The sequence below is a fragment of the Ischnura elegans genome, chromosome 3 (assembly GCF_921293095.1).
Source record: "Ischnura elegans chromosome 3, ioIscEleg1.1, whole genome shotgun sequence".
Lineage (NCBI taxonomy): Eukaryota > Metazoa > Arthropoda > Insecta > Odonata > Coenagrionidae > Ischnura > Ischnura elegans.
The window spans coordinates 14481647-14608500 of record NC_060248.1 but is presented as its reverse complement, the minus strand read 5'-3'; the positions used below and the strand labels follow the sequence as shown (position 1 = coordinate 14608500).

The 126854-nt window shown below is 39.1% G+C and overlaps 3 protein-coding genes across 3 annotated transcripts in view; all 3 read left to right on the top strand.

Annotated features, from left to right (window-relative positions):
- Positions 1-752, top strand: part of LOC124154962 (LYR motif-containing protein 2) — a 1030-nt gene extending 278 nt beyond the window's left edge. The window contains exons 2-3 of the mRNA XM_046528718.1: positions 82-222; positions 378-752. Coding sequence (XP_046384674.1) covers positions 82-222; positions 378-455 — 219 coding nt within the window. The 3' untranslated portion in view covers positions 456-752. The remainder of the gene's footprint in view (positions 1-81; positions 223-377) is intronic.
- Positions 753-22219: 21467 nt separating this feature from the next.
- On the top strand, positions 22220-49025 carry LOC124155471 (ubiquitin carboxyl-terminal hydrolase CYLD). The gene is made up of 11 exons (XM_046529306.1): positions 22220-22798; positions 22892-23074; positions 24829-25211; positions 27640-27799; positions 31480-31666; positions 32595-32791; positions 34289-34398; positions 35101-35287; positions 43755-43870; positions 45182-45398; positions 47921-49025. Exons 1-11 carry the CDS (start codon positions 22783-22785, stop codon positions 48109-48111), a joined length of 1947 nt encoding a protein of 648 aa, XP_046385262.1. The 5' UTR covers positions 22220-22782; the 3' UTR covers positions 48112-49025.
- Positions 49026-53816: 4791 nt separating this feature from the next.
- On the top strand, positions 53817-107371 carry LOC124155469 (CD109 antigen-like). The gene is made up of 28 exons (XM_046529305.1): positions 53817-54615; positions 55019-55108; positions 55751-55940; positions 57625-57852; positions 59570-59823; positions 62874-63032; positions 63260-63431; positions 66587-66769; positions 67983-68084; positions 69091-69357; positions 69610-69756; positions 70256-70387; positions 70468-70522; positions 71918-72116; positions 73664-73781; positions 76365-76548; positions 79720-79880; positions 80028-80166; positions 81469-81587; positions 85934-86073; positions 88089-88338; positions 90503-90686; positions 91801-92006; positions 97146-97301; positions 98646-98821; positions 100422-100584; positions 101609-101711; positions 102873-107371. The coding sequence occupies exons 2-28, from the start codon at positions 55026-55028 to the stop codon at positions 103106-103108; spliced, it is 4506 nt and encodes a 1501-aa protein (XP_046385261.1). The 5' UTR covers positions 53817-54615; positions 55019-55025; the 3' UTR covers positions 103109-107371.
- The last annotated feature ends 19483 nt before the right edge of the window (positions 107372-126854 follow it).

Below are 126854 nucleotides of genomic sequence, written 5' to 3'. Positions count from 1 at the left end.
ATATTTTTAAGGAAGTCAAAATATTTTCCTCACCTTAACGTTTTATGATGGAATTTTTTTCTCTTCTTGACCCAACTTTAGTTTATGATGCGTAAGCAGGTCCTTGACCTTTACCGAAATATTTTACGCACAATTCGTGAAGTACCAGGAGATTCAAACAAAAAGGAGCTTAAAGATTGGGTTCGAGCTGATTTTAGAAGCAATATACACGTGAATGATGAAGTGAGTGCGAGTTCAAAACTCAATGCGTTACTTGCAATGCTGGAGGACCTTCGTTGAAAGTTCCTACCCTTGGGCGTCAACTTTCCTGCATTTTATTTGATCCCTCTAATTTGTTGGTGATATATTACTAATTCAGTTTTTAAAATCAATTCCAGAACGCTGTGAAAGCCTTGTTACAACACGGCAACTCGTTCCTTGAAGAACTAAGGCGAAGCTTATCTATGACTCGGTAACCCATAGTTTTCGCATCTCTTCACAGTATCTTTAAGAATATGAAATCTTGAATTGTGACATTTCTCAACCTTGTGAAATGATTGAAAGTTAAGTGGGGATATGGGGACTTATCACTGTTTGGGTGATGCTAGCATTGTAGATCCAATTTTAACATCCCCGCTTAGTTAAACAGTTTGATCATTTGATGTACATATTTTGTAAATGTTTAAGAGTGTGGTAATAATTTATTACGAATTGTAAATACTGAAGTATCGGCCCGACTTGGTATAAATACTATTCGAATATAATAATTTCTAGGCAAGGATATTCATTGAATTCTTCTCTACCTTAATGTCGTCTTTCATCCTCATGAGCAATATTGCGTTCTCCAGCGTCACACGTCCATTTAGGATTTTTGACAGATTTTTTACATGCATGTTTTACCCAGACCCATGTTTAATCTAGCGTTTTAATTAGTTTTTATTTAATTAAAAATGTGGTATAATTTACATCAGAAGGCTGTTTATGAATTAAAGAACCATCCTAGTTTTGTTTACTGTGAGATTGTTTGATTTTCTCTTGCTTGGGTTTTAATTATTCTGTTTTGAAATATCTCTGCATTGCCCTAATTATGTAAATAAGTATTATTAAGATCCTTGAGATTCAAAGGTCACAGATAAGGAAATCATCATCATCACTGGTCAACAATCCTAGGATTGGTTTGACGCAGCTCTCCACTCAGTTCTCCTATCAGCTAATCTTTTCACCCCTACGTATTTCTTCTCTTTCACATCTCTCTTTACTTGTTCCATATATTTTGTTCGAGGTCTTCCTTTTCCATTCTTGCCTTCCACTTGTCCTTCGACGATTGTCTTCATCAGGCCATCATGTCTCAAGATGTGGCCTATAAGGTTGTTCCGTCTTCTTATTAAGGTTTTCATGAGGCTTCTCTTCTCTCCTACTCTTCTTAGGACTTCCTCGTTACTAACTCGGTCGATCCATTTGATTTTCATCATTCTTCTGTAGCACCGCATTTCAAAGGCCTCTATCCTTGCTTTCTCCGCTGTTGTCATTGTCCATGCCTCACTTCCGTATAGGAGCATACTCCAGATGTAGGTTCTTATAAATTGTTTCTTTACTTCCATATTTAAGTTTCCCGCTGTAAGCAGGTCTCTCTTTTGGTGGAATGCTCTCTTCGCCTGGACTATTCTGCTGATAATTTCTTTCTTACTTCTCCCGTCACTAGTCATTTTGCTTCCCAAATAACCGAATTCATCAACCTCTATCAGTTTTTGCTTCCCTATTTTAATGTTAGTCTTGACTTCTTCTCTTCTGCTGCATACTAAGATCTTGGTTTTCTTCGTGCTTATTTTCAGTTGATATCTACCCATTACCCTACCCATATTAACCAGAATATTTTTCAAATCCGTCTCTGTTTCTGCTATAACGGCTATGTCATCGGCAAATCTTAGCATGCTAATTTTTTCTCCATGGATATTCACTCCCAATGCCTTTTCTTTGATTTCATTAATGGCTTTCTCAATGTAAACGTTGAAAATTACGGGTGACAATGTACAGCCTTGTCGCACTCCTTTCCTAATTCTTGCTTCTTCACAGCTGGGCCCTGATTTTATCACCGCTACTTAGTTTTTGTATAAACTGTGGATGATTCTTCTGTCATTATAAAGAACCCCAATTTCCTTTAGGATTCCAAGCATTGTGCTCCAATCCACATTGTCAAATGCTTTCTCTAAGTCCACAAACGTAAGGAACGTTGTCTTGTTCTTTTCCATTCTCTTCTCTATGAGCAGTCTTAGGGCCAATATTGCTTCCCTTGTGCCTTTGTTTTTTCTGAATCCAAATTGGTCCTTATCCAAGTACTCTTCTGCTTTTCGTTCTATTCTTTTATAGATGATCCTTGTCAGTATCTTCGACGCATGTGTAGTAAGGCTTATGGTCCTAAAGTCATCGCAGTTCTCCGCTCTTTTCTTCTTAGGAATAGGGATTATAATGTTCCTCTCGAAGTCCTTTGGTATCTCACCTGTCGAATACATTTCACTAATGATTTTGTATAGCTGGTTCAACGTCTTCTCTCCTGAATTTTTAATTAGTTCTGCAGGAATGTCATCAATGCCAGACGCTTTATTTATCCTGAGGTCTCTTACAGCCACATCAAATTCCGATCTTAAAATTGGGGCTCCCATGTCATCGGCATCCACTTCCCTCTGGTTTTCGATAGCATTCGTTCTGAGGCTGCTTCCTTTGTACAAATCTTCAAGATATTCCTTCCATCTCTTCCCTTTTTCTTCGTTTTCAATTATTAGTTCTCCGTTTTTGTCCGTAAGGGTATTACATCTTACGTGGTAAGTGGCTCCTCAATATCCTATAGGCGGCCTCTACTTTTCCATGTTTAAGATTGTTTTGCACATCTTCATAAATACATCCACGTTTCTCTAGCCTTCCGTGCTTTACGACATATTTCATTCCTTATTCTCTTGTAACGATTCTGTCCTTCCTCTGTTCTCGCAACCTTGTATTTTCTTCTTTCTTCAATGAGATCTAATACTTCCTGCGTGATCCATGGTTTTTTCATAACGACTCTTCTTTTACCAAGAACTTCCTCAGCTGCTGCCTGCAGACCACTTCTAATGGTTTTCCAACTCTCTTCCATTGGTTTGTTGGTCGTATCCTCCCCTATTTTATTTTCTACAGCCTCTTTAAAAGCCAGTTGATGCTGAACCTCCCTCAATTTTTCAACCTCCATATGTTTTTCACGGCTTTCTTTAACTTTTTAAATTTAAGGTGGCATTTCATCATAACTAAGTTATGGTCACTATCGATATCTGCCCCTGGATAACTTTTGCAGTCCTTCACCTGGTTCCTGAATCTTTGTTTCACTAGAATGTAGTCGATTTGGAATCTTCTAAGGTCTCCTGCCATCTTCCACGTGTATCTTCTTCGCTGGGGATTTTTGAATAAAGTGTTGGCAACCACTAGCCTGTGCTCCGTGGAGAATTCAAGTAGCCTTTCTCCTCTTTCATTTCAGTTACCTAACCCATATTTCCCAGTTATTATTCCGTCTTTACCTTCGCCAATGACGGCGTTCCAGTCACCTAAAATAATAAGATTTTCTTCCCCTCTTATCTGCTTGATAACTTCCGCTATATCTTGGTAGACATCTTCTACTTGTTTATCTTAATAATTTGACGTAGGCATGTAAACCTGTACCACTACAGTAGCTACGGGTTTAGTATCTATCTTCACCATTACTATCCTTTCATTAAACTGCAGGTATCTTTTAACACGCATCCCGGCGCTCTTTCTAAGCATTATGCCAACTCCAGCATTACCATTTAGCGATCCCGTGTGTATCATTCTGTAGCTTCCACTCCAAAAGTCTCCTTCCTGGGGCCACTTCATTTCGCTGATGCCTAATACGTCGAGGTTCATTCTTCGCATCTCCACCTTCAAGTTCTCTAGCTTACCGCAGGTACGAAGTGATCTGACGTTCCATGTTCCTATCCGTAACATTCTATCTCGTTTGACCGATGTACCCTCTCAAGTAGTCCCCGCCCGGAGATCCGAATGGGGGACTAGTTTACCTCCAGAATATTTTACCCTAGAGAATTCCATCATGTCCTTATATAAATTGAGTGGAGTAGCTGCGACTCCTCGGGATGATAATGTGGTGGTTTCCCCTTGCCTTCCACATCCCAGTACTACAGCCGTTAAAGTAAATGTTACCATGCCCGTAGTGGAATGTGTGTCGCTGTACCGACCAGTATGGTCTCCACCTACGCACATGTGAAGAAGAGCTGCTGCCCTCTCCCCCGGGTGATGAGAGGCATAATTGTTGGCGGCCCCCAGTCGCCAAGTTGCGGTATCTTAACAGGTTTTGGTATCTTTTAAATGGTCTACCTTACCCAAAGGTAGCCCAATACCCCCTCAGAATACTGCCGCTTTATGTCCACGACTGCTTATTCGACGAGAGAACTCGCTTATCTCGCAGCTAACCTCTATATCTAAAGGTCGACCCACCATCCGCAACCCAGAGGACGCACTCGGTGGCTTTAAGCTCAGCCGCGAGACATAAGGAAATATGACTACAATATTGACACCAGATGGTATTGAATACTTGCCAGGAATAAAACTCAAGAGAGGGAATTAGTGCGACATGGTTTATAAAATGGGTAGGTAAAACAGACAAAACAAACATTATGTGACATCTTGCACCTATGAGTACCATAGTATTCTAAATCAAATACATTCTCAGCAGATGAATGCTGTACCTTATTGTTGTCCGTCACGTTTTTTGAACCATACGAAAAGTTGAATGATGCTTTGGAAGAAAATTCATTCTAAGAATTGGCACCTTTTGTTCTTATTTCTGCTGAATCACATGTATGCTATATCAGGAAGCATATATGCATGGCTCTGGCCCTGGAGTGAGAGTAGGGAACAAGCAACCCCAATAAAAAGATTTACAATTCCCAATGTATAGGTGGAATAGGGCCAGACAATGACTACGGGTGTCTTGGTATCACTAGGAAGGCCCCTCTGTAAATCCTCACCCAAAGAGAGGGGATAGAACCTGCATAGCTGGATGGAATACATCCACTTTTGGAAATCTATAGTGCATGTAGACCAAGTCCAGCTTTAACTCTTCAGTTTGTGTTGCCGGAAAAGTCTTTTTTGTGCAGAGGAAATATTCCAGAGAATCTTGAAGGACAGTGAAGGTATAGGATATACCCTTTGAATTCCCTTTGGCCAAGGATCTGCAGGGAGATTGCTAAGAATAAGGTGACTTATTTGTGGAACTTAAAAATTACTGGATCTTTTTTTCAACAGATATGGATCAATACAGAAGTTTTGAAGTTTATGTTTTCTTTCATTATTTTCTGTGTTATTCAGTACTAAACACTGGTGTCAATAAAGTCGATCAACACTTGCATACCTACTTTAAGTGAGACTGCTTGAGCACATGGAAATAACAGGAAGAAAGGTTTCTAGCTCATAGTGATGGAATGCAAAACCTATTGAGCAAAGGAGGGTTTGAGAGTTCAGGCTAGAAGAGAGGGTTGCCATTTGTTCATCTGAATAAGGAGAGGACCATAAAGATAAAAAGATGTGACTGACAGAACAGATGTGCAGAGAGAGTCAAAGGTAAGTTCATTTTTCCCGCATGGCAGCCATGCAGTACACGTATGTTCCCCACAGCTGGGAGATTAAAACATTCCTGTCAGACATCAGCTTCAAACGGCAGACTAGATTCCAGTCTAACTCCCAGCTGTGCAAGTCAGAATGTGTGAACAACTTAATGTCAATAATTGCCTATATTCAAGCCTAGTACTGGAGCTAAAGTGTTGGAGGAATGAAGCTTCCTTAACCAGCATGATGAATGCTTTTATGATCCAGGCTAGAAGCCAGATTGCATAGGTGCTACTTGTGTAGGTAATGGTTGTGTGGAATTAGTTAATGTTAATCATCAAATATTCATTTGATAGATATGCAAATTTCAATGCATTAATGAGGGACAATTGGCTAGAGGTGGTTTATATAACTCTTATGATCAGTCAGAAATGGATTTGATGGATCATCATATATCTTAGCTGCATCATTATATAACTTAGTATTTTTAATTATTATTATAGTATTCTACTGATTAAGGTAGGTTTTCATGGAGTACTTAAGAAGCATTCTGGGAGCTTCCCACTCCTCTTCAATCCACAATAAGGCCTACACCTAAATATCCTATTCTTTTCCTTCATCTCCCTCGTTTACCCTAAATTTACCCTTATAATACTGTTTTCAACATCCCCTCCCCGCTAAGTACTCCTCCCATCCATACCTTCTGTCTCCTCCGTATCTCATCTAAATGCTGCCTCTCCTCACCCATAATGTCCAGCACTTCGTCATTTCTCCTCCTCTCTGTCCATTTCACCCTCTCCATTCTTCACCACACCCACTCCTCTAATGCCTCCAGTCATCTCTCGTCACCCTTTCAAAGTGTCCATGTTTCCACACCGTAAAGAGCTACACTCGAGATTAAACTAACCTTTTCATTAAACTCTTACATAACTCTAACTTCTATAACTCTCATAAACTCCTTCCGTTCATGAATGCCTCCTCTGCTAATGCAATAGGGTAGTTTCCTTCATCAAAGAAAACGAAGGGCATTGTATGCGATTCATTTTCCTACATTAGTGTATTCAAATTATTTGGATTTAGAAATCCCCGTTTAGACGAATTTTAATGGTCAATCTTAACCTCATTTGAAAAAGGCCAGATTGGTGCCGATGTGATGCCACTCCACGTGACGTCACAGAGACTTAGATTCTATATGAGTAGTCAGGAGTTTTACAACATTTGAGATTATCAATGCATGCATGTGGCACAGAGCTCAGGAAAGCATTTCTTAATAGTCACCTATTAAAATTGCCTGTGGTCAGAAAGTTCCCTTCATTTGATAGTGTATTCATAAATCTTATTTAAGCCAATCACTACCTGCAAGCAGCCTGCATCGTATCGGCACTCATATTTTCACACCAAGGTGGCCTTGTGTGGTGGCAAGCGGAACCAGAATGACATCACACGGGCTTTTTCCTGCATTCATACTTAGCCGTCGCATGTTTGAGCACTTGAAAATTGAAAATTTTCAATTTTCGTTTGATTGCAAAAATAGATATCGTCATTTAAAAATCTAAAAGCATGAAATATGTACTCCAGGAGTAATAATCTTTCTATTTAAGAAATTAAAAAAAAATTGGAAACCACCATATTCTCTCTCTAATGCCCTTACTACTGTATCCATTTTCCTCTAATGTGCTGCCTAAGTAGTTGAATTGATCTACCTGCTCAAGTTTTTCCCATCCTACTTTTACCTTGAGTCTCACATTCCTTGCTTGCGATGCCTTACAAAATTGCATGTTCTTGGTCTTGTGATTAATCCTCATCCCATACTCCTCGCACCGCTTGTCTAACACATCCACTTGAGCCTGCAGCCCTCTCGCTGACTGGCTAATCAATGCCTAATCATCTGCAAACTTCACTGATTTGAACAGTATTCCTAACAGTTTAACTCCAGCTTCCAATTCATCCCATGCTTCTCTTACCATCTCCTCAGCGCATATAATGAAAAGCAGCGGCGATAGAGAACAGCCTTGCCTCACTCCTTGTTTGCCTAACAGCCAATGTTTACCAAGCCAGATTCCTCTAACCTCACTTGCACCGTCTCGGCTTTATACAGATTATTAATCAGTCGCCAATCCCTCCAATCTACACCTATTTTCTTGAGAATATCCATTAACTTTACCCAGTTCACTCTATTTTTTTGTCAATACACAGGATTTTTAATACAACATCAAATTTAAATTATAGGTCCTCAAGTCTACTGCTCAGTTCTTTTCTATACCTAAACTTTGCCTTGCACGCATAACAATTTATTACATGAAATATGAGAAGCTACTCAATGGGAAGCAAGTGGGAATATAAACAATTAAAATGGATAAATTCAAATTCACCAGGCATGTTAGTATCCTCATCATCTCATTCATAATTATGTATTACTCACTGTTTCATGATCATGCATCTACTCATCATGAGCACTTCTTTGGTACATTATTTTTTCTCTTTGTAAAAGTAACATATAGTGATAGCAATTGTTTCAGTACTAAATTTCATAAGCTGGTGTTAGAAAAATTGCATTTACTTTGTGTATTCTAGGTACTATGTAACCAAATCAGCATTGTACTTAAAAGAACTATGGGTATTTAAAATTTAATTAATTAATGAATTAAATTTATCACAGCCTCTCTCTTCGATTCCCATGCATCAATCCCAGCCACTTGCCCAGCCACACCTTGAATATACAATTAGCATTTGGGATTTGGTGCAGAAGTACTTAATCGGTTAACTAAATGAAATACATAGAGATGGTGTGAATTGCCAAAAACTGCTTCAGGCCTACAGAAAGTGTTTCACGGATGTTAAATAAATTAGGGCGGGAGCCACTAGAAACTCGAAGGCTACATGCTAGGCTTGAGCAATTTAGAATAGATATCTCTCAGAACAACATGGAGAAAGTCATATTAGTATAAGACACAGTCTCAGGCGTTACTTGGTGGAATTGCTTCATGTTAAATGAAATAAAATAACTATGTTTTATTCCACACTTTATTTTAAATCGTATGATCGGTTTCAACACTTAGTGTTATCATCAGGTACAATTACCGTATAAGCGCGTGTAAGAGGCGCACTTTTTTTCCCAAACATTGCAGCCGAAAATTGGGGTGCGCCTCTTACACAAACTTTTTATCTTCCCCCCTCCCCTTCACGGGTCGCAAGTCCAAGGGGAACTGAGGGGCCTTGGTTTACAGCGTGAGTCAGTCATCTGAAACCCTGGGTCAAAATCAAGCGGCAGGTAGGGGAGTTTCTCCCTTAGTGACGTATTTTTAAAATGCTCCTGTTTGAATTTCTTGTAAGCATCGCGCCGTCACGTCGGTACCCCAGAGGTGAACATTGAAAAGATCGCGCGGGGTGATTCGCTCCGGAGCGCGCGCTAAATTTACTGCCACGAGTGGGCATCCCGCGGCATTTATACTGCATATAGTAATCGCTTATCAAACGTATAGAAACGCGTAGATTTGAAGGACATACCGGATTCGTCAACATCTGTCTTGCCGAGCAATTTCCATTACGCTGAGCACCTGATTTAAAAAAATTATCTTCAGACGCTAATATGAGGATTTTTGCAACTGAAATTTATATTGGTGTCAAAACCTGCGGTTTAAAAAATTCGAACGAGTATGTTCATTGTTGGACTAGCGCTGAAGGAGAGGTCGAGGGGAAGGAGCGCGCTCCATATTTCAAGCTACGAGGCTATGAGCGAAGGAGCAAGGGAAGAATACGTCCGATCTTGCATGTGACGTTGTTGCCTTTAAAGTGAAGAGGCGAAGGCACAGCAATGTGATATACGCAGTTTGCGTTGCCCGAAGTTTCCAGTCCGTCTCGTCTCGTTTGAATGCGCTTATGCTACGCTTGTTTCTTCCGAAATTGTGCTGTTAGGACTAAGTTGAATATTAGTAGCCTTTTTTTTGCTTTAAATCTTTGTGCCAATCAATTAGAGCTCAAAAAACTTAAATGCTGTCAGATATACGTCGCGTTAGGTCTAATTCTTTTTATAACCTCGTGCGTGTCATACAATTGCTGAAAGATATCGAGATATATTTTCGAGCTCATAAGGTAACTCACCTAGCATTTGACCTCCAGAAACTCGGAGAATTGAACCTGGTAGACCGAAAAAGGTCAGTTGGTGAGATGGGGTAGGGATGAAACGCGTTTCCATTGATCCCCTGTAACTTGATAATTTCCTATTTTCCTATGGAGTCCCGGAAAGGAAAAAAACGGCCCCTTGCACACACACCGATATTGGACGGCCGGTAAAATATCGGCCGATATTTTACCGGCGAAGCGATGCTTGCACACACGCCGGATTTTTACCGGTCAAACGATAAGTTGCTATGTTTTTGAGCCGGCGACGGCGATCCACAGTGACAATGGCCGGCAGCTAACCGGCATTTAGCCGGTGCCGGCGCGTGTTCGGTACGTGTGCAAGCTCCAATGCTCTCCCAATGTTCACTATTAGAATGTGGACGGCCGATATTTTACCGGCCGTCCAAAATCGGTGTGTGTGCAAGGGGCCTTAAATCTACGACGTGGTTATTATCCTATGGCGCTGAAATTGCCCCGATTGTTGTCCAATCTCTTGGGAAGGTTCATGCTATGTGCCTGTCGTGTTTTGCCTTAAAATTTTCCACGGCTGCAATTCTATTGCAATACTCCTGCGAGAGCTTTTAAACAAAATTGTTAGTGAGTAGGACAAGCAACGTAGAGCGATGACGTATGCGAAGAGAGGATCGGAACTCTTTTTACTCCCTCTTATGCCGCTATTACCGCCGCAGTTATCAAAATTTCCTCTTTCAAATAGTACTGAAAGAGGAAATTTCGATAACTGTCGAAATTCCAGGCATAAGTCTGCAACACCGCGCGATAGGATAAAAAAATACCGTAAAATATTTTTTTCTTTATAGCTTCCTTCCTCAAAATAGGGGTGCGCCTCTTACACGTGTGCGCCTCTTACACAAGCTTATACGGTAGATGGGTGGCACGCTCTTAAATAGGTAAACGTGGGTGGAAGGGGGGGGAAGGAACATTGATGGCGGGTAAAGCTGATTTTTGAAGAAAGGAGTGGGGGAGGCCTTGGGCTGGCTTGCATGGGATAAACGACAAGGAACAAAAGGGGGGGGGACAAAGGGGAGAGGGGTTCTCAAAAGGTTTAAAAGACATGAGGGAATCAAGGTTGAGGGTCGTAGGGGGGTGGTAGTGTGACGTTAAGTAAAGGTGACTGGGAGGGGAACATATGGTCATTACAAAGTTTAGTGGGGCAATTCACAATTTCAAACTGTTCCAAAAAGTCCATTTTTCTCCCCTTGTCAATACAATGTAAAATCCTGGGTTCAAAATTACACCAATGGTACTCGTCACACAAATGTCTCGCTATTCCAGAGGATTCGTCATTATTTAAAAAACATTGTCGATGTTCTTTCATTCTCACGTTAAAGTTTCTCCCAGTTTGTCCAATATATTTAATCTCACTGGTATCACACATACAATACACATACAATCATACCCTGGGTAGGGGTAACTTAACCAGGCGGGACTCGAACCCGCAAGGACTGTACCCCACCGCCACCGAGGCAGAAAAAAATAGGTTAAGTTATCAAGGATGTAAAGGAGAAAGCATATGTGTGGAAATGAAAAGGTTGATATAGTAGTGAGTAATCCATCTGTCATTGGCCCAAGAACTTTATTTTCATATTTTTCATTATTAAAGCCACAATTTTCAAAAACACGATATCAGGCCCACGCTGCATAATTTTGTATCACTGTTGGATACTATTTGGGTTTCCCTTGATCCTCCCCTATTGGAAATTTCTTATAAGAAAATTTCTTATCAGAAATTGGACATATTTCTTATAAGAAAATTTCTTATAAGAAAATTTCTTATAAGAATTTTTCTATAAGAAAATTTCTTATCAGAAATTGGGCATATTTCTTATAAGAATTTTTCTATAAGAAGATTTCTTATCAGAAATTGGGCATATTTCTTATAAGAAAATTTCTTATAAGAATTTTTCTTATAAGAAAATTTCTTCTAACTATCAGTTACAAAATGTTATTTATAACAAATTTTCTGATGGAAATATTTATTATAAATATCATATCAACATGCTTAAAACACTCGCGCAAACTTCTATAAAAAGCTACATAAGATTTACATCCCTACTGAGAGTACAAAGTTAGCATTATACCTAATTCAATCCAAATGTAGACGCCTATATCTTATACAGCAAACCTAATGATTTCCCATGAACCAAATGTAGATGTCTATCATCAGTGTACATCAAAAAGGACATTGAAGCTCTGTAAAGTTCACCTGGCTGGCCAGACAAGGCGAAATACCATAGAGGTCTTTCAGGGCATGGGTTCTGTATAGGGTTAATGTCCCCACATGCTAAAAGAAACTAAAATCAATTAAACCAGCGATACCCTAGAATGATGGACTGATAATTGAATACAACTTTGGCAATCATTACGCAATGAAAGATACAGGAATTGCATTATGGAATATGATTTAACCTGGAAAATTGAAGAAGCAAATGAAATAAAATTCAAGTTCCACTGGAGATAGGTACTTCAAGAAATTATATGGGAAGGAAGAGTAAAATTTGATAAATAAAATGCATATGAGCAATGTTTATTTAAGATACCAGAGAGAATGAGACCTCTACATACAGATTTGGATAGATAATGAAAGAAATAAGCAAAGCAAAATGGAATTTGATGCCATTTTGGAGAAAAGGATACGTAGAATATGGCTAACAATAAGTGCAAGATTTAGGGAAATTAATAGGAATCACAGAAACACTGATTGAGAATAATAGTTGATGTATTTTCCATAAAATAATAACTGTGCAGATGTTGGCATACTCATACAAATTCATTCTCATTCTCTTCAGAGACGACTAAATCATTTACTTTGTCCATTAAAACACTGTTTTCATTCAAACTTCCCCTTATGTTAGATATGCCACAATCTGAAAAATATACATGTCTATCGAAATTAATGATGAAAAGTTTAAAATTCAACGAAACTATCTGTTTAACACGTTCGCTGCCGGGCCCGAATTCTACAGTCATTCCGCGTGTGCCAGGCGAATATTTTCGAACCTATTACCAAACGGCAATAATGATATTGAGCCTATCTCCGGGTTTTACTAATATTTCTCGGTATATTTACACTCATTATGTGATGCGCTATCGATTGTAACTTTAGTCACGTGCGACGCCATAGGGCGTCTCCCCACTTTTGACAATGCCTAAAATTTGATGAGACGCCATTTGGCGGCTCAGGCAATTGGATCTGCGTTCCAACTTTTTAGTGTGCACACAAAAGCTATGGTTGAAAATAGTGTTAAAATAAATTTTAATTGTTCATTTTGCTTTTAATAATATTTGCTACCGTATACGGAGATGATTAGTGCAATGATTTAAATTTGGGAGACTTAGGTACGGCTGATCCGGACAGATCATAAATTTTGTAGAAACACTTTTGGCTTTACTGAGGGCAACTTTGCGACTCATCGTCTGCAAGAATTCTTTGTAACATCCACGACAGCCAACACGGGCTTTTCTAAAATGAAGAAACAGCGCTAAAAATAGTGCAAAAAATACTAATTTTCGATTTTATGTAATGATAATTTTATCCTCTAAATTACCAGACTTCGAAGACTTCCTTCAGTGTTATTTGTATTTACCAGGTAGTGCGTCAATTTTTTTAGACCCTATCAACGGAATCCCGAAGAATATGTAGCCATTCTTCTATAATTTATCGCCTTAACTGCTGGAGAGAGATCATGTGGGCACCTGGATTCCGTGTTTCATTCCACAGTATAAATGCATTAACAATGCAAGTCCCAAAAAGAGCATCATCGGCCACCTTGTGGTACCACCTTACTATTTTTCGATGGGTGCAGTGATACAACGAAAGGGTGTCAGCAATGTCAATTCCTCCCTTTATTTTATTGTACTCAATCACCATCTTTGGCTTAGTAACCACTTCCCCTCTTCGATTTCTTTCCCCGTTGGGATTATCTCCTGTCTGATGGTGGTGGAGATCATGAATACGTCGCGCTGATCTTTCCATTTCTTTACCGTTGCTACACAAGTTTTTCATAGCACTGAAATGCCTTTCTTTTATTTAGCAGTCGTTATTTCTCTTAACAGCCCTTTCCTATTTTTCCTAATGGTACCCACAAAATGAGACTTATCTCCCAACATTTCTTTCCATAAGCGTGGGATGAATCAAATCACTAGAAGTATCTAAACATTACAGCAGGAGTAGGGGTGCCAACTTACAAAAAATAATGGGGGGGCCCAAACCGGGGACCCTGTCTCAGTAAATTTAATAAGTAGTTAATTTTATGTCTTTTAAGCATTTTAGAAGAGTCATATGATCGACATTAGAACCCTGATCACTCGAATCTCGATATCTGGACACTCCGGGGAAAATTGACAAGCATGATACATTTTCTCCTCACATCTGTAACGAATTCTTGGGGGGGCTCGGGCCCCCTCAGGCCCCATGGAGTCGGCGCCACTGAGCAGGAGTTATTAGAATGTGAATAAAAAAATGGAATAAGGAATCATACCTGTATTAGAAGAAGAAAGATTACCTGACTCTGAGGATTCATACGACTCCTTAGACACCCTGAATTAGCGGTGTCTCCTTCAGAAAATCCTTCAAGGTCGGTGGTCGTTTCTTTCCCCCAATAATGCGTGACGGAGTACACATGATATATTCACTAGACTGGTTATCACTTCCGTATCGAAGGCACAGACACAGAGAATAAATTCAACAGATTCAGGCTTGGGTGCAAAGCAAAATTCCAACGTGCGTTCTCCACATCCCGTAGTTGTATCTTTCCCCATTGTCTATACTCTGTACACCCGTTCCCACCCACCCCCATCCTCAAAGATGTCAAATCCTCTCCTTCTCCAATACTCTCCTCTCTCAAGGGTATAAAAGGGATCTTCACATGTGTTCAAGCGTCTTGTACCTGATGATGGCTCAGTGAGCCGAAACGCGTTGTACGCATTAAAAATTCTTGTGGAAAAGTGCTACGACCTTTCATTTACTTAAACAGAGAATAAATTTGGTATAATGATACGCTCCTCACTCGGTTAGGTATAAGCGACAACTGAGAGAAGGAAAAGAAAGAAAAAAACTCTGCAAATGTAATTTGAAACATTGTGTGGAGATATATTACCTCAAGCTTCCACTTGAAACATAGAATGATATAGCCATTGAAAAATGGCACTCTCGAAAAAAACATGAGAAACCGAAGACGAAAAAAAAATGAAATTCAAGCTAAAATGTGTTACCAATACTCTCCCTTCACAGAAGATAACATTGTCTCGTCAGTGCATAAGGAAATTTAGCTTAAATTTCAAGTTCTATACATCGCTTGATGATTCAACGAAAACGCTACTTTGACGCCCATTGGCGTCTCACTAGTTGCGTCCAGCAGCAATGCGAGACGCCATATGGCGTCTCACTAACTCGAATTTGAAGTTATGTGAGACGCCCTATGGCGGCGCGTGGCAGGGAACGTGTTAAGGTAACATAATTTTAGGAATGCCAGTTTTTTTAATACTTACCAAATTAGGTCAATGCCTTATTTTGGTTAGAAGCACACGACTTATTTTATTAAACTGCTATCACAAAGACATTGTGAATGATTAACATATAAAAGCAATCCCTAGCAACCTAACAACCAAACAAGTTTTGGTTGTTACTAGGTTGCTAGGGAACCATGTGAACAGTATCCTGCAACGTATGCAATCGTAGTATACATCGTGGTCATTCATGGCCCATATCGAACTTCCATCGGTCAAGTAATCTGTAGACTCGAAACAGAGAGATCTTATAAGTCTACAATTTTTCATGTGCCCTCAGCTATATATACTAGCAAGTCGCATTAAAGAAGCCTCCGCTTCTTGGAACCATTTATGTCAAATACCATGCTGAAAAAAACCAGGAAATTAGCAGAACATTACTTAAAAAAGAGTTATACATAATTTTAAAAAATTATCTTATGTAGAATTCCTTAAATAATTATCAATTGCCAACATAAGTTAAGGTGACACGCCTGCTGGATAAAAACCTAAAAGGTATGCGACCCGCGCAGCATTATTGTAGAATTCTATAAGAAATGCAAATTTCTTATAAGAATTTTTGTAAGACTTATAGAATCCTATAAGATTTTCTATAAGACTGATAGAATCCTATAAGAAATCTGTAAGACTTATAGAATCCTATAAGATATAATAAGGATTCTATAAGTCTTACAGAATTCTTATAAGAATTTCTGTAAGACTTATAAGAAATTTTCAATAGGGTCCACCTTATCAATGAAGGGCTTGCATTGTGGAAACATTGAATTCGGATCCAAGGAAGCATAGGAGAGATAATGGGCTCACAATAAAAGGATGTGATGGAAGCTCACAGGATGTGATGTAAGCAAGTTAGAGTTATTTACTCCATATACATATAATTGGACTCAAAATTACTCTACATATAGCTAAAGTAGTTCCCTCAAATACGCTTTTCATGATTAACAGGAATCAGGTTCTAAACAGAACTCTCATACCAAATAACCCAAAAGCAATAAAGGACACATAAATATTGTATTTATTATATAAAAGCTGCAATTCAGGCTGGCGTTTATTTTATCATAACTCAAAATCAACAATGAACTCATAAATGTCGTATACATAATTAAACGCTATGAATGAACACGTTATTTAAAAAGGTTGCAATCTCAAGAATTTTGAAATGATGAAATTAATCGCCCCTCAAATGGTAAATTATGCAACAATATATTTAGAATAATGTTCTAGGTTCATTTCCCTTTCGAGTTAACCAACATATGAAATTAAGTGCAACAGGTAGAGCGTACTCGGATAATATCTTCAGTCATATTCAAGGTAGCCGATTACAAATTAATGGATCGTCGGCAATAAATAGTTTTTTTACCACTGAATTCAAGATTATATTCCAAAATTTATTCAACTCAAGAATATCAAATTTTTGGAATTTTGGTATTCCTGAAAAAACATAAGCGCAACGCCTAAGTTTCGACGAAGTTCAGTGTGTTACGGGTGTTTATTATCTGTCAATGGTGGTAAATTGGTTGTAACACCGCGGAGAATTGTTATTTTGTGTTGCATTGGAACGTAATTTTCGTGAAGTGAGGAAAACGATTTTTAAAAATAAGGATTGTGTAGCAACATGGGTACAGTGCTTTCCTCTCGTCATGAGCGCAGGTGTTTTGGAATCTAAAAAGGAATTGCATTAGGTAAGATATTTTCCATTGCCTTCTGTATGTTCATTGTTTGCAGTATTCTATAGCTTTGGTCCAAACCTGAAAAAGAATATAAATCTTTTAAATGAATGTCATAAGATGTATTCTCTTCATTGGGGAAAATAGGTACTTATGCATTGTTACTTTTCGTCTGACCTGTTCTCTGTCGTTTAGATAAAGGCATCACCATCATTTATGGGTTATTGTCCAGGCTTTTTAATGGAATCCATATATTAACACCTCTTCCCTCTCGGAAGAGCAGTTGAAGTTAGGAACTTCATTTTTATCACAATCTTCATCTTGTTATTTGGTGATGTCAGGTCACTTAATGTCCATACGTTTGTATAGGAATGCCGTTTTGAAGGCAATGCCATCTTTGACAGGTCTCAGGGGAATTGACCCTGTGGCTGGAATGTTTGGTCGTCTGTGTCTGCTGATTTCCAGTGATTGTTGAATTTATTCTTGGTGCCCATGTCCCATTTTGTAGATCACCCATTTCATTTCTCAGGACACGATAATTTTGAGGATTCAATTTTTGATGTATCGAGCACTTTTTGTTATCAGGTTCCAGAGGCAGAAATATTTTGGCCCGTGAACCAGCCTAAAATTTTTCTATCAACAAAAAATTTTGATTGCTCTCATTTTCAGAGGGTGCAATCAAGTAAATAATTTTTTAATATTCTTCCCTAAAATTGACATACCTACATGGAAGAAAAATACAATGGAACACCTGGATGAATATTTCAATGCCTTTGAAAGCATTTACGCGCAATTATTTAACAATTATTGCATCATTCTACCAATCAAGGTAGGTGAATATGGAGAATTTTGCTGATCACCCTGGTCTGTCTAAGGCCCACCCTCTTTCATTCTGTCTAAAATTGCTATTCTCCTCCACCCCCTCCCTTGCTCACTCAACATTCTACCCTCTAACATTGCTTTCAACATCCCCTCTCCACTCAGTATTCACTCCATCCATACCTTCTGTCTCCTTAGTATCTCATCTAGAAGCCATCTCTCCTCACCAACCATCATTAGCACTTCATCGCTCCTCCATCTCTCCGTTCACCTCACCTTCTCCATTCTTTTCCAGACCTATGTCTCGAAGGCCTTCAGTCCTTCCTTGTCCTTTTATTCTGTAGTGTTCATATTTCTGTACCGCTAAGCACTGCACTGTAGATCAGACTTTTCACTGCCTTATCTTTAAACTCTTCAATAATGGTCCTCCCATTAGCTCTTTCTTATTCATGAAGACCTCTTTTGCTAATTCATTTCTCTTTGTGATGCCCTTACTGCTATATCCATTTTCCTCTTAAGTGCTGCCAAAATAGTCGCTCTACCTGCTCAAGTTTATGCTCACCCACTTTAATCTTGATCATCACATCCCTTGCTCACAATGCTGTACAAAACTGCATAACTTTGATCTTCTTGTACTGATAATGTAAAACGTTGAATTTCTGAGCGAGATTCATTTCAGGGTTCCCACTCAACCGTGAAGACCTTAAAACCGTGAATAAGCAGCGAATTTCGTGTGCCATGAAAAAACCTGGAAAAAGCAGTGGATTTCATCATAAAACCTTAAAATTCCCTCAAACTTGACCTTAGAATTAAGATTGACAGATCAAAAGAAAAGTCGATGTTTCGATCATGTTTCAAGGCGGAGTCGCGTGCAGATACTGTCCACGCATTTATCTACACACGTGTATTCGAAGCGCAATTATTGGCCCGTATGCTGTGACGACTCATTGACCTGGGCTGTTGATTGAGGCTGTGATTGGAACACCAATAACCAGTAAAATTTTCATTAACCCTGGCAAAAAATCAGGCACTTCTTCACTTCCATGCCGCCCTGCTCCCTCCATTTTCCTGCTCACAACCTTTAGCCGGACCTGAATTTTGCTAGCAAAGGGTGACGTCATGTGAGATAGCCATTTCATTGCTCCGTTTGCATTCACGGTGTCTGTTGCGTTTGTTAAATTTTTATTTAACGCGCGGCCGATGATTGTTTCGTGATCAATATTGATGCCCAAAATGCCTTATCTACAGACCGTGAATTTGACGACATTTAAACCGTGAAAACCTGGAAAAAAACCGTGAATTTTGTGATTTAGTTTGAGTGGGAACCTTGCATTTGTATCGGAGGCTTTCAGGAGCAGCTCTATATTATGCTGTGTCAAGTGAGCTTTTGCTACCGTAGCAGGATTCATCATCAGGAATTGATGAATAGAAATTGGAAGGTGGATGTCATTAATATACTTGTCAACCCTCCTCACTCCACCTGAGTTGTAAGTGGAGGCGTGACCCTGACGTCAGAGGATCTCTCAGCCCTGTCTTTGGGCGGCTAGAAAACTTTCTCCCAAATGTGAATTGATGGTTAGGCTCATTTGTATCGGAGGCTTTCAAGAGGAGCTGAATGTAATGCTTTGTCAAGCAAGCTTTTGCGGCCATTTTAGGGGGCATCATGAGACGATAACAATAGGGGAAAGTTCATTTACCACCCAAAGACAGGACTGAGAGATCCTCTGATGTCAGTGTCACGCCTCTCCCTATAACTTGGTGGAGTGAGGAGGGTTGGCAAGTATATTCTTGTAATTATAATGCCATATTCCTCGCAATGCTTACCTAACGCATTCACTGGAGCCTGCAGCCCTCTTGCTGACTGGCTAATTAATGCTTGATCATCCATGAACCTTACTGATTGAAACATCATTCTCCCCACTTTTATTCCTGAGTGGCAATTGGGAGATCCCAGATGTGCCAAATGATTTTTTTCGTGGCAAATTTCACCATTGGAAAAAATAACTTAGCACCCGTGCCTGCATATGAAGTCACTTGTTCCATGCAATACTTCAGAAGCAATAATAAACAAAGAGGTGAGACTAGAATGTAAATAATTTCCTGAATTTTTCTATTATAAAGGGGGAAGCAATGAAAAATTATAAGAATTGAGTAATCTAAGAAATCAAGGTGAATGGAGAAAGAAAGAACATGTTACTCTTAGCTGATGATATTTTTGTGCCAGCAGAAACAAGGGAGACCTACAGAAAATTTTTTTAATGATAGAGCTTGAAAATACTGAGAAGAAAATCAAGGTAATTGTATGTATAGGCAAGAAAATTTCCACCTCAGAGGAAATAAGGGGAATCGTCGTATACTAGCACTGTAAAATGTTTAAGGTTGAGCAGATATGAAGAATTTAATAGGCCAAACTTAGGCAGACCTCATGGAAATAAGGACATTGAATTGTTATATAAACTTAAGATTGGAGACGAGGGATTTGGTAATAGGTGAAAAAAAATTGGTAAGTATGTATGTGGTAGCTCTTTGTGGACAAGAAATATTCACTGTTGTAAAAACTCACCAGGAATAAAGAGAAGTACTGGTTAAGTAAACTGAAAGTAAAATGGGTGGATTAAGTGAGGAGGTACATATGTGGAAGGACAGAAGAAGCTATAGCATGCGTGGGAAAAGATTGGGAGCATTTGGTGGCTACATTATGGGAAAAAAATGGAGGGAAAATGAGAAAAAAAATCTCATGGAAAAGCTAGAAAAATATAGCTAAGCATTTGTGACTAATCCTGGAGGATACGGGGGAGAATGGATTTTGGGCATTGAAGGAAGGATACCTCCTATCACGCTCCTCTCATATTCCTTGAAAAAAGGTAACTCTTCCCTATGAATGTACATTTATGTTTTTTTACCACTTTGTATCTCATGGGTTGACAATCGCCATTGCTTTTAGTACATACACTGAGAAGATGGTTAAAGAGGCTGATAGGAGGCAAGGCTATCCTCTCTTGTTGTTGCTTTTTAGTGTGCACGCTGAGGAGATGGTGAGAGAAGTGTGGAATGAGTTGGAAGCTGGAGTAAAAGTGTGGGGTATGATGTTTAAAGTGGTGAGGTTGGCTATGGATCAGGTGTTAATTGATTAGTCGGAGAGAGGGTTTCAGACTCTAGTGGATGTGCTAGACATGCATTGTTAGGAATATGGCATGAGAATTAATCACAAGAAGACCAAATTTATGTAGTAAAAGTGTGCCATCACAAACTACGGATGTTGACCAATTCAACTGCTTGAGAAGCACAATAGAGGAAAAGTAGTTAGGTCATCAGAAAGAGAATAGTTCCTGCTAAGGAGGTGCTGATGATTAAGAAAGATCAGATGAAAGGACTGTTATGTTAGTGTGTCAATAAAAGGCTAGAGAAGAGTCTAATCCGGTGTGTAGTGCTTTCTAGTGAAAAAATGTGGACAATGGGAAGGAGGACGAGAAAAGACTGGAGGCATTCGAGATGTGGGTGTGGAGGAGAAAGGAGAAAGTGAAGTGGTAGGAGACGAGAAGGAACGATGAAGTGCTGGACATGGTGGACGAGGAGAGGGGGCTTCTAGATGAGATATAAAGGAAGCAAGGTGCTGTACGGAGGGGATGTAGAAAACAGTGTTGGAGGGTGGAGGGTAAATTAGGGAGGAAGGGAAAGGATTATTAGATAGAATGAAAGTGAGTGGGCCTTGTTGTGAATTTAAGATGGAAGTCCATGAAGGAGGAGACCGCCAGAATACCTCATAAATACTCCATTCAAAACTAACGTAATCGGTAGAATACTTTAACAATAATATCTCATGACGTGTCCTAAGCGTAGCGGCTGTCTCAATCCATTCGGTAAATACCTATTATAATTAGGTACTTGCAATTATCGTTAGTTGAGCCTTGTCAGTCCCTGCTTGTATTACTTGTTTGTAACTTATTACGTACTGTAATATTTTCGCTGGTGTGGTCGCTTGGTACTCCTCTTGCGGGCGAATGCGTGCATCTTGCCGCAAATCATACGTGGCGCGTATTTTGCCTGAATATGCGCTCACCGGGAGGTTGGTATATTTCACAGAATTTTTCGTCTAGCTTGTTTTCAAGTTAACCCGGTGTGAAGTATGTGGTAAAACGTCGAGGCTTTTTAATTTTTTTTTTTTAACTTCGAGAAAGTCGCTTATGAATTGTCATCTCAGTGGGCACTCTGTTCAATAAATGTAATTGGCAACAAAATGTCTGTTGTTGCGGCTATATTTCTAGACCAGCGGTGGTGTGATTTGTTTTGGATTCAAGAGATGTAAATATTAGCAAATATTCCGTCTTGGTTTTTTTTTTGGTCACGTCTGCCGCACGTTCGCCAGTAGCTGCGTTGAGATTGAGATTGGCGAAACTGTTTTTCCATTAGCCTCGCAATTCTTTTGTTTGTTCCATGCTTCCTTCGCTTTATTTTTATTCAGTTTCAATTATTTCTTTTATTTATGTTGTATCACAGAGAGATACTCTGACTAAATTGAGCTTTAATTATTTCCAATCGGTGCGTCCACTTGAGAGGCGTTCGCCTTCGCTAAATCGCTCGACGTTCATGAATTTGGCGACCTCTACAATACACTCTGCATATTTTCTGGCTTGTAGTCTGCATTCCGGAACTCTTAAAGCATTTCATCTTTCCCTCGCCGCAGAATCCCCGTTAAATTTAGATTCTTCTATTTTTAGAGGAGGGAGTGGGAGCTGCCCGGTGAGAGGATCAAAACTTTCCCTAGTGTCGGCGAAAGGATCGACCCCGTCTGCCCACATTCCCTTTTCCTCTCTTGACCCTTGTGGCACTTTGTGTACTTTTCGAGTACTATCGTCTCTCCTGTGTCTCGTAATTTAATTCCGAGTCAAATTTCCGCCGCGTATTCCCGCACCGCTCGTGATCTTATTGGCCCGACACGCGCAGTTTCGCCACATTGAAGCTTAAGTGTTTTTCCATGAGAACAGCCTCTTGAACGTGAACCCCGTCTCTGAATAACAAAAGTTTTCACATCGCAGCGTCCGCCACGGCGAATTACTGGACCCCGATGGCCGTGGAAGATGGTAAATCGGTGGCGATTGCGCGCGATCTTTCTTGCGTACTTTTCGTCGCTCGTTGTCATTGCGTTGGGTAATTGCAATGTTTTTTTTTTGCAGAGAACATACCACTGTTTGTGCTGGAGTTTGAAGGCGGCGGTGGTTGGCGACCGCATCTTCCCCCGGAGCCCAGAGGTGGCTACTACGAATATGTGGACGATGATGGATACAACAGGGTTGGAGGAGGCAATTGGAGTGGTCATGTGTTGCACCCACAGCACTTAAGAATGGATGAGGGCATTGGTGAGTGTTATGTACGCACACTTGCCAACCCCTACTGTCATATGTTGTTACAGTCTATACCAATTTTCTTAAGAATGCCCATCAAATTTACCCAGTTAGCTACTATCTATGTAATGCTTTTTCAAATCTTCAAATCAAATACACACGTCCCGGTTATATTCTAGGTTCCTTTCCTCTTGGATCCTTATTACTGCTATCATATCAGGGGTTGACTTTTCATCAACCAAGACTGATCATCACCCAAGTAATTATTTGCCCTAGCTACCATTCATATGTGCATTCTCCTCAGTTCCATTTTTGCTGCATCCCATAGTTACATTTTACAGCTTTCATCTTTATTGGTTGTAGATTTAGAATTGTCTTTTTGAAATCCTCTGGCCAATATCCCTCCTTCTAATTTTACGTACTAGCTTGAGAAAACCCTTCCTCCCACTTTTCTAGCCTTCATTTTGCGATGAACTCTCTCAAATTCTATGTCTAAGATCCCCGGTCCGAGATTATTCTCACTCACTTTCCTCTATGGTCAATCTTTCACAAAATACACCATCGTTGAGTCTTCAAGCGAGTATCTGTGTACTACAGGAAGGTGGAGCATCGTGCATCAGAAATAACGTACTTGAAATCTTGCATGGTTGCCAGCGTCCTGGCTGATGAGCTTGCTCTCGTAATTGATGCGGTATTAGTTTTCATTCTTTCCCCCCCTCACTCCCTCCCCTTGCGAGACCATTCTCAAATCAAGTTTACTCTTTGTCATATCCACATCGCAATCATCAATTGTTTGGATCTTGTTGACCAAATATTTTCTGGACTCAACTTGTGTTTTTATTTCATTTAGGCGTTTCTTATTTGTATTCTGTTCTGAAAACAGCACAGTTTCCCATGGTGACATAACAACAAACCCAAGCAAATCATGTTCAAGCCCAAGTATTTTGTGAATCAGGCTGTATTTCCTCTTTCCAGCATTTGTCACTCAAATCAATTGCTCATATGGTGTGAGATGAGACAATTATCTTCTTAGAAAAGATTGAAACGCACTTGATGACATTACCATCCCAGACTGACAGGAGAAGCCATAGAAATCAGTAAGGCCAGAATAGAAATCAGAATCAACTTTAATTGGGACAATGGTTATCCAATCAGCAATTTGTGGAATAGAGTGTCGTAACCAATCAACCTGCAGTAATAGTAACCTGCACAGTAAATAGGTAACAAAATCCTGTATTGTCATTTTGGCCTGATGATGATGAAGGATAGCCTCTCAAGCCCTTTTCACCAGTAATTAGCAAACGAGGATGGAGGCCCCAAGAAGCCTCTAGATGTTAGGACAATGATTAGGAAGACCTCATTCAAAAATACAGATTTTTTAATTTGAGTGTTTGGATGTACATATTTCTATCAAATGATTTTATCTGACTTGGGTATTTAAATGTGCCAATATTGTAACTAAAGGGAAAGTTTAGAGTGTTTAAGGATTATTTTTTTAATGATTGTTCTCGTAGTCGTGAGTGAGTTTATATTGTGTACAATAAACAATGTCTGTTTGACCATAGGTGTGATCCAGCTAAGTACGCTGTCCTTTTTCCTACTAATGCCCTTTATCTACACATTGCAATGGGGAGACCTTTCCTCAGATTTCCTTGGGGATGTGTGTTTGGTCCTTCTCATTTAGCAGTCGCTGGGTTGGTTTTATACTTCCTCTCGCTCTGTTTAGCTTATTTCCTCTTGATTGCCTCGTCTTGTCTCACCGCCTGCAGGTATGCTCCGCAACATGACTCCGAACGAGCAGCAAGCGCTGGACGTGGCCAGTGAGGGGGCGTGGAACTGGAGAGAGGGGCAGGTCCGAGATGAGGGCGCCACCAACAATGATGCACTGGCGCCTTCGGAGCGGGAATGGAGGGAGGCTGAGGAGCGGAGCAAGAAGTGGGTGCGAGAGCCATGCCCGGATGGGGGCCCCGCTGCCTCGGGGGATGGCACCTCAAAGAGGAACTGGCCTCGGGACGATCAGTTTGATGGTGAAGTACGTGTGGGGAGCCACGTGCAGGTGGAGGTGAACGACGAGCCTAAATTTGGTGTTGTGCGCTGGATCGGGCAGATTCCTGGAGAGTCGTGGATTGGTCCCATCGCTGGTGTGGAAATGGTTTGTAGTGGTGACAATATCACTTTAATTTATTATTTGATTTCATTGTGGCATGATATTTTTAAGCTCACTGTGATAGTGCTCCACTAGGACAGCTTCATTGAAATCTTATCAAATTTTATGATAATTATTCTAAGCAGAATTAAAACTATAATTTTATCTTCCTATGTAACTTATGATGTAGGATTTTGTGTCCACCATCTAATGTAGAATCTCTAAAGAGTCTGAACACTTTCACAGGTTATGGTGCAACAGTTTTGTGGTCTCGTTGTTTAAATGACCATTTATGGGAATGTATGAGTGTTTGCTTCTCGGCATCATTGCCTTTTGTGTGTACATACTTTATTTTTTCCAACTCATTATCCCATCTCTGTGGTATTCCTTAAAAAAGTGCTTTAAAATACCCATCTGAAATCCTAATCGCCTGCAGATAGGACAAATACATGTCAACTAACAGTGGGGGATGTTAATGGGAATGAGTGAAGAGGTGAAATGTGAAGAATAGGCTATGGACATACCTCATTGTGCTAATCTTTCAGTTTTCCCATTGCCAAGACATTTATTCAGTGTGGGTGAATTTTCATGATGGAAATTTTAAGTTTGATTATCAAGCTGGTTCTTGTGGTTGGGCTTTTAAAGGACAAGGTGCCAACTAAGCCTTTTTTTTTTTTTTTAGGAGTGGCAAATTGCACTTCCTCTTGTGAACCCATATTTGGATGACAATACGCTGATGAAAACTGATTTTTGACTCAAATTTGCTATCCAAGGAAATTTGTTCAAATCATTTCAGACACTGTCTACAGATTAAGACTCTCATTTTTATTTTTTGAGTTATTGTATTCTTTCGTATATGAAACCAACAACAATTTTTGAGGTTGCCACTGCCAACACATCTTAGTGGTTTTTGAGGTTAGACTCTGTCCCGATTGACGACAGATGGCCCGCCATGCAGTGAGTCTTCTCCTCACACGAAGCTATGCTGGGGTTAATGTTATGGATCTTATGTAAATACTCAGTGCATGCAAGCCAGGTAACCATTCAGCCTAGCAATTTAATTGTTGCGGCATTGTTTATTATATTTGTGATACTTAGACTTTTAGTGGCTAACAAAGTGCACATTGGACATCTGTTTTTGGAGTTATATTTCTACCATCACTGGTGGCATAGTTATTGTCCATATACTTTCAAGTTGACTAATTATGAACTGCTCTAAAGAGATATACCTCATATTTTCAAGTGCATACTGTGGATCTCATGACCTCACTGTATCCATGTTTTGTTCATGTTAATCAAGGACATTTTGGTGGTACACAACCAATCACTCGTTACAATGAGATTCTTGCTATATGCTGGACTCACAAAAACTAACTCCTACTGTAATTTTTCTGCTTGGAAATAAAATTACACGGGTAATCCAGCCATTGATAATAATTTTAAGTGACTACTCAGCATGCTTAACTTGAGGTATCATCATCATCATCAGTGATTACTGTCCTTAGACAGGTTTCCACTGGACTTCTCTCCATCTTTCTCTATCCTGAGCATCCTCCTTTAGGTCTTTGTATTTTCTTCCTCTTCTTATATCATCCAACATTCCCATCCTCCTTCTTCCTCTTCCTCTCTTTCCTTCTATCTTCCCTTCTATTATTCTCCGTTCCAAACAATTCCTTCTTAATATATGCCCTAACCAACTTGCCTTCCTCTTATGAATCATATGTATTAATTTTCTTTCCTCGCCTATTCTTCTTAGAACTTCCTCATTCTTCACTCTGTCAGTCCACTTCACTTTCAACATTCGTCTCCATACCCACATTTCAAAACTTTCTAAATATCTCTCCTCCTTCTTTTTAACAGTCCATGATTCACATCCGTACAACACTACACTCCACACAAAACATTTCATAAACCTCTTCCTCATCTCTATTGGAATTCTTTTTGCTGTTAACAATGCTTTTACCTTTCCATACGCTCCTTTACCTATTGATATCCTTCTTCTTATTTCCTCAGTACAACTTCCATTCCATCTTACCAGACTTCCCAAATATTGGAAAGTCTGTACTTGCTGTATGATATTTCCTTCTAAGGATATACAAACACAACCTTCTTTTCTGCTGATTCTCATCACCTTGGTTTTATTTATGTTTAAGTTCATTCCAAATTCCCTCCCCACATCCATTATATCATCCATCACTTGTTGTAAATCTTCTTCACTTTCTGCCAGCACTGCCTGATCATCTGCATATTTAATTGTTTTTATTCTTTCTCCTCCTATTACAACTCCTCTAGCTTTTTCTAAAGCTTTCTCCATCATTTTATAACTTGAGGTATATCCATATGTTATTTATATGCTGTTTTAGGTTGTCAGTTGAGCAGATGGATATTTTCTCTTAGGTAAGCTTTATTCCTTACCATTTTTTTGTGTTTCCAGGAGACGGAGAACGTTGGGGCCACAGATGGATCTTTCCATGGTCGGCGATACTTCCGTTGCAATCCAATGCATGGGTTTTTCGTGCCTCTGGAACACTGCTGTCTTGATAGTCGTTACTATTCCAACTCTTTCCAGGGCCCCGTGGAGAGGTGCGATGAAAGTGAGTACCCACAGCCACCAAAATAACTCACCAAATATATAAGCCAGCTTATTAAGGTCTTGTGCCATGGTTTGGACATCTTTTATGATGCCTAATGATACCTTACCAATTTGCTGATCAATGCCTGATCATATGTGAGCAGGATAAAGCTGACACTGGATTTCTTTCCACCCTTCCCTCATGGTGCAAATGACGTCAGCTGTCAGTTGCCTTCTCCAAATACCATACCATCATCTGCGAACCTCACTGTTTTTTTACATGATTCTCTAAAAACTCCTAACTCTAACTTGCTCTGCACCTGCAGCACCATTTCTTCCGCATATTTCTTAAACAGCCAAGGTAGTGATGGACAGCCTTGTCTTGCACCTTAGCGAATGCTCACCCATCCTTATGCTCCATCAACTACCTTCATTTGTGCAGTCTGAGCCATATGATCGCACAAACGAGTCATCTGTCGCTACAGTCCATACCAATTCTCTTAAGAATGCCCATCAAATTTACCCAGTTAGCTACCATCTATGTGATGCTTTTTCAAATCTTCAAATCAAATACACGCGTCCTGGTTATATTCTAGGTTCCTTTCCTCTTGGATCCTTATTACTGCTATCATATCAGGGGTTGACTTTTCATCAACCAAGACTGATCATCACCCAAGTAATTATTTGCCCCAGCTACCATTCATATGTGCATTCTCCTCAGTTCCATTTTTGCTGCATCCCATAATTACATTTTACAGCTTTCATCTTTATTGGTTGTAGATTTAGAATTGTCTTTTTGAAATCCTCTGGCCAATACCCCTCCTTCTAATTTTGTGTACTAGCTTGAGAAAACCCTTCCTCCCACTTTTCTAGCTTCATATTGCGATGAACTCCCTCAAATTCTATGTCTAAGATCCCCGGTCCAAGATTATTCTCACTCGCTTTCCTCTATGGTCAATCTTTCTGGCTGGTTCCCACTATCTTTCAGACTTTCCATGTATTTCTTCCACCTGCCCTGAACCGGTTTTTGTTCTGTTAGCATCCTTTCATTTTTAGCCATAAATCTTGCTCTATTCTGTCATCTGATAATGAGTTCACCTGGCATAAAGTTTACCTGCCTCTTCTTCCTTGTGAAACATTTCCATTTCTTCATGTTGCCTTTTCCAACAAGCCTTTCTTGCCTCCATGCTTTCCTTCTGTAATCTATGCCCCAATTCCTGCTGTAATCTATTATTTATTTCCCAATTCTTATATCTTTTTGCCTTATTCTGTATTTACAATTTGAAATTTTCATCTCTCTTTCATTTTCCTCATATGCCCTCCATTATCCACAGATTACCGTATATGTATGTCTGAATATAGTCCCCCCTTTTTTTCCAAAAATGCCCGTGCTAAGAGTGAAGTGGGGGGGCTATATTCAAACGCCTTTTTTTTTAACTTTTCCGGAAACTGAAGCCTCAAAATTAGGGGGGGGGGGGGGACTATATTCGGAGAAATATGGTACAGTGCAACCTCGATAAAACGACACCCCACGGTGCACCAATAAACACTCGTTATAGCGAATTGTCGCTTTACCGGAGGTGGAACAAATAATAGCCAATATGTATACCTGTTGTGAACAGTTATACAGGAACAGAGTGGTGCGGTGACAGATAAATTTCTATCTGATAAACGTAAGCATAAATCCAGACAAAAGGTGATGTTTATTTGCATCACTATATTTCCTTACTCAAACAACGACTAATTGTTTGGTGTATTCTTGGCCATGGTGTCTGCCATCAAATGCTTTCTATTCATGCAACTCATGGACGTGCAGGTATGCTGACGACTGCTTTCTGCCGCCCGAGGAACAAAAGAAGATCAAGCATTCGCGAATGCTAATACCACAATATTTTCACCAAAATTAACTACTTATTTATCAAACGACAGTTTACCACATAAATTTGAGACTGAACACTCCATTAACTTCATTTCTAACAGATCGCTAGCAATTACAGAGATTAAGTAGTCTTGATGTAAGTTTTTCCGGCGATGAAACCCTCGCTAAGGCGAGAGCCAACACCAAAAGGGCCTCGTAAGAACGAATTTTTTAACACGCTTATTATAGGGTCAATTGACGGTGCATCGGATATATCTCGTAATAGCGGGGGTCTCGCTATAGCCCGTACTCGCTTTAACGAGGTTCCACTGTATATGTCTTTTTACTCCCTATGCACTAATATATGTATTTCTCTATCACTTAGACTATCCATTCTATCCTTCCTCTACAGTTTGCATGTAATCTATTTTTTGGATGCTATCCTCCCCTATTTCCTGGATTTCCTCTCTTGTACTCCCCTTCAGAGCTTCCGTGAACTCTTCCTGCCACTCCTCATTTTTGCAAATCTTTTAAACCTTTTATTATTTATTACACCTCATCAGAACTAGATTGTGGTCTGAGGCTGTGTCCTAGATAAGGAAGCTGCACAAATTCTTCATGCAATGCATTCTCAAGCTTCTGTTTTGCCATGATATAGTATCTCTATCTCCCCGTACACCGTGGAATCTTCCATGTGTGCCTACACCCCTTATTCTCATTAAACCATGTCTTGGTGATGAATAACTTGTTCCTCCTGCAAAATTCTTCTGCTTTCTCGCCCCAGTCATTTCTCATTCCATATCCAAATTCCCCTATTTAATATAATTTTAGATTTGATTTTTTGATTTGTAAATTATGAATTTTAAAATCACCCTAATTATGAGGAACTGTAGTCTAAGTAGATCATCATGGACTACTTTTACGTGGTTGAGAACCTTAGAAAAATTCATCCTGACAATTAGATGCCATAGCACAAGATATCTTTCTGGTACTTGTATGGCTCTTGATGAATGTCGAAATAAACTTGTACCATTTAAAATTATGGTTGTTTATGTTACCGTATGGTCACTCAGATTGAATCAAGAAGAATGAGAGTACCCCTTGGTGAGGCTTGAAGCAAGAAGGTATTCTATGTCATTACCTTACATGCAGGTAAAAATGTGATGATCATTCTATGAATTTTTCTTTCAATTTTATCACTGTTTTATTCAATCGGAGACATAGTTAATTACATAAAACCATGGCTCCCAAATACCTAATAAATGAATCACTAATTTCAAATTATGTGATCTTATGATGCAGAATAAATGGAACAACTACCTGTGTACATATTTCATAAATTGTAATCATGTGTTTTTTTTAGATATGGTAGATTATTGCAATCCTGGCCTTCTTTCGAGAATAATAGAACATGTATGAAACCCATGGTAGACAAGTAGCAAAAGTACATAATGTTAGTCAGTTCATTGTATGTACTTCCATCTTAGAGAAGCCACTTTCATTTGCCTTTCGACTCTTCGGTAGTGTCACCAAAACTTTTGAGCATGGAGCAAACACCAGCCTGTGCTCACTTTTACCTCCAGGATCTCCTAAATGGTTCTAGATGAACCTAGTTGAACGATATATTTTCTTAAAGAAAACTTATGTTTGGTGTCATATTTCAAGTTTTTTAGTGGTATATTCTAGAAACCATGCCACACAAGTTAATGACATTGGAGCTCAACCAAAATTGTATGTAGGTATGCTTTCTCATCAAAGTGAATAAGTTGGTAGGTAGAAATCTTGCCGACTTCTGGAAAATAAGCCTTGTACACGCTCTTACCTTGGGCTCTCCGTTTGTGCAGGTGCATCCTTTGGTGCGATGGAGAGCCCGGTGGTGCCGGGAGTGGTTCCGCCAGTGTCCACTGTCTCGTGCAGCCACGGCAGTGACGAGGACCAGCCCTCTCCTATCGGCCGATACCGAGGAATACAGGGTCACAATAACTCATGCTATCTGGATGCTACCCTCTTCAGTATGTTCACCTTCACAAGGTGAGTTTATATAGATATTACCTCAATTATACCCAGTTCTCTTTGTTGGTTCTAAAAAATAAGTAAGTTAAGAAAGGTAGGAGATGCACGCTTTATTTATTCTAAAAATACAACACCTTCAATACTTTTCTGTCAATTTAGTGTCATCTTGAGGTGCTGATTGCTGAACATCTACATATTATGTAAAAGCATTATACTGGCTGCATTGGCAGAATTCAGTGGAGAAAGTGATGTTAACTATTTTATTATTTCATATCGGGCAAATTGTTCCGTGTTGTCTCCCCTAAAACTGTTGAGTGCCTTTTGGTCAGAATCTACTCCTATTAATCATTAAGAAAGCTTTTATTGTGCAAACGGCTTCACATCATCATCATGGAGGCCAACTTATGTCAGCTGGTAGGATATTGTGATCTACCTCGAATTTTCTTTGATAGCTTGTATTGAAATTATCTGCTCATGTTTATTTGGTGCATTTTAATTCATTTCCCCCCACTCTCTTGTGTTATTCCCATGCATTTTTTTCTGGCTCTCAGAAAAACTGTCCAATGTGTATCATAAACCTTGTTACCAGTGGATCATCAAAGAGTCAAATTACAGTCAAAGAGATTATTATAAGGCATAACTCTTTCATAATTACCTTATTCTTACATTTGGGAGTTCATTAGTGAGTTATTGTTGTTAGTGAGTAGAGAGGTGAGGTTAGGAGATGGTCAGCTGGTCTGCATCACTCGACCTACCAGTGCAGAGTACCATGAGGCCTGAAGTGTTTTGGAGACGCATTTAGCGTTGTGTGTCAGAAATTGTGGTGAATATAAAAGTTTGTGGAATTATGCATAACTTATTTCCTTAATCTAGCTGTGCAATGCAAATGTTTACTTACATTTTTTGTTGATAAATGCACCCTTCCTCTTTTTCTTTCCCTTTGTAGTGTTTTTGATGGTTTACTCTTCCGTCCTCCATCCGAAGACGATGTTCCTGAGTACACGGAAGTGCAAAGGGTGTTACGAGAAGAAATTGTCAATCCTCTGAGGAAAAACTTATATGTTCGAGCTGATCGTGTCATGAAACTTCGTCAGTTGTTGGAAAAACTTAGTTCTGTTTCTGGCCTTACTGGAGAAGAAAAGGGTAAGTTTTGTGTAATTTTAAAATGGCATTTTGGCTTTCTTGGTGGAATCAATTCCATTTTCGTATAATTCAGAGCTCTGCTCTGTCAAAGGCTTGAAATATTTCCAACCTGCTAAATACCTCTTCAAATTACAATACTATGTGTTCAAACATGACACTCATACAAACATTTCATACCAACCATATGCTTGATGTTTTTTGAATATCATTAAAGAGGTAGAACTATCAGGTTAATGAGAAAGATTTGTGAAAAGCCTGGCGGCCATTTCTTTTCATTTAGTAGCATCTTAGGCTGCACTACAATCAAAGTGGCGGATCAACGTTTTTGTTGAGCACCACTCTTGGCTCACCCAAGTGGTTATAAAAAATGTTGGTCAAGAAAACCCATTTTAAAGATTCTTTGGAGATCATCTTAAAGATCTATTTGATGACCTCTATCTGTGTAGAAAGCCACATCTTTTGGTTGATAGTGAACTTAGGTGACTCCATATTAGGGTGGGCTAAAAATGGCTTGGTTTAGGAATAAAAATTTCTGTGTGCTGAGAATTTTTGTTTTTTATCAGGGTCTCTGATTCAAATTTTTGTTAGAAAAATCTGATAATATTAACCACTGTTACCAAAGCCTTAAATTTTAACATTTTAGAAATTGCCACCTTCGGTGGTGGTGGGGTAACATCCTCACCTGCTAAAGAAGAGGTCTCGGGTTCGTGTCCCGCCTGGGTAGGTTTTCCCTGTCCAGGGCATGGTTGTTCATGTACGTTTATTAATTAAAGTTGATGAATACCCCAATGCAAAATGGCCAATATGAGCTGTATTCGGTGGTTTAAGAATTAAAAACAAATATGTATATATTCCAGTGAATTTCATAAAAAATTCCTGTGGTGAAACAGTCATGGATTGACATTCTCATGAATTGACTTCTCTGTCAACAATTTGCGGAAAATTCGTTGGAATAATCTTCCTCATAGAATTATCTTTCATTTCTTTAGCAACATCAAATCTGGTTTTGCTTGTGGTAGCTCATGTAGCCTTTGTGATGGCATTGAGAGTCTATCATCCCCTTCCATTGCATCCTATCCCTACCCGGTTGGCATCATCAGCCTCTCATCAATGTGGCACATCCTTTTTCTTCCTCTCCTGAGGTAACTGGGCATTAAGTCTTCAGAAATTGGTCCTGGCTTCACATGGGCTATTACAAGTTTACTTTATTGTGAGCGATTTTCCAAGGATCTTCAGAACTCGTTATAATGGACTTCTACTAAGTTACAATTACATTGGAATGACCCTACTGAGTGAAATTAGTTTTATTTTGTAGTAAATTGCTGGGTAACACACCTGCCAATGAAATTTTGTCTCCTAATTGTAACAATGGCAAGTATTGCCTGGTGGTAGCTAATAGGACTCATACTTGACACCTAGTTCCTACTAGAGAGTATCCTTACTTTAGTTCCCATGCTTTGTTCTCTATATAAGTTTCTCATCAAATCCTTTTTCCAGATCCAGAGGAATTCCTAACATCTCTTGTTGCGCAAATATTGAGAGCTGACCCTTTCTTGAAGCTGAGTTCTGGGCAAGAAGCATTTTTGTATCAGCTCTTCGTTGAAAAGGTTGGTACTGGAATTTCCTTATTTACTTTAGATATTTACGGATACGTCTCCAATCCACTGGGGCCACATTCAATGTGGAAAGTGGGATTTTCACTGCTTTTCTATCTCAAATCTTTGTTTTTAGTGGACATTCGTAACACTATTTTGAATGTATCAAGCAGGGAAATGTGTATAGCAGGTTACTTACATATTTTTTAGGGTAGAGTATGATCACATTTGTAGAGGGATAACTTAGAGAAGAATTATGTGGTTATTCTTAATTTTCTCTCATACCATCACTTTTTATTCTTTACTTGATTATGCGAGTATTGTATTTTGATTGTGTGTAATGTGTATATAATTATGTTAATGATGGCCATACAGTATGGTAAGTGTTATCAGTGAACTTGCTCATCCTTAATTCTCTCTAACAGAATTTTTTGTTAGGTGGTGTTTTATGATTTTGCCAGTTTCACTTAATTCTCTTCCTGCACAGTGTTTGTCAGCTCCTGTTCACGTGTCTAGGGTTTATAATATAACATAATAATATTTGAAATTGTTTAGGTAAAATTGAAGTGTATATTTACTGTTACCCTCATTGTACTCTTGAAAAAATAAAATAAGGTCATTCCACTTGAGAAATTTAAGAAATAGATGTAAAGCTTAAAAGGCACTTTTGTCCTTCAATGGAATGATTTGATGAAATGCTTTTGTTGCTGCCAGGACGACCGTCTGTCGCTCCCGAGCGTACAGCAGCTGTTTGAGCAGAGCATCCTGGCGAGTGACGTCAAGTTGAAGGAGGTGCCCTCGTGCCTGATAGTGCAAATGCCTCGCTTTGGCAAATCCTTCAAGGTGTATCCACGCATCCTACCTTCACAGCTCCTGGACGTCACCGACATCATCGAGGACTGTGAGTGCACCTTCCTACTCTTCTCTTTCTCCAGAAGTGAGCTCTTTTATGGGAGCAGCTTCAATTGTTTAAAAAAAAAAATAAGTTTCTTTGGCACACAGTCGTAGACAATAGTCTCATATCCTGGCCGTATCATTTTAATATGGTAAATTCAGCTTAATCCTGGTAGAATCTTCGTGATACGAGAAGGTGAAATGATCATTTAATATATTTTTCTGTCATTTGATTAGTTGAATCACTGAATACCTCGAATAATGAGTTTTTTACACTATTCAATATTCAATGATACAAAGTTATCAATTATTCAACTTTCGAATACACAGCACAGATCATCCATAATTCCAATTAAATCCATTGGCAATGGTTGGGTCTTACATAAAGGTATGCACATTAAGTTGGTTTAATTTTTCAATAGTATTTTTACGAAAATTTATCATTGAAATTAAGCATTAATATATGTGTAATGCTGATGACTCCACGAGAACAACTTTAAGAAGAATGTATGTATACTTTCAAATGCACGCAAGATTGGCTTTCCCTTTATGACATCCCTGTTGCATGTTGGAATTTACCTTTTACATATTCTATTTGAAAGTAATTGTAAATTCTTTAATAAATACAAGGTTTGCAATAATCTTAGTAAATCATTACTTATAATATAACCTTCAATATCCATATAAAAAAAGAATTGCGGTGCTCGCCATGCACACAAGTTTGATGTAATCGTGAGTGACGGTTGCATTGGGATTTAGGAGCTGAATTAAAGTGGAATGACTTGCAAACGTTTCAGCATTTTTTGCTTGTATATTGCCATTTGTATTAAAAATTGGTGGAAAATGCATTTTCTGTATTCAGTAGTGCTGGATTCAATATTCTAGTGAGGTATTTGGGAAAAAATTATATAAGTATGTATTCGTATTCAAATTTGAGGAAAATGCTATTCAACCCATCTCTAATTTTTTTGTTGAACTTCGCTCCTACTAGTGAGATTCAATGAGTTGGAAAATGTGTACTTTTGTAAAATTGTATTTCTGAAAAAGTGGAAATGTGAAAAAAGCTTGAGTTGTGGAGTTGTAATTGTTTAATACTTGAGTAAGAAAATTAAGTCTCTATGAGTATTCAATGTGGAGTTATCATATTGCATATTAAAAATTGTGTTTTTTTTGTCTAGATAACATTTTCAGAGGTTGTAGCTTTGTGGAAAGACAAATTCTGATGGATGTTTTTTTGTATTAGTTTTTTTACTACAACAGATGGGGTAATTTTCACCATTTTTATTAAGTAGTCTCTCTGATATTGAAAGCTGCTGTAGTTTATTATTGGAATAAACGTAGGCATTTGAAATATATATATCCAACTATGCATTTGTAAATGAGGAATTGTAAATTTTGTGCATTGTCGTGAAGTCAAAATCCAATAATTAGGTCTCATTTATCTTATGGGAATCAATAGGTTTTGACTGATTTGAAATTTGTTAATCAGGCATTGCACCATTTCAATAGAAAAGTACCACACTCACTGTCTTGTCTAAGAGTCTCTTCTGTGATATTATATATGTAAAACAATGGCTCTATCCAACTGTTGATCTTAAATGTTTTTTGTTTTTTTAGATCTAGTAAGCCTAGAATGTGGTAATTAATATTCTAACAAAGACATACTAATTTTAAACTCACATGTACCCCTTTAACTGCATGATTTTACTGCATTTTTATCTTTGCAGTCTTAAGGCCTGGTTACACGGTACATTAACACGTACAAGTTAATGTACGTTTGCGTGAATGATTTTGATGGACCGGAACGGAACATGTACGAATGCATGAACCAAATTAGAACAGGTTCTATTTTCTGTGCATGCATTCGCACAAGTTGGGTGGTTACACGGTGCATTTTGGCGTTCATTCTCGCGTTCATACATTTAGACATTAACCCGTACGTGTTAATGTGTCGTGTAACCAGGCCTTTATAGAATGGCAATGAGTACAATTGGATTGAAGCTTTGATATCTGATGAAGGGGTAGACACAGCAATGAGGCCTTTATGTGCTCATTTACTTTATAGAAGTGGTTTTTGGTCAGTAAAAACTCTAATTTGTTCTATTTAATGCAATGAAACCTTGTAGTGTTGGCATCATCCTGTGGCTAGGACAATATGAGGCGGACATGTGGTTGGGTGAAAAAATTTTCATGGATAAGTATATTTATTTAACAGCTCCACATCACAGCTCAAGCTTGTTCAGATTTACCTCACACAAGTAGAAAAGTAGGTACTGAAATACACCGTTGGAATGCTATGGTGCACATTGTGTAGGTAGAGGAAGGAATTTGATGAGAATGACTCAAGAGTCCTTTTGCACTTAATCAATTGAGCACCCCAAAAACACACACAATGAGCATCAAATTGGCATATATTTTGAAATGTTCTAATGATTCTTTCAATCTTGTACGTTACTTATTTAAAAGATATGTGACAGCATATTCTGTAGAGTTATGTGAATGTATAGAATTGAATCTTGAGCAATTAAGTTCAATCGGACGTCACATCAAGAGTGCTTTGATATTGAAAGTTTTGTAATTTTTGAATCTCTATGATTCGTTCTTTAATACAATCACGCAGCACCTGGATATGGCACTTATTAAAAAATGAGGCACCATCCACAAATTCATTCGAATGATGTTTTCCTAAAGGTTATGTCAATGATGATGCCAAACATGTGAAGGACAGAATTTGTTTTGAGGAATACATACTTGAGTGATATCACCCAAAATTTTGCGGTTAATTTGGCACTAACGAAAATTCTTTAATATCTCATGAGAGAAATCATGTGGTCAAAATATTGAAGAATAAGAATATATGGGTTAAAATGTTAAAAAATTAATGTAATAGTTAAAGAAATCACTTTTGTTCATAAAAACTGCAATTATATGACGTGACTATTTTCAAAACTCTAGACTTGAAAACTGGAAATAATGAGTAAGTATGGGTGTATGTATGTATTTTGACTGTGTTGAACACCATGGGAAATGAGGATGTGTGATTATGCTCTGCGGTGTGGAAGCTGTGTCTGTTGGAAGAGTGTTGTGTTGCAATAATAATTATGATACTTGCCAAAAGATCAAACAGCAATGTGAACTTTGATTTAGACACATGGCACATCCATAGAAAATTGTCATGGTGGAAAAAATAAGATGCGCCAGCTAATAATAAAAAAATTAGAGATGTGCGAATAGTATCCGCGAATACTCGAATACCTCGAATATTAGAAAGTATTCGATATTCGAGGTTTCGAATAGTTATGCGAAAAGTACCGCCTCGAATACCTCGAATACTTTGAATTTCGCGTCATACACTGTCGCACGCACGTCGTTGGTAGTTGACTCGGAAAAATGAAGAGAACTCTAAGTCGTTTAGTGCTCGCAGCGCCGTTTTACGCAAGTTGACGAATTACATCAAATTCGTGGATTTTAGCGGTGAAAAGAGTTCGACCGTACTCTTACGGTTCGACCGTACGAGTACCGAAAATGGTCGGGTGAAAAAATCCAAAAATCCCCGATTCCCCCCACCAGGAGAACCTCAGTGCCGTGGGATAGTGACATTGGCGCATTTCCCACGATCCGCTATCCCCCTCCATTCAGCACTTGCCTCACCCACTCTGACGCTTTCCTCTTCTCCGAAATCAAACAAAAGGTCCCAGATCGCGCAGGGATCGCATTACGAAGACCCCTGCTTCGAAAAAAATATCGAGTTACGAGAACAATAAAAACGTGTTTCACGCCCTCCCCCCTTTTCTCACCCACTGACCTTTTTCTGGCTACCTGCTTCGAAGTTCCCCATTTCTGGAGGTCAACAGCTGTGTGAGTAACGTGGGATACTTACATTAGCGCATTTCCCAAGATCCGGTATCCCTCTCCATTCAGCACTCTGAGGCTTTCCTCTTCTTCGAAATAAAAAAAAAGGTCACAGCTCGCGCAGGGATCATATTACGAAGACCTTAGCTTCGAAAAAATACCAAGTTACACAAGAACAATAGAAACGTCTTTCGGGCCCTCCCTTTTCTCCCCCACTGACCTTTTTTTTCCTACCAGCTTCGAAGTTCCCCATTTCTGTGGAGGTCAACCGCTGCATGAGTCATCTATTAGCACAAAAGGTGTCTAAGAATGACTTTCGTCAATTGATGTTACACCTTTATTGAATTGAAATATTAGTAATGTGCGCGTAATTTAAAAAAGAATAAGACCAAACACGACGTATTTCTGAGTTTATTTAAGCATTTTACGCAAAGAAATAAATGTCAAAATATGACGGAGACTTATTGTTAGCATTCTGGCGAAACTCGATATGAGCAGCAGAGCTTCTCGGGAGTTGATGCCGTATTTTTTTCTGAAAACATATATCAAGTTACAATTTATGAGTGGTGATATAAATCTTTATTGTTACAGTCCCAGACAAAGGGATATTTTCTCAGAATATTTGGTTTCTCCCTGATAGCAATTCCAATTCATCTTCTTATCTCGTGAGAACTCCCAAAGATGGACTAATAATAATAACTAACAAAAAAAACTAACAAAATAATTGAAGAAAATCCGGTGGAAAAGAGCTTGTATTTTGCAAAATGCCTCAGATTGTCAGCTAGCACTTGGCAGCAGGAGTGAGGGTAAAGCGATGTTAGTTGAATTAATTATATGCCCAATTGTTTCCATAAAATTAAAATATTCATTAATCAGCTAAATTCCTGTTCGAATCATTTAAAGGTAATCAAAATTACTCCCCAAAATCTTGTGTTGCCTGCTGCATAGGCAACAGAGTCAAACATACTAGCATTCATCATTTAGTATTCGAGGTATTCGAAATTCGAGGTATTCGAATATTCGAGCGATGATTTAATATTCGAATTCGATATTCGAATTCGAGAAATCTGCTATTCGACCCATCTCTATAAAAAATATATGCATAGATGAAATATGGGATACACTTTAAAACATGTGTTTGTATAAATGAAGTTGATTGCTAATGAGTTATCACCAGATAAAAAATTCATTTACAGAGTAATGTAATTGGTATAGGAGAAATCTCGTGAATTTTTCTTTGACTTCTCTGTTTGTGGAGAATTTTTTTTTTCATGCATTGGAAATTTGTTTTGCAGTGACAGCCCAATTGCATATTTTCTCTTTCATATGAATGGTTGGTGCGGGTCATGTTGTTATCTAGTGGAGTAGTGGTGAATGTCTGAGATCAGTTCATAATTACTGCAGTTGCTTTTGGTTTAGAGAATGTCTAACATAATGTGTGGTAAAATATTGAATATGGGTCTACTTAAGTGGCAATGGTAATTGGCAGCACATGACGTGTGTTGGGTGAGTTTCTGGCTTTGCGTTGAGATCCTAGTGGTGGAGGGAAGGGAGAGTGATACAATAAACTCTTGTCATTACGAAGTTCACGGAACCGAAAAACCGGAGGTTCATAACAACGAAATTTGTATGAACGTTTCTTTTAGGAATCATCAAAGGAAAAAAAACCTTGTCAAAATTTCTTGTGTCTTCAATCTCCCACATTTATAATCTTCAGAGTCAACTGTATAATATACGCGATTAAATTATGCGCAAGTCCTCGATGTACGAAGAGGATACTTTGCGAGATCTTGCTTGTAAGTTGATAAACCTATACATCCTGCAAAATGCAACACTGCATCAACCTTTGCGTTAACTCACGATTGTGACGAAATTATCTAGCTTGCAACGTAGCCGGAGCCGAAAAAAATCGCTGTCTGCGGGAAGAAAGAATGGGCGAAACACTTAACAGTTCCTGACTTCACACAGGAGTAAATGATACTTTGTTCAGATTATACCCAAAATACAAGCTCCTCTACGCCACGTAATGTCGCATCGGCATACTCCGAATGCGCCAAATTTGAAATTTCTGGCGCACTTGAATTTTTCAAATGTTCGTATCTCTGAAAGGTAGTGAATCCAATATGCGTAGGAAGAGGACTAACTATATGTATGTCCAATTTACGAGTGTTAATGAGTGGGTCACCATAATTTCACAGGAATGAAGCTTATTGTATAATGTTGAGTGCATATTGAAATATCTCCTACTGAAGAAAGAACTAAAATTGATGCTCTCGGACACAGTACAAGAAGAGAACTTAAATGTAGATCTATGATGATAACGTAGCAAAGTGTATATCAACCTAAATGCCGTTGCAATTTCGCGGAACTTCATAATAAAGTTCATTTTGTAACCGCCGGGACCGGTACTGAGGTTCTTAATTTTGTAATAACAAAAACTTCGTAAAAGGGTTGTTCGTATTAACGAGAGTCTATCGTATCCGTAATTGTCTCCACTGTTGTTTTGGTGTTTACCTCGAGTGGCACATATTGTTTTTCTTGATCACTTTGACAGGCTGATGAGGTGAAGGATGCAAAGTGTGTATTGTGAATGCATAAACAAATCCACCCCTTAATTTTCTTCTCATCATGGAAGTTGTGGAGTAAGGCAGTTTTGATGGCATTGGGGTTTCTATTGGACTTCAATGAAGGTTTTTGGCGCAGCAAGAACTACTGGAGATTTTCATTCCATTTCCAGTCTCTCTCAATCATCAAATCAAGACTCTCCTAACTGGTATGAGGTCGTACGTGACTTTGTTACTTAAGTGGAGCCAATTAAAGGCCATATGTTCTTCCTATATGTATATTGAAAACCGTGGAATGTCATGACTCGACCACACGATTTGACTTTTTCAACTCTGAAATTTCAAGTTTTTCAAACCTAAGTCTCTCTCACTATGTATTGGCTTGTTTTTCATGTCTTCTCTCATTTTTTGCTTAACAGCTATCCACAGTCATCTCGATTCTCCCAGCAATTTGAACCGCAGGTCATTAGGCTGTAGATTTCAAGGCCGTAAATGGGAGTTCCACTGTGCCAATGCATTTTGCTCTGTCGGCCATCCTAATTCTGCCTCTATAGCTTGTGTCACAAGGAATACATGAATTGATGCATTTAATGGGCAGTTTTACTCTTGGTAGTGTAGTACTTAAGTATCATTCACTAATTGCATGAGAATCATGAGATGAGCACACAGCATTGTGTAATTATGTATACTATCTCACATTTAATTTGTATTAAAAAATATCTTCACTGCCCTGAAAACAGTCTCTTTAAGGCCTTTACACCAGGGGAAACTAATCAATAGCATTGATGGACAATCACATTCACGCGTACCCCTGGAGAGGGCAAACCTAGAGGTGGGACAAGAACTCACAACCTTCGCTTTGGCAGGCATGGACTTTACCCCATCACCAGTGAGGCTGGTGGAGTTAAGTCCTGGCTTTTCCTTCTTTCTTCCTTGTATGGTTTCATTCTTGAATAAGGTCTCCAGATATCTTTCGTAGTGTCAATTTCTGGTCATTCACTCACTGGAAGTCCTTCCAGTACATGAGATGTGTGTTATAGGCAGACTGACGCCAAATCCCCAGCTCTCTTTAATGCATTTGCTGTGCACCAAGTGCCAATATGTACCCAGGAAGGAGCAGTTTACTGTGAATGGATGATTCTGTCAGACTTGGCCCACCACTCTCACATGATCAAAATTCCAGTCATGTGCTTGCTCTCATTAGCTGGGATTTAGAACTAGCAAGGGGCTGATTTATCAGCCATTTGCCCTTAGAGTCCCAGTGGCAGGAAAAGGGTGTCATAGTAAAGGTTTGTGACTTCCCTCATAATACCAAATCTCAGAAAGGCGCATTTTAGTGTCAATTGGAGTCATACCTTTTCAAATGTGTCCAAACGGCCTGCTTTGCAAAGAGCATAATATGGGAGTGATGATATCATCCGTGGTGCAGTAGCCTTTAAGGGACTCTGGCTTCTGAAACATTTTGCCTCCGTTCATCTCTATCTTCTGCATCTCGCCTCTATATCCTGATCCCCGTTCGTCTCAAGTTGGCTTCTACGTCATCAAGCCACTGCTTTTGTGGTCTTCGTGTGTTTCTCCTCCTTCCTGGAGTGTCAAGAAAAACTTTTTGTCTGCAGTGCTTTCCTTCATGTGCCATGCATGACCAGCCCTTATTAAGTCAGCCTCGTTTCTAAACTGATATGATGTTTGGTTCTCTGTTATGTATACTTAGGCATTTGTCCTTATTCTTCATATTCCTGCATAAATATCAGCAGCATATATTCTTCTGATTATCTTTCTTTCCCCCCATCTGATTTTTTCCTCTTGTGTTACTGTGATTGTCCATGTCTCAGAGGCATACAGGACAGCAGATATTAGCACTGATTAGTTACGATAATTTGGGTACTTCTTGAAATATATCCTTACATCTACATAATTGGTTGCGTTGAATGATAATATATACGTGTTGCCCATGTGTAACCTATCTTGAATTGTATGGGAAATCTTATTGTTTTGATGTTAGTAGTGATCCATTATGGGAATGATGATATCTGTATCTACGTAATTTGTTCATTGCAGCTCCACGGCAGTGCATTGTTTGTGGGAAATTGGCCAGCCATGAGTGCAGGGAGTGCTTTGGGCAGTGCGGCAACGGCTTGGAAAGCATTGCATTCTGCTCACCTTGTCTGGAAACGGTAATTTCCCCTTTCATCGTCATTATCATCAGTGGTCAGCCATCCCAGTCAGGATTGCACTGATGCAGCTCACCACTCTATTCTCCTACTTGATTATTTTCAAATGTTTTTGGTTTTTATTGTTCAGCTACATTTTTCTTCTGTATCACATCCTTTATCACTGGTTACTTATATGTATTATATCATCCAAGGCCTTCCTTTCAACTATTGTCTTCATCATGTCTCATGATGTGACTGAAATTATCTTAAAGGAAGAGGGAGGTACAGTTGAAGCTTATTTTAGTTAGTACGGTAAAGAGAGAATGCCATTATGACAAGTAGTTACCAGTTTGCCATTGAAGGGTCTATGATTAGCTTCTAAAACATTATGGATATAGCGATGCCAAAAAGTCCCAGCCACATAATTAGCTTGGTATTAAAAAATATACTATTCAGAGTGGTGCATAATTAATTAACTTGAAAGTGACACAATGGTGGCACCCATTTTATTGATGACAACAGAAATAATAACTCCAAAAAAAGGTGTAAGATTTTACCATCCACTGGACATCCAAGCATCATGCAGGTCTTGGATGATATACTATAAGTAACCTTTGCTAAAGTATGTAATACCGAAGAAAAATATAAATAATAATAATAATAAATTTATTGGTGCCAAAAGATATGCAAAAACATATATAGGACCCGTCAAAAAGGATAAACACTTACACAAGAGATTCTGAATGAACAATACATAAAAGAATGTTACACAGTTACAACAAAACAATTAAGAATTGAGGAATTCCTCAATAGAATAAAAGGTATTGTTTAAAAGGTACATCTTTAATTTAGAGGAGAAATTTCCTTTCACCTTTTCATCTTTTAATGAGGCAGGTAGGTTATTATAAATCCTGCAACTCATGGTGACAGGACCAGTATTAAAAATACAAAGGTTATGTATATATAAATGAACCGTTGAAACAAAAACATGTGAAAATGAGCAGGCAGGGGAATAAAGTTGAGAGTAATTTATTCCAGTTCTGATTTCTTGAAGCAAAATTCTTGGTCATCAAATACTCGTTCATGCTAAATGATTGGGCGATGTTGCCAGTATGCTGTTTCAAATGCCAAAATTAAATTGAGATGCACAGGTGATTCACTCACTGAATATTAATAGCCTTTCTGGGGATATTTTTCGTGAGATTGCTATGTTTTTCTTTAATCCGAAAGCCGGAGTGGAAGCCGGTGAAGTATCTTTTGGTTAACATGGTAAGGGAGGGTATGCCTAGAGGGGTTGTACTCATCATTATGCATGCATTGGTTGCCTTACAGGCCCATGGTCATGAGCGCCGTCGGACACACCATCCAATCCCACTCTCGGTGCCACCCGAGTTTGCCATCCTGCAAGAGCACTGTCCCATTCCACGCCTCTACATGGAGCTTTTTGCTGTCGTCTGCATTGAAACTTCCCATTATGTTGCATTTGTTCGACAGGGGTCGGGACCAGATGCCCCATGGTGTTTCTTTGATTCCATGGCTGACCGAGAAGGTTCGAAAGCTATATTTCTTTATCAACTCCTGGAATTTGACATTTGTACATCCAATGTCATAGTGGTACTACTATTACCATGGTACTAAAGGTAGATCATTCCCATCACCGATATGATAATGTTCTGTACATGATGTCACCTGGGGTGCAAATTGTGAAAAAGGTTGACAAAAATGTAAATAAGTAAATAACAAAGGGAGGTTTTTATAATCTGTATGAACATTATTATTTTATTTGCTCTCATTCTACGGTTGAATTCATAGTAGCTTTCACTCTTTGTTCTTAGACATGTGTTTGTTCTTATAAACTTAAATAATGTAGAATAACTTTGATTTTTATGTCAGTTCCATAAATGGTGTCTGAGGGAAATTGACATTGACTGTCTTTTACCTCTTGAAAGTAAACGAAGACTCCTTGGTTAGCCGTTGATATACTCCTGTTGATACAAAATAGTAAATATGTACATCCTAGTTTATGCCATCACTGGATGTGTAATAACCTACCTTGTTTAGTGGTACCATGTTCAGTGCTACATGTCTTTGATAGATTTATTTTTCATCATTTACTCCATTGTGATTGCGATAACCCTCATTCTAACTCCTATGATGCTTAACATAGAGGACACAGTAATTGAATTGTAATATCTTGACATTGATAAGTACAATACACAAGCTCAAAAACATTTAACATTATTATTATCTGAATTTAAATTGAATTTTGATGGCTGTCTATTTCCTATGTCCTATTTTTCAATTAAGAAATATTCATTTGGATTTCAGTAAGCTTGATTTTGTATCTATCTAATGTTCTTTGTCTCTTTTTGTGGTCTTTGACCTGGTCCAGCATTGGTATCTATAGCATATACTTGTGCTGGCACAGCTCACGGCATCCATTTGGTACCCAAGCAATCTCATTTCTTTTAAGTGGAGACAATTGAGAGGCAGGGGGAATCACACCTATAGCCTATGCTGGGATGTAAGCTTATAAGATGTAGCCTATCGCCAATTCGAGGCATAAATGATGAGACGATAATTTAAAGTCAAGAAGCAGACAGTAACAGTTGAGCCCGATTATCATGCTTAGCGAGGAGACTTGTGGTCCCATTAAGTTTTTTTTTGTATTTTATTTGGAATATTACTAGATACAGTACTTTTATATGGAAGATTTAAGTGTCTACAGAGGTAAATTCACTCATAATGCCACAGGCTGACATAGTCTTGAGAACACGCATTGCTTGCCTTTTCCACTCTTAAAATGAGTCTCAAAACAATAATTATTGAAGTAAAGTATTAGCAGAGGAGTATTAAGTTGATTGCTAGAAAAATTTATCCTTACCTACTTACCAAAACTAAAATTATGAGGAATTTTGAAGGAAAAGTTCCAGAAGAAACCCTGAGATCCTGTAGTTGGGGTAGATAAAGAAGGACACAAGAAGGAAGAACAATTCGGAAAGGAAAGGAACTAGTAATAGAGTAAATGGAGAAATTGAGGGTTGGCATGCAGATATGCACCAATCTTAGGGTTGTAATCCCTGGGAATGGAGAGTTATCTGTTGAGTTCTTCATGTGAAAAACAGTAGTAGATATAACACGAGCATGCTGCGCCTGCTATTTTCAATGCAGGTCCACAGAGGGATAGGCATGTTTCTAATTTTAAAATTAGAAAAAAAAGGCAGGGTCTTATGTACAAATTTAATTGGAATGTTCATGTACAAATTGAGGTCAGAGGACCTCTTTAAACACAACATTGGACGTAATTACACTATCCTCTGTTAAACGCACATGATGACTCATACTTACGTATCAACAGGAGACTTGAATGTGGAATCAGCCGCGTTTTGATATAAGCTATTTAAAGAATGCAAGATATTGTTGCAAATGAACAAATGTATCAGTTTGTGCGCCGTTAACGGCAGGAATGTTTACTTTTTTTTGTTTTTTTTTTAATTATTTAAAAACTATTTTAGGAAACAATAGCAATATTTAGGAAGTAAGATATGCCGTCGCATGTTCTCTAATAAATTCTGTGCATTTTGGTACCTCATTTGTAGAGTTTGGTTGCGTATAAGTTGAGAAAAAGGTATCTACACAGTAGAAATAATATAGAAGATTGTAAAAACATCTGAAAACAATATAAAATGCAGTGACACAAAAATTAATCCTTTAAAATTAAATATTAGATCTTCTAGGCTAATGAAGATTAGTAACAGACCCTATAAATGAAATTCTTTTTTTTTTGCCATCGGTATGATATTCTGCTATTTATTTTGCTATAAAAGACACATAAAAATTTATGAACTTGGTTATGGTTTGACAGCCGAAACTGTTCAGAATTTTTAAATATATTGTGAAGGTGACAAAGTGTCTTTCATTGCTAATATGGAGTCCACCACATGCAAGCTTCAAGTTTAGATTTAACTACAAATTATTCTATAATCGCCCCAAATTCAGTTTTATTTAATTCTGTGGCCACATAGCCATTTGTATATAATTGTGACGATAGTTGTTCATTCTTTCTTTCAGGTCGGGGAGAGGGTCATAATGTTCCTGCCGTCACTGCTTGTCCAGACCTTCCATTGTGGCTTTCCGAGGAGGGGGTGAGGGCTTTAGGTGATTCCTCCGATAACCGAAGGTTACCCGAACATGCGAGGAGACTGCTGTGTGATGCGTACATGTGCATGTATCAAAGCCCTGATGTGATGATGTACCGATGAGTGAGTGATGAGCTATTGATTTTACGTGCCAAAAGATAATGCTGTTTCAGGCAGGTGTGTTGTGATTGTGTTGTTTCTTGACATATACCTGGACCTATGATTTTATTGTCATAAATGCCTGGTTGAATGTGTATAGCACAAGCCAAAATGAATACATTCAACACCAGTATGTTTTATCTTTTAGAATTTTAATCAAAGTTAAAGGACTCATGTGTTATTCAAGATGGCAAGAAATAATATTGCTGCCCCTTCAAGAGCTTGTTACTCCAAAGAGAAACCTTCAGCATGTGCTTTCGTCATAACTGATGGATGAAGAATGTTACCGGTTAAACAATTGTGTTTGTGATTGTGAAACTGCAGCTAAACGACTGTCATTATCTACTTAGCTCTTTATGGTCCATAAACACCAAAAAGCTGGTTTTCATGAAGTGTGTGTAGTGATGGAACAGCTCTCTCTCTCTCTGATGATAGAATTTCCTCATTACTTTGGAAACTTTCACACATGACCATTATTCACCGATACATACTTGTGTGTATGTGTGTCCAGTCCAAGATGATGAGACCGCTGACCATTTGAGGGTTGGGTATTTAAGGATGTGACCGAGGTGTCCTGCTGAAGGTACTATTTTCCTCCCAAGATAGAGATATTATGGCAAAATACTTCAGTACGTCATCAATAAAGGATTATTACTGAGGGAAAAAGTGTGCTGAAATGTGTACGAGTAATGACTATTCAAGTGTATGAAAAAAATATTTAGCATATGGCACACCAATTTTTACTTTCAAAGCCTATAATACAGTATATAATTGAAATACAGTATACTTGCAGTTACACTTTTTTGTTTCTGATAAATTGTGTATTTGAAGGGTATTTTTTCAAAAAAAAAAAGAGAAAATATATTATTTCTGTTTAATTATGGTCCTTTTTGGAAATATGTATTAATGGCAGATTTTTTTCACTACATTTTCCATACCTAATAGTACCTTCCTTTAATGCCTGACAAATCTTTCACCATCACCAATTGGTTCCTTTAGTTTCCGTGTTGGTATTTGGTTTTTCGGATATAGTATCACTGCAGAATATGGTGAATCTTTCATAGTATTCAAATGTCTGGGGATGTGCGAGTAGCTCTTTTTGATCTCAAGTCGAGTTGAAAACTGCTTGTGAGTATCTAGTCGAGCCTACTATGGTAATTTCTGGGACAGGCTATACAGCAATGCATTCCCCAACATATTCTCATTTTTCTGATCCCCATGTGAATTTTCTAGACTGAATCCTTAGCTTAATATAAAAAGAAAATTATCATGAGGGATGTTGTTGGTAATTGTGTCAAAATAGGGAAAAACCGGCATTGTCCGCCAAAACCTTAAAGTTACACATTTTTATTTATTTCAGTAATCTTAATAAAAATTTCCCCATTCTCTCGGTGTTTGAATTAAGAAAGTAAGGTATGGCACAAACGTACCGCGTTAGAAAGTATGAGCAATGCAGTGGTCCACTCAGATTACTCCGAATACGCAGCCGGGTCGGAAGACGGTAGGCCGCCGCCCACGGCTGACGAGAAGATATTTGTAGCCCCTGTCGACGACTATTGTGGTTGACTGCTACATATACAGCATGCTGAAAATCCCAGACCAAGGCATTAGAATGACGTATGGACTTTAATAACGATATCATTGTGCATGAAAGATAGCGCTTTCAGTTGGCAAATTTTGGAACTTGTAGGCCTCGACAGCTCTGTAACCTTAACACTTCTTGGTCTGATGCCCTTTGCATTTGACTAGCCCCGGAGGCCGGCCATTTTTAAAATTTTTACCCAGAAGCTACTAGTATACCATTAAACTCACACAACTCGAGAACTTAGGCATTTTTTTGGCATACACATAAACACGTTTTTGTTATGACCATAAATTTTGAATGCATATGTTTTTATTTATTCTATGCAGGAACAATAACTTGGTCAAACAGTGCAAAGTAATTCCTAAGAGGGGAGTGACAAATCATAATACAAAAACACGTAAAAATACGTGATCGGACCACTACCGCTGGATGAGGAAACACGTAATTTTACGTGAACGGACCACAATGTGTTAACTACTCGACTCGACATTCGTAATGCAACTCGAAACACTTGAGTTGAGTATCAACTACTCGACTTGACTCAGATTTTCGAGTATTCACACATCCCTACGAATGTACCATGAACCTCATTGAAATTGCCATGAGAATCAAGAAACCTGGATTGTGTTAAGTAGTGTGTTTGCAATTTTCCACTGTGTATTCTTTTGTCTTTTGCAGTATATATTGAGGGTTTTTCAAAGGTTGATTGGTGTTTACTAAGAAGCTTATAGATTTTTCGGGGAAAGATTTTGAGGAACTGCCGATGTTAGTAATTTTCCACCACATGTTTTGGGTGGTAGTTGTTGATCAGATGAATAGCATGTATCAATAAAAATAGAATATGTAAAAGCCTAAAGAATCTAAATACTGAGAATCGTAATCATAAGAATATGGCAGATTACTTATGGTTTCCAAAAAAGATATAAAAAATTAGCAGCCATCTACTTGCGAAAGTAAAGCAAAAAGTTATCTTGTAAAAATCATCCAAAATGGAAACAAGGTAAGTATAATGGAAACACCAAGTCATACTAGCTAAACTGGTATCTTCCTCTGTTACTCTTAAAATTGGCAAGTGTGAGTGAAATTGTATCCCTGAGATCCCAGCCTTTAATTTAAATTCATTATGTCAGAGATGTAAAATAACCTGTAAATTTAATTTTAATCCTTTGCATCAAATCTACCTCAGCGTAAAATTACTAAGACATGATGATTATTTTGCAAATTAACCGTGAGATAAACTGACTTCCAAATCTGGATTTAGCAGCCTGACATGCAGAATTAGTGCTTGGAACTTCATCCATCGACAATGATTTTAAGTGCATAGGTCAATTTTTATCGTGGATCACGATCATGTGTAATGTAGGAAGAGAAAAACCACCCAAGATGCAAAAGCTATAATGAGGATCCTATTAAAAAAAGAATTTTGTATTTAATCAGAAAATGTGTACTTGTGACAAGGAATTTGAATTATGATTTGATGAAATGAACTATGGTCAATAGGTATTCTGAAAAGAAAATTGGTATTCTTGGAGACGGGGGCAAATCATTGATAATCTGCTCGTGGCTGCATACGTAAGGATTGCTGACAGAGCTCCAGTATGGGCAAGCTTTGAGGAAGTTTGAGGGAAGTATTGATTGAGTTAGAAGCAGGTGTTATTGTGTGGGAGTGATGCATGAAATAGAGAGGTTCACGAATAATGGTGTATATTTGCGCATAAAATGGTTGCAGACACAGGTAAATGTTAAAACTTGAGCCAGAGAAAAAGGTCATGTATTTGGGCAGCACCCTAGAGAGAGACGGATGGAGTAGTAAGAGAAGAGGAAATTAATTGAATTAGCATAGAGATGCAATTAGCAATGATTGATTTGGAGTAAATAAGATGCTTGAGAAGAGGCTGATCTGGAGCATTGCACTTGACAGTGGGGAAATGTAGACACCAATCAAGGAGGATGAGAAAAGTCTGGAGGCATAACATATTTTAGAAAATAGTAATATCATCTAAAATAATATCCTATCATACTCTTTTGAAGAAGAATGGGGAGAGTAAAATGAATGGATAGAAAAAGGAACAATGAAGAGGCAGGCAGATGGTTGGAGAGAAAACTTACACAAGATTTTAACCCTTTCACTGCTGTGGACGTACCTAGTACGTCTGCACGGCAGACTGCGGTGGACGTACTTTTTCTTCCTCCCTGCCATGCATTCAGCACTTTCACCGAAGCACTTCGAAGAGACCCACTAATCCGCGACCCTTTCCTCGACGAATTCACCCACGCAGGACCGTCTCATCGGCCCTACCAGCGGGGGCCCTACCTCCGGAAAACTGATCGCTCTGACTGAAATGTGAATATCAATCAATCAATCCGATCATCAAAAAATGATTGTTTTCATCGCACTCCTGCCAATCAAGCAATCAAGTACGTCTTTGAACCGTTTTTTTGCGATGAAAAATAACGATTTTGTTAACTTTGATATAATGGCCAATGGCCGTTTTCCGGTGGTCCGCAGTCACGTTTTGTTGCAAAGTTAACGAAATCGTTATTTTTTATCGCAGAGACACGGTTCAAAGACGTACTTGATTGCTTGATTGGCAAGAGAGCGATGAGAACAATCATATTGTGATGATAGGATTGATTGGTTGATTTTCAAAATGCAGTCAGAGCGGTCACTTTTCGGGAGGTAGGGCCCCCGCTGGTAGGGCCGATGAGACGGTCCTGCGTGGGTGAGTTCGTCGAGGAAAGGGCCGTGGATTAGTGACCCTTCGGAGGGTGTACCACACCCATCCTGGAAGTACCTGCTCCATGGGCCCAGGAAACGCATTTTAACATTTTCGCCGCATGTGAGGAGAAGGTTTTCGGAGATTGAACGGCAGCGAAAGGGTTAAGAGAAGGCAGAAACTTATATGGGTGGAGTGAGTCCAAGTGGGGATAGGATTCTGTTTACCATGAGGAAAGGGTTAAGGATGTTGAGTAAGAAAGGAATGGGGAGGAAGAGAATATGAATAATGAAAATGGGTGGTGCCTTTTTGAAAATCAGTAAGATTATTATTTTTTGGGCTCTACAAGTTGGAATTGGAACAGCTATGAAGGTGGAATATTAATTGGTAGGCTTTGTTATGCCCTTTAATCCCTCTTCGCCAATATTGGTTATGAAATAGCACCGTTGTGTATTAGATGTTAATTATTTTTGGTCATCTTAATTTCCTCCCAACATGGGTCCTAGGGGTTCAAATCTGGGGTGAAGCTTAGGGCTCCCCAAAATTAATTATCATCAGTAGAACTTATCCTTAATGTGTGATATTCCCATACCTGGTTGTTTGAAGTGTTAGGGGTAAGCTCTACCCTCACCTTTCCAAACCAACCTTCAGGTTGAAATGCAGATGAGAGAGTGAGTATCGTAGACAATATTTGACAATTTTTTTTACAGGTTCTCACTTTCAGTGAAAACTAGTAAAAATGACTTCAAAGTCAAAATGACGTCACTTTGATATCAGAATGACCCACAAAAAGTCACCTTCACAGTCATGACCGAATAGTGACTTTTCTTGGGTCATTCTGAGGTCAAAGTGATGTCATTTTGACTTACCTTCCTCCGTGGGCACCCTTAACTCACACTGATATGCTGGTTAAACTCCTCGAATTACTCAATTCTAATTTGGTCATTGTAAGAGGGATCACACTTGCTAGAGGCAATCTGGTGGGATGTAGACCGAAAGAATGATTCATCCAGTCTTCTCACCTTTCATATTTCTTCTCGCATTGCTCACGCCATTATCCGATGACGACTTTCCCCTACGACGAAAACATCCCAGAATTGAGGGGGCGGCTTATATATATGCTTATAGGAATTGAAAACATTAGGAGTACATGTGTCGAGGGGAAAAATATTAAAAACGCACGAGATTAACATTCCTTAATTTTTCACTTTTCTATGCGTAGGCATTTTATAAGTTCGCCGATCATCAGCGAAAACCGACTAATGACGTGGGCGCTTCGAAGATACTACACCAATTCTTCGGTAATGATTGGCTTGATACATATTCAGTGAATTTCGGTTCGGTCAAGCGAGGCGCCAGAGGCCGTTAAAACATTTTAACAGGTGGTACGCTCGGCCGTTAAAATCTCTCTTCCAACTTCAACCTAATCTTTGATTTCTACCGTTTTTACAACTGAAACGACAGCTTTGGAGTTTGGCGCGATTGATTCGTAATATGTTAAACCCTACGATTAGTGCATTCCACTCACTTCCTCATTAACGGAATTACCCTTACCAAAATTACTCACCACCTATTACTACCCACCGGATCTTCACTCATGCTCTCCGTTGTCCTCCTATGAATGCTGAGCGTTGAGTGTGTTCAAAAATAAAAAAATCATCACCTTGAGGCTGTCATCAACGACCTTAGATTGTAGAAAATAGCTTACGGCTCGGTGGCTCGAGCCAAATATGGATTACTCTCATAACACGGAGACTGACCGATTTTCACTGAAAACAATTGCTTCATAAGTGTATTGATATAGCCGTCACGTCGTCGCCTGATATCATAGAGTGCTTTCTCAGAAATTGGAATTCGAAGAATGTTGAAATTTCGCTTTCATTGAGCACTCCATACTTGGCTGACTTGGAGGTCGCAGTTGGTACGCCCACCTCTTTACGCTACGCCCACTCAAGTTCATCGCAGCGGACATCTTACTTCATTCCGATAGAGTTGTTCAACGAGGATTCACAAACAGTGGATTTTTTGGTGCTTTTGTTCCTGTCTACTGAGCGACTGCCGAAATCAACAAATTATGAGTTTTAAACCCGTGTGAAATTGCAAGTGTTATTTAAGTTGTGACCTTTGGTTTCAAGTTCGGTAGCACTAAGCCAACACCTGCTCAAGGTAAAGGATTGAAATAATAATATTAATCGTTAGTGGTGATTATTTCATTATCATTGTTTTACTTTTGCGCCTCTGTGAAAATTTAGTGTAGGGGTAAAACAGCGTATAAGTGTATTTTAAAGAATACAGTCAAGTCACAGGTCTTATTCCGCACATGATATTATGAGGGTGATTTCCACAGCCGTTACGATAGGTTCTTTGGGGTTCTTAATGCGGAGCACATTGGGTTAAATCGGTCTGGGTTTATCTATTGGCAGAATTGAATGGTCGTACTTTGTGGAAACAACATTTTTCTTCGTTTGTCAGCTTATCTGGCGCTATGATCTATTTGCAAGATTATTGTTGCTATTGTTTTTTGTTTTTATGGCAGTGGGTAATGCTCTCATCCTTTCTTGATAATTAGGTCTAAAATGAGATGTTCAAGGACATTGTGGTGGCTCTCGGTGTTGATACTTGGCAGCTTATGGATTTGTCATTGCAGAGCACAACAGAGGTAAAGTATATGGTTCTTGTAATTTTTTGTTCATCCTTTTGGAAAGGTAACACTCTAAGGTGTCCTATGGTACAGGAATATTTTATGAGAGCATGATAACGCTATTTTATCACCAGTCATTGCTGGTGGTTGTCATCTCGCTTCAGTGTCAATCTGAAAATTGACATGTTAAATCTGGGTTCTTGAGATTTCAAATTCATTTCAACCAGAACCTGCATGCAATTGGCAAGCAAAATGCTTACCAGACCACCTAGAGGATGTCTCGCCAAACTTGATTTTTGTGATATTCTATTCTTATTATCTTAAATGAACTGAGGCATCATTCTTCCCTGTGCTAATATCCAAATCATTCTTCCCTGTGGAAATTAGCACAGGGAAGAATGACGTCTCGGTAGCTTAACTGGCTAAAGTGCTTGACCGGAAATCGGGGGATCCAGGTTCAAATCCTGGTCAAGGCGAATTATTTTCTCTGTGGATTTTTTGCACAATTTGTGCATTGCAGGTGACTCCCTGGAGATATCACCATGGCTAGTCCCGGTATACTTAAATTTCCCTTCCTCTTGCTGGGCTCAGCTATTTGAGGAGTTTAAATCTGTGATGCATATGTGCTTATGGTTTGGTTGTTGTGAACTTTCTCCCCAGTGTCCTTACGGTGATTGCTCCGAACGTGGTGAGGCCTCACTCTGATTATGTTGCTGCTGTTGCCCTCCACGGCGGTCTATCCAGGACTGATGAAGTCATCACGGTGGAGATCAAGGATGACAAGGGCTCATATCAGAAAACAAAGACGGTGCCTGTGAGAAGGGGAGTCAGCACAATAGCTAGGATCACAGTAAGTGGAACCATTATTATTTAATATCCTGCTGACAAAGTCTACTATTTGTCAGACATCTTTGCATGCTGGCCAGTTTGATCGAAATACATACGACCTGCTTGCATATGATGTTGTGTTATCATGACATTCAAGAGGCATGTACAAAGTGTGATCAGTTTATTTTGTATAGATTTTGTCCGTGGGTAATACATACACATATATTACTACCACTTTGCTCGCTCATGTCACATGAATGAATATCCAAGGTTCAAAATGTCCTTCTTGAGGAGGCTGTGTAAACACATTCCTGTATGAATTTCTTTGCTGTCAATCTAATGAAATCATTTGAGACCAGTTTCTTGACAAGAAATTTTTCCCCTTAACCCAGTTTTTGATACTCCAAAATAGTATTTTTATTATTGAAGTATTCTACTGATTAAGGTTGGTTTCCATGGAGTATCTATGAAGTATTCTGGCAGTATCCCCTCCCTTTATAGACTACCCTCTTATATACACAATGAGGCCTACTCCCTTTCATTCTATCCTATCTGAAAACCCTATTCTCTTTCTTGCTCTCCCTCTTTTAACCAACATTTTTCCCTAACACTGTTTTCAACATCCCCTCCTTACTCAGTACTTGCTTCGTCCATACTTCGTCTTTTCTGTGTCCCTAGAAGCTGCCTCTCCTCACCCACAATGTCCAGCACTTCTTTGTTCCTCCTCCTCTCCATCCATTTCACCTTCTCCATTCTTCTCCGTACCCATATCTTGGATGCTTCCAGTCCTCTCTCGTCTTCCTTCCTAGCTGTCCATGCTACCGCAATGTAAAATGCAACATTCCAGATCAGACTCTTCAGTAGCCTTTTATATACTCTTACATATTGATCCTATCTTCAGCTCTGACATAGGATAGGCCTATAGGCTATGTAGATCTAGGCCTAACATTGAAAGTTCTTTTGTATTTTTGCCTAATTAACAGAAATTAAGCTTGATATTGGAGGTTTATGTATGCAGTTGGCATGCGTTTCCCATGAAGCCCGTGAAAGGTTTTGTCTGCTTCTGTGTTTGAAAATACCCAGTGTAAATGAAGGAAGGAAGAAATTAGAATGCATCAATGTCAAAAATGAACTGTCTTATTGGTTCTCATGCTTACTTCCCTACCATGGGCGTGAATGCATGGAGCTCATTCTCTTATAGCACCAAACCTCCCTTTAATCCTCATGACTTGGCACACATAATTATCCAGTCGGTTCAGCCCAACTTGCACGCTGCTTCCACATCCCATTCCACACATATTCTTCACATCTGTTCCACTTTCCACATTTATTTTCAGAGTGCCCATGAGGCAAGCCCACTAACCTCCTGGGAACTGAGGCTGGGTCTTTCAGGCTTCCCACTAATCCACGAGCAAGGCTCTTGAAGTATGTATCCATGTGTACAAACACCTCTCCTAAATTCTAAATAAACTTAAACCAAATAATTCTTAACAAAATACTTAAAAACCTACTTTTAAAACTGCAATTATATCAGGTATCACTTCTTGATTTGGCTAGAAATGTTTTCATCAGCATGGCATATGACTGGAGAAATGTACATATTATTGCCATTTGTTAACAAGTTCATGCATGTGATGTGGGTACCAACCCTTAGTCAGCAATAGATGCACTGGCATGAATGTCTAAATTGTTGAATGACTTTGCAGATTGGTGATCTTCTGCCCGGAGACTACAGCCTTTCTGTGTATGGATCTGGGTCATTGATAAGCTTCAGGCAGACAAAGAAGATTCACTACCTCCCAAAGAGTATGTCTATGTTCATTCAGTTGGATCGAGCTGTCTACAAACCTGGACTCACTGTGAACTTCAGAATCTTGGTTTTGGATTCTCAGCTGAGGCCTGTTACACAGCAGTTAGTTGATGTCGTCGTGACTGTAAGTTTTCATTTTTCCAAAGCTCCTCATTCCCTCTTTCTAACGTATAAGTTTGTTCATTTCTAGTTTGGAGTACTGAGTGATATCATTAAAAAAATACTATAACATGATCTAGGTATTGAGGTGCAAAATATTTTTAGTCTCCTCAACCGCAGATGCTTAGACTAAGATAGCAAACAATCCTCCTGAAAAACTGTGGGGACTTTTCCTTGTAGTTTAACCTCTATGGCAGGGTATGAGCGTAAGTGCCAATCCCTGTTTTCCCATCTTTCATGGAGCCATCAGTAAACCATATCTGGGCTGCTGTGTGAAGACTTTTCCCTTCTATTTTACACCAGTTTTCTTTCAGCTGCAAATGAGTTTTGAAAGGAAGTAAGGTAAAATGGGAAGTGCCATAAAGAAGAGCACAGATCATTCCAGTGTTTGTAAAGAGTTGTGGCGGAGTAAGCAGGCTCAGGCAGTTCTTTAAACAAATAGGTTTTGGGTGCAGTACATGCTATTAGTTGCTGAGAAATTTTACTTTAGGTGTTACTTTAAATGGCAAAATGTAGACCACTTGGTGACACTGGTGAGGCCCAAGTTTCAATGAAATCTTATTAGCAATATGCTCCCTATAGTCAATAGTTAGCTTTTATTTTGTGTTTGGACATAAATGGTTTTTTAGTCGTGTTTGTGAGAAACAGTTGATCACTGGAATAAATATGGGTAATGCTGAGACAATCGTGTAGACAATTCAAGCACATGCAGTTATGCGTTAACTGCCGAATATTAAAAAGCTGCTTCTGGAACTGGAAGTTTGGAAAGGATGTTTCTCATAGCCAATTTATCATGACAAAAAGATGTTTCTCATGGCCAATTATTTGTGGCCAGTAGAGATGGATGCAGAGGAGAATGAAAGGATAGATGCAAAGGCAAGGTCGAAGATTGGATTGACAAATTGTTGTGTCCCATGGTGAAGGGATGTACGACAGCCAAGTTTGTGATGGGGAAGGCAAAGATATTTGTATTGCATTTTTGCACACGGATGGAATGATGGCAGATGTGTTTAGGAGGGGACCAAGTGGTAAAATTAAAGAAAGTAGTTGGTAAACTTTTGTTCAAGACACCTGACTAAGGAGGAGTGTTGGTGTTTGGTCGACTTCAGGCTGGATGGCGATACTTGGTGGAACTTGGTGACAGGAAACATAATAAAAGATTCACTGTTGTATGTTTCACAGAAGTTTACTTGACTGAGACCCAGGTTTCGACATTACACTATGTACACGTTTGAGAATGTGGAAACCTTTGAAAATGACATCGTGTAATGTCGAAACCTCGGTCTCAGTCGAGTAAACTTCTGTGAAACATACAACAGTGAATCTTTTATTATGTTTCCTTTTGGTGTTTGGTTTTTGATAAAACTTCTGTTTATCTTTGTGAATTTTTGCAGCCCATAGTATCATAGTGAATGGTTCTACAGGGAATTCTGTTACATCTTTCATTGAGTGCAGCCATAAAAGTTCTAGACTTCAAACCAAGTTGCAGAAAAACTTTAGTTTGGCTACCAATTGGTAGGAGAGTATCTGTCAGTTTGTCGGCCAAAATGCTTTGTTGAATCTATGAATGTTTCTTCTGTAAACTATGTGTATACTTGCACATGGTTGGGTTGTTTTGTGGGAACTTCTCCATTACTCTGTTCTCTGGTGTGTGATGTGGGTGGAATGAATTCCTTTTTCAGGACGGCAACGGGAATGAGGTGAGGCGTTGGGATCGTGTGCCCACGCACTTTGGCTGCTTCATTGGCGACGTTCCCCTCTCGCACAGCCCTGTTTTTGGGGAGTGGAGTATCGCGGCAACTGTTGGTGCTGAGACGCACAACAAAACGTTCACGGTTGCAGACTACATCCTGCCTAAGTTTCAGGTGATCATAGATCTTCCAAAACATGCATCATTTCAGGAGGCAGAAGATCTTGATGTGACCATCAGATCGAAGTGAGTTGTCTTCTTAATTTGCATCAAAGGTTATCTGTTAGAATTACTTTTACTATTAACCTGTCACTAATTTCATAATCTGCTTATGGATGCCATGAGATGCAGAAGTCATATTATTTTGTTTTAATCTATATTTGTCAAGGCAAGGCTTTTGTCTGAAAATTTATTGGGGGATTATTTGAAGAAATTTTTAATATTTGGCTGAGTTTTGTTTATCCTTGGGAGACTGCACTACAACTCACGCATCCTTTTTTCCCCTTCCACAGCAGTGTATACTTTCTCCTCCCCTCCACGCAAAAACTGAAGCATATTGATGTAGTTTGCAGGTAGTGTAGCCAAGAGATGTCAAGCTCTCTGAAAAAATAAGGCCTGACATGCTGGCTGCAAAGGACAAGCGGTTACACACTGGCCATTGAGCAAGATAGTTGAGCATTGTATCTTAATCTTCACCCTGCTGAACTCCAATTGCTGAATATCTTACAGAATACATAGCACATCTTGAGTTTGTACTGAAATATTCTGTACTCTCAATTTCACAGTACCTGTGCAATCATATTATCAGTCATCAGTTCTGGGATTGGTTTGATGCAGCTCTCCACTCTATCTCTTATTAGATAATAATATTTACTTGTCTTCTACATCCTCAATAACTTTTTTGTACTTACATTTCATCCAAGGTTATTGGTAGCTTTGAAACATAGGAAATAAGTGGATGAGTATTCCAAGAGTTAGGAAAAATTTGGTTGGGATTTCAAGATATAGACTCTCGTTAATACAAACAACATTATTACGAAGTTCTTCTTATTACAAAGCAAATCGTTGGTCCTGATGATAAGGCCTATCCAGTCTATAGTAAAACAAATGTTATTACAAATTACGATCCTCAGTACCGGTGTGTTGCAAAATGAACGTTATAACGAAATTCCATGAATAAGCAACAGCATTTAGGTGGATATACACTACACTATGTTATAATCATTGCAATACATTTAAGTTCTCATCGTGTACTGTGCTCAAGAGCGTCGAATATGGTTCTTTCTTCTGTAGGCGACACTTCAGTATGCACGCAACATCATATAATAAGCTTCATTCCTTTGGAATCATGGTGGCCCACTCATCACCGCTCGTAAATTGGACATACAATTAGTCCTCTTCCTATGCACATTATATATGAACTTTCAGAGTTACGAACATTCAAAAAATTCAAGCGTGTCTGAAATTTCAAATTTGGAGCCGCTCAAGTTGGCTAATGCAACGCAGTGTGGTGTAGAGGAACCTGCACTTAAGGCATAATCTGAACGAAGTATCATTGAATCCGGTGTGACATTAGGAACTGTTCAGCGTTTTGCCCATTCTTCCTTTACCGCGAAGAGCGATTTTTTTTGCCTCCGGCTGCGTCTTCAGTTCAGAGTTCTTCACAGTCGTGAGTCAATGCACAATTGTGATGCAGTGTTGCATTCTGCAGGATACCGCACTTCACGATGCCTTGCATAGGTTTATAAAATAATGAGCAAGGTCTCAAGGAATGCATCTTGTTAGTATATTGAGGACTTGCTGCATTTGGTAAGACGTCATGCCGCATTCTTCTTTTGAGAAAATGAAACGAATGTGCTTGTTTTTATATATTTGCACATAATTTAATCGCGTATATTATGCACTCGGCTCTGAAGCTATTTTGCAGTGTGACTAAGTGCGGCAGATTGAAGAGACGAGAAATTTTGACAAACTACATTTTATTTATAGACGTTTCCTAATTTAAGAAATGTTCAAACGAACGTGGCTGGCCATGGGCTGATAGTTCTGGCCATAATTTCTGATATTTATTCTCCTACAAACGAAGTCTGGCTTTTTGAGCCTGAAGGTCTTTATTCATTTGCTCAAATGTCCTTAGCTTGATGTCCTACAACTAAGTCAAGAAGGTAATTTGTCCACTAAGGGTAAAACAAAAAGGAAGACAATGGCAGGTTCCACAATTTAATTAATACTGCGACCAGTTCCAATACATGGTATCATCATCAGGCACTTTTGGTATAACAGTTTCCACTTATATAGTAGTCATGAGGCATGGGGGGGTGGAGGAGATAATAGGGGAATGGTTAACAGCGTCAAGGATTGGGTGTTAGGGTGGGGAGGTTAAGGGGGATTGGTTGGCAGCGTCAAGTCGGGGGCCAGTAGAAATGGGAGGGGAGGTGGAGTATGTAGGCGGCGGGGGACATGACTACTATATAAGTGGAAACTGTTATACCAAAAGTGCCTGATGATGATACCATGTATTGAAACCGGTCGCAGTATTAATTAAATTGTGGAACCTGCCATTGTCTTCCTTTTTGTTTCATCATGAAGGAGTTCCATCATATTTCGCCTGACACGATTGAATTCACTAAGGGTAAACTGTTGAAAGAGAAAAAACATTTTAGGGACTTATAAATTGCAAGTAGGGGTCTCAAAACACATGGCGGATGGTCACTTTTATTCAGTTCAAGAGATTGTTGTAATAGATTGTAGGGTATAATTAGCCAGAAATGATAATGTGGGATGAATGATGGAAACTGGTTTCATCCTTATGTAGTAAAGAGCCAATCCAAGTGCATGAAGTGCCACAAACGTCTTAGTTGAAATCAATCCTCCTAATGATTTGTGGATTCCAGTCCCCATTTAACCAAGATATCTTTTTTACTCTATTGTTGAGTGCTATTCTTTGTCACATAGGCTATAGAAATACAATGGAACCTTATCTTAATGTTCCTAATTACATTGGCATAAGAGTGAGACTCTTTCTACAGTACCCTATCATTATTTATTTGCATTTGCTGATCCTGGAGATATAGTCTGCTATAGAAATTATATCTTCTTTATTGTTATCTTGAGATATGAGTCAGTGAATTGTGTTGGACACTCATGGATGCATGAATTGGAAATGAACCTGCTGAAACCATAATGTAGAGAAAGGTTGAATGCTGAGTCATTGTTTGTTTTGTCATTCATTGTAAGGTTATGGCTACTTAGCGAGGATTGTATACGTCTCTTATTATGGATGTTTTCCCTTGCAGGTATGCAAATGACCGCCCTATCAAAGGAGAGGTTACGATATCCGCATATCCCGCGTACCATACGGAGCTTCTGCAGCCAGTTTTCCGCAACCCAGTGAGGAAAGTGCTTCCAATTGATGGGGAAACTACAATACGCTTTAATTTAATCAAAGAATTTGGGTAAGGGCATTTTTATGCATTTTTATCGTTAATGTTGTAAAATTGTTTATAAAACTTTTCAGTTACCTCCACTCATTTCCCATACATTCATCTGAGTGAAACAAATTAAATCTGAGGGAACAAAGGCATTAGAGTAAAATAAATATGTTTTTGAAGACTTGTTTGGAATTTTGGATGAAATTAAAAAAAAATGTAAGTGCTCTTAATATATTATAATTATATTTTAGGATATCCGATGATTTCCAAAGGATAGCAAATTTTGACGTCGAGGTGAAAGAGTCCTTAACTGGTATTCGTCAGAATGCTACTGCCCAAATCCTGCTGCACAAGTACAGCTATCGTCTGGAATTGTTGAAACCTACAGATGCATATCAACCTGGACTCAAATTCAATCCAATGGTAATTATAAGTTTTTTTTTTATTTAGCTCCATGTGTGGGAGGAGTCACTAGAAAACAAGGACTAACTAAAGACCTCTCTTTCAATTGCCTCTGTGCTGTGAAGAAGGGAGCAGTGTGTGTGGTCTAAATCAAAGGTAACAGCAATTTTCTTAGAGTTATCCTTGAAATTAAAGCTAAATTTGTCCATCGAAAGTCTCATCTTCTTGTATTGCAAGTTTAAAAAGAATATACAGTAGATTCCGTGTAATGGGTCCACCGGTTACTTGGGGCAGCCGCTTAACTGGGGCAGATCTTGAAGAACAGAACCCAATAGAGGAATATCCCAGAGTATTCTTCGCTCAATTGGGACAGCAAGCCGCTTTATTGGGCCATGAGTCGGCGACGTAGACTCTATACTCGCGACGAAATTAAAATTTTTTGTTTACAGAATACTTTTTTTTATATTTTCCACCTATGATTTAATCTTTCTTTCACAATTTTTCCTATTCTTACCCTATTTTGAAAGCTCTTGTTGTTATAGAATCCGCAAGAGGATAGGACTTCTCTTTAATAGGACTTAGTAAAAGACATTCATTCAGTGTCGCCCAAGGCTATGAAAAATATTTTTAACAAAAATCTTATAATTCTTGAAAATTGTAATAAATTAAGTAAACTCGCTGATTTATTAATCAAATTAATAGTTTCATAAACTTATGTTGCATTACAAACATTCTTTAGTCTTCTTTCTACCATTTCAAAGTTTTTTATGCCCATATACAAGAGAGTTCGCCCAATTGGGGTAGCCGCTTAATTGGGGCAAAGTGCACAAGTCCCGATATGTCCCAATTAACCGGAATCTACTGTAGTATAATTCTTTGTATGCACCAAAAGCCTAGTGAATTGGAGCACACCTACCACCTTCGTTTAAGTCTTTCCGAAGAGGATAAAGAGAATGATGTCAAAATTTCCTTTTGAGTACTTTGTATCTTCCTAGCTTTTAACCGGAGTTTGATTTCACAGTATTTTTGCTGTTCATGATGGAAATTTGGAGAGAAATTTTATCATACTTCAATCTCAAATTAGAGTATTGTTGGAAATGGTTTGATTGGATATATGGAATCCATATTTTGGCTGATATTTTGTCTCATTGTATGATGAAATCACTTCCATATTCACTGAAAAATCTGATCTGACATTTTTTAAAATACCTTATTGTTGGAGGCCCTGAATTTTCAAGAATCATGATAATGTGATGGTGGAGCAAAATTTATACAGTTTTGGGGCGTCACTTAGTCTTGCAGAAATCCATATTTTTGTGCTATTTCATGTGAAATTTTAATGCAATATTGAGGAAAACTATTTGATTGATAAATAAGCACTTGTATTCAAAAATATCGAATGATCCAACAGGTGAAATCAAGGGTCTGCTGCTAATCCGTTAAAAAAAATCCCGGATCTGTCCATTCCTTATTATTGTAATTTGTAACTTTTACTTTTCTGAAGAGGTTTCAGAAACTATTCTATCAGGCTTACTCAAGTACTCTTCTGATGCTATAAATGGTTAATTACTTTTTTTGCTAGTTATTCTGTATAGCTCCTTGTAGTGTTGTAGATATGTTTTCCACCATATTCCTTTTCACTGGCTTTCAGGAATGGCAGACCATTTTACAATTGATTGCAGGACTAAAAATAAGGGAAAACATTACCCTGTGGAGAATGGGATGTAGAGGGAAAGCTTTAAATTGAAGAAAAGCGTAACTTTTTGTTCCACATTATAGCAAGATTTTAATCCAACCAGGGGTGGATTGAGGATATTTTTCTCAGGGGGCACAAGAGTCTGACAGATTTTCTTTGTCAGACAGATTTGAGATTGAAAACAAAATACAAAAATTACTGTAGAAAATATTCTCTCTATTGTGATAAGAAAGTTAATTATACAGGCGGTCCTCGACTTTCGTACACTCGACTTTCGTACAATTTGCACTTTCGTATGTTCAAAATTGACACCTTCTACTTGACTTTCGTACGCTAAATTCAGACTTTCGGACGTTGGTCTGTAATTTTTTTTTAATTCCCGCGATGTTTATTGCGCATCCTAACATTCAATTGTTTCAAATGGCAGTATATGCAAACAGTACGAATGTATATAATGAAGGGAATAGTTGGTAGTTGACTCTAATCTAGGTGATTTATTTGGGAGAGAGACTGCCTGCTATAGGCTCCTTTATCAAGAGAAGAAGAAAGCCTTCATTGAAGATATTTTTCAAAAGAAGTTGACTAGACATCATCAAATAGCTTTCAATAAAACTCATAAGATCTTCTTTCTAATTGTATTTTTTCGTTTGAGTGCTGTTTAATTCATGTAAACCTTCAGCAACGATATTGCATGAAATATCACCCGAATTCCGTTTGTCTTTTGTCTTTTTTGAATAACATGCGAAATATACGCGATCACGAATGTCACCTGCCAAACGGGGTCAACAACTACATTTTGTTATGCTTCTTGATATGTCCTTTTATTTATAGTGGACGTAATAAGTGGAATGTCAACTTAAACGCCAAGAGGAAGTTTCACTCGATAGCCAACGGAGTTCTTGTTTTTTAAACTTTTATTTGCATTTTCTGCGTATTTTCGAAAGAAATTAGATGATTTGAGGAGTTTTATTAACACATTATTAAAATTAAGTCAATTGAAATGAATTCCGAGAAAAAAAAGGTTTTAGTACGTATATTCCACTCTTTTGGAACGTAACCCCTAATTAGTATGGAAGTCAATGGTTCGACTTTCGTACAAGTTTTCGGGAACGCATTGTGTACGAAACTCTGGGACCGCCTGTATTAAGGCTTCACAATACACTAAATAAAACAAATTATGATAACCATATAAAAATAATCTTTTATATTTTTTCAGCATCTGGGGGGCCAATGCCCCCCCTAAATCTGCCTATGAATTGAACCTTAAGTTAAAGCCAACCAGTTGGTGTTTTTTCTATTTTTGTAATTTTTGGGGGTTTTGAAAAGAGATATTTCCAGCTGATTGCCCCATTGAATTTCTGCACATATCTCCTCGACTGTGAATTGTATTGTTTAAATCTCATGTCTGTCTCTTCTTGTGGGCTTATTGTTTTTTTTCTGAGATGTCCGAGTGGAAGTTGAAATGGTGCTTGTTTTCCAGCTCAAGGTGACCAAATTTGACGGAGGGCGGTTGGAGGGACAGAAGAGTGCTGTGAAGGTGAAGGCTGGTTTCACGGGAGAGGAGCTCTCGGAGAGTTTGCACCCACTCAATGAAGCGGGAATGGTGGAGCTCAGCTTTGACCCCCCACTCGAAGCCAACGCCTCGGCCCTCTTTGAGATTGAGGTAAGGAGCCTTCTTCATACATTCTTAATATGAGATGAAAGATGGCTCTTGTCATTTGGGGGATCCTTGGGCATTCATTTTAGCAAGTCTTTGCTGGCTGAAGTAACCTTCTTAAAACTCACTTAGGTAAGTGGACAAATTAGTGATGGCAAAGCTTAACAAGGATAAACTGGCTGGCTGAAGATACTCAAAATGATTCCATGAAAATATTTAATTTACAAATAAGCTGAATCATTCTTATTATACAGCTGAGAAACCTGGGAAAAGTAACATATTGTCTAAATTTCCACAAAACACATGGCATTGAAGTGTTTTGGAGGATTGGGTGTGTAGCTGCATGTAGATTGCCAAGTGGTGCTAATACACATCTGCCACTGCGTGCTTCATCTGACTCGACAGTGCTATTCTCTGTGCCAAGAGACACTCTGGAATGCTTCTGAGTCACCCAGAGTGGGCAAAACAGGGTGGGGAAAGAAATAGGGGATGATTTAAGATCTATTCAAGTACATCACTGATGAGGAACTAACTTAAGAGTAATTGAAGAATTTCATTGTAATGAAATTTTGATTATCCAATCTCATCAATTATTTGGATTGCTTTAAAGGAGTCAATGGGTTGGAATACCTGCTGTGATTCTTTTATTTTCTCTAATAAAAAAAGTGCTTATAGGGCAGGGATTCGAGGATCTGACAAAATTCTAGACTAATTTGAGGTTAAATTGAATCCAGGGATCAAATATTTGACCCATCACTAGATTTTTGTTATTTCTTTAATTATTTAAGTAACATGTACGTAAGTACATTTGTGAATTCAGAATAATCTGAAAAATAATAATGGGCAATAATTTAACTCTGGTGAGACAATATTTTAGTTTATTTTTCTTCTGCTTTCTTTAATACCTTCATTATTCACTGTTTCGTTTTTCAAATAAATCATGTCTTATCTCTTTCCATTTGTATTTAATGCCCAATTAAGCATGTATACAGTATCCTTATTATAAAAATCTCTGCTAAGGAGGAGAAGAGTTATGTAAGGATGTAATTTAGGGTGTGTGTTATGTAAAATACCCATAAGAATTTTGATCTTTTTATGAATGAGCTCAGTATTTTTTATTTTTGTGAGCAGATTTCCAACTGTATATTGAGAAGCTGATTAATATGTTTGTCTGTAGCACTTATGGTCCGTCACTTTTCAAGGATTCTTGTCTTTGTAGGCAGAATATCCAGATGCCAATCTGCTTCAGGCCACTGTTCATCCGTCTCTCTCACCCAGCCGGTCTTACATGCAGCTGAAACTGAAAACTAGGGAACCAAAGGTAGGCAAATATGTAGCACAATAGGCTGTTCGTCATGGCATTCCTCTCCTCTGGAAGTCCAAATTTATATTTTCTTCTGTTTCCTATTTTTATTATCTTCAAGAATTTAAAGGTGACTATGGTCTTCCAGTATGCTATTGATGTCATTATTTATGAGGCACCAGTTGATAAATCCCTTTTTTAAAAATCCCCTTTGACTTCTGAGAATAAATGATCATATATGGACTTAGGAAGAGATAACATTTTAAAAATTTTTAATCTTTTGACCTCATATTTTTCATATTTCTTTTGTGAAGTTCTTGAGGGTGCATATTGAGTCTGTGGTTGCCACGAGGAACTGTGGGAGGGCATAGTTTTCACAATTTATAATGACTATGGATATGAATGCATATTGTTTTAATAAACTGTACTCATAGTTTCACAGTTACTCATGTACATTCAAAAATTCAGTGCATCTACTCATCTTTCCCTTCTATTTACCCAGTTATTTTCATGAACTGCCATTCCAAGTCTGAGTGAAAGACCCTATCACCTTTTGCTATTATGTAATATAATTTTAAATAGGAATGGGTTGGTTTTATCTGTTCTCCATCTAGCAGTTCTTGAGCTTGGAACTGAAATCGGAACAAAACCAACAAGAATTGGCATCGTAATAATCTATACTAACGGCAATATGGAAACTTCTATAGCAGATTTAAATGGCATCCATAAGAGGAAATCCAATTGCTTGTGAGATGACTTGATGTTTTACTTTAGGCAGTTAAAAAATACCATAGCAAAAAATCATTGATAGCTTTTGAAAATCAGCGAATTAAAGTGAATCACTTAACTAATAACCAAGAACATTTGCCAAGAACAGAGTCGGAATCAGAATAAACGAATACGTGGAATCTCACATTTTTTATGTGTTTTTACAAATTTTTTTCGTTATATCTAACTAGTGCATCATTTGCTGTCTTTTGGAGGTAGCAATCGTTAGCATTGTTGAATTTGATTTGTGTTGCAGGTGAATGAGGAGGTGGAGGTGGAGATAGTTTCGTCGGTCGGCCTGCCCGCTGTGACCTATGTGGTGATGGGGCGAGGGGAAGTGTTGGTCACGAGGACACTCCCGCAGAATTTCCTCCCCGCTCCCAAGAGCGTCTCGGTGAAATTCCTCGCCACGTTGGCAATGGCACCCGTGGCTCGTGTCATCGCATTCTTTGTCGCACCTGGCACTCAAGAAATTGTGGCTGCTGCGTTGAACGTGAAGTTCGCCAACACTTTGCAAAACTTTGTAAGCACTTAAATTGTCTTACTACCGACATCATTTACTGGGCATGAACTGATTGGATGATTTGATATATCTTCATGGAACTAAAGCTATATGCCCAGCGCCATTTATGATAATTTCAATTTCGTAAAAATGTATTCCTCAATATATCCAAGTGTTGTTTCTCCTGTTGACTATTTTTCGTATTTTTTTTATGTTGGATTTCTGGAAGTAATTTTCATTTATGTTGTATGAATAGAAATCTAATTTTTGCAGGTGACTGTCAACATGAGCCCACAAGTTGAATCGAGACCTGGATCTGAGGTGACAATGACCTTTTTTGCCAAACCTTACTCACACATGGCTATCATGGGTGTCGATGAAGAAGTAAACATGCTTGGAAATGACTACAATCTCTCACCCGTAAGTATAATTTTGTAGTTTCTGTCTGACGTATTGAAATTTTTTCACTTTGTTAATAGTATCTTCATATTTCGTCCTTCATTTCCTATTCATAATCTCACTCCACTGAATGCATTTTCCCCTATCCCTTAAAAAAGCATGACCATGGAACCGTTCCCTTCCCTACATATCCTTTTTGAGATTTGAGCGATGGACTCTTAAAATATCCAGCCACATGATGAGAAAATTAGCCATCAAAATAATTGCTTCGCAAAATTTTATGTGAAAGTTGCGATTTTATTCTTCTTGTTTTCTACCCTAGACTCAGCTCTTATGATTTATTTTGAGGGAAGTTAGTAGAGGAGTCTACTTGTGATTTCCACAAGATTTGGCATTTGTTTGGTGATGCTTCCTATTGCACTGTCTTCAGGGCAGCTGTTGAACAACATTATCTAATACCAACTTATTGTTGAGAAATTCATCAAAGCCTACTTGACTTACCATATAATTTTTTTTCCAGGTTTTGATTTTGGCAGAGGTTGAATCGTATTCAGGAGGATCAAGTGAAGCCACTGGTTCTCAATTCCAATCCATTTTGGATAGTAGCAGTTACTTTTACTCATCTCCTGAAAAAGATGGGGACTTATTTGATGTGAGTTAACTTCATTGTGCACTTGTAATTTTAAACTATTTGGTTGGCCTCTATTTCTCAATCGCAAATTTTCCTTGCAGAAGTATGCTGCTGTAATACTGAGTAATGGGCAGTGGTACAGGCCGCCAGTTATTGGTGAGTAAAATTGCTGTTTTTTCCAAACTTGTACCTTATATGTCTGAATGAAGTCCCCCCTTTTTTTCAAAAATGCCTGTGGTAAAAGTTGTAAAAGTAAAGGGGGGGACTATATTCAAATGCATTTATTTAACTTTTCCCAAAACTGATGCCTCAAAATTAGGGGGGGGGGGGGACTATATTCGGAGAAATACGGTATTATTAATCCAGAAATTTCTCCTGATTGTCCACTTGGCCTTCCCCTGTATTGAACAATGGCCCCTGCAGTGTACGTTGGTTTTAATTGTTGGCAGGAGTTTGAGTTCCTCGAGTAAGATGTAGAGATCACTACGTAAAGCCAGAGAGCATCAACAAAGAGTTAACCAATGAGAGTGACTATGGGATAAGAGTATGGCCAAGCAGCCGTCTCTCACCCTACCCTAAGGCTGCCACTCTGATAGGAATTTCTGCAAGGCTTTAAATCAGTGAATAAATTTCTTTGAAGGGAAATCAGTGGTAATAATTCGTAAAAACTGAGTTATCATTCAGAATTGCATGTAGGAAATTAATACCAGCCTGCTTTTTCCGAACAGCTAGAGAGAAAAGATTCAATAGAGCAAGAATATTGTCATAATAGGGTGGTTTTTCTATTATTTTTTTATTGCCTGTGTAACGTCATTCTGGTTCCCGCTGCCGCAGTGTGAGGTGACCTTGGGGTGAGGCTATGAGCGCCGCTAGCAGGTGGCAGAGTACCCAGCTAGCAGGTAGCGCTTGGCTTAAATAAGGATTATTAATACCCTATCAAACGAAGGAAACTTTCTGACCTCAGGCACTTTTAATTGGTGATTATTAAGAAATGTCTCCCTGAGCTCTGTGCCTCATGCATGCATTGGTAATCTCAGATGATGTAAAACTTCTCTCTACTCCTATAGAATCTAGGTCCCTGTGACGTCACTTGGAATGGCATCACTTGGATGGGCATCATCTGGCCTTTTTCAAATGTGGGTAAAATTGACCTTTAACATTCGTCTAAACTGGGATTTCTAAAACTTGGCGCAAGTTCATATTTTATCAAGAGAAAGTTTTAAGGTTATTTGATAAGTCTAAGCAGTGTTGGGATGTTCCCCGAGGAACGAATTTGTGCTATATCGAAATTATGCTAATCAACAGTGCACTAAGTGAGGCATGGGTGTATGAGTATATGTATTGGCGTAGCAAAAATTGGAACTACGTGCTAACTCCATTACCTTCAAGCAGTTGCTGCCACCTCGAGAATGTTGAGGCATTGTGGAGAGACGACTTCTTTCATAGGAGAAGGGCTACATAAGAGATGGGATGTATGTAAGGAGCGGAGATATAGTGGGCTGGTTGTTCCTGAGTCACTTGAATGCATCTGTGTCTGTTTCCTCATTGCAGCCAACCCCAAGGATCAGCCTTTGTTTGTGGCTGGGCTTGGGAGTGGGGGGTCCAGCCCCACATTTGGCGCCACGCGGCCTCATTTGGCCGGCCCCTACGCTTTCTCTCGCATCCCTGCGCCAACTTGGAACTACAGACCCCGGGTGCACCTCATATCAGAGCCTGCCAACACGTGGTTTTTCACCAACGTTTCATCTGGGTTAGTACATATGTATCATGTTGACCCTTACCTTGTTGAATCAGTTTTAACCCAGTTACTGTCATTGTAGCATTGCCTTTCATGTGTTCAAATCTAGTTGTATTATTCTTCTGAAAGATGACAACTCTGCTAGATGGAAATGTGGGTGTCCTGCCACACTGGAGTGAAAATATTTTTCTTTTTTTCATGAGGTATCGAAACAAGCTCTTACATATATCTTGTAGGAGACTTCTATGTCCATGTATTGCTTTATTTGCTGCTGAATTTCCTCTACCTGAAGGGAACTGTGTGTTGACGATAGAAGGACTGAATGGAGCTATTTGTGTTCTCCCTTTGCCATCATATCCTGCTGCTCTGCTTTACTGTTTTGGTTCATGCTGGTCAGGGAAATGAAATTTGGTACTGGAAGTCATGGAGATTTCAGGGAAATTAGATTATGGTGTGGGAAAAATTCCAGAGACACAGCAAAAAGATGTTACATATGTTATAGTTGGGCTCAATGTATTTGTGGAGAAAGATGGATGTTTAGTTGCTGTCCTGGCTCAGTTTCACAGGGTAGGTCCTACTTAAAGCTGCTTGACTTGATTTGGAAATAAAGTCAAGTTGCCTTAAGTGGCTTAGTAGTCAAGTAGCTTTAGTTGCTAAAACTGCTACTGTTTGGATTTATTTTTCAGTATACCTAGCAAAATTTTTCAATTAAATGCCATAAATGATTGCTTTGCCATTAATATAAAGTCAGGAAATTTTGAAAAATTAGGTCTGAGAATCAGGGAAAGGTCAGGGATATTAAAGTGGAAAGTTGGTATGACATCTGACCACCTCTTACACCACTGATGCCTTGAGGTTGTGCTTTGTGAATTGAATTTTCTTTGAAATTACAATTACATACTTTTTTGGTTTAGAACTGAGGCTGTTGAATTGGTGAAACTTTTGTGTTCCATAAATTATTTTCAAATGTTTTTGGAGTTTGTGTTTGTTTTAAAATGTAGCTGACGCTTTTTGTATGTGATGTGACCTGCATTGACCACAAAATTTCATAGCCAACATATAAAACTGCATCATTGTCTGCAGAGCAGTTGAATATGGCATTGCAGCAATGCAGCAAAAGCCTCGGAGAGAAAAAGAAAGAATATCTAAGAATGTTCTCTACCAATTATCTTTTCCTTGCCACTCCATGGAGCTATAAATTGATGCTTGGCATTCCATTGTGTATTTGTCCTGAAGAAGTGTACCGCAAGGTAGAAGAAACGTAGGCTGTATTTTATCGTAAACATATGAATAACCCCAAAAATAATTTCCAGTTACAAAGGCCTTGAGTCTTTCAATATAAAATATTAATCTCTAATGTTTGAATAGTGTCTTAGAGCATTGCATTAAAAGGGTAAAATTTCATAGTTATTTGGGTTTAGCATGACATTATGTACATAATTGATTCCTTTTGTGACATATCAGGTCTGGTGGATCTGAATTAAAGGATACATTCTCATTTCTTACTCGTCCTCCGTAGTATGCTCATTCCTTTTCTCTATTTTCTTTTGCTACTGCAGAGCTGATGGGAAGGTGACCATACGTCGCACGCTTCCTGACAGCATGACATCGTGGGTTGTGTCTGCTCTCTCGTTAGACCCTGTTAGTGGCATTGGCCTGCTCCGCAAGGAAATCAAGGTTTGTGTTGCTTGGAGAAGCATTGTTAATCATAAGATTGTGCAATAGAGAATAATTCATCGTAGTTATTTGTCTTTTTACTTGTAGATGTTAATTTTATTACTTATACAAGATAAAGCTATTGATTCGTGCGTAGGTTTCCATGGCATTGTTCACAATGACTGCTAATTTTCAGGTTCTCCAGCCGCGTCTGTCATTTATGGTTGACCGACATAAACGACAGACGCAGCTGGAGAACCCGCAAATTAGCAGTCATCAAAAGCTATGAAGTTGGTGCAAAGGCTTCCGTGGTGCGCTGGTAATTTAGGTTGCATTTTCTGGGTTTCACTGCGTCGTGGTTGCGTTGGTGACAACAGTTTCTCCTGCATTCCAGCAGGCCAGCATTCCATGTACTGTGGAGTTGGCTGCTAACAAGAGGAAGAGACTCTTCGCCCCATACCCCTACGCTATTGGCCGCAAGGCGACCAATCAGGGAGAACCTACACCACTGGGCTGCCTATATAACGGCGGCCAAAACACGGCATAATCACTTCGACCTGAAGACGCCTGCTGGAATGCAGGAGAAACTGTTGTCACCAACGCAACCACGACGCGGTGAAACCCGGAAAATGCAACCTACATTATCGAAAGCTATTGATTAATTGCACTTGTAATCCTCTCAAGGATATCTGAAACATAAAACAACTAGTAAAATTTTGCAGACTTTCTTGAGGAAAAAAGGCATATTATGATGCCTATTAGTTTATGCAATTCATGTGCTCAGCAGCTTAGTGACGTGCAGTCGATTATTGTGAGTTCAGGGTCTCAGAATTGAAGACTCAATGGTATGTTGTTTTCTTTGATTCTCAATGCACAACCAGTCACCAAGTACAGCAGACTCCCGATTATCTGGATGCAGTCTATCCGTGCATGACTTTTAACACTTTGATGTTTTCTGCGATCTGTATAAAAAAAAATTAATCGGACGCAAAAGCACCAGGATGTTTGCATTTTAATGCAAGGCTACACCAGACTTATTATTTCTATTAGAATCCCCTTCGTGAAATGGAATTATTTTATTTACTTTTGACTCTTCATTTGTTAACCATTCACAAATTAAGTGATATGTTGGCTATCATCTATAATTGTATATTTCGAATTGCTAATGTGCAATTATTAGTGTGACCTTGGATTCGGTTGAATATGGCCCAAGGGAACGGGAGATTTTGTCGCACTCGGACATATTTACAGTGAAACCTCGATATAACGACACCCCACGGTGCACTAATAAACACTCGCTATAGCGAATTGTCGCTTTACCGGAGGTGGAGCAAATGATAGCCAATATACCTGTTGCGAACATATATACAGGAACAGGAGTGGTGCGGCGACAGATAAACATCTATCCGATAAACGTAAGCATAAAACCAGACGAAAGGCGATGTTTTTTTGCATCACTAAATTTCCTTACTCAAATAACGACTACCTATTCAAACAATTTATAAGCGCCGCACTGAATAAAAGTCATGCAAACATTGTTTCGTCATCATTATATTTATCGAACGACAGTTTACCACATAAATTTGAGACTGAGCACTCCATTAACTTCATTTCTAACAGATCGCCAGCAATTACAGAGTTTAAGGAGTCTTCATGAAAGTCTTCCGGCGGTGAAACCCTCGCTATGGCGAGAGCCAACACCGAAAGGGTCTCGTAAAAACGAATTTTTTAACACGCTTATTATAGGGTCAATTGACGGTGCATCGGCTATCTCTCGTAATAGCGGGGGTGTCGCTATAGCCCGTACTCGCTTTAACGAGGTTCCACTGTACTTTGTGACCAGTCTAGGTCAAACTAGAGAGGAAGGGAATATGTAGTAGAAGTGAAGGCAGTGGGGGAAGAAGAAGAAGAGACAGCATGAGTCATAGCGAGGCACTCGCCTGCATAGACAAATTGACAAAAGTTCAGGTTTCCTATAATCGCAGCTGTGCGATGGGGTGATCAACGAAACATCACGGTGCATGATTGCGTTCAGTGATCATGGAACTGTGTCCCGCAGCAATTGCATAACGGGCAACTTGCATGAGATGCGACTATGCAGTGACGTGCCTGACAGTGTAGTTTCCGAGGTTTCACAGTGATTTCGAAGGATTTGTGCAAACCAATTTTCTGAATCCGTGATCTTGCAGCCATGGGTGTTCGGTTTTCAGAAACCAGGTATTACATGGAGCAGTAGGAATATGAATACAATCATGTTATCACTGCTAATAAGATCACGGTTGGGAAAAGATAGCTATGAATGATTCCGGAAAGCAACCTAAAATAACAGGCAATGTGCATAAATAATAATAAATCTGTTTGTGAAGAGATATATTCTTACCTGACAGTAATAATAAATTGTTTGATTTACGTGGATTTTAAAATAATATGAAATGAAAGTGAAAGTTTGGGTTACATATTTGTTTTCTTATTATTTGTGCCGCCTCTCCCCATCTTTAGCCGAGATGATCGTTTGCTGTAATGTGTTTTAAGTTCTAACTTCTTGCCAATTTATATAATGAGTCATGCTATTGATTTAAGGTAAAATGTATGTTTTTCCTTCAGATCATTGGGAAGCGGCCATTCTACATCAACGTGGATTTCCCCCGCTCAGCTATTCTTGGAGAGGTGATTGCAGTTTCTGTGGCTGTGACAAACAATATGAATCAAGACGTAAATGTAGATCTGTCCCTTGATAATTCAGAGGGTTATTTGGAGTTCATTGAAAACAGTGAGAAGAAATTTACCAGTGAGTTTATTTGCATGTTTCTTTTTTTGCATTTGGCAATTATATTTTTTAAGGCATTAAACATTTTTCCTTCTCTAATCTTCTATCTTGCAAACACTGTTCACATTTTAAGGTACAATTTGCACACTGGTTTGTATTCGAGACTCAAATCACCGATGGCGGCGCTGAAGGCGTTGACGTCATTTGCCAATATGGCCGACACATTGAGGATGTTGTTGTGATGATAACATAGGTGCAAGGGGATGAATCGTCGAGCCACCGCGAATATTTAAGTAGAAAATATTAAGGAAGATTTTCTATGTTTTGATGAGGTATTTCGATTTTTGGAGCAACCTCAAATTGCATTAAATATTCAGGGATTAATAAATATAGCTGAAATAGCTTATAATAGCTCGCGGCAATTACTGAAAGACTTTCTAATGACCATAATTACGGGACACCGATAAAAAAACACTTCTTCTTAGGGTAGAAAATAAAAGTCTAATACGTTGGCTACCTTAAGCAGCATAAACCTTCAAACCACTGTCACAGTAAATGATGATTTTTTGCAATGAATGGCAACTAAAAGGCATTGTAAATTATTATGAATGTATTTAACGTATTAATTGCGACGTTGTGATAGCATATTACCACAAATATAATTAGAAAAATCAGAAAATACTCAAAAATCCCAGTGATTTGTCAATGTGATTTCCTTAGGTAAGTGCTTGGTATCCTCGGAGCTCTACTTTCAAATTCGGCTGATAGTTGGCGTATTGCTTGTCGGGATTCTCGAATAGGAAGGGGGAGTTGGTGGGTTAAGGATGTTGGGGGGGGGGTTGTCAGGCGAGGGGAAAGGAGAGGGAGGGGGTGGGAAGTTGGAATTAAACGGTGAAGGAGTTTTGAGAGTGGGAAGATGAGAGAGGGTGGACACTGGACAGCCATTGTTGCTTGAAGGCTGGGAAATTCTGGTGAAGGAGTTAGGAGGAGGAGGAGGTTGTGGAGTGAGGGGTTATGCTGTGTAAAATGAACAACTTCAGACTTCCGTGTTTCTCAGAAGTGTATGAGGTGTTTTCAGAAAATAATGGGCACTAAAACTTTAAATTTCCTCCAAGTTTAATTGTCAACATTTTTTATTATTATGTTAGTACATATGCCCCCGAAAAATGATAAAATTTTCAGCTGTATTCATTGCTTTGTTTGTTACAGATGCTTAGGTTAGAAGTGTTTTTATTAGAGATGGGTTGAATAGCAGATTTCTTGAACTCGAATATCGAATTTGAATATTAAATCATTGCTCGAATATTCGAATGCCTCGAATTTTGAGTACCTCGAATACTATAAACGATGAATGCTGGAATGTTTGACTTGGTTGCCTATGCAGCAGGAAACACAAGATTTTGGCGAGTAGTTGTGATTTCCTTTAAAGCATTCAAACAGGAATTTAGCTGATTAATGGAATATTTTAATTTTATGGAAACAATTGGGCATATTGTTGATTCAACTAACATCTCTTTAAACTATTCTACGGGGACTCACCACCTTGCAAAATAATGATTGCATGCCGTCACGGCATTTACACTGCTACGATGGATTTCTGTCTGATGTATACATTCTTATCTACCAAACGCCTTTTCAGCGGCACGCCCATCTGATACTCTGCTTCATCCAACTTCTTATTTTCATCAGGTAGCTCGCTTTACCCCCACTCCTACTGTTAAGTGCTAGCGGACAATCCGAGGCATTTTCCAAAATGCACACGCTTCTCCACCGGATTTTCTTCTTCTTCAATTATTTTCAGTCCATCTTTCGAAGTTCTCATGAGATAGCAGATGAATTCAAATTTCCAGCAGGAAGGAACCAAATATCCTGAGAAAATATTCCTTCGTCTGTGACTATGACAATAGAGATTTACAGCATAACTCATACATTGTAACTTGATATATGTTTTCGGAAAAAAATATGGCATCAACTTCCGAGAAGCTCAGCTGCGAGGATTTAGAGTTTTGCCAGGATGTCTCCGTCGTATTTCTTCGTCTTTCCAACATTTATTATTTTGCGTAAAATGCTTAAATAAAGTCAGAAATACGTCGTGTTTGGTCTTATTCTTTTTTAAATTATGTGGACATTACTAATATTTTAATCCAATAAAGGTATAATATCAATTGCCGAAAGTCATTGGGCTAATAGATGACTCATGCAGCAGTTGACCTCCAGAAATGGGGAACTTCGACGCAGGTAGGCAGAAAAGGTCAGTGGGGAGAAAGAGGGAAGGGTGAAACACGATTCTATTATTCTCCTGTAACTTGATATTTTCTTTTGAAGCTTTTGATTTATGATCTTCGTAATACGAACCCTGTGCGAGCTTGGGACTTTTGTTTGATTTCGGAGAGGAGGAAAGTGTCTTAGGAGGAGGGGCCGAGGGCTGATGGATGGAGGGGGTAGCGGATTTTGGGAATTGTGCTACGTAGTTACTATCCCACGGCACTGAGGTTCTCCTGGTGGGGGAAACCAGGGATTTTCGGATGTTTTCACCCGATCATTTTCAGTTCCCCATGTCCAGCTCTTTTCACCGCTCTAAATCCGCAAATTTGATGTAGTTCGTAGGCGCTGCATGCACTAAACTACTAGACTTCTCTACATTTTTCCGAGTCAAATAACAACGACGTGCGTGCGACAGTGTAAGGCATGAAATTCAAAGTATTCGAGGTTGTACCTTCAGCATAATTATTTGAGATCTCGAAAGCGAATACTTTCTAGCATTCGAGTATTTGCGGATACTATTCGCACATCTATAGTTTTTATGAGCTCGGGGATTTTCAGCTCACACTTCATTGCTTGGAAATGAATTTTTGGCCGAAGCAATATCATAATGATGTCTCATCCTTTGTATTTGCCAGAAATGGCTCTCTGTGATTGTATCCAATTTCTAAAAATAAAGAGAACCTTAAAGGATGTTATTGTAATGCATGTAAGGTTATTGTTTTTAACGCAGCATCAAGTGCACTAGTTGTTTATAATGTGCCCTTGGGCTTTGAGTACCTTCTTAGATTCTTTTAGTTTAGCCAATGATTTTTAATCAGCTTATTTCCTTCACATGGCACTGCCAAATGATTTGGAGGCTGTCAATGGGATAGATAGTCGGGGGTTAGCTGTTATGAACAATTCTTTCCATTCTCATCTCCTGAACAGGTTTGTTGGAGAAGAAAACTGTGGTCATGGTGAGGCCTTCATCGACTGTTGTTTCTGTTTTCATGGCAAAGCCAAAGCAAATTGGAGAAATTGACATCAAAGTGTATGCCACCACATCCACATCATTGAGAGACTCAAAAACTAGGAGATTGCTTGTGAAGGTAAATTGGCCCACTCGTGAGGTATGGGTTTAGAAATAAACCATGCTTCATAGATGTATTCTTTCCAATTGGATGTACAATACTATTAGATGGAGATCATTTACCTATGCAAACCTATTAATTCATGTTCATTTTGTATCTCTGTAGCCTGAAGGAGAAACTGTGCACATGAACAAGGCGTTCTTTGTGGACTTGCGATATGCCAAGTCATACTCTGCCAATGTGTCTGTGGATCTACCTCACAATTTTGTGGCCAATTCAGAAGTGATATCTGTATCTGCTGTAGGTGAGTAGTCAAGTATGGAGTCAATTTAAATTCATCTTTTTAAGTGCAAAAATTCCATCCCAAAAAATTAATTGCCTTGGCCAGGGAATTTATTCTAGGCCTCCTGAAGATGTTCAACTTATAACTGCCATGTCAATAATTTTTTGACAAGTGATGTTTTTATTTAGCTATGTCCTTGATAATTGAAGTCTAAGAGCTTGTAAAATGCATTGATATTGACCACCAGCCTTTTACTGAAGGCAAAAAATTATTTAATTCATATCAAGTAATTAATGACATGGTATTACGTTATGGTAGAAGTGAGAGCTTGGCTCCAGAGGTTATCAATGGGTACATGCTCCAGAGAGGTAAATTTAACAGGAAACCTCACAAGGTTGAATTTTCGATCCAACAATATGCGCTAGTCTTTTTTGGGAAGGTGTAAACATGTTGTTAATGATCCCCATTAGTGTACACTTACCCAATACTATTATCATGTAAGTTATTATTATAGTGATTATATTAAAGTATTCTAATGATTAAGCAAGGATTCCATGAAGTACTTAAGAAGTATTCTGACAGCCTCATGAAGTTCCCTCTTCAATTCACGATAAAGCCTTCTCCCTTTCAATCTATCAAAAAATCCTATTCACTTACTTCCTCTCCCTCGTTTACTTAACATTTTACCCTCTAACACTGTTTTCAACATCCCCTTCCCACTCTCACCACTTGCTCCATCCATACCTTGTATCTGCTCCTCTGTATCTCATCTAGAAGCTACCTCTCCTTATCCACCATATCCAGCGCCTCATCCTCTCCGTCCACTTCACCTCCATTCTTCTTCAGACCTACATCTTAAATCCCTCCAGTCTTCTCTCGTCCTCCTTCCCAGGTGTCCATGTTTCTGCACCATAAAGCTCTACTCTCCAGATCCTCTCATGGGCTCCTGTTCCTACTTTGCTAATGCAAGTCTCTTCCCGATGTCTTTACTGTTATATCCATTTTCCTCCAATATGCTGCCCAAATGGTTGAATTTCTCTATCTGCTTAAGCTTTTCCTCACCTAAGTTTACCTTTTAGTCTCACATTCATAGTTTGCGATGCTTTACATAACCTCATAGCCTTGGTCCTCTTGTGATTAATCCTTTGGGTAGGTGCTCGTTTTTTTTTATGTGCCCACTCATGCATCGGGAGATTTTAGTTATTTTCTAGCCTTATTTCTTTGAATCATCAAAAATTAAAATTTTGATGTATGCTCATCAATCATATTCTTGTTGTATATTCTTTTTCTAATGTATTTCTTCTGCAATAAATATTTTCTCAGGAGATCTTCTTGGTCACACTATTTCCAATTTGATGAAACTTATCAGAATGCCTACTGGTTGTGGTGAGCAGAATATGGCTAAGTTAGTGCCAAACATCATTGTTCTCGAGTATCTCAAGGTATGTAAATGGCTAGTGTTCTATCAATTCTAATTGACTAAGTATTTGAATAATTAAGTTTCTCAAATCATTTTAGAGAATAGTATTTATTAATTATTCTAAGAATAATTAGTGGAACTTTCCTTGTGGAAGAACTGAACTTTCAGAGCTTGAATGATTGGCTTCTAGAGTTTAATTCTATTGCTGCTGAATAGCTTAATCTCTTCAGATGTCTCTAAGGACTATACTATTGTAGAGAAAGAACCCTGAAAGGTGGAGTCACGGCTAAACTCACTGAATAATCAAATGTCATAATTCACCCATGCAGCCCAGGAATTTCTTGAAGGCCCCTTTCCATTGCTGATCCATTCTGTACCACATCCAGGTTTATACTGAATTGCTATCACAATCACTCACTCTTAAAATAGCAAATGACAATTTAAAAAATGGCACCACCAAGTTGTGGCATGGGTCAGCGTCTAATTCAACCCAAAATACAATGCCCCTCGCCCTTGGATTGTTTCAAAGAAAAAGAAAGAATAACGAGATCAACAATTGTATCAATTTTATGCGTTTACATTATTCAACAGTGCTGGGAAAATGGTGACTTTGTTGCAATGGGGGTTTTTGAATGGATGTATTTTGGGTTGCATTATTTTAGGATGGGCAAAGGGTTGTCATGGATTGGAGGACGTGAATTTACAAAGGCAGTAGCTGCAGTAGATTCCTGTTGGGAGATTGTTCATGGGGACGGAAATTCTGACTGATGTGGTACAGTAGACTCTCATTATTACAAAGTTCACAGGACTGAAAAAGCAGAGTTTCATAATAACGAAGTTCGTGTGAATATTTCTTTTAGGAATCGTCAAAAAAATCATAGTTGGTTGAAATTTCTTGTCTCTTTAATCACCCATACTTATAGTCATGCTGGGAAATAGCTTCAGAGTCAAGTGTATGATGCACGAGATTAAATTCAATGCAAATATATAAAAACAAACACATTCGTTTTATTTTCTCGAAAGAAGACAAATGCGGTATGACGCAATCCAGGGTTGATATCTTATTGTATGCAGTTAGTCCTCGATGTACGAACAAAATTTTTCGTAACCTCGTGACCTTGTTTGTATTTTGATAAATCTATGCAAGGCATCCAGGAGTGTGGTTATCCTGCAGAATGCACCACTGCATCACAATTATGCATTAACTCACGATTGTGACGAACTCAAATAGCTGGGCGTGTGGCGCAGCTGGAGCTGAAAAAAACCGCTGTCCGCTGGAAGAAAGAATGGGCGAAATGCTGGACAGTGTGTGACTTCTCCCCAGATTCAATGATACTATGTTCAGATTATGTCCAAAATGATAAAAATATATTCAGATATATTCAAATATGTTCAGATATACAGTAAAACCTCTCTTAAACGAAACTCAAGGGACCGAAATTTTGCCGTTTCGTTGATCGGGAGTTCGTTCCCCGGAGGTGATACGCACGTTGCTACATCCTAGGGGCACGGAAATTGAAGCAAGTCTGCATGCGTTATCTTCATTCTACCTTCGCATACTTCAAAACAGTGCTTATTTCTTCAGCTGCAATGCAAATCGCGGGCAATAGACCACATTTAGGAAGCCTCAGTTCGTATTATTCAATCACTTCGCGTGCTTTTTCATCGGTTTTCAAAAATGTATGCAACGTAGCGGTGAGTGCGAGGCCATCCCTTTATTCTCAATATTTGAAATAGAGTACATGTATTCGCGAAGTTTACACTGAAAAATTAAGAATTCGATAGATTTGACCATTACTAATATAAAGTTAAAGTAACAGCGCCAATTATAGCTTCATCATGAAATTAAGATCGCTCTACCATAACGGCGCGAGTGCGACTTTCGTCGACCCATTAAAGCTCAGTGGGTGGCAGCATTTCTTTATAGTAGTCGAATCCAGAATACTCCATAGCAATATTTGCGGTCGCGGGCTTCGTAAATAATTCATTGTACTAGCATCATTTCCATCGCATTCCGGATAGACAACTGCCGATAAGAAAACATCTTGAAAGGCCCTATGCAGGAGTTCTCGAAGTAAAATACGTCACGATTTTGAAAAATGAGTTTTCGAGATATTATATTCTGCAACCCTCAGTTCGATGACTTCGCGAATAACTAAATTTGAGTCTACTCTAGTGAACTAATCAAACGACCCTTCAATATTCATGACTTTTGAGAGACCCTGCCAGGATTCACGGCTTTCGTCATCACTCTCCATCGCGTGGTCGCAGTTGACTGCAAACCGGATTGACAACTCCCGATAAGAAAACAGCTTGGAAGGCCTCATGCAGGAGTTCTTGAAGTAAAATAAGTCACGATAATGATGCTGTTGACTGCAAACCCGGTTTTTGCAAAATAACTAAATATGGTGACAGGTGCGACACGCTTCCAAGCTTTGCAAAGCCCTTGCATTACCTGCAAAATGGTCCTCTTCAATTTCGCCGATCCCTTACATCCATTCGACAAACCAAAAACTCCACTAAAATCCGACGGTAATGCCGCTTTGCCGCAGAAATGACCCCTCGGTTGAGAGGTCGCAACTTAGCTATTGCAGTTGGGGGGAAGAAAATAACACGCACATTTTTTATTGTTAGTCCTATGTTTGGGCCCGTGCAGCGATCGAGGAAGAAATCTACTTTCCCCATGAGTGCATCAACTCCCGCCAACCACCACTGAATTAATCCCGCTGTCATTCATGGATTTTTGCTGCTACCACAGGGGTGAGGCATCACCATTGGCCCAGTCTAAACATGGCATGTTTAGACTGTGTCGTCTTCTTCATGCAACAATTGACGGGCGTCGCAAACCTTTTTCTCAGGAGAAAATCAACACCGCTTCACATCACGTTAGGACATCGCTACAATCGCCGACAGACAGAGACCGACCTTTAGTATAAAGCACTCAATTCAAGTAACGTCTAGATCAATGGGAAATGTTGGCTTTCGTGTCTTAAGTGCGAATATTTTTTATCCAAGATTGCGGCAAATGCAAAAGTTTCTCCTATTTTTTAGATGATGTTGAAATAAACAATGTGAATGAAACAAGAGTAACTACTGAGTCATTTTTAAAGATAATTAATAGATGCAAATTTTGGCTTTCATCTTCTAGCGCGCACATTGTATCTTCCGTAATTTAGTTAAATTTTTAAAGAAGTTATCCAAGATGGCGGCCAGTGAAAAAAAATGCTTCTCAGAATTTACGCGTTGTAATTCTGTATAGTATCTTAAACAACCGTCAAAAGAATGCGTTCGAAGTACATAGCTCTAGATATTATATCTTTGAGCGTGTAAATATTGGGACATTGAGTTATTTACGAAAGTCAGCATTAACATTTTTCGCAATTCGCCGCGAGCCGCGAGTTGGGGTCGGCGGAAACACACGACGGAAGGCTATGGTTATGGTTAATAATGACGATTCTGATTGGCTTATTCAGTGGAAGTCTCTGATTTGCCCTCCAACGCTACGAATATTAAATTATTCACATGAAAATAAAAATTTAACCGGAAAAATTGGTTATTGGGAGGTGAATTTCACTCGATCGCGCCGAAATTTCATTTCGTTGATCGGGAGTTTTCGTAAAAGAGGAGTTCGTTCATCGGGGGTTTTCACTAATGTGTTTACATAGGCAATTGGCCGGACCAATAGCATTTGTTCGTTGAACGGAGTTCTTCGTTTAGCGGGAGTTCGTTAAGGTTAGGTTTTACTGTATTCAGATATTGCTGGACCCTGCCATTGTCATAAAAATTAGAATTGGCCCTTGAAAACAATCTAATCTGCAGGATATCACCATATTTTGAGGTCTATTTTGCAAATTGTACAATTTTATTATCATTCTTGTTGTAATATATATATTCTTCAGCATTTTGGCCTTGTTGCTCAACCATTTACACAGTGTAAAGCCTCCTGAATCCAAAAGCTCCTTTAATTTATACTGCTATTTTAATCCTGTTAATGGTTTGACCAGAGTTAACTATGCTGCCCATTTGCATACTTTCTCTAATTAGTGAGTATGCAACTGGAAATTCAGTACCGTAATTTTCTGTTGTCACTTGCACTTTTGTTAGCAATTTTTTCCCTCTGTGAGTGGCTCCACACCACCAAAAACAGTGCTATTTGGCCTTTACATGTGGGTTTTCACAACATGTAACAAATAAACATGCAAGAACGTCCATGCCCTAGGTAGGGGCAACCTACCCGGGCGGGACTCGAACCCATGACCTTCGGTTTGTCAGGCGAGGAGGACTTTACACCGCCAGCCGCAAGGTCAGCAATGTGTGTTGATTTTTTGCTTTTATGCATAGAGTTTATACAAGTTTATTGTTTTTTAGAATACGAAGCAGTTGACCACGGCAGTGGAGAGGAAAGCCATGGATTTGATTGAAATGGGATATCAGCAGCAGCTGAGCTACCGCCAAAAGGATGGCTCTTTCAGTGCCTTTGGGTCCAAGGATCCAAAGGGAAGCACGTGGTATGATTCCCTATTTTTTTTAAACTTGGAGGCGGTCCCTGACTTTCGCACATAATGCATTCCTGAAAACATGTTCAAAAGTCGAACCATTCAGTTCCATACTAATCAGGGGTTACGTTCCAAAAGAGCGTAATATGCGTACTAAAACCTTATTTACTGCACAGATTTTATTCAAATTTACTAATGTTTAATATTAAATTAATAAAATTCCTCAAATTACATAATGTCTTTCGTACTGAATTGTTGAGGCCTTTACTTTGTAGAATTCCATATTTAATGTTTGGAAGGATAAAGTGTGTTTTTGTAGAAAAGCTAAGAAATTTCCTTCCAAACATTATAATGTCTTTCAAAAATATGCAGAAAATTTAAATAAAAGTAAAAAAAACAAGAATTTCAGTGTGGATACCAAGTGAAACTTCCTCTTGGTGTTTTAGTTGGCATTCCACTTATAATGTCCATTATAAATAAAAAGACGTATCAAGAAGCATAACAAAATGCAATTGTTGAACCCTCACTCTTGATACCTTAAAATTTTTACACCTCGATTTCCTCTGAGGGTGGCATCTTGTCACAGCATATCTCGGGATCGCGTATATTTCATATATTATTCTAAAAAGACAAAAGACTTACAGAATTCAGGAATTTTGTACAATATCGTTGCTGAAGGTTTAAATGTCAAGCATGAATTAAACAGCACTAAAATGGTAAAACACTATGAGAGAGAAGCACTTTTATTTATTAATTTTATTGAAAGCTGTGTGATGGCATCTAGCAAACTTTTTTGAAAAATCTCTCCAATGAAGGCTGAACTGCAGCTTTCTTCTTCTCTTGATATAGGAGCCTGTAGCAAGCAGTGTTTCTCTAAAAAAAATCACCTTGATCAAAGTCAACACTGCGATCGTAAATGTTCGTATTGTCCGCATGTACTGCTATATGAAACAGTTGAATGTTGGGATGCGCTGTAAATTAATGCCTTCCCTCCCTTCATACCAACCTGATTGCATGATTAATTATGTGGAATAGCATCAGAAGTTCTCAAAAACTGAGAATGGGGAAATTGATGAGCATCTGGGACACTGTTGAGAACAATTTACAGCTAAAATAGCTGGGTATACTGCTTCTCATATGAGTGCAGTGAGGTAAAACATGGTGGGGGTGAGACAGACAATTGATACCTGCCCGTAAGAGCACAGAAGTTTTAGTGCATATGATGCTATTTCAAGTGGAGAAGTCATCTGTGGCAGAGCATAGCCTCAATGTTGGCCACTGAAAAAAACACCCTTAATAGAGAGACTTACAGCTCGGCAATGCTTGGAAATGGAGCCTGAAACTGATAGGGAAAGAGGATTGGACCTAATATAGCTAACCTGATGGACGAGACTGTGGGAATTACAAAAAATTTCTGTGGCAAATTATTTACCCCGAAGGTGGTATAAGAATGTGTATATGAAATTTTTGTGCAGTTTCAATTGCTTTTCTGGTGGGAAATGCGAGAATTGTTTATTATTAGCATTCCCTGTGATAACTTGAGGCTGTATATGGTTTGACACCTGGGTAGCCTTGCTTCTTTTTTTGCCCTTTTGACCTTAATTGTTGACCACCCGTGTGACCTCACAGGGGTCAAGATGAACGGGAACCGAGAACTGGAGTCTTTGGTATGATTTTTTTGCTAATTTGATAATCAAATGAATGAAATTGATGTCATTGCAGACAAGAATACAATTCAGGCAAAAAAATCGTCTATAGCTATTGATTATTTAGTACATTAAAAAAGAAGGCACAGGAGTCGAGAACAAGTGCCGAGAACTAGTGTCTTAGGAATGATTTTTTTGCTACTTAGATGATCAATGAAATTTATGTTATCACAGGCAAGATCAAAGTGTGAATCTAGGTCTGAATTTATAAAATGTGTGTGTAAATACTTAACAAAAATTAGAGGAAAAAATTATATTTTTTAGGACGGTTTCTGTATTGTTGTGTCATTAAGGTGAAGCATCATTCAATCTCCTTTTCAGGCTAACTTCATTTGTGGCGAGGTATCTTGCACGTGCCTCCGTCCTCATGGATGGTACCAGAGGACAGCTCAAACTGCTCAGTGGGAGTAAAAAGGTTGTGGACGATGCTCTCTCGTGGCTCAAGACCATGCAGGCCCCCAACGGAAGCTTCCCTGAAGTTGGGGCTGTCAACTATGACGACGTGCAGGGCAACACAACCAAAGCACTTCCACTAACAGCTTTTACACTCCTCACCTTCATCGAAAGTCAGGTAATGGTTTTGGGTCGGGGTTCCATATTTGCTTGGAGAATCATTTGTGGCATTATGGTGGCGTTAAACGGGGTTCCCTCTCAACCGTGAAAACCTTAAAACCGTGAATAAGCTGTGAATTTCGTCATAAAACCTTAAAAATCTCTCAAACTTGATTGTAGAACAACGATAGAGGGCTCAAAAGAAAAAAACGATATTTCAATCATGTTTCAAGGTCATTCACGTGCAGGCAATGTCCACGCATTTACCTGCGCACGTGTATTCGAAGCGCAACTATTAATTGGTCCGTGTGTGCCATGACAGCACATTGACCTTAAGCCTGCGATTGGAAGACGTTAACCCTGGCAAAAAATCAGGCACTTCTTCACTTCCCTGCCACTCTGCTCTCTTCATTTTCCCACTCTTAGCCTTTTAACCGGACATGAATTTTGCTAACGATAGGTGACGTCATGAGAGATAGCACTGTCATTGCTGCGTTTGCATTCAAGGCATCTGTTGCGTTTGTTACATTTTTAGTTAACATGCGGCCGATGATTGTTACATGATCAATATTTCTGCCTAAAATGACCCATCCACAAACTGTAAATTTAACGCAATTTAGACCGTGAAAACCTGGAAAAAACCGTGAATTTTATAATGTAGTTCGAGTGGGAACCCTGTTAAATAAACAAGTGAGATTTGGAAATTTGTATTTTTAAGATTGAAGAGTGCAGTAAGGCCTGAATTCAATTATGGAAGGTGGGAAGGAGTGGAATATGGCTTTTCAATGTCTACTTTATTATTTGTAATACAATTAAGAGTTTCAGTGGGTGTTTGTTGAAACTATTATTTCACAGTCCTGGCCAGTGAAAAACAACCATCTATACATGAGCGTAGGGCATCTGTTGTAAAAGCTCAGCTGGCGGCCACATGATTACACAATGCAGCTCCCAAATTGTTGTCTTTACGAAACTCATTCATAGTGGTCTCATTCCAAATGGGAAGCAATGGAGAACTTGCAAGGTTTTCTTCTTTCATTTCAACTTACGCATTTAGATAACCAATATTGATCCATAAATATTTTTCTCGATCAAACGAGCAACCAATATTTAATGAGCTGATGAGTTATCAAATATGTATTTTTAATCCATATTGGGATATGGGTGCCTGATGACATAACTGCCATTGGTTTCCAATTTCAATTTGTTTGCTTAGAGTTCTTGGAGGTACGTGAGTTCTTTGAGCCATCCAAAGTTCTTCCTATGGTTTTCTTGTTGGAAATCAATATAAGTTACTTTTAGAGATGGGTCAGTTGCAAGGACCGGCAGTACCCGGTTCTGGGTACTGCCGGTCCTTGGCCTGTGGAACCAGTATTGAGAAGCGATCGCATAAAGTCAGTGCACACTTTGGAACCAGCTCAGAGCTGTGCTCCAAGCATATATTTCGCGTGGCTCTTCAAAATCATCATCGAGCACTACTGTTTTCAGTGAATGGCTTTCCAGTACTGCAGGTAATAGTTCTGTCAAAAAAGAGTAGATTAGACCCAGATTGGGTAAAAATGTTGAATAATTTAAAATCAAAAACTGTAGAAAGAACCAGTGGCTGCCTGATGTAATGAGGCATATTGGTCGATCATTCAGTCTTTAATAACAGGTTATTTAAACTTTTTTACCTGGCAAATAAAATTATGGAGACAATCATACGTTTTTTTTGCAGAGCTTTCCCGCTTATGTACATTTTTAGTGAAATTATTTTCGTTCACTTCTTGTGGTTGTTCAGTTAAATTTGCCATCGATTCAGATAATAAGAGTTCATTCATGGAACTGAGTATTGATAGCCGAGAACCGATGGGGGAACTAGACCAGTACCGAGAACCGAAAATATTTAAGAACCAACTCGCCCTTAGGTACTATTATTACCGACTGTTATATCAGTCTTTTTATTCCATTCCAATGTGTGCTAATTATGATAATGGTTAGTCGAACTTTTAGTTTTTCTGTCCATTGTCTCATTTTAAACCCTGTTGGGTAAAAATGAATTTGTCTGAAGTTTAAAAAATTGTATTGTATGAAGCACTGTAAGGAAAAAATTATTTGTTTGCTTTTATTGCATTGCATACCAAATATCAATTGTGTGGTAATTTAGATGCTTATTCTATAACCTCACCTTTTCTTACCATGTACAGAAATCTATTACAAAACCTGTTCATCAAAACACAATCAACAAGGCTCTTGATTACATTGTGAAAAATTTGGATGGTGTTGAGGATGCATACGCCATATCATTGTGTTCATATGCCCTGCACATGGCACGACATCCAGTGAAAGAAACGGCATTCCATCTTCTTGAATCTAAGGCAAAAACTAATGGTAAGCATGCTCACATATATATGAAATGTCCACAAATATCATTCGTATCAAATATCATTATATTGTGAGTCCCCCATTGGTTCCAAATTTTCTTGCAGCTGTATTCAGAAGCATTAACATTTCTAATAGATGGCTTGTAAGAGTATCATTCCAGTGGTACACAAACATTGCCGCCAAGTTGCACTGATCGTTAATTTATACCCTTAATGAGATCAACTTTCCATTGTGGGATGAAAGAGCCTGACAAAGTAGTAGCCTCAATTATGGGTTTAGGAAGCTTTCTATCCACCAAATAGTTGTGGAAAGTTTCTTAGCATTTTGTTTCGCAAATTGAGCCACCACTACATATTAGTTTTCTCCCAAAAAGTTTTTTTTTTTATGAAATCAAGGTACTTTATTACGAAGAAAACATCTTGCATTCCATCCTTTATGATTTCAGATTCATGTTGACTTATTCAGGATGGTTGAATGTCCCGTTTTTTTTGTTTTGTAAGATTGGGATACATTTCAGTTTTCTTCCTCCGGTCAAAGTCCTCCTCATGCTCTCTTGTTCAAATCACTTCTACTTTATGGAAAAACTGGAATGCTTTAAAAAAAAAATGGTCATCATCTCCTGTGGAAAATTAAAGTGCTGGAGAGATCAACCACCTGAATGCAAAAAAGTTCTTCTGACCCATTTTCATCTTTCTGATACTGTTGGGGGTTGGTTTTTGCTCGTTTTTATGTCACCATAGCTGTTATAGGTCATGTCTATTGCCTATGCAAGGCAACAACATTGATATAGACGAATAATAATTTTTCAAAAAACTAAAATTACTGCCATTTTCTCAACGCTCCTCATATTTGAAGGATTAATCTGCATTTTCATGTTTCTAATCTATTCATCAAAATAAAATGATCATATCATCGCAGTTGTTTGAACCAAATGCATACAAAGGAAGTGAGAGAATCGTTCAATCATTGTTGTCTCTGTGGTGGTGGGTTACAGAGTCGCTTGTGTGATTGTGTTTGCTTGGTGAAAAGGGCAGGAGTGGCTGCTCATCGGTCCATCTAATAGATCCATTTGAGATGGAGACGAGGAAGGAGTTGATTGATGAGCGTGTCTCGATTGCAGGCAGTGAGAAGTGGTGGGCCAAGGAGGTGATGGCTGGCGAGAGCAAGAATCCTTGGATCAAGTGGTCCACTAGGGCCGCCAATGTGGAGATGACGGCGTACGCCCTGCTCACGTACTTGGAGCGTGGCCTCCTCGGTGATGCCCTTCCCATCGCCAATTGGCTCATCGCCCAGCAAAATAGCCTTGGTGGATTTGCCTCGACACAGGTTGGCACTTTTTTCATCTGTGAACTGTTGTAGAGGAGAACCCAATCTCTTAAGGCCTGGTTACACGGTGCATTAACCTGTAAGGGTTAATGTATGAATGCGTGTCTGTTTGCATGTCTGAATTCATGGACGTTTGCGTGAACAAGAAGCATGAATGAGCGGTTACATGACACATGCGTTCGCACAAGTTTTCACACATTTTCTTGTAACGTGAGGCGTTTAGTTTTTGTTGCCACCAGGTGGCTCTGTCATGAGTTCAACTTGTGCGAATGCATAAACGAAATTAGAACAGGTTCTATTTTCCGTTCATGCGTTCACGCATTTATACATTTTGGGGTGGTTACACGATGAATTTTTCCGTTCATTCTCACGTTCATACATTAAGACATTAATCCGTACAGGTTAATGCACCGTGTAACCAGGCCTTTAGGCTGTGGTGAATGTCTTTCATGCATATTGAATGCTACGTCCATTGTTTATGGAACTATGTGATTGGGTAGTTACCTCGTTGTTGTTTCCCTTGCCGAAAGTTTATGACTGGAGTATGTATTTGCTGCTGTTTAGTTTTTATTGGCATTTTTTATTTTTCTTTGTTTGTCCAAAAATTTCAGCTGCAGACAAAACCCTTAAATCTTGGCTCGTCTTGATAAGGTAACCCTTTTCTAGACACACACATTAGGTTATTCTACATCATGATGCCCCATCCCTTTTAATTATCATCTCATCAAAATGGATGGATTGCAGGCTAAACATGATATGAATTGTCTTAAATTTCTTAGTAAAAGTTGTTTATATTTCGAAGATTTAAAAAGCAATATATATATAGCTCATTTCTCACCAGTACGCCATAATTTATACCCTGGTGGTAATTTTCAGTTTGCTCAAATATTGTATACTAAAGTGTAGTCATCATTATTAGTTTTTCCCCAAAGCTCTTTTTTTCCAAAAATCCAGTGTAGCCTCATTTATTCCAAATTGAAGGTACCTAAAATAAACTTGTTTGACTCAGGTGTCAGAGCTCAGTGAGTGAGAAGGAGGTACCCTCCCAGCACCATGTGCCATAGGTAATTACAGTAAAATTCGGTTATAACGTGGGTCTAGGGGGACATAGTTTACACCCGCGTTATCGGACAACCGCGTTATAACGGGAAATACGTGGGAAGCAATAAAAAAAACCCTTAAAGGTAATTTTTATAGCCAATTTATTTGCGTAATACATTATTAAAATATTTATTTTATGATTTAGACGCTCTACTTTAACGGGAGTTACTAAAATACTCGGATATTTTCTTTTGCCGCGATAGTTGATGGCTTTTCTTTGTCACGTAATTTTTTATGCTTTGCAAGTACAACAGATGAATACTATCGCAATCACTTTGTCCCTCCAACCAATTCATCAATTCACTAATATTATGTAATAAATGGCCAATTTTTGGCATCTCGACCTCACATTCGTCTTCTTCATTCTCGCTCTCATCTTCCGATGATGCAGCTGTTTTTGCGCGGCTCTGGACTGCAGCCACAATTTCTTCGTCACTCTTATAAGCAGATACAGGAGTTTCCTCGTCTTCGCGAACCCTGGCCTCGAGATCACTCACAAATAGAAAGAACATCTGAAGCTTCACGTGCGTCCTCTTCCGTGAAACCCAAAAACTCGTCTTTGTCTTCCATGCTATCGCCCGCTGTATACTCGCACTTTGACCAGCAATTTAGGATTGTAGCTGAAGTTATTTTCTTCCATGCCAATCCAATATTATAAGCCATATTCTTCAGGGTGACTGTTTTCAGATATTCTTGTACCTGCAGTTCTGAATTTATGACACTAGTGAGCAATTCCCGCCGATAATGGGCTTTAAATGCTCTAATTATCCCTTGATCCATGGGCTGAATAAGAGCTGTCGTATTTTTTGGTAAAAACGAAGCCACTATTTTGCCATCCCTCAATATCAAGAGCTCAGAAGATGGATGGGCCGGTTATCTAACAGAAGTAGAGCCTTCTCTTCTAACTTTTTTGATCTTAAGTGGCTCTTAACCGATGGAACAAAATCTTCATTGAACCAAGATAAAAAAATGTCTCGAGTCATCCAGGCATTCTGACTGTTTTTGTAATTTATGGGTAGTGCTGTCATATTAACGTGCTTGAAGCACCGAGGACTTCGATTTTTACCAATACACAGAGGTTTTAACTTGTGACTTCCTGATTTGTTCGCGCACAGTAGTAAAGTCACTCTTTCTTTGCTCATTTTTATTCCGGATTTATTTGCCGACTTCTTTAATATCAAGTGATTTTGTTGGAAGCAATCTGTAGTAGAGAGCGGTTTCATCGCAGTTATACAATTGCTCTTCAGTGTACTCACCCTCATCAATCATCTTGCGTAAAGTCCCACAGAATTCTCTAGCTGCTTCACTGTCACTGGAACAAGATTCTCCTTGCATGTTAACTTGCGCTACCCCGTGGCGAATTTTCCACCTCGATAGCCAGCCAGCAGAAGCAACAAAATCATGAGCACCACCTATTTGTTTATTTAATTTAATTGCCTGTGCTTGTAAAAGTGGACCAGATAATGGAACACCTTCACTGCGCTTCTGAACAAACCACGTGAACAAACATTCATCCACATCACCAGCAGCACTCAATCTGGCCTTTTTTCTATCAAGTCCTATTTAGTCATCCACTTGATCAACGAATGATCGTAATTTAACTTCTTCTTTCATCCAACCATGAATAGTTCCTTCAGGAACACCAAACTCCCTGAATAAACTTGATTTTGAATCACCGCGTTTCACTCTGTCGATTATGCCCAACTTTTCTTTTATTGTGTAAGTTTTCCTTTTGGCAGACATCGTTTTAACCCTAAAATCAATGAAAATTTTCGTAAAAAAGTAATTTTCATATTCATATTAAGACAAAGGTAAAACAGCCCATTCATTATTAAATGCTCGAAGCCTGTGAGCATTGAGTACCTACCTTGGTTTGAGCGCTGCGGTGCGAACGTACGAATGAGAATTATCTCAATCTCCCAGAATCTCAAAAATTATTATAGCCGTGCAACACACTTTTCAGCTCGAGTTCGCAAGACACAATGACCGATCAGGCATTACCGAGTTTTTTTTATGGCTACGAAACAATGTATGGAATACGTCGCCAACCGCGTTAATACAGTCGCTTGAAGTTGCGACGCGTCGGTAGTCACGCCGAGATAAAATTCGCCACAAAGTTACCTACCTCAAAAAAAAGGTCAATGTAATCATCTCGGGGGACATGGTGAGACCCGCGGTATATCCGAAACCGCGGTAAAGTGAGGCGCGTAATAACCGGAATTTACTGTATTGCTAAATATCATGCCATTTACCAGGGACAGCCCTCAACTTCAAATGAGTTAGTAATAATAATAATAATTAAATAATTCTTTATTGGTTCCAGGACATGTGGTCAACATGTATAGAACAAGTCAAGTATGTACACAAAACAAAACATAGACAATGAAAGTAAAAATTAGAAACTCAGATGCAATGACATAAACTCATCAATAGAATAGCAAGAATTGCTCACCAGATACCAGTGCAGTTGTTTCTTAAAGATACTTACAGAATATATTTCCCTTAATTCTTTCGGTAATGCATTGAAAAAACTCACACCAGCATAAACAGGGTTTTTACTATACATGTTGAGATTATGGGAGACAATCCTGAAGTTTTTAGAAGCTCTGGTATTGTAATTATGTACATCACCATTTATTCCGATCACAAACATGTTTCTCTATTGAAGGAGAAAAACAATAGATGAAAAAATATATATACAAGGTAATGTAAGAATACCCAGAGATTTAAAATGCTCCCGGCAGCCACTTCTGCCAGAAATACCTTGAATGATCCTAATGGCCCATTTCTGGAGTCTAAAAAGCCTAATACTGTATTGAGAGTGGCCCCAGACCACAATTCCATATTTCAGCCTACTATGGATATATGTATGCATGTTAGACAGAAAGGGCTGCGTTAGTGTCGATGAGCACTTTTTCAGTATTTCACACAGTATTTCAAATTGATTGGGTTCGAATGAACGAGGATTAATTGTACTTGAAATGTTATAATTGAACCATTTCACTCTAAAGTGTGAGCAGCCAATGCACATGTTCTCTGGCATGGAAGCATTGTTTTATGTAATGGTGCATAGATATTTTACCAACCTCTGCCAATTCAACTTTCAATTCAATTTTGAAAAAGTGATCGAGTCCAGTTTTCTACTTCAACTCTGGTCCACTCAAATTTCAAGTTGCTTGCACACCGCTCAATTTTGTGCAATTAGTCTATAATCTCCAAAAATACTCCACCGTGATTTGCCCAAAATCTCCTGTGGTTGGGTGTCTTTTATTTTAGAGCTAAATCGATCTGAAACACCTTATTATTTCTGTGAGATTTTAGTATAAGGAACAGTATGAGAAGTAGAGGATGTGCTATTCTCTGGAATGTTTTGTTGCCAAGAAAAATTACAGCAGATGATTTCAGGTTATGTTCAATTAAAGCTATGGATTAAGGCTTTTGGAACCATGTTTAGAAAAGTTCCTGTAATTTTTTAATTGCATAAATTCAGAAATTCATTATGATATTAGAAGCCCTTCAAAAGTGGCAGCGTAGAGAAAAATGAAAAACTAGTGCTTTTCTCAGCTTATATAAAAATTAAACCTTGGAAAAAAGAAAACCTTTAAGAACATGTAGTTTTTAAGGCTGTTAATTAAGTGATTACGTGTAATTATCCAAAATAAAGTACTTTTTCTCATCTCATTCAGAAATTAAGGTGAGAAAAAGATGCATGGAATTATTAAATTCACATTTTCAACATTAGATATAATGCGGAAGAATTAATGAATTGCATGAAAATGATTTTTAAAGCATCTATAAATGGGCTTGGCACTATTTTTGTTAATCTTTTGGTAATAATAATTATCAGTTGCTCACCATGAGGGGAAAATGGATTGAGCTTTTTGGCCCAAGGCTTCTCGGCTTGCTTTGCATTAGAGAATAAGTTTTGCCTTAAAAAATGACTGGGAGCTACCTTTGAAGAAATGCTGTTTAACCTTACTTTTGATTGGGTGATTTTCTTCTTTGAATTGTGTCAGTGATTTCCTCCCTTTACCACAGGACACTTCGGTTGGAATATCAGCCTTGGCCAAATTGGGTGAAATTGTGCAACCAAGTGGTGTTGACATGTCTGTTGTTTTTACCCACTCGAAGAAAGAGACTTTGCCGGCCATGCACATCACCAAGGAAAATGCACTGGTGGTGCAAAAAGCACAGGTAAACAAAAATGTCAAATTTCATTCATTTCCATCCAAATTGATTGCAAATTTATAATTTCAGCTCTTTCTCTCCACGAGAGATTGGCCTTCAAAAATACAGCTATCTTGACTTCAGCAGTACCATTTGTTTTTGTTTTTACTAAGATGGATTTTACACTAGAAATGAGCATTTTACTGTGGCCTTTGGTGATGGTGAGCCTCAGAAAATCAAACTGTCATGGTAGATATGCAGCCCATTCGCCATAAACCATTTTTATCCATTTATGTGTACGGCATGCATTATCTGTTAGTTTATATAATGGCCTACATTTTAGGATAGATGAAGGACTTAACTTTCATTAGGATGAAATTTTAATAAGGGGAGCATGATGGATTCAGCATAGAAACACTAAACACGTAAACAGTAGGAAGCCACATAAAGTGGCCCTGGTACAGGTGAGGTTTGTATTTTGTAAAATTACTTATAAATTTTGTCATAATCACCTCAGTTCCTCACACTATTGTCTGTGGAAAAGAGGAGTAATGAGTAACAAAACAATTCTTTGAGAGTAAAACTTTATGCGAGCCAAGGATATCTTTTCCATACCAGGAGACAAAGAAACTGATGGAAGTAGTCATGGTTGGATTCTTTGTTTCAAATGAACGATTTCAGGTTGGCATCTGTCTCCATCAACTATCTTCTTGGTCCTCATCTGTTCCACAGTTCTGCATCATACTGGATCGCAGATCTATTCCTCTTATTTCTGAAAGATCCACTCCAATCACCTGGAGTTCTTCATAAACCTTCCACCCAAAGTCACATCTTCATGCTGCACCTCGTTCAGCTAATGCATCCGTGTGACTTCTCTGTCCCGCCAACACAATCCGTTGAACAAAAACCCAATCCTACAGTCCGACCAGCTACAGTTGTCCGATGTCACCAGAAAAGGAGGGGTTGAGAACCGTGCACCAGCACCGTTTGCAGCCAATCACTGCCCCCAATGCATAATTTCATGGGTAGAAATAAATGCATCAGCTTCATCACTAGGGATGAACCCCATTATGTATTTTTCACTACTGCAACTCCAGTTAAGATCATGCATACTTAACATACTTATGATAGTCATATGAGTAATCAAACCAATTAATAAATGTGTCTCTGGAAATTATGAAGTTTCATCTATTAATTAAGAGTCCTCTCATCTCAGAAGCCAAAATAGCTCTATGTTGGCAAAATAAGGTCATTTTAATGTCAAATAAGTACATAAATTGGTGAATGGCCAGTGTACATTGCTAACCTTGGTCCTGTGTGGAGGATGTCAGTGTAGCTGTGTAATTGGTGGTGTTCATTTTGTGCAACTAGGTTCCTCAGAAAGCCCGCGATCTCGTGGTGGAAGTGAAAGGGAGCGGTGTTGCCGTCGTGCAGCTCTCCTATCAGTACAACCTCAACGTCACTGGAGCATGGCCCCTGTTCACGCTCGACCCACAGGTGGACAAGAACTCCAACATTTACCACCTTCAGCTCTCTGTCTGCTCTGGGTATGCCTAATGCAACTTTTATTTATCCTATAATCATGTTTCTATCTATAGTGACTATAATGAAATTCATCTTATTTAATGAATTCAAAAATTTTAACTTGCCCTGCAAGGCCTATCAAAGCTGGTCATTGAAGTACCGTACGTTTTCGTGGTGTATGGTACTGGTGTTAAGTCTTTTTTTGGCCATTGGTTAAGTTGTCTTTTGGTCTTTCTTTTGATTGTAGAGTATTGAAAAGCCCATAAAAACTTTTCCAAATGTTGACGTATTTAATGTAAATAAACCTTTGCAGCTTTTCATGTATCCTTTTAGGACTTGCCTTAAACTTCTTAAAATTTCCTTTAAAGATTTTGCTGTGGAATGATATTGCAAAGAAATTACCCTTGTTCTGAGAAATTGTTAGAGGAAAATAAAAATTTTCCAATTTGCTGGAATAACTGCAAGTTCTATTCAGCTTGCTTGCAGTGTCTTGGATTCAGATACCCATTTATTTCCACCTTTTGAGTCAAAAAATCTCGTTGGTAGGTGGTTGGTAATTGAAATACAGGCGGTCCCCGACTTTCGCACACAACGCGTTCCTGAAAACTTGTACGAAAGTCGAATGTACGAAAGTCGAACCATTGACTTCCATACTAACTAGGGGTTACATTCCAAAAGAGCGGAATATACGTACTAAAACTTTTTTTCATGGATTTTATTTCAATTCGCTAAATTTTAATAATATGCTAATAAAATTCCTCAAATCATCTAATTTCTTTCGAAAATACGCAGAAAATGTCAATAAAAGTTTAAAAAAAACAAGAACTCCGTTGGCTATCGAGTGAAACTTCCTCATTGCGTTGACATTCCACTTATTACGTCCACTATAAATAAAAAGCCATATCAAGAAGCATAACAAAATGTAATTGTTGAACCCACGCTCTGGATAAATTTTAATTTTTACACCAAAATTCGACGTTCGGCAGGTGACATTCGTGATCGAGTATATTTCGCATGTTATTCAAAAAAGATAAAAGACAAACGGAATTCGGGGGATATTTTGTGCAATATCATTGCTAAAGGTGTACATGAATTAAATAGCACTCAAGCGAAAAAACATATTAGAAAGAAGATCTTACTAGTTTTATTGAAAGCTATTTGATGATGTCTAGTCAACTTTTTTGAAAAATTTCTACAATGAAGGCTTTTTCTTCTCTTGATGAAGGAGCCTATAGCAGGCAGTCTATCTCCCAAATAAATCACCTAGATTAGAGTCAACTACCAACAATTCCCTTCATTGTATATGTTCGTATTGTTCGCACATACTGCCATTGGAAACAATTGAATGTTGGGATGCGCAGTAAACATCGCAGGAATTTCAAAAAAGTTACAGACCAACGTCCAAAAGTCCAAATTTAGCGTACGGAAGTCAAGTAAAAGGTGTCAATTTTGAACGTACGAAAGTGCGAATTGTATGAAAGTCGAGGACCGCCTGTAGTCTCTTCTGTACCGGAAAATGAAAGCTGTTCAAAAGTTATTGAAATTATGTTTGGTATAATTTTTATATGGCATGAATTTATGGAAACCAATTAGTAATGAGATTAATTGTTTTCTGTCCATTAGATATGTGGGTGGGAACATGAGCAACATGGCTGTAATGGAGGTCCGTCTTCCGAGTGGATTCTATGTCGACATGGACTCTCTGCCGAGTCTCAGGGTGTCCCCGAGTGTGAAAAGGGTGGAGACGCAGAATAGTGGAAATTCAGTCTCCCTGTACTTTGATCAGGTACGTAACGCCCCAAATCCCTCATTTTGCCAACAGAAATGTTTCAACGTGTTACCAATAACCATTTGAAAGTTTGACCTTTTCTCACGTGGGGAGCTAGGGCTTGCTTAAAGGACTGCTTGGAAGCCAGCCATACTTTCCTCAGACTTAGCAGTTCTGAAGAGTGGAGCAGAAGTTGATTCCATCCTTGCAGGTTCCTTTGTTTCTGTGCTTTACCTGTTTCCTGAAACTAGCTGTGTTGTCGGATGCATGTTAAATTCAAAATAAATTTCAGGAAAACCTATTTTTTTGTAGAAACTTTAGTATAAGCAGAGTCATTACAGAAAGTTCAGAATGTACGGAATAAGAGAATGGAATGATGGTATGAACAGAATAGTAGGCCTAGTTAATTTCAAACAAAAAAGTTTTATCTTTTTCTTGAACGTTTAAGTAATGTGTGGAGTGATACTATTGATCTACAATTTTGCCGCATCAGTGGAAGGAATCATGAAACTTGAGTTTACTTGCATTGGTTAGTTCACCAAATGGTTTTTAAAGAAAATGTTTGGGTTTTCATGTACACCACCAGTGAAATATGCCATGAAAAAAATCATTTGGCTTAGCCTGGATCTCCTGATTGCTGTTCAGGTGTGCAACCAGTTACTTTACCAAGCCATTCTCTCCCAAGGCGAATCTCAACTACAAAGTGGCATTTATATCTCCGACAGTGGCTTAGTAAGTCTTAGCTTAGGCTAAGTCCTCATTGTGGACTTGAGACATCATAACCTTGTTCATTAAACCTAGCATGAAGATAAACCTTGGAAGAAGATGGCTTTTTGATGTAACTGGTTAGAGAAAATTAATTGAATACCAAAGATATTTCATTATTATTCCGTAATACTCCTGGTCCCTGATGTCCCAGGTTTATCAATCAATCCTCCACTGTAGTTGCTTTTAGCGATGTAGTTGCTAATGATTGTTAAAACTGTCATTGGTGGACTTGTTTCATAGTAATGCTCTATTTTCATTTTATCACATTGTACAGATGAGCAAGAAGGAATACTGTCCAACAGTATCAGCTTATAAGACTCATGGAGTTGCCTGGAATAAGCCTGTGCCAGTGTTGGTGTATGATTATTACGACATGAGTGAGTAAAAGAACTTTATTTTTCCAGTCTTAATGCCTTCTATGTGATTGAATGTTTTGCAGAAATTTTGAAATTCAGCCTTATAGAGACATTGTGTGGCCTTGCTCAAGTCTAGAGTGCAGAGTACTTTTTCTTTGATTCAGATATAGCATGGTCATGGACATTCACCATCATTGCTAGCATCCCAGCTCTGGATTCAATTATTCTCACTGTTAGTGTGGTGCTTCATAGTTAAATGTATGCTTCCTTGAGGACCTAGTAGCGGTAAACCTAGGAAATCATGTTGTTTTGATTTGTTCAATGGGATGTTTCATTCTGATGCTTCCACTTTTGTCTTTTGAAAAATTGATTTCCCACGGTAACATGTCCAAAAGTATTGGACAGTTCAAATGCTGTGCAATGCTGGTCTTGACATGTTCCAGTTATGACTAGATGTGGATCCTGCACTCAGCAGAATCCTAATAGGGTGGTGTAAGTTCAGGTGATGTCAGGGCTAGGCGGGTAAAAAGCCTATTGGACTCTAAGGTGCAGATTCAATTCTATAAAAAAATTTAACGGTCTGTTCATAAAGTTAGCTTGAATTTCAGTATTAATTAAAGATTCTGTAAATTTCCTTGAAATAAGAAGCTAATGTAGAGATGATGGTGAGATTCATAGCGAATAATTGTATTAGCTGGGGTCATGGGTGGGCGATGAGTGATTTATCAGTGATACTTGATACCTAAAGGCAGTCTATCCTGGAGGAAAGCTTTTTTTGTTGCTAATTGTAAATATATAAGCCAAGAAAGTTGCAATTTTTTCATCTTTCACCTTTGATGTTGTAATAGTGTCATCTGGTGTCCTACAAGGAAGAGTAATTGATATTGAAGGAGTAATATCCTGTTCTGATCTCGCAGGACCTGTTCACATGTTCATATTTGTTATCTACATCATGACAAGGACAATGATAAAGGCATGCTGATGAAAAATTTCATCAGGTTTCAACTATTTTAGTCAAAAAAAGAAAATAATTGACCTGTTTAATAAATTTCTCGTGTGACTAATGAAGACCTATTCTTCTAAAATGAGTTCTTATTTTCCTTACTACAAATAATAAGCAATTCTCTATCTTCTCCAGGCAAGCAGTTTTTCATATTTTGTCATTGTGTATTTTTTTAACAGCTCGCAAGGCTCGAGTTTTCTACAAACCTGTCAAAAGCAATCTTTGTGATGTGTGCAGCGTTGACAGCAAAGGTCCTGATTGCTTGCTCTCTTGTGGTCCTCAGACCCAAAACAGCCAAAGTGAGCGGAATCCAGGATCTGCGGAGGGTTCCACTGCTAGCTCATCTTGCCAATTTAGATCTCAACTTTACGCTTCAGCTGCAGCTATGCTGATGTTTGCATTGCTGTGCTTGTAGTCATTCTGGGCCTGTGCAAGTATTTCCTGCACAAGACCCAAATGGCTGTGCTAATTGTCATGTACTGTTTAAGAGATAACAATGACTGATTCTACAATTAGTTATCCTTCTTCTGGTGGAAATTGTGCTTCCTCTGTGGTCTGTAAGGGACATTACCATCAGTTACCCTGTAAATATGGGTCTATATTGTGGAAAATTAATTGTTTGTTTTACAGTAGACCCTTGCTTTACCATGAGTTTGACAAAAGATGGATTCGGCATGTAGTCTGAGTTGACTTAACGTGAGCTTATTAAATTTTCATATTTTACCAGTCTTGTTTCCACTGGCACAATATGTCATCAGTTGAACAAGTATGCATCTAATTTGTATTTTATGAAATATTTTTTTTAACATCGCAACATTCACATCCATTAATACCGTTTTAACTGACCCCTTATGTGGAAATAGTTCTGATTTAATATATGATGTTATTTGCTTAATGATGCAACCCCCAGAACAGATTAATATTGTGAAACGAGGGTCTTCTGTACTGTTTGCTATTCAGACTAGCAATTATTTTAGATGGTTTCATGATCCTCGTAGTTTCAACATTCTGACTGCTAAATAATCAAAACTATCATATAATTTGTATATGTTGTCATGTGCCTTTTTTAATTTTACGTTGGTACGCATTATATTTTATTGGCAATATTTACAATGCAAAATATTTTATACAATAATAATGTAAATATTTTTTTATAATGTTTTCAAATATATCTGGAATATAGTTTAATTTTACCTTATGGAAATAGAAAAGAAGGAATTCATTGGCAACTTGTTTTGACACAAAGGCTATGGGTGATTGTAATTTCTTTAAAAAATTTTGCTAAGACTTCTTCATGAGTTATCTATTAGTGACATGCATATTGTACATGGTCATCTTTATGATTATTTTTTGTAAGAGACTTTTGTGCTTAAAAAATACATCATTCCTCTTTTTTAATGCTGAAAGAGATAATATTGGACTCAGTCTGGAGGTCCTTAAATTGTATTATGTGGCCATCGTTGGTTTGGACTCAAAATATTCATATCTTATCTCAGACACCTGTTACATTCCTACAACATAGGTACTCTCAGCTTATAATTTTGCTATAATATAGTATTCTTTAAGGAATGTGGATACGAATTGAAATGAGGATGTATGTATCATAAATTTAATAGCCTGCAAGGCTTTTTTTAAATTCAGATCTGCCTAGTCGTAAAAGGATCATCATTTGGAAATGGGGACTAGAGTCCTTCATGTAATTATTCTGGCTTGTGGTGGCCCTTTGAAAAATGCCTGAGCTGTTGGTTTGACCTTCTCTGGCTTTCCAGAATTTACTGGTGAAACATTCATATTTATTTCCAGAATTATTTATTCAATTTAATTGATATATTTGTTGAAATTTGCTACAATTGGCGTGCTAATTCAAGGAATTTGACGTAGTAATTCCATAAGTAAACAGGTCTGTGCTATAATTGTCATACAAGGCTTGGTGTTATAGGTTTAACATAATTTTTATTTTTAAATTGTTATTTTTTTGCATTAAAGGTTGAGTTGGTGGTTTTGAAGTTTAGAGTATGTTGTTGCATTGTGGATAAAAGCACTTAGAAATTGATCAATTTCTGGAGACTGTAGATGAGATTGAACAATCATCCTACTTTGTATTGATAACCTTTTGTTTTGATTTTTTTTCTAGTTTCTGTGTGAAAAATTTGTCCTGTTTGTATTTTATTCATAGCAGCATACCAAAGCAGTTTCCAGAAATCAATAATGAAATGATTTCATCTTTTTGGAATCGAAGTTACACCACCTTGTAAGGCCATAATGATATACTTGGTAAATGTCTTTTTGGTGATGAAAAATTTTGTCATTTTTGGTGTGTAAGTGATGTAACCTTTGATATCTTTTTTATTATTGAGTGATGTTAAAGTGATGTAAAGTGATATAAAAAGTATGTCACTATGCTGCTTGGAATGACTTATTTTCTAAGTTTTGAGTTTATCTAAGGTCATATCGAGACCGTATTTATTGCTAGCATCAATTTTATAGCAACGATTGAAGAGAGTTTTTCAGTGCGCGTGTTGATCCTGCTCTGATCTTAAGGCACTATTTCATTTATTTGCTGTGTCCGTCCTTTGTGCATAAAATATTCCATTTCTCCTCCCTCACCCTCAGGGTTTCCTTCTGTAAGGCTGTCATCTGATTTATACGCACCGACTTTTTATTCCTTGTGTAAGTGCGTGACGTAATGACCATATCTGATATTCTTGATCAAAATTTCCTTGTGGAGGGTTTTATGGTGGCAGACCAGGTAGAAAATTAAATGCACATGCTATTACATGTGTTCAGATGTGGATTATGTTTTTGTGTATGCGAATGTTTCATTTGCATAGCGGAGAGAAGCCACTCACCTTGTGGACTTTCAAAATGTCCATCGAGGCCAATGGCATGGTCTTGCTGATCTTCTTATATAATCGTCTCAGATTCTGAATTGGATTTGATGTACCAACCATTCCATCAAATTTTTCCTCCTTTCTATGCATTTCCATTGTTAGATAATCATGCAATTTGTGAAGCATCTATGCAGAAAGGATCTCGCAAAATATCGATTTTAATTTTATTGGTCTCATTGGAGTGTTTCCTCAATTTTCGGTCCCCGCCATCATTGTTTTTCACCAAGCATTATTTCCTCTTGGGATCTGCACTCGGTGAAATCCCTTAATCTGACATTCTTTTACCTCTGTTCAAATCATCATCATGTCGTTATCCTTTAGATTCTTCACTTGCATCACCATGACTTTGTCTTGGTTTTGTCGAGTCTCTTCCCGGCCATATAATTCTGAAATTTGCTTGAGAAGTGGGGCTAAGTTGGAGTGGATATGTTAAATGCTGTATTCCTAAATTCTCAGTGCTTGGTGTTTTCTCTCAACAGAGCTTATCTATATCTTTTCTTAATAGTTAGGTTCATTGCTTCCCATGCAATGAAGCTATTCAATTGCATAGACCTTGAACAGAAGTTGAGCATTTTTACAAATTGGCTTTAAAAGGACTCAAATTAACTGCACTTTTAGCTATTTGATTATGCCCTGTGTAATCTTTGAGTTTGTTGGTGAATGCATCGAGGGCAGTCACCGTAGAGGGAAATATTTGGGAGTGACTCTGACTATGTGCTTGTCTTGCCCTGATGTTTTATCGTATCTGTCCACTGCATATATTGCCTGCTGGTGATATGATTGCTTTGTTATTGATTTCATTTTGTCTCCATTGTCAGTTTTTTAAATTTATTACAAAGGATAAACTTAAATGGATTATAATTATCAATGAGGAAAAAAAACATTTCAAACCTTTAATGTGATGTAATTTTTCCAGTGAAATATTTTGATATACTTTAAGTTTAAGGCAGCTAGGAGCTGAAGATGGTTAAAAGTCTATTTAGCGTTATATTTTTGTAAATTACTGTGAAAATGTAAGTACTTAGGATGAAAAAGAGAGCAATTTTGTGAAAAGTAGAAGATCTCAGTTTTCTTTTGGAAACCTTTGAATGCATCACAAATCATGTCTAGAGTATTCTATAATTAGGTAGGATAGAAACTTGCTTCTATGTCTATATACATCTTTTGCCTTCCCCAAAATCTACATGTAATTTCTCAAATCCCAACGATTTCTTTATCTCCGTATTGTGATTTCTCCATCATGTTTATGAATAGATAGTGCATAAATTGTAAAATATCCTCCTTGCATGCTGAGATGAACTGGTTAAATGGTGGCCGGAAGCTTATCCAGAGTATAATGAAGGGAAAGGCTCTAGAAGTTTTACAAAGAATTCTTAGGAAAATTGAGTATTTAGTCTTTGATTTCAGGGATTATTATGAGTGATTGTGTTCCCTCTTGATTTGAATTTTCTTGTGATATGCCCTTGCCCGCTCGTTCTAAATCACAAAAGTTTAAGAGAGGGGTTTTTCAGTGTTTTATTTTTCTGAATGGTGCTCCCAATAATTCTTGCCGGACATAGAATTAACGAAGAGACTGAGGTACCATTTTTGTATTTTCTTGTTATTCATTCGATTTTTTATATCCCCTACCTGTAATACCATTAATCCTGTAACTTATTTTTTAATTGTCAAATTGTTCAGTTGTATGGACTGTATGTTTCTATTATTAGAAAAGTTTCTTTTATATGTTATGTTGAAAAATTGAAAATAATTAACTATGAAAAAATAAATATTAACATTTAATACTATTGAAGATCTTTTATTACTTTACTTAATATTTGTTGTTTGGGGATTTGAAGCGCCAGGAACTCTCTCCTGCAGTTATCAGTCCTGTCAGTATGTGTTTGGATTTCCACTTTTACGTGTTTTTGACCTTTCACCTTTGTATGATTTTTACCGTCGTCTATCTCCATCCACACTCCCCTGACATGTCTCATTCCATTCCTCCATGCTCTCCCATCTTGATGAATGCAGTCTCATACGTTCATCCGCCTCCCTCTCAGCACTCTCTCTTCCTCTTAGTTTAAACGCCATTTTCTCTGTGTGGGCTTGAGATCTTTGAAGGGTGTGAGAGGCTGGGCTGGCTGACATTGTCTTCATTTTATATACACTGCAATTGATTCCCTCCCCTAAATCAAAAATAGCTGTGGAAGGGTAATTCACCTCCTCGGGAAAGTAAAATTTATGCTTTCATGTGGTGTTGTTACGTAATCACTCCTTTTCTGGGGTTGCTTGCCCATCATTAGGAAAGTGGTGCATCAGTCCCTCAATTCTAAAAGGGGAAGGTAAGGAACCAATGCATTTTAAAATGGTAATTTTAGTCTTTTTATGAAAGTTCACTGCCTTTTGAGAGCCCAATTCAAAAACAAATGTATTGCATGAGAACTTTCTTTTAGAGAGGAGATCTTCCCAAATGGCAGAATGAAAAGATATTTCATCATGAACAATTTGGACGTTAACATCTCATCATACATGACTCAACACACCTGAATTAATTCCCCCACCCCACCAAAAAAAAATACATCCAGTTAATACTCTGTTCCAGGTCTAATTTTATAATTGTATACTGTGTATTTGAACTCAATTGAAGAGAAGGGTTACATATTACTTTGACTGAGATCCTCGTTTTCATCGTCATTCCATCTAGTAAATCCTGCCTCCAATGAACTTTACTAGGTGATGGATGTTGCTGCAAGTGGAAAGTCATAGATGAACTGCTGGAACACAAACCATCCTAAAGTGCTGATGAGGATATCAGGAAAGTACACTGGAGTTCACAGCACAATGGAGGTGCAATTGAAACTGCATCACCTGTATATCACCTATAATGTGGTGGCCATGGTAGCCAATAACCTACATAGCCCCCTCATATTTATTTCCCCCTTATCACCACAGTCACAAGGGTAGTGGTTCAACTACCAAAAAAACATTCCAATCTTTGAGAAACAATGGATAGGCGTGCCATTGTCCCACGGGAACTACACATTAACAGATTTAATGTCACCATCTTAACATGCTATGCCAAAAGGTTTTATGCTAACTCTCTAGTTTCACAAAGTATATGAAAATTAACTAACGATCTCAAATTTCCATTTAAATTATTGTCCCTTGGATGATACTTCAGCCTCCTATGTCATGTTGCAGGGATGTAGCCTGGAGTAAGGCATGACACGGGGTGGGGGAGAGGTGGAACCCCCTTCTGGAGAAAATGTGGACATATTTATCTTTAGAAATCACATTTTACAAAAGTACACCATTGATGGCCTGTCAGGAAGCTATTTTTATAAAAACATATTGGTGGAGTAGAATAAATTTGTTTTATAAGTTAATATTTTTCTGCTAACATTAACCCTTTCGCTGCTGCGCTCAATCTCCAAAAACCTACACCTCACATGGGGCGAAAATGCTGAGCACATGGCTGGAAGGAAGGAAAGGTACGTTCACAGCAGCTAGCCATGCAAACGTACCAGTTATGTTCACAGCAGTGAAAGGGTTAATTGGTTTGGGGGGCACATGCCCCCCTGGTTACACCACCTTTACTTTGGCTTTTTCAAGTTCCATCCAAGGATTATGAAAAATGCATTAGGGCCTGAGCACCCAAGAAATGAGGATAGTTTTTTTTTAAATTCACGCTTCCTACCACCTGCCACCTTAAGCTGTGGTAGTACTTCCAATCCATCTACTGACTGAAGACAGGCGTAAAATTGAGGGCAGAAAAATGACCGTTTCTCGCAATAATTTTCCGCGATGGCTCCAGAGATGGAAATCCCATCCCTTTTTCCACTAGATGAGTCCCTTTTTCCGTCGCTATCTTTTCTTTTAGCCAAGTTCCATTAACCCTACCGGTAAGTCTTTCTGCACCGGATACCATATGCCCGACACATATTCGACGCCCGGACGGACGAGTGTGAAATGGCACATCTCTCTTACTTTTTCATCCGAAAATCTTTCCACAACACCTTTGTAGAATCCTAACTCATTCAGCAATCTTACACAAATATTTCTTATAAGTGTTTCCCAAGTTAAGTTTGAAATGAAATGGTTGCGTGCAAAATCAGGCGTTATACTCGGTTACATTATATCTTTGCGGGTGAGGGGACAGGGCTTAATCAAGTAGCAGTGGGAGGGCACGCTTCGTTCAAGCCCGGTAACAATCATTGGGTTCCGCAAGAGAAGAGAGGAAGACAAGGAGCGAAGTAGGCCGATCAGGGGCGGATCCAGGATTTCTTTCTGGGAGGGGGGGCACAAGCAAGGCCGTGTCCAGGATTTTGTTCTGGGAGGGGCACAAGGATACCACGTAATACAAAATGAACACAATGATAATGGGACCGTATTAAATATCTTGCTATTTTTGAGGGTCTGGGGGGGGGGGTCACGTGCCCCCGTGCCCCCCCCCCCTGGTTCCGCCTATGAGGCCGATGCCAAATGTGCATAATCGCATCTACTGATTGAAGACTCAATGCGAACCATGGATATTTTAAGTGCGGTGACGAGATAATCGCACGAGGGACCTCATTTGGGGAGAAACGGAGAGAGGATTTTCTCTCCACTCAGTGGTCCAGGAAATGATCATCTACATCTACGAAATACCCTTCGAGCAAACCCTAGGGTATTTTTGGTAGGGAGTGATCAATCACCAACATGCAGCATATGCAAAAGGATCGCTTACATGAGCACCACAGGGTCATAAAAATGGTACGCATAATAACAACATATGCGTGCACATTCATGTAAAGGTAAAATTTGTCAACGGTAAGTAATTCCTTCTTAAAATCCATGTAAGATTTGGACAGTGGAAAAATAAATAAGTGGAAATATGCCATGAGTCGTATGAGGGGAGTACATTTAAATCTCTCTGTTTTTTGTAGTCTATTCCATTTAGCCCGTTAAAAACGATCCCTAGTGGATAAAAAGCATACCTGTCCGATGGATTCAAAGGAAAAACCGGCAAAGTTAATCATACCGTCTAGGGGCGCAGCTAAGAATTAAGGCTGGGATGGGTTTAGGTGCAACGAATACCGGGGTGTGTGGGGGTATGGAATACCCACCATGGATAAGCGGTAGGTGCAAGATTAATAAATTGCGAAGTTTTAAGATAAATGGTTGAAAATAGTGAGTTTTACGGCTTTTTGAGGGATATTTTATTTATTCTTACACTATTCTATTAGTAATATCAATCCTATTAAGTAAAATGGATTGAACTTAAAATTTCTCCGAGCTCTGTGGGGGGGGGGGGGGGTTATCCCTCAAACCCCCCCCCCCCCCCTTCGCTGCGCCACTGATACCGACGGCTAAATTGTTAGGTTTGACAACCTACCATAGACTCACCAAGTTAACAAGACAGATGTCTGAGGGAAAACGAATACTCGATGACTTGAGCCACAGCCTGCTTTCTCATGTGATTGGTTATGGGAAAGTCACGTGACGAGGAACCTTCCCTCCGCTCAGCCCCATTCGCTTCAGCTCAACCGGAAAGATATTTGGAGGCGAATATAGCGAAGTGGTCAGTCAAATAGTTGAGGAAAATCGCGAGGCAGCGTGAATGTCGCGCGGGCGATAATTCCCCGCTCAATGCAAACACACTCGTATCTCTGTTCTGCGCCCGCTGCTATCTATCTGCTGCTGGTGGGGGGGAATGGGTCATGTCGCCTACTCTCAAGGTCGCGGGGAATCTCCTCTGGAATGCAGCCGCCGCAGCTATGCGTGTACATAGGTGCGTGAGTGAACTGAGTGAGTCACACGTGCCGCCATTACACGCATGCCACTGCATATGTGTGTGGGGGGCGTCTACATCTACGAGGTACCGTGCAAGCCACCACCAGGGTGTGTGGCACGGGGTGATTATATTCCAGGCAAGCTGCACTCTTCATAGCCTTTATCAGAAACGCTCTTGTTCGCCGAACGCAGGCAAAGCACTTTGGACAAAGCACGCGGTCAGACCAGAAACTAGGGGAGTGCGAAGGACACGAACATGAAAGAAAACTAATAGTTAGTCAGAGAAAAACGGAAAGGTAGCCTAGATAGTGATTCATGCAGATAGCTAGTAAATTTACAAATATAACAAGTAGTTAACAGAAATTCAGAGCCAATTTTATCAATTCCGAGTCAAGATATCTTAGAGCTAAACCGTCCCAATGTATCAGGGCCGGCCCAAGCAGGTGCGGGGCTAGGGGCGAACCTTCAGTGCGGGGCCCTTCACTTAAAATATTAAACTCTATGCCCCATCTACAAACTCGAGCATTTTGAATCCCTACCACTCTCTGGCTAAGTATGTGTTCCCCTCCCAAATTCAGACTTCGTAATTACGCCGTTATGATACCTTGATTCAAAACTATCGTATATTTTATTTTTTTTTCCACGAACGCGGGTCCCCCCAAAGCGCGGGGCCCGGGGCGGTCGCCCCGCCCTAAGGCCGGCCCTGCAATGTATTTATGGTCCCTTATTTTAAAAAGTATTGTACATGTAATTTCCGCAAAAGATTTAATCTAAATATATCCCCTCGATCGGTTAGACTTTCCCATCCTAAATTCCTAATTAATTCAATTATACTATGAACTATGTTTATCGTAACAAATCTTGCTGCTCGTCTCTGTATTCTCTATATCCGAAGTATTCCCTGTCGTAGATTAATGAGTTTGCATAAATGAACACGAGCAATCAATTTTCGGTCTCTGTGAATGCGGCCGAGGTTAAAATCCCAGATCATGTGATAGGCGCCTCACATTGGCTGACTACGACCAGCGGCGTAGCCATGGGGGAGAGGGGGGTTTCCGGGTTACAAACCCCCTTGAGCCTTTAACACCAGAGGCACCAGAGTTTTGAGGCACCAGAAACGAGTGTGATGGCCTCAATAAATGAAAAATACTTTATAATTTTAATAAATAGTCGTACAAAATTATTGGTTTTGAGTCCTAAAAATCTCGTTTTCAATATCAAATTCCCAAACTTTCCCGGTGGAGGATCCCCATCTCCTGTGGGGTGTTTTCCATACACCCGGAAGGATCCCGAAATCTCTAATAAACACCCCTCCCCCCCATTTCAAAATCTTGGCTACGCCACTCGAGTAACGATGGCTTTTTTTCGCATTGGTCATCCAGAATGGAAATTTTATTTCCTCTAAATTCAATGATCACGGTGAAGAAATATAAGGATTTTAAGAAAATCTCTTCATTAGTGTTTCTTACGCTCAATTTTCACATTTCTCAAATGAATAGTGAAATGTTGAACGTTATTTCTATGTTGGCCTAAGCCATCGTCGCGGGCGGAAGGGTTTATGTTTTCAATCTTCATTGCCCACAGTGAAGTGTGCACCTACAATGCGTTTGAAATCCATCCGCTATGCGCCGCAGTGTCCTATGGAGGTGGTGTTGTTCCTTCCTGGATGGAGTTAAGAGGTGTGAGGAAGGCGGGGTCGTGTGCGAGCTCCCCTGCGAGTTGAATGGTCCAATCTCAAAGCAATGGAATGCTGGTTTCCATACATCGCGAACGGGAGCAGTTGAAGCCAGGCTGAAGCCCCTGCGGGCCCTGCAAACGTGGCCGACTCACACGTATTATTTTTAAATGTGAAAAATTTTTATGTGAGATTTTATTTTGTGGTGTCAATACGGTCGCATGGGATCATTGTATCTTATCTTTCATGTCGCTATCTCATTCGTAGTGCAAGTCCTAAGAAAAAAATCTAAAGGACGAGGTTCTTCTCAAGTTATTCAGATTTATTATCCTCACGTTGGATGACGATTTCCAAATTTGCCTCCGATTATGTACCGCGTAGTGTAACACTTGCGGCTGAGTAATTTTTCACCTCTTCAGGGGAAGTTATTGTGCAACAGAATGCACGAAGGAGGCAAACGACACGAACACGTGTATGAGGCAGTGGCGTAGCCAGGAATTTCTTTCGGGGGGGAGGGGGTCCAAAAGCAGGGGGGAAACTTTTTGAAAACCGGGCCCTAAGTAATGGGTTTTAAACTAATTTTAACACTTTTCATAATCGAAAAAACATAATTTGCTAAACAACCATTTTGTAAATTCCTGATTTTTCAATATTTTGTTTTTTTTTATGATGGACAATAATTGTGTTTTTATGTTTCGGGGGGGGGGGGGGGGGGGCCGGACCCCCCCCCCCCTGACTACGCCACTGGTATGAGGACCAGTGTTACCTTTGCAGCGTGAGTGAAGGAGAGGGTGGAAGGCAGGCTACTATAGCGAGGACGTGCGACGCTCTATAAATTCAAGAAAAGCAAAATCTAGCCGAAAAATTGCTTCGGGAAGAGTCCGAATGGACAACAAATACTTTATTCTTGATATTTATTTTTAACTTGATTTTTTATTTATATAATACGTTTTTTTAGTTTTGAACGATTTTTTTCTTTTTTCCATCTTTCGTGTATATTTTTATTTGTAAATATTTTTCCTTTTTTATTTCGTTTTGCATTTTTATCTTTTTTGATTTAATACTTTTTCCTCTGAGTTGGTTGCCAGCAATGCCTGGGGGCCAGCCGCTACACCAATGACATATCATAGTGAACTTATTTGAGATCAATGTAAAAATTATAATTTTTGAAATCGAAGACGTAGGAAAGAAAAAGTTATCACCGAATTAATATTTCTCGGAAGGGAACATTCCATTACGTTGAGTTCAGGGAGGCGTTTCCCGAGAAGAGTTCCTTCTTTCTACCGCGTGTGGAGGCGTGCTCTATCATCAGTGATATCGTTTGTGTCCGCACCGCGTCATCCTGACGATCGTCGGCGAGTCCACCCCCCAGCGCAGCGGTGGCGACCTTGGCGGCCCACGTTCGACGCCTGGAGAGGGGCGGAGGCATGGTCGCCGCCGCTTCCCCAGAAAATAGACGGTTGCGCTTGTGCATGGCGTCGATCAGTCATCAAGTCGTGCGGTTTAATTGAATCGCAGCTACGCCGGAGAGGAATACACTTCCCCTCTGCTCCCCAAGAATTGTTATGTAAGGCGACGACACTCCCGCTCATATTAAAGTATTCTTTCTGTTGAAGAGTTATCGGGCTTCTGTCCGGGTGACGCGGCTGCCGACGTTTCGATAGAAGAATTATCCATCCAGTAGCGGATTAAGAGGGGGGTGGGCGGAGCGTACATTCTATGAAATTCCAGATATTACAATTCAAGTTGGCGATTCAAAGTATGTTTTTAAATCACCAACTTAACAAACAATGTTACAAAATAGGAGATGAATGCTTAAAAGCCACTTGTCCACGCATACCAGGCCTAAGACATAATAACTGGGAATTGTTGCCTATCGCCTGCGTTGAATGGCGGCTTATTATATGATACGATTATATGATTATATGAGACAGCGGCGGGGGGATATTTATTGCTGGCCGATGAATTTAGTAATATCTTGGTGATAAATAGGTAAGAGGTTTTGTTTTGTCCCTGCTATACGGGATATGGAGCTGCCAAGAAAAAGGACTAACTTTCCGGGGTGAAGACTAAAAGTTTGTTCAAGGGTAAAGCGAGTAGGTACTTCGTGGTATTCGACGCTTACCGCATGGTAACCCTGCACTATCTTCGTTGGCGCTAATGTGATGGATGCGGTGAATAACATCCCGTGATGCTCAATGTCTCCTCTTTTTAGTGTGGTAAATCAATGATTTTATTGTGTGCTAATATGTTTATTGAACATTAGTGTATGATTCAGACTTTTGATTTGCTTGCCTCCGATATTCATGGTTGTATGCCCATGCCCCGATTGAAGTTTTTTTTGTTCGCCAGGTTGCAATATCATTTCGGATAACTTTTCCGTCGAAACGTCGGCGGTCATGGAACTCATCACCCGGCCGGAATGCAGGAAGGAGCACCATGGCTTGCAGGTCGATCTGACGGAAGCGGCGCTCGTTGTCGAAAAAGACGTCCACTGCAGTGCCACGGTCGCCCTTGACCCGCGCACGACCGCATGAGGCGCTGCCATCGGGAGCGAGGCGTGTCGCCTTCGTTTGGCGATGTGGGTCGAGCACCTTATCTGCATTACGCGGGCGAAGGACGGTTATGCGTGCCACTCTAATTCATATTTCGTCGTCCGCTCGCTACATCGGGGAGAGGAATCGAATCCACAAAGATTACAGTGGAGGACGTCCAGTTTCAAAAAAAGTGATACTAAAAAAACAATGAAATCGCAAGGAACTTGGTGAACTACCTCTGCGGAACCCACCGACTGTTTCCGGGGTTGAACGAATGCCCAAATGTCACTTGCTTCAGTGGCGCAGCAAGGGGGGGGGCGTTTGAGGGGTTAAACCCCCCCCCAGAGCTCACAGAAATTTTGAAGTTTAATCCCTTTACTTAATTGGATTAATATTACTAATATAATAGTTTAAGGATTAATAAAATATCCCTGGGAAAGCCGTAAAACTCACCATTTTGAACCATTTATCTTAAACTTGCGCAATGAATTAATCTCGCACCTACCGCTTATCCTGGTGGGTATTCCATACCCCCACACACCCCGGTATTAGCAGCACCTAAACCTCCCCCAGCCTTAATTCCTAGCTGCGCCCCTGACTTGCTTTAACCCCACCTGCTCACCCGCAAATATATTTGTAACCGAGCATAATACCTTATTTTGCGCAAAAGATGGTCGTGTATTTAAGATTGGCTTAGGATTAGGGGAGGGGAGGGAGCCCAATAGGGCATCTAGATAAGGCTAAGGATTCAGAGAAAAATTGGCTGTAGGGAGCAAAATCTGAAGATTTAAGTGCCCAATGTTCACCGGAAACATTCGTTACGGGTATCTTAGTTTAGTAACGAACAAATAAGCGTAGAGTAAGGTCGCTTTTGAGTTAGCGTGAAAATTCACAATCGTCTAGCATCGCATAATGGTCCCGTTTCGAAATGCAGCCGGCCAAATTAACCTCTAATCTAGGATAAACCTAGGAAATTTAACATTGTGTATCGGAATACTATGGAAAATATCCATCATAATTTTCCATCAAGTTGATCTCTTAAAATTTTCTACCAAAGGTGTTACCCGTCAAACTTGAAAATAATAGGGGATTTTTTTTGGGGAGGGGTCGTTAAACTGCAAACTTTAGAAGTTCAGAAGTATAATTGACGCTGTAAAATACGAGAAATATTAAGGAAATGGGAGGTAGGGTTGCAACCGATACAAATTATTGCCAAAAAATACACGTACCTAACCCTCCATCAGGGGTGATTTTTTCAGGAGTTCGGTCGTCCGACTTGGGGGCGAGGTTATGGAGCCAGGGGGAAGGGCATAACCCCGGGGCATCCGTAAAATAAAAATCTAAGAATGTTGAAAAAAAATTGACAGGTTAGATACTCGATCTTAGGTCTCCCGATAAGCAGTCGACCAGTGGCGTAACTATGTGGGGGGGTGAGGGGGATGGATCCCCCCCCCAAAGCCTCAGAGAAGTAAAAATAATATTCAAAACTATTGTCTAGTTTTGACTTATAGCAAATTTTAACGTAACCTTTTAATGAAACCCAAATTTTAGGTGCTAAAATTATGTAAAATGTATTTCCAGGCATGTCATTTTTTCCAAAATTTTCCTAAAACGGGGGGTGGTGGTGGGTGGGTTGGTGCCCTTCTCCCCCCCCCCCCCCCCCCCCCCCCCGAAAGCACATTCCTAGTTATGCCACTGCAGTCGACTACCTAAAGCCTGAATGCCACGATAGTTTTGCCCGTCAATTCCGAGAGATAGCTGCGACGACCGTCCAATGAAGCCGAAAAAATGGCCGTTTTATTAAACATAAAGGCAGCATTGAAGCCTTTGCAATGGATTTTATAAACAAAGCAAATTATCTAAACATTCAAATTCATTTATAATGCCCTTAACTCCCACTTCGGCAGTACTGACATTGTTTCCTTCCTCAATATTAGAGTACCTTCCCGCCACACCCGATCTACCTCTTTACTCTACATTCCTACACCCAGGCTGTCTGCAATTAAGCGATCACTTTTCCATAGACTTTCCTTTTTAATAAATTCTCTCCCCAGTGATATTGATCCGTTTGGACTGACACTTAAAAATTTTACTCACCTGGCTTCAACATATTTATCGCATAAATGACTAGATAGCCGGATATATGTTTGTTGTTTTCTTTTTTATTCTATTTAAATTTGTAACAAATAATTATTCTTTAATTATTTAATATTTGTTGCTATAAGTACACTTTAAATTGGCAGTCTTGCTGAATGTGTACCTGTTTATTAAAATTAAAAAAAATAAAATAAAAACAAGTATAAAAATAATCTCATAAATAACAATCATTTTTAACATATACAAAATATACAAAAGGTTGGCATGAAAAAGGTGCGGGAGATATAGAGGTCAAGAGAAGAAGTATTTGAGATGGAATTGAAAAGAGAAGGTAAGCGGTTAAAAAGGCATCTATGGGATATTGACAGTCGGAATTTGGGCTGGTGTAGAGTTTCAGTATTGTGGGTTTTGCGAGCTGGAATGCGGGGTGAAATGCCATCATTTTCCGCGATGACTCCAGGGATGGAGCTTCCATTCCTTTACCCATCACTAAGCAAGACAATTTTCCGTCCCTGTCACCGTCTTTCAGCTAATCAGAACGCACGGCCGCTTACAGCGACTGTAACGCCACGCTTGGCTTTTCATTGGATGACAGTTTTGAATCCTTAAAGTGACGTGATAAGCGATGGGAAAAGGTACGGTGGTAATGACAGTGTGATTCAGAAAATGACGGGTCGAGTGATCACTATTTTGGTCCCTGAAAACCTATCGCTGGCGCCAGCGATCGGAAGGGGGGAAAAAATGGTCATGTGATTAAGGTTTAACGGATTGGGGCACATTGAAATAAAAGTTAGTTGCACATTGGGACATCCTCTGCAGGGACGCAGCTAAGTATTAAGGCTAGGGGGGGTTTTAGACGCAACTAATACTTACGGGTGTGGGGGTACTGCATACCCACCAGGGTAAGCAGGAGTTGCGTGGGCCCTCCAGAAAAATTTTAATATTAATGGTTCAAAATGGCGAGTTTTACGGCTTTCTGAGGGACATTTGATTAATCCTAACTCTGTTCTATAAGTAATCCTAATCCAAATAAGTATAATGGATTAAACTTAAAAATTTCTCTGAGCTCTGGGGGGGTTTTTATTCCCCAAAAACCCCCCTCGCTGCGCAACTGATGCTTTGTGTAGTCTCCTTGCTCGAATCATCCACTCATCAAATAGGCCAATGTCCCCTCCCCGCCCCCCCACACCCTCAGCTGGCATTGCCATCCCTCCACATTAGATCAGGGTGAAAACGGTCAGGGAAATAAAAATCGGTACTGGAAGTCAGGGTAATAAGAGTTGAGGGAAGAACATCAGAGGCCCAGCAAAAATGGTGGAAATAGTGGTGAGATGCGCGGGGTAGTTTGAGTGACGTGGATGGCCGATTGTTTTGTTTTTAGTTCAGAAAGAAAGAGAGAGAGAGAGAAGAAGGAAAAGAAGTCGTCAGCGAAGCACAACTTTCCTGACCTGAAGGACAAGAGAGCTAGGTTATCATAGGAGAAGGATGCGGAAATAAGTGTGATCGATGATCATATTGCTGCATTATTAGGGTGGTTTCCTATTATTTTTTTATTGCCTAAATTGAAATATTATTACTCCTGGAGTACGCATTTCACACTTTTAGATTTTTAAATGACGAGATCTATTTTTCGCGATTAAATGAAAAGTGAAAATTTTCAAGCGCGCGAAAACGCGACGGCGAAGTAGGAATGATGGGAAAAGTCCGAATGACGTCGTTCTGGTTCCCGCTGCCGCAAGTGAGGTGACCTTGGGGCGAGGCTCTGAACGCTGATACGACGCAGGATGCTAGCAGGTAGCAGAGTACCCTGCTAGCTGGTAGCGCATGGCTTAAATAAGGGTTATTATTCCCCTAGGAAACTTTCCGAACTTATATAATTTTAATGTGTGATTATTAAGAGATGTTTCCCTGAGCTCTGTGACTCATGCATGCATTAGTAATCTCAGTCGATGTAAAACTGCTAATCTCTCGTGTAGAAACTAGGTCCCTGTGACGTTACGTGGAGTGGCATCGCAAGGGCCCCAATCTCGCCTTTTTCAAAAAAGGATAAAATTGACCATTGCCATTCGTCTAAACTGGGATTTCTAAAACCAAATAATTTGTATATTATGAATACACTAATGGTGGGTAACGAATCGCAATTAATGCCTTTTGTTTTCTTTGATGAAGGAAACTACCCTATTATAACAAGTCTTTGGCCTCGGTGGCGGTGGGGTAAAATCCTCGCCTGTTGAACCTAGGGTCGCAGGTTCGAGTGCCACCTAGGATGCCCCTTTCCAGGAGATAGGTGTTAGCGATCTTCTTCCGTTCCGTGTTCGTTAAGTTCCCCCAGTAAGCAGTCAGTCATGACCTTCAATGCGCTGCTTTCGGAGCGGTGAAGATAAATACAAAGAGATCCAAGGGATACGTTTCGTATCCTTTGATATGTTGTGATGATTATTGTGATATTTTATAATAACAGACATTCAAGCGAAGACAGGCTAGACTTTACATTTCGTTTTGTTTTTATTGAATTTAGACTTGAATATGTTGCAAATAAATTTTAGTTAAAACATTTCTGGCTGTATATACTAATTTACCCCTTTGTCATTGATATTAAGGGCCGTATTGCAGAACCTGACTCAATATTAGGTCCTACACTCACTCTCGCCCAAGCTGGGTGGTTACTCGGTGCATTTTGGTGTTCATTCTCTAAGCCGTACGTGTTAATGTATCGTGTAACCAGGCCTTCAAACACAAGATAAGTTCGAGTTCGTATTTTGGAAACTAACCTTAACTCGGCACACTTGAGCCAGAATAATTGTGGTAGAGTATATAAAATAATACATTTACCTAAACTATTTTCATTCCTGGCTTCCTGCTCATCATAAACTAGCATGAATGGAGTATAACATCAAACGTGGGAGTTTCTTTACGAGAAGTGCTTCATTTAAAAAACGTGGTGCGACGGTGGCTGACATATCGGAACTTGGCGATTCAATTTTAGAGTCGGGACTCGGGTAAGGTCTCGTAACATCAACGTGGCGACCGATTCCATTTTTAGTCAGGATTAATATTTGAGAATAAATCTAGAATACGGCCCTTAGTCAGGAAAATCGCACCGGAAATCAGGGAAAAGTCAGGGAAATCGAAAATGGAAGGTCGGGTTGAAGGGGACGGTGGGATATTACCGTGTACGATTCAGAAAATGATGGGTCGAACCATGGTTGAGCGATCACTCTTTTCATCCCTTAACATTCAGCGCGGAACACGTCAAGAGGGTAGTTTCCTTCATCAAAGAAAATGAAATGCATTGAATGCGATTCCTTACCCACCATAATTGTATTCATAATATAAAAATTAATTTGTTTTAGAATTCCAAGTTTAGACGAATGGCAATGGTCAGTTTTAACCTCATTTGAAAAAGGCCAGATTGGCGCCCATGCGATGCCACTCCACGTCACGTCACAGGGACCTAGTTTCTATACGAGTAGATAGAAGTTTTACATCGTCCGATATTACCAATGCATGCATGAGGCACAGAGCTCAGGGAAACATCTCTTAATAATCACTTATTAAAATTGTCTAAGGTCGGAAAGTTTCCTCCGTTTGATAGGGTATTAATAATCCTTATTTAAGCCAAGCGCTACCTGCTAGCAGGGTGCTCGGCTATCTGCTAGCAGCCTGCGTCGTATCAGCGCTCAAGCCTCGCCCCAAGGTCACATCACAAGGCGGCAGGGGGAACCAGATTGACGTCACACGGACTTTTCCCATCGTTCCTACTTATCCGTCACGTTTTCGTGCGCTTGAAAATTTTCACTTTTCATTCAATCGCGAAAAATAGATATAGTCATTTGAAAATCTAAGAGCGTGAAATGCGTACTCCAGGAGTAATAATCTTTCGATTTAGGCAAAAAAAATAGGAAACCACCCTATTCTTCTTCAGTATATCGTCGTACCTCTTCCTCTCCGTCTACATCACCTTCTCCATTCTTCTCCATCCCACATCTCCATGGCATCCAGTCTTTTCTTGTCCTCCCTCATCAATGGTCATGTTTCCGCACCGCAAAGGTCTATACCCATTAGCTTATCCTTCAAAATCTTATGTAACGGCCCTTTCACCAGCCATTTCCTATTCATGAGCGCCTCTTTTGCTAACTCAATTCGCTTCTTTCTGCTGCAGTGTCCGTTTCCTCTAATGCGCTGACCTAATAACATCTAATCAGCCTGATTGAACATGTAAGCCTCTCTTCTATCTTCAGCCTCGCATTCCTATTGGCGATGCAAAGATTACCGCAGCGCCCCTAGCGGCCGCGCCTGTAAGCACTCTAACTCAGACACTCTCCATCCTCTGCCATATTTACTGCATGTGTTTCCACGTGAGAATACGGTAAGTTGTTGAAGATATTATCGGTTGTAGACGTCATGAAAGCAACCTCAGGGTTTGTGAGGCCCATGCGTAAGGGAGAAGAAGTTTTAAATGCTGGCCTGGTGATTTCGGTGGGGAAAAGGGAGGAAAAAGTGTCGGAAGTTCATGTGCAGGCTTTGGTTCTTCGCACCTCGGGCCTGACTTCTGAGCATCCGTATTCCGTGGATTTGTGGATTGATTTATCTAAGAATTACGGCGATCGGTTGTCGAGGGATAAGAGTTTACAGTGTGGCTGTCCAGCGGGTTCCTGAGAAAAGTGCAAGCACGTGGTGGCCGTGATGCTGTACCTATGCCGGTGAGTAACCTAACCTTCGATGGATAGTTAGCTGAACTCAAATGGTTGTTCTACTCACGTTAATATTTTTAAATTTCTTTTTCAGTATCGAATGTCGAGATTTGGACGACCTGAGCTGCACCGATGTCCAGCAACAATGGGGAAAACTGAAGAAGGCGACGCTGCGAGAGTATGAAGCACAAAAAATCTCCGAACTGTGCCATGTTCGAGATCAAAAGAATATTTATGTTTCTTCTGTGGCCCCCGTGACGAGGGAAATGGAGGATCGTTGGAGGAATAGACTGATGAAGTTTAAGTACAATCTTAAAAGATATGGTTCCTTGTAATAGGTTGGCCATCAATTGTTGATTTCAAATCCGTATCTGACTGGTGTTAGGTAAAGCCCATCATCCTGTTTTTCTGCTGTAGAATTTGTAATATCTCTGTATGCCTCTGTGTTGTTGTGTAACTGTTTAGTACTGGCGTATCATAAGCCTCCCTTATACACTTCAGGTGCCCCTAGTAGTGAAATATCTATGTTTTACTCGGGGATGAGAGTGGGTGAAGGACTTTCGTCCTGCACTTCCCAGTCCTCTTCCTCTGCGTCTCAGGACTGCCATACCATTAGCAGTCTCTTGAGCAACTTTTGCAACTTGAGCAACTTGAGCACCCCCTTTCGAGGTGATTTCGAATGTGGAAGCTCTCACCCGGAGAAAACTTCAAAGTGTGGATGCAGTTCTGCTGGAATTTTATGAGCAAAATGTTACCGTGACTCAAGACCAAGTGGCTTCGCTCTTGGTAACCCCGCAGAGGACTGATGCTTGGTTCAAAGGCAGAAATATGTCTATCCCAGCATCTAAGGCATACAGCCAGTACACTTATGCGGTAAATCCTAAAGCTAACTGGAAAAAACGTTACGTAGATTTGTACCATAGCAAGTTTATTGGTAACAAGTACACAGACAGGCACCAAGCTTGAAACTGTAGCGAGAAAGAGGTATGAGGAGCTTGAGGGTTGTCAGGTGGTGGAGTCAGGACTTCTAGTCCGTCCAGAAATCCCGTGGGTGAGAGCAAGTTTGGATGGAACAGCTTTGGTTGATGGCAGGTTAGTAAGAAATGTTGAAATTAAGACAATTAAGGATGGCGAGACTTTGACGACAGCTAAGTTATTGGATCAAAGAGCAGTGAAGACCTTGGACAACAATGTAAATTTGAAGAGGACTGACCATTTTGCCCAAGTTCAAATAGGTATGGCTTTGAGTGGCATTCCACAATGTGATTACATTGTTTATTCTTCGGCTGGTAATGATTATCAAGTACGTGTTCCTTTTCATTCAGATTCATTATGTGTTCGACCTCTTAAGTAGATTAGGTGATGTTTATTTTGATCACTTTCTTCCTCTAATGATGGAGGATCATTATGTTAATCCTTAAGCCTCTCTTGAGGTGCTTTTTCCTTCACTTTTTTTTTCTCCTGACATTTGTCATAGAACTGATTTTTTTTAAATGCAAACTGACTCAACTTATGTTTACATGTTTTTTCTCAGTTCTAGTGTTGTGATTGTGTTATTTTGTTTTCTTGGACTATTTTATTTGTCCAGAAACATAGTCTTCACAGTTTTTTTCTCTTGCTCAACTGTGGTGTAATAGTCTATGTATTTTGATGTGCCACTATTAAGTTACCAGTGTGAATTTTTATTTTCAATGTTTTACTTTAATAATTTGCATTTTACCTATGTTTTTGAATCCGCAATGCCAAAGTAACCTTATTTTATGTACCTGATCACAAAATAAACTATGATTTCTTTTGTAACAGCTTCATTTATGTTTTCCTCTCTCAAAAGCAGTGCCTGTGGTGAAGTACATGGTTGACAACTCCACATGAAAGTTAATATAACACAAAAGAAGGAGAAAAGACAAATGTTAATAAACAGTTCTCAGATAAAAAGTTCTCAGTTCTTATTCACAGATCAATCTCTCTAGTCACCAACACAATACTTGTATGTAATAGCATTACATGAACTTGTCAATATTCATGATTGGAGGTCCCAAATTAGTTAGTTCACACACAATAAGAAGAATGTCATCAGCATATGGGAGTAGCGTCCATGATATTGGCCCCACTATCATTTCATATGTCCGCAGGCGTTGAATCACTATTGAATCTTGGTTGCGTGTAATAAAGGTATTCAATAGCAACTTCATGGCGCAAGCGTCGTTAATAATGGCGTTTTTTGGCGTTTCCAAGTAGATTATTGCTGTAATAACATCAATGTCTATGCTTTCAAAGTATATTTCACACATAAATATTGAATTTTACAGAATTTTTGCAACATTTTTTTTTCTTTCGTTCTTTAATATTTTCGGAAAAGTAGTATTTTGCATCGATTAATGTACATAAAACGAACCGGTCGATGTATTGTCTTCCCGATCCCCAGGAAATGGCTTATGTCCATATTTTGTTCTGTATTTTAGGACTGAATTTTTCGCCAAAAATGAATCCCTCCTTCGAAAATATGTTTCAATGTCGCGGTAGATAAGTTCAATTACCCGGAAAAGCCATTTTTCGCATTTTCCATCGGATTTTCAGATATTTTACATGACGGTTTTTAAGAAAAATTATTCAGAAACGAAGGTATTTCACTCAGAAACGGACACTGAATGATCCACGTCAACCACGGAAGATCGGAGTTAAGCTCTTGATTAGGACTTTCTTGACCACTAAAGCCACTTACCCCTCACTCCGCCTTATGAGAATATCAAACATGTGTCAAGTTTGTCAAGCTTGCAGGGCCTTCACTGGTGACGAATGCTTTGGATAGCAATGGAGCTATTGCGAAATGATGGCACTGCGGCACCTCAATTCGCAATATGCATCTTGCCTAAATTTCCTAAACAGACCACCATAAACTTCAAGAAAACTGAATACGCCATGATGAGTTCCAAAACGGGTGACCGACTGGTACAAATCAGTTCCAATGTTAATTCCAAATGAGTTCCTAAGGTTGAAAATTAGTTCCGTAGCAGTTTCCTATGGAAATCCAAAGCAGCTCAAAATCTGTTGCATATGAGTTAGAAAGGTGTACAAATGACTTCATGACATGGTAGCACGCTATGACGTCATGAACTTCTGTGTACCGTGTTTCAATTCCACACCAGTTCGAAAGGGCATACAAATCAGTGGTTGCAAAGCAGACACATGACAGTTCCAAATGGCTTACACAGCAAAAATTTTCCCCAGAGCACGAAAAACAAATGTGTCTGAGTTAGAGTGCTTCCAAGCGCGGCCGCCAGGGGCGCTGGGGAGAATCTTTGCATCGCCAATAGCTTGCGATGGTTTACAAAACCACGTGACTTTGGTGTTCTTTTTATTAGGAAACGTAATTAAATCGAGTTAATTGGTTTTGTAAATCAGGGGCGCAGCTAGGAATTGAGGCTAGGGAGGGGGGTTTTAGGGTAACTAATACTTACGGGTGTGGGGGTATTGCATACCCACCAGGGTAAGCAGGAGTTGCCAAATAAGTAAAATGGATGAAACTTAAAAATTTCTCTGTGCTCTGGGGGGAGTTTTATCCCCCAAAACACCCCCTCACTGTTGTAAATAACTCAAATCTTCTTTTTCTTCTTCATTCTCTGCAGCTTTACGTGACTAGTCGCCTCCAAGTCACTTAATCCTGGGCATCCATCCGTTTCAGTCAAACCCTTCTCCCTAAAATCATTCTCGACACAATCCCTCCACCTTCTCTTTGGCCTTCCTCTCCTTCTCTTCCCCTTCTTCTCTTCCCTTCTTCTACCTGCAAATTTCAAATTCCTCACACACCACACAGTCCTCATCCCTTCTTAAAATATGACAAACCACTGCATCCTTCCTTCTTTCACCTTCCTATAGATCTCAACCATTCCTGCATCTCCCTAATTGTCTTCTTATTCCTAATATCTTCTTGTTTTTCCAATCATCCATCTCAGCATTCCCATCTCCAGCGGCGCAGCAAAGAATTAAGGCATCCACATTCTTCATTCCTTAGCCATTCGATTCCTCTCCTCACCTACCATTTCTTCAACTTTCTTACTAAATATTTGTGACAGAGCCCTGGATGAGTTATGATTCGCAATAGGGTGGTTTCCTATCATTTTTTATTGCCTAAATCGAAAGATTATTACTCCTGGAGTGTGCATTTCATGCTCTTAGATTTTTTAATGACGATATCTATTTTTCGCGATTAAACGAAAAGTGAAAATTTTCAAGCGCGCGAGAACGCAACGGCTAAGTAGGAATGATGGGGAAAGTCCGTGTTCTGGTTCTGGTTCCAGCTGTCGGCGTGTGAGGTGACCTTGGGGCGAGGCTTGAGCGCTGGGGGGGTTTTAGGCGCAAGTAATATTTATGGGTGTGGGGGTATTGCATACCCGCCAGGGTAAGCAGGAGTTGCGGGGGCCCTCGTTCAGAAATTTTTTAAGAATAATGGTTCAAAATGGCGAGTTTTACGGCTTTCTGAGGGATATTTGCTTAATCATAACACTATTCTATA

Coding starts and splice junctions, on each gene's coding strand:
- LOC124155471 (XM_046529306.1), top strand. Junction 31,667..32,594: donor AGTATGTTCACCTTCACAAG/GTGAGTTTATAT, acceptor TTCCCTTTGTAG/TGTTTTTGATGGTTTACTCT. Junction 35,288..43,754: donor CACCGACATCATCGAGGACT/GTGAGTGCACCT, acceptor TGTTCATTGCAG/CTCCACGGCAGTGCATTGTT.
- LOC124155469 (XM_046529305.1), top strand. CDS start 55,026: ATGAGATGTTCAAGGACATTGTGGTGGCTCTCGGTGTTGATACTTGGC. Junction 73,782..76,364: donor TGCTCCGCAAGGAAATCAAG/GTTTGTGTTGCT, acceptor TTTTTCCTTCAG/ATCATTGGGAAGCGGCCATT. Junction 90,687..91,800: donor ATCTAAGGCAAAAACTAATG/GTAAGCATGCTC, acceptor TCTCGATTGCAG/GCAGTGAGAAGTGGTGGGCC.